This window comes from Taurulus bubalis (genome assembly GCF_910589615.1).
Source record: "Taurulus bubalis genome assembly, chromosome: 13".
Lineage (NCBI taxonomy): Eukaryota > Metazoa > Chordata > Actinopteri > Perciformes > Cottidae > Taurulus > Taurulus bubalis.
Window position 1 is genome coordinate 12,712,202 of NC_136601.1, and position 144,179 is coordinate 12,856,380.

The window sequence follows — 144,179 nt, forward strand, 5'->3', positions numbered from 1 at the left end:
GATTAAATGAATGAACACATCCAAATATGAGCTAGCAAACTACATGAAGTGAGTCCATAATAACTTACTAAATATGTCACTAACTATTGAAAAGTAGTCAATATTCCATGCTAGCATATACTGGCAGGAAGGCATTGCAGAGTATAACTCCTTCATCGTCTTCCAATGACCTACTTGAGTTTTGGCAAATGAGGTTCTTGCCCTTTGGCAAGCATTTGCACATATAAAACAGTTAAAGATTGTGTCGAACAACAGCATGAAATAAAGTGGCAACCAAAGACAAATAGATATGTTAGTACTGTTCAATGATGGTAAAACCCATCTGCACGGGATTTTCTGTTAAGGATATTATCTTAGCATGGATTGTCATTCATTCATTCAGCACAAACAATAAACTGAAAGCTGTTCACAGTTGATGTTGGGAAAACCCATTCGTCAAGATGTAATGAAGTTATGATTAAATTTCACTAATTTGACTGATGCCGGCACCCGCAGTAAATAACACATTGTTGTCTCCTTCCATGGCAGATACTCTAAACAGCGCTCTTATCGTTCTGTGTATGTTTACACACATGGGCGTTCATGAAATATTTGAGCGCTCAATTGTTTGCATTCAGAGCAAATGAGGCTTTCCATTAATGACTGCTGTCAAGCGGTACTATTGTGTGTGTGTGTGTGTGTGTGTGTGTGTGTGTGTGTGTGTGTGCGTGTGTGTGTGTGTGTGTGTGCATGTGTGTGTGTGTGTGTGTGCGCGCGCATGGAAGAACTGAAGCTCAAGGCTCAGTTTGGCTGCCTCCAAATAAGCTGAAGTCTGGATGTGGGGTGCAGTTTATGAAGACACCGCTGCACCATATTGACTGATATTGACTCAGATATATGAGTTAAGTTTTTCTCTTCATCACATTTTTTCCTGCCGGTAGTTCGTGAGCAAGCTTTCAAAGCAAACAATTGTATCACAACACTGGACTCCACTGCTTTCATACTTCTCAATACAAATATGAAACGGTTCATTGCAGCAATGAAATGGATTGATGGAATATGTGAACTACTAACCTTTACGTCCGCTTGCTCAATGGATGTCATCAAAGGTTAATTGTGTAAAACGGTCGTTAATTTGCTCTGAAAGACATGAGCGCACATCCTTTGTATAACTAGTTAGGATGAACAGGTCATGTTGAAATTTCTCCGTGAGGGGAAATAGTACTAATTACAGCAGAACTTGAATGCCATATCATTTTGTGCACTGACATTGCATGTTCTGTCTTTCTCCCTTCTTTTTTGTCTCTCTCCGTCTCACCTCTCTTTTTGCAGAATTGCTGCTGTAGAAGTGAAGCTCCCATCTCCGCTTGAGTATGGACTTAGCAAGTCAGGCCCATGCGCTGGTGGTCTTGCTCGCCTGTGTGGTCTTGCTATGTCAGGCCCAGGAGAGGGACTACACGGTGAAGGAGGAGCAGCCGGAGAACGTCCGCATCGGGAACCTGCGCAAGGACCTGGACCTCAACCTGGACCCCAACGTCAGGTTGTCCTCACCGCTGCAGTTCAAGCCTGTATACAAGACGGGTGACGTGCCTTTGGTGAGGGTGGAGGCCAACACAGGAGAGATCTTTACCACCAGTCACAGAATTGACCGGGAGAAGCTGTGCGCGGGGGTCTTCGCTGAGAAACGCTGCTATTATGAGATCGAGGTGGCCGTGCTGCCGGATGAGATCTTCCGACTGGTAAAGATCCGCTTCCTGATTGAGGATGTAAACGACAACGCGCCCCTTTTCCAGTCCACTGTAATAAACATCTCCATCCCGGAGAACACAGCCATCAATACTCGATACCCGGTGCCCTCAGCATTTGACCCCGATGTAGGAATCAATGGGATCCAACATTATGAACTGGTCAAGGTGAGGCTCACCCCTGTTTCATCTCTCATATAGCACGTGAAAATGAAGAGGTATTTTTTATTTTTCAGGCTGGCTTTAGCTATCTTAATTTTGAAAATAAGTATTAATCAGGGAGGGGTTTGGATAGTAAAACATGTAAAACATCCTAGTGCCAGAAGCTTAATTTCTAACTTAAGTTGATATTACTGTATCTCACAATCCCCATGTTAATTTAATTATATAGTGAATGAGTGAACAATATTGATAGTGAATGATACAGGCCGGATGCCTCTACTGGTACAGTACTGGTACAGTACAACATTACTGGTTTGCTTCATGGACCTAATAGAATAACATGTGTTTTTGTCTCATAAATAGGCATTTTACAAAAAAAAGTACAGAACAATTTAATTTAATAAACCAAGGACCATTGTAGCAATATGTCTTGGAGAAACAATTACAAAGAGATAAAATGGTTGAGAAAGTATGAAATGAATTGTCTTATTAAATAACTCGATGAAAGGCAAACAGAATAGCAGTCTGCACATATTTTGGATGATTCTGACACACTATGCCTGCAGCATGCCACGGGTCTGATTGGTTGACTATTTTTAATCATTAAGTCCTTAAGATATTTACTGTCTTCAGGTTTTTCTTATCATGTTTGGCATGTAATATGATTCAGATTTTGCAGTACAGCTTCTCCTGTAAACCTGCTGTATTGCCAGTGCAGTGCTGTCGTGTATTTCCAAAAAAGAAATTCATTTTGACTTGCTGAATATATGGCCTACTTTTTCATAAAGTAGAATATGTCATAATGCCTACAATGTTTTATACCAGCCATTAATATTTCCATATGCTTTATTTCATAATGAGAGAAGACTATAAAGAAGGGGAATATTTCACCATGTACAGTAATATCTTACTGCATATGCAATCGAAAGTGCATACAAAGCATATATTGCATGTCCAATTTCCAACAACAGGTTACATGTGCTGAACAAAGTAGATTCAAGCATGTGAGAAGGAGAATACTATTTATATTTTTTTAATAGATGTCTCATGCAGAACTAGGAAAAGCTTTTCTTCATCATCTAAATTATGCTTTATTAAACTGCAGTGCAATGTTCCTTTGTTGCCAAATAGAGTCAGCCTTAAATCCAGAAATATATGCACTTTTCATTTGTAGTCTAGACAACCCTCGATGCGTTGTGGATAGATGGATATCGGAGATGACATGAGCTCTTACAAATGAAGTGTAATTAAAGAGGCAGATGCAAGCACTCTGGAGGAAACCCTAAACATAATAAATAAAGAAAGGTTAGTGGATTTTGAGTGCACGGTGCAAAACAGAAATGACATGTCCATATTGGAGTCTCAGCTGAAGTTAACACTGGGTTGGAATGAACAGAACCGTTTCTCTCCGTGTCTGCCTCGAATACCAATTTACATTTTTAGTCCCAGTGCCAAGGCCTCTCCAGTGCAATGTCGTGAATTGTTCATGCCTGGAAAATCACCAACCAAACGTTCTGCTCATTATGATGATCATCTGCAATCATTTTCTTTGCCCTTTTCACAATATAAAGCTTTCTAAAACCCTCGCCTAGACTGTGGTTGTATTATCTTATGCAGAGAATTTATCTTAGAGCATCCTCGGCACTGTGTCCCTGATTCAGTTCTTCTCATTATATTCCCATTGTACTCCAGATTAATTTCCTTGTGTTCCAGGTTCCATAAAAGTAAAACACAAGGAGGAGCTTTAAAGGAACCAGAAACATGTTCAACCTTTGGTATCTTTTATTATTTCAGAAGTGCATTAGAAAGCCAAGGGTTTAGTGGGGAAGGAATGTGCAAGCATTTCCTAGAATAGCTCTTGGCCGCTAAGCCACCCTTGGACTATCTTTGTATGGTCCTGTGAGATTTGTCTCAGAACCTCCCTCAGAAGGATAGTTTGCCCAGTTTCAAGATGCTGAAATTGCTACCATTGTGTAGCACAGTCAGCCATTCTCAATGGTCCACCTCTCCACACGTAGCGTGCCTGCATTGTCAACATATAGAAAGAATGAAAGAAACATTGTAGCCTTTTCTTCTTTACAACATTGTCCTTTTCCAAAGTTAAGAGGGACAACGGGTAATTTCATCCAACACAGTGCTCAGGCATTACACATAATGGTGTAATCACACTTTAAGTGAAACTCTGCCATCAGTGGAATGTGTGTAGTGGTGTGCTACGTCACCAGAACTGCAGAGAAGGCGTCCCAAGAAATGGTCAAGGTCAGAGTTAACAATAACATGCATGGATGGAAGACGATCTCCCATGAAAGCAGATTAGATAATGGTATGTATTCACAGGATAACTCAGAGGCCAACACAGAAACATACTAAAGACTCAAGGAGGTTCTGCTCTTCACGTTGCATGGGACTTTGACTGTTCACAAACATTGGCCTCTTTCCTTATTCCAGTGGTGTATGAGTTACCAGAATCACACACTACATTAATCCAAGGTGCATCTATGTCAGCATCTTTAGACACATTTAAGGCGGGCGTCATTTTCAAGTAGGTTCATGTTGAGCCATGTTCTACTGATGAAGTGGGTGTCCACATTGTGGTTGGGCAATCTGGAGGGCTTTTAACTTTAACCCTTTGCCATCTTACCTAGCGCATCATTTCTTTCTGAAATATGCCTGAGATTTTTGAGTGAATGGAGTGGTCTTTTTGCTGGTACTCCAAGTCTGGGCTTGAATATTTTTATTCCTAAACTGATGCTAACTTTGCATTTGAAGATACTAAATTTATTCAAGCTCCCTTCCCAAGTAGCAAGGAAATTTAGATTAGTGCATTGCATGCTGCCTATAGGCAGTGAATAGGGTTTATGAGCAGAGAGCTCACTGTCAAGCTTTTCCAGTTTTCATTAGCATCCTATTTTGACACATTATCCTCTTCTAAGGGCTGACAAAAAAGACAAACAATTCCCAGCTTCTTTTGTCTTAATTATATGCATGAGATCATGGCCAGGGGCGAAAGTGGTTGAGGGATGGAGAGGAAGAATGAGGGAGGAATGAGAGCGAGAGACAGAGAGAGGGTGAGTCTCTATCAGCATTATAAAGAGGTGCTATAGTTTGTGATGAATAGCCCTCCCCAGTTAGCCCTATCCATGGGCATCAGCGTGACTAGAGTCCTCCTGATATATTCACAGCCCAATCTCAGTCCCCTCTTAGTTTTAATAAGGTCATCAACTTGACTGAAAGATGCATCCACTGATCAGGCGCTGTCTGCAAAACGGGGTTCAGTGTCATCCTTCCCTCATCATCAGCCACCACTGTTTCTGTCAGTATCCCTTTTCATTTAAATTAGCCATCTGTGAATCGATTGTGTACCACACACATGCCACATATACAGTGCCATGATCCCTCTATGATCGCTGCCAAAACCAGTTATGTGGAATGATTGCCAAGTCATCGAAGTTCAAAAAGACATGTACCTGTACAGTACATGTGTGGTGGAAGAGAAAACAAAATAATGGGCATGCTTAGCCGTTTAAAGAGCTTTGTCCTTCTCGCTCACCCTTAGGGTTTCCAGTGAGTGATTCATGCTAGTATTTGGCCTTTTCTTAGCCTGCCCTAGATCTTATCACAATTCACCAGGCTAATTCTGCATTCAGGAGGCACAGCCTGAAAGATAGCTCCCTTCAACGTATTGAAATGCGCTGAGTGCCGTCTTGTCAGTTGTAAAATTGTGTGAAACCAAGACAAAAGCATAGAGGAAATGCTGGCTCATAAATCATTGTGCAGCATTCCCTTTGACACATTCTAACTCAACATCCTACTATTAAATCAGGCTTTGCCAAATATCAGTGCAGCAGATACTCAGATACTGTGCAGAATCTGTGAACTATTCAAACAACTGGGGATTGAGGAGCTCTGTGTGGATGGAGTCGTGCTTAGCAATAGAGCCCCCAGAATGTTATCGTGGACCTTTCACTGATGCCAGAAATAGTTCTGAGAAGTGCATGAAGATTCAGCTTCATCCATAAAACAGTCCCTCTACATTTCCACACATATTGTATATACTGCTTATCCCTAAATGACTCCTTCTTGCCAGAAGGATCACAAAATAAGGTCTGAAAGATCATTGCTGCAGTGTTGGCTGATTTAAGTAGTTCTGTCAATCACTGACATGTTGACAACATTCCCTTGGCAAGCAGTTTTTCAAAGTACATAATAATGTACATGCTGCAGCTGCACGTTTCCTTGTGTCGGCTACAACACTATGCTGGCACAAGGACAGTTCTAGATTGTAAAACCTACTGAGGACTTACAATTTGGTTGAAATGTTACTTCCTTGAACGAGGAGAATGTATATATCTTAATCTCATTTGATAGCTGTGCCTAGACAGAGTAATCTCTTCCAACATTGTGTGCAGCATGAAGCTTATCTCTTTAAAGAGGATGCTTTTTCTTGTTTTACCATGAAACTACTTCTGACTGAAAGAGCTTCAAAGGGCTTCTTTGTTTCATAATGTGCATGCAGCTCATTCATGGGCTTGATCTTCTTCTTCTTTCCTCCCCCTGATCTCTCTTTTTCTCCTTTTCTTTCACTTGTCTCCCTCTCTCCCTTTCGTCCTTCCCTTCCTTCCTCTCTTGTCTAATTTGAAAACATTTATGGATCCATACCGTACCCCATCTGAAATTGTAAATATTAGTGTTAGTTTTTTGGGAGGAAGGCAATTACTCTTAACAGCCGGTGCCAGTTCCTCCGGTTTCTCATGGGGATTACTTATGCATTTGTTTTCAATTTCCTCCGGCTTTACTTTTGCCTAGATTTAGCCGTTCTTGAGCAAAAAGCCTTTCTAATATGCAGGGTTTTTCACTCCCTTCTTTTAATCTGTGGTGATCTGGTCTTGCAGTGTATTTAAATGGAAACTCTCGCTGTTGTGTCTCCATTTCCAGCGTTCTCTCTCCCATTATGAAGTAAAATGTTGCAGGGCTGCCTGCTCTATTCTAACTTGACACAAGATAGGAAGGTAGGGTGAAATCTCATTTTAGTGAAGGCAGAAAAAAGGAAAGGAGAGTAAAGAAATAAATGAATCCCTTCAAGCAGTAGTTGTAAAGAAGGGTGGAAGGACTTGATTTACTACAATGGTTGGTAACATTTGTATAATCATGAATAATTTGACAATTTCTAGGTTTCTAGGGCAACTATTGTATAGTGTAGGTGGGAAATTAGTAAAACAATCTGCTGATTAGCATGTTTGAAGAAGCTTTTGATTAACAGGTGCCATACTGAGATGTGCAGAGCCAATAACCAGCTGCCTTGTTTAAAAATGTCCTGGGTCATTTAGTTTGCTCTTTACATTCATCACTGCCTAGAAGCCGGATCTCAACAAGGGTTACAAACGAACCAGAGAAACCTAAGAAAATACCTCGACAAGCTGTTTGGTTTTCTAAGACAATTGACAAACAAAAAGCAGGGGGAAGAATGCCTGAGAGTATATCATACATCCATATACATCTATATTTTTTTTGACGTGAACAAAGTGAAAATGTGGGTAGAATTTTGTCAATGGTGTTACATTTGAATATTCAAAATGTTGTCTTGTCTTTGCAGAGCGTCAGCGAGTTTGGCTTAGACATCATAGAGACTCCTGAAGGGGACAAGTGGCCACAGCTTATCGTTCAGCAGAACCTGGATCGCGAGCAGAAGGACACCTTTGTGATGAAGATAAAGGTAGAGGATGGTGGCAACCCTCCCAAGTCCAGCACCGCCATCCTCCAAGTCACCATTTCCGATGTCAATGACAACCGTCCCGTCTTCAAGGACACTGAGCTGGAGGTCACGGTGCCAGAGAATGCCCCCATGGGGACATCGGTTGCTCAGCTTCATGCCTCGGACGCAGACCTGGGTTCCAACGCACTGATCCACTTTGCCTTCAGCAACCAGATCTCTGCCTCAACCAAACGTCACTTTGCCATTGACAGCTCTACAGGACTGATCACTGTGAAGCAGCCACTGGACAGGGAGGTGACTCCTGTTCACAAACTCATCGTCCTTGCCAGTGACGGCAGCTCCACCCCCTCTAGAGCCACAGTGATTGTTAATGTAACAGACGTTAATGACAATGTTCCCTCCATAGACACTCGCTACATTATCAACCTGGTTAATGGGACTGTTCTGCTGTCTGAGAATGCTCCCCTCAACACCAAAATAGCTCTCATCACTGTTACTGACAAGGATGCAGATCTTTATGGTAAAGTAGCTTGCTACACTGACCACGATGTTCCTTTTCGATTGAAGCCTGTCTTTAATGACCAATTTTTACTAGAGACAGCTGCCCCCCTAGATTATGAGACGACTCGAGAATATGCAATTAAGATAGTGGCCTCGGATAGGGGGACGCCTCCTTTGAACACTTCAGCTATGGTTTTAATTAAAATCAAGGATGAGAACGACAATGCACCCATCTTCCCCCAGCCGGAAATCCAACTTTCCATTCCGGAGAACAATGACCCCTCTACACAGTTAATAAAAATCAGTGCCACTGACGCAGACAGTGGACATAATGCTGAGATTATTTATACTCTTGGCCCTGATGCGCCTGACGGGTTTAACATAGACCGACGGTCAGGAATTCTCTCCGTTGGCAAACGACTGGACAGAGAGAAGCAGGAGAGGTACTCATTCACTGTCATAGCGAGGGACAATGGCTCCGCGTCCCAGCAGAGCAATGTCACTGTCAGGCTAATCGTCCAGGACCTTAATGACAACAGCCCAGCTTTCACACACCCTGAGTACAACTTTTATGTGCCTGAGAACCTGCCTCTCTATGGAACTGTGGGCTTAATCACAGTGACGGACGCAGATGCGGGAGATAATGCGATTATAACCCTGTCCGTTTTGAACGGGAAAGATAATTTCATCATCGACCCCCAAACCGGTGTGATCAAACCCAATATCACCTTTGATAGGGAGCAGCAAAGCTCCTACACGTTTATGGTTAAGGCAGTTGATGGAGGGCAACCTCCAAGCTCCTCCTACGCCAAGGTCACAATCAATGTGGTAGATGTGAACGACAATCGCCCTGTGTTCGTCATCCCATCCTCCAATTACTCATATGACCTAGTGCGAACCACCACCACCCCTGGCGCTGTGGTCACCAGAGTGTTTGCCATTGACAATGACACAGGTATGAATGCTGAGCTGCAGTACAGCATTATCAGCAGCCTCATCATCACATCGAGGGTCTCCCCTCGAGGTCTCTTTGCCATTGACAAGACAATGGGTAACATAACACTGCAGGAGAAAATAGTGGCAGCTGATCACGGGTTGCATAGGCTGGTAGTCAAAGTCAAAGATCTTGGTCAGCCTGAGTCATTACATGCTATCGCACTTATTCACTTGTTTGTCAATGACACTGTGTCAAACGCTACCTTTATCCAAGAGCAGCTGCGAAAAAGTATGGAGACACCCTTGGATCGTAACATAGGGGACAGTGAGGTAACACCTCAAGCCAATGGATATGTGATTGTTGTCATAGCAATCATAGCAGGGACCATGACTGTCATCTTGGTGATATTTGTGACTGCCTTGGTGCGCTGCCGACAGACACCCAGACACAAAGTGGTACAAAAGGGCAAGCAGAGTGGCGAGTGGGTGTCACCCAACCAAGACAACCGTCAGATCAAGAAGAAAAAGAAGAGAAAGAAGCGATCCCCCAAGAGCCTTCTCTTGAACTTTGTGACCATCGATGAATCCAAGCCTGATGACCCCACACATGAGCATGTTAATGGCACACTGGATCTCCCTGTGGAGTTAGAGGAGCAAACCATGGGGAAGTACAACTGGGCCACAACGCCAACCACCTTCAAACCTGACAGCCCAGATTTAGCCAAGCATTACAAGTCCGCGTCCCCTCAGCCTACATTTCAAATCAAACCGGAGACTCCAGTGGCCCCAAAGAAACACCATGTGATCCAGGAACTCCCCTTGGACAACACGTTCGTGGTGGGCTGTGACTCACTCTCCAAGTGCTCATCGACTAGCTCCGACCCATACAGTGTCTCAGAGTGCAGCTGTCAGGGGGGATTCAAGACTGCAGGGCAAATCACCACCCGACAGGTAATTCATGACTTCCTTTTTAAACCCACCCACACTAGTCCCCACTTACACTCCCCTTGCTGTCCCATGGTAGGTGATGTGAAAGAGGGAGGGTGGCAGCATGGAGCCAAGGGATTTTCCCATACAGACCATGACCATGTCTACATGAATGTCATTTGCACTTAGAAATGAAAAGAATAAAACACAATTTGTCCCAATTAATACAGCAAACCTGTCACTTTACCGTTATTAATTCATGTTTTCCCCCTCCTTCATAAGCACTCATGATTGCATAATCATTTATACAAATATGCAGGTTAATTTCATATTCAAAAGCTTGAGTAATTGCAGCAGTGCAATTATGATGGCTAGCTATTTTAACTCAGTCTGAGTGGTGTGTGGCAATGTAGTCTGATTTAGAAGAGCCTTGGGTAGGTGGCAGTGATTGAACTTTCTACTGATGTATTTGAGGTCAGGGGTGAATGATGCTGTGTGCTAATATATTGGATTGACATGTTTTAAACACGGCATAGTAAAACATTTAAATGGCAGTGGAAAAAGTGTGACGGTAAGAGCACAAAACTAAAAACGTGCTCTTGACGTCCTAAAACAACTTGATAAATAGTCCCACTTTTCGTGGATTAAAACAAAAATATTAGTTGCTGTCTTAGCCTTTGCCAGTGAGGTTTTGTAGGAGAGAATGCTCATTTGAATGCCACGGTACAGCAAAGGGCTTATGATTCCGTAAGAGATGTGCCAAATGCGAAGTGCCCCAATAAATAAAAGCTGGCGAGGGAAATAAATGTAAATCAGAGGTAAGGAGAGGTGGCCTTGCTCAGTGCTGACAGCCAGAGCAGAGCACTGTGGGGAAGACTGAGCACTTCTTGGGGCAGGGGGAGGGGGTCACAGAGATCAAGGTGACGCAGAGCCTTGAGACCAATATACTTAAACACCAAGGGAGCTGTAGTCCATAAAAAGCCTGCTACGCAGACGTTGAATTCAGCCTATAAATGCTCTACTTTAATGACCGCCCCAATTATAGTTATAAACGGCATATGTAGGCACACATTCTTTACATTTTTTAAATTACCTCACAGAGCCTGTAATGACATCACAATAAAGGTTTTCTGTAGTGATGTGTTGTAATTTATGTTAGAGAAGATACTGAAGATCATTCTATCCCGAATACATGGCAGCATGCACAAGTTGATATTTTACCTGCTATCAGCAGCACAATGGACCTAATCAAGGCTGCGCACAGGGTAGCAATTTACTTACATGGATATGTCTCTATCCATATTTCTCCTCGATGTCAAACTTCAAGTTCAATTTTTGTTGCCATTTTCACCCATTTTTATTTGTTGTTTTTCATTTTGTTTGTTTTTTGTGATTTTTATTTTTTTAGGGTTTTGGTGTTGCATTGGCTTTCGTTTGTGTTACTGTTTTGATCATAATTATACCAACTGCCATTCATCCAATTCTGGGTCAATTTCATGATATTGCATCAATAATTGATTTTGTTTGATGAGGTGCTTGCTTTTGTTTGTGTCTAGCCTCATATTGCACACAGTTTTCAGATCTTTGGTTCATGTCTGTCTTTTTGCTCCCAGTACACTTCTGTGTGACATCTATAAGCATTCAAATTCCTCATGGCATAGTTTTGATGAATGACTGTTGATCCTGTGAAGTATTGTGCTTAGGATAATTTATGAAGACACCCACACAGAGTTGATAGTCATTCCCTTCATCCACCTTTTATTTAAAATCCTGGTTAAAAGCTATCTGCCATGGTACATTATACATAAGCCAGCTACATGCCCTTGGTACCAAAGATTAAATTCATAATGTGTTTATACGACACACTGACGAGTTGTCAGGATGATTTCCCCCTCTTACTGGTAGTGACTGCCCTGAAATATGCAGAAATATTCAGAATGTGTTCTACAATTCTGAATTAGTTTCCGTCATGAATTTTATGCATCAAGGACTTAAATTGATTTTCACTTATGTTGCTGATCAGATTGGAGTATTTTTGTCAAAATAATTTCAAAATCAATGAATATATGATTAGTAAACATCCTACCAAATCTTCAAGCTCTATTTGAATCCATTTATTTCGAAGGTACTCTATACTTATTCATATCTCAAAGAGAGGTCACGTTTAGTCAGTTTAATATTCTCATATTTCGGTGCCACATGTTCCCAGAATTTGAATATTATCAAGAAAAATATGGCTCATTGGTTCTACTCACCAACCATATCATCAGTGATGTTAAGCTGATAATACATCATTTCTTTCTGTCCCCTTGAGCAATTGAAAAGTGAAGCCTCCCACTTTAGACATTAGATTTCCCACCAGTTTTAAGTGTGCTTATTTAAAGCCTGTGTCATGGAAAAAAAATAGCATAAAGTTTTGCTTGATGATAATCGTTGGCTGCAAAGGTTAATTAAATGCACTAAAGGGTTAATCACTCGTAGTACAGTATGATTAAAATCACCGTAATTAGGTTTTGAATGAGGCTGATAAGAAGAAAAAAGGCAGCCATCCTTTAAGATTATCAGTGATGCCACGCACTATCTTTGGGGGAGTCACGTTCTCAGGTTCCAAAGTCATGTCACAATAGATGACCAGCTGTCCTGTTTGTCAAAGCTATTATAATGTCATTGCTGCTCGATTTCATCTTTGTGTTCCTTTAAAGTAAATCTATTTTCAATGTCTAAAGAAGAACACTTAAAAAAACACTCCTTCAAAAAGTGTGGTTGGGGCTTTTATCTGAGTAGGTAAAAAGAAATTAGATTTTTAAGAGATTTTTCCAAATGTGGCTGTTAAAACAAAAGCTACATTTGGTTTGTCAATGTCAGCTATTCAGTCTCTCTGTAAGCCTAAACCTAATAACAGAAGTCCAAAACTAAAGATCACAGGCAGGTCTTTGTGTTTTTCTTTTTTGTTCATCAGAGTGACAGATGGTGCTTTAGGGCCTTTACAGTGATCTCTCTTTGCCCCACACCCTCCTACGCACCTAAAGCAGCTGGAAATAAAGCAAAGACTAAAAGCCTACCCATGGAATAACGATGCGGAGGGCACAAAGGAGGAGATGATTATGGTGAAGGTCACCAACATGTTTTCGCAGACTTTACAGATGTAGCTGATAAAGAGTAAAAGCTTGTTAAAATACTTCAGAGACCACCGATTTGTGTCACCATATGGCTTCATTATTCAGCGAGAGCTGTACTTGCAAATGCAAACCTCCTCCCTCCCCTCACCACTCTGCTCAGTTTTTACGCATCTCATCGTTTTCTTTTAACCCCTTCCCCTGTGATATTAGAGGTCAATCTGCCTCCAGTGAGGAGCTCTTTTGAGTGTATGTACTTTAGCGGAGGGAGATCAAATGAGCACCACCCTGCTTGAGTGATCTCAGACATCACCATGAATATGCAGGGCATAAAAAGGCTAATACATTCTTTTGTTTGGCACATAATTCTGGGCACACGGAGCACATAGGGTCACTGCTTAACAAAACTCCTCCTGTGGCTCAATGTAAGAAAAGCTGCTGTTGGTGTTTTTGTAGTATCACATACACACACATTGCAATTTCAACTTAGACCATTAGAGTTATGCCGTCTTAAAAATGTAGTTTATTATATTATCTTCATGAAAAAAGATGACATTATAAAACGATTGGCAGCATTGAACTCAACCTTTGCATGCAGTCATGTATTTGTGTGGGCGACGGTATGGGCCTTTCACACTAGCCACCCGTGGTCTGATGACAAAGCGCTTGTGCTGACTCATAATGGGTGCATAGCCAGGGGTTTGAAGCCACAATTTTAAAAGGCTAACTAGGCTTGTTAATCAAATATAATAGTGTTAAATCTTCGCAACTGGCTTTATTTAATTTTATTATCATTATTTTTTTTCTGTTGAGTCATTGCATCTGTGCATCACTGTGCCTTGCTAATGTAAGCACCATCAGGTCAGATTCTTCCTATTTCAGATATTGGCAGATGTGTTGCTAAACTTCTTAGGAACAGCAAAATGTCATATTCTGTACATATCAGAGGACCCACTGGCAAGGGTCCGAAAGAAAGAGTGGGCTTAATTTGATCCAAATGGCTTTTTGAGGGGGAATGAAGAGTGCTGCACTAGTGTGGTGGGAAACAAAAAGACAAATTGGGAGTGATAATTGGATTGCATGCTCTGATAAGTACAGGAAAATGCACAAGCATGTGACACTTGTAGCATTCTTCAAGGAAACCTGACAAGATAATGACTTAATTGCCAGCCGTGCCTTGAAGAATGCTTTTTTTTTTAATCTTCTACACTCTCTTCGGAGATTTTTTATTCAGTGTTCAGTGTAGCCTCACACTGATAAGGCTACAGCTTAGGCTGCTCAGAGCTCGATGATATTGTAACTACAATCTCCCTATATCTGTCTGTCTCTCTATATTTCAGGAGACGGCACTGAAACCACCACACTATGGCACACTCTGTGGCACAGGTACAGCTCGCTCCCACAGGATTAAAATCAATCTCTAGCTTCCACTACCTAAAGCCAGACAAAGAGAGAAAAGAGAGAGAGAGGGCAGAGGGAGGAAAGAAGGAAGGAGAGAACTGAAGAGCTGAAACAAGTACTTTACTGTCTCTACAGCCTCAAACCCCATCTCTTCATACAATCGAGAGAAAAGATGAACTTGGAGGGGAGGGGCGAACGGGGGGGGGAGCTCAGAAAAAAGAGAGACGCTTCATGTTGCCTGGCTGAAACTTGACAAAGCTCCTCCTGTGAATTTGAAATGCTTTATTGAGTCGTATGCTACTACTTACCTGTGTCAGTGAGGACAATACTGTATGCCCTGGACCCTCCTCACAAAACGTCCCTCTCCAGCACTCACTGTAAAATAGGTGTTAAATACAGTCAGTAGATCTGTAAATTATGTTTATATTTATGTATGTCACAGAGTTGATGGTGTTTATATTTATTGATTCCATTTCTTTGCTTTGTTTTCAAAACTGCCTGGTGGCCATTTTCTTTTCTTACTTTCTGATTCTTGTGTCTTTTGACGTTGCTCTCTCTGAGCTTGCTCATGGAAGTAATGACCTATAGTGTATTTATGCTGCGAGGTCTACAACCTGTAGGCTTCCATTAGTACTGAGCCCACATCACAGTGTACCTTTTCTGTCAACTTTGGCCTCTTTCTGTCCCAAGTTTGATGCCACCGGTAGCATTTGTAGTGAAGACGTGTGGCTAACGTTACGGAGCAAGGCATGGCCCCACAATACCACCACGTTTGTAGTGATTTACAACCATGCTACCGATCGCCATGCTGTTATTAGAGTGGGACGAATGGTTGGACAAGTTTAATACTTTGAGCTAAGCCACAATCACAAGGGACTAACTGCTGGGGTTATAATCAAAAGCGGTTTATGTAGGGCAGATTTGAAGACCACTAAGCCTGACCTTTTGTGTTTTGCTTTAAATTCGGATGTGATTTAACCTGTGAGAATAATAATAATCCTTGGGCAGTCTTTAAAATGAGTTGTTGGGCTTTAGCAAAAATTACTTGACTTTATGCACATATTTACATTGACAAAATATATTTTCTGACGAGAAGAACATTGAACACCAAACTGAAAAGGAAAGCGGTTTAAAAACAGCAATAAGTTAAGATTTGACAGAAAACCCACTATGGTGCACTTACTACTTCTGAGCCATTTTGTTCGAAGCATCAATTTGCTTCCACTGTTTCTTCACCTATAACATCATTATGGTACAGTTTGTCCTGCCTAAAATAATTTATAAAGTATACACCAATAAATGGCTTGATGGGTTAGCAGCATTGTTGTTCAATAGTCCTGTTAATTGGTAAGCTAAAGACTGCTTTGATAGGTAAGGCATAACAGACACCTACAGCACATACATGTAACCATAGAATTAGAGTCATTAAAATAGACATAGCCTGTGTATTCAATTGGAAATGTACAGATGGACTCCGCCAGAGGCCATTTCCCCTCTTGTGAGAGCCTATATATAGTTAAATGAAATCACTGCACGGACTGCCTTTTTGATTTTGTTCCGGACTTAATATGTCATGGTTCTACAGACTATGTCTATTTTAAAGCTTCTAATTTTATGAGTTGCCTCTTTTTGAGGCAAGTTGTTCTTGTTGAAGGAGGTATATTCATGTAATTATGGTATCAAATGTATTCACTACTGCGTAGGAGCCACAGTATGACATATACATAGCATCCTAGCACTGTGTAATGATTAGATTTGCCTGATCTTTGGGGAAAAGAAAAAAAAAACTCATACATGGGGGAGAGCTTTTGTCCTTGTAAGGGAGACAGACAACCTCACTTTTATTCAATGTGAAGTACAATATGCACCTTACATGATCTTTGTAATTGAATTTGATTTGCCAGTGTGGAGAAAACTGTAAATGTTTTGTTTATGTATGTGTGCGCTTCTGAAATTTATTAAAGTCTTTTGCATTGTATTGCATTTTTGACGACTCTTCTTATTCATTGCTTTGAGCATCCAATATTAGTCTGCATCACTCAGTCAGTTCAGTTTTCTGTACATGTGACTGTATCTGCTTTATGAGAACAGTAAGACTAAAATAAGGCACAACACCCGTAACAGAATAATCATTTATTGTTTTCATAAACAGTTAGCCAGGAGCATATAGTGTATGTCAAATAGGCTGTGGCCTGGAGATGTATATGTACGGCTGTGTTGGTTTCGACACTATTAATTGGTCCATTTCAGCACGAGAAAAGCTGCCCATTCCTCCTTTTCTTCTACATTTTGCAACGTACTTAACTCGGAGACTAAGATGGAGAAATGGTGTAGATATACATCGCTCATTAGGAACAGATTACAAATAAAAAAGTTATGGAAATTTGGTTAGAGCACATCCTTTGAAGTGCACAGACAGAAAACAGCAGAAGAAAAGCTTTTTTTGGAACCACACAATATTTTTTGGTTTCTCCTCCATGAGAGCTGATAATGATCATTTGATAATGATAACCCTGCTATTATGATGTACAGCAGTACACAAACACAGGGTGTTGCACATCTGAGAGGAAGATTGATGCTGGAGGATGCAATAACCGCTGCTCTAACATTGTGTTATGCAGTGTTTATGCGGATTTGATCCAAAAATACAGACTTGAAAGGCATAAAACAAAGCCAGAAAGGAGACAACAGAAAATGTTTAATTGCTTATCAAAGTTACCTCATATTTTAAAACTGAGAAAGAGATAATCAGTTCCCTCAGGGAAAGATTCCTTGGTGATTTGAGAAAATTATGCACAGCAGAGTCGAGCATTCTCTTATGGAGAGTGCATAAATGTCAGCCTTCTATTTATAGATAAATGTAAACCTGCTAAATGCCCCGTTCTTTCTTTGAAAAAAAAAAAACACAGAGCTTGAGTTGATCACAAGGTAGTTGTCTCTCTTTGAGCTAGATAAATTATGATTAGATTTTTTCTTGTTTTTCATAATTAAGTAATGAACTGTTTTCAAATGAGCCATAAATAAATAAATAACTCCAACAAAGCCACAGCGTTAATGAGTCTTAACATTTGTGTGTGAAGATAGAGTAGGCGATAAATGCATTCTTCTGCTTCAGTGTAGAGTCAAAGGTGAGAAAGAAGGGAAGGCAGGAAAGAAAAAGATTTAGTGGAAGCAGGAGTTGCCGGTCTAGTTTATAACAGAAAATGTCTTTGTCCTTGGACTATTTTGTTGTTGCTCATCTGTACACACAGAAATGTGCCGTTTTTACGGGTCTCAGCTTGCGCTTGTGATTTTGGTCAGCTCACGTTAAGTGCATTTCCAGTGTTTTTACCATCTATAAAATGATTTTTAAAGGTTGACCCATGGTTGTATTACAGTATGTGACTGAGGGAAGTAATTCCAGAGTTGCTTCATGACATATTGATTCATGATTTATGAAGTCACAGTATTCAATTACATTGAACAGGCCAGGATGCTAGTTATATATATATATTATGTTTGATTACATTTAATGCAATGATATGTCTGCAGATGGAGAAACATATACAGACCAGCACAGAAGAGCTTGCACAGACACACACAGCAATTCATTATGCTGCAGTGGAGAGGCTATCCATATGGTCTTCATTAATTGTACTTTTCATTGTTTTCGATTTTTTTCACAATTTTCAGTATGGCTACCAGGCTTTTTCAGTAAAGCTTGTGAGACAGTAGTTTTCTGTTATATAACATCTTCAAAGGCACTGCAATTATCAAGCATACATGTGTATGATCAGTTGTGAATAATGTATTTTAAGATGAACCACATATAAAGTTAGTCATGTGAAAAAAATAGAAGTGGTAAAAGCCCAGTAACCTTCCACAACCTTGATAATGCAATCAGTACAATCAGTACCTCACTCCTGTTACCAATTCTTCCCCTCTGATAAATGTAACATAAAACCAGAATCTATTTGTTATTCTGTGGATAACATTGCAAAGAAGCTATCAAGATGGCAAAACCTTTTTTTTTCCTTCACATTACATTGATTTTACAAGTCACTGACATTGTCCGCTGAGATCACAGTCATCTGCTGCAGATGGTATCGAATGACAATTCAAGATTACAGATTGCAGCAGTTGCTGTCTCAGCTAACTTTTTAAAAAGCAATGTGCATTGAGTAATCTGAGCACCACTACAAAAAACATTTCTCTAAACTTGTATGAAATCAGTGTTTGAAGGTCAGTTTGGATTTTTTTTCTCCCTCTCTACAAGTTATGAATTTTATCCTTTTGGCAGCCACTCACACATTCATAAAATCCTAACACCTTCCAATCCTTGTGTTTTCAGTGGTGACATCAGATGTATTCAATTTCAAAGGGGCTTTATTTATATGCATAAACTAAAATAAAAATTTCAATAACAATATTCCAAAAGAATCAAAATACAATTTGTCAAAATATTTGGACAATACACCATCACAAAATATGAACATTGATACAGCATTGATAGTATATCCTTATGCCTGTTTAGGATGTGTGCTGATGAATGATTTATGTTCAGGGAAGGATGAAGTCAAGTATAACAGCTTTATCATATCTCCAGTTAACAGTAATGTTATGGAGCGTACTTATGGAACAGAATAATTCATTCAGTAATCATCTCTCCAATTACATTTCAACAGATCCCATCACACTGTGTTTTGTGTGTCTCGGCCTTTCACTATCCCTCAGGTCGTGGTCTGTTGATTCATATTGGGCAGCAAGATGTAGCTTGTCTCCTTCACCTCTGAGTAATTCTTAATTTTAAGAGGGTCACGCTCTTTGAACTCTGAAATTACAGAAATGAACTTGTCAAAGTAAATGGTCCTCATGTCATCAAATGTTTTACATTTCCCTAAATGTGCTAAATACAAGATTGGGAGAATTTCTATTGCCCTCTCAACATGACTCATGGGCGTTACATTATTCCCAAGAGTGTTCTGCTAAGTCCCTCACTACTGTGCTGTGAGGGACGACTACTGTACTGTGCAAGGCTAGTACATGTTGCAAGAGTGCCGGGCTTGTTTTGCTCTCAAGACGTTCTGCTTTAATGGGTTTATTTCAACCTAGATCCTGATATTTTAGTAGTTTTTTTTATCTTTCACAAAGGAAATCTCTGACAGATGCAACTTGTGTGCGTTCAATTTCTGTAATCTGTTTTCGAATATAGGTGGAATGAGTAAATTAGCTCGCTAACTAGCCAGCAGCTTAATGAGTTAAATTGATCGACTTAATGATCCATTCACACACTTTTCACAGCAGAGGAAAATACATCGCTATCGCCTGATGAGTTACAACTTTGTTTCGGCTCATTTTATGTAGTGTACCATGAAAGCTGCACTTGTCGCTAACTGACCCGCTTCTAAATGAGTGATATTTCACAACTTTATCCCATGTTTCATCCACATCAAAATCTACTTTCTGTACTCTAGTCAAAGAGTAGGACAGCACATGGTTAAAGCGAGATAATGTGTCAATCACAACACAGCAACAACGCAAAGAACTGCAAAAAAATTGAAAGGGCTAACCCAAGGTGGAACCGAAAGATGGCCGCTTCCGCAACGCTTCCATAGCTGTCATGCGCTAGCTAATGGGGCACCCTCACGAGCACAAACATGCACTAAAAGCACGCGCAGCCAGCCGTGCTATTTAAAGAAAGCAAAGAGAAACTACCCCTACACAGAGAGAGAGAGAGCGACTTCATTACATTTGCCATTACTCCACTGTATCTTGACATAAAAAATAATACCATTATGCTGCTATCATAATGCTCTGAATATCGAGTTTCCTTTATTCAAGGAAGTGGTATTTTGGAGTTTTGTTCTTCGACTAAAAGCAATGCCTCTTGTTTAAGTGTTCAAGAAAGAATATGATACATGCTTTAAATTGATCATGCATGCTCTGTGTGTCCATGGAGAGGTGTAGGTCAATTAGCCCAGCAGCGAGCATACAGAGTATGTTGTGAAGTTGTCCTGAAGCAATACTGACTGTTTAAGCAGGGGCTATTTATGCATGTGCTGTGCAGTGGAGCAGGAAACAAGAAGATGCTGTCTTTCTGTTGCACTCCACTCAAGGCAACACTCGGCACAATTGCTGCCAAATCTCTGCCAAACTGAATAATTCAATCATCCCCCATAGCTGCGGTGGTCTAGCTACCTTTGTGTGTGCAACAATCAAATCAGTGTGGAAGCCCGCCGAGTGGTTCTTTCTGAGACACTGAGTAGCTCTACAGCCCGGAGATTGTTTTCATTGAAAACAATTCTGTTGATTAAACGAGGTGTGACTGTGGAGCGGGGATCAGAGGAACATCGATTGCTTGTACAATTGTTTGTTCCTTGTTAAAAGTGTGATCTAAAACAGTAGTTGCTGATAGTGTGCAAGGAGCATATGGTTTGCTTGTGTGCCTGCAAGACAGTAGTGTGTCTCTGTCTTCCCTAAAATATCCCAGGTAGAGGAATCCACCGTGATCGTTCGTGTAGGATTAGCAGTGCCCTCACAATTGACAGGCATTCTACATGTTTGGTGATGTACTTGCTTTGACATGGTTTTGTCAGTGCTTGATTGTTTTGTTGAGTAGATGTTACTCCAGTTTTACCAGTAGGGATAAGTGAGCTTTACAAGCACTCTTTAGGAGACACACGCTACCTCTCACCCCACCCCTCTTTGATCACAAGGTCACTAATCCCACCCAAGCACACAACCAAAAAACAGTAAAGAAAAGACAAAATGTATTCATATTGTTTGCTACAAGGTGTATCAGCATTCTGTGGACTTCTGCGACGGCCACATAGAGGTTATTTGCATTGAAATTTACCCTCATTTTATCCTCTTTGCTAGACAGGTTTTCCACTGTATGCTTCAATCAATCATGCTGCTTGGGCTAATAAATGCAGTTTCCAAATCTAGCCACGTCCCACTTAGGGTCATTGTTCAATACTCTGTGGTGCTGTCAATATTCTAAAGCAGAGGCTCTTTTCTGAAGTGTAACTGAGCTGTATGACTAAATGAGTTCCAACAGTTTTAAATTAATGCAATTGAACACTGTAGTGCTGCACTTATAGTGTGCGGCAGAATGCTAACATTATACCATTCATCACAAAAACAACCATTCCTGAAAGTGATGTTTTAGCTCGAAAGATTAAACTAGTGCTAAGGACAATGTCATGACAGGATGCAGTTGTTGCATGCTTGCATGCTGAAGGTAGCCAGACTGAGAGGCTGCAACTTAAGATATTGTTCAAGGAGAGCTGTGTCTGTTTCCTCCTTAATCCTGGTAATCCTTGTGCAGAATTCTTGATTTGCTTTTGTAAAAGAGATTGGGAGATGATTAAGATGCTCGTCCGCCTCCTTAGAATAGCTGATAATCTGGTTTGAACAGAGGACTCAGGGGGTATTTAGCCTGCCTTAACATTTGCCCAAGCAGATGGCGTTGAAGGGGGAAGGTGCAACCTTAGCCCCCAACACCCAACCGCCTCCCTTTTCTGCATGGTCCACTTTGAAAAAAAGAAGAAGAAAAAAAGAACAGTGGAATGATAATCAATGTTGTTTATTTTGCTGCTTGACTCTTTAAGTACTTTCAGCCAGATTATAGGCTTTTGCAAGGGATAATCGGGAGACCGCAGACAATTGCCTTTTTCTATCCTGACAGTATCCCCCCACGAATGCGTAAAGAAGGCGATTTAAACTTGATGCCGACTCTTAATTCCTGATTAGTCCCATTGCAAACCCTGTTAAAATTAACTGGACACTGCGCTAATTACTGCATTTTAAACACCCCCTGTTCTGGTGCAGTGGACCAGCCATATCCAAGCACGAGAAGACATGCCATGAGTCATATCCCCATAAGTACTCACGTTTGAAGCTGCTTGTTGCTCAATGTGATGACACTCGCACTACAGACCCAGAAATCTACTCCAGGGTAACTGTAACACTTCACGACTGAACAGTCAGTGTGCTGACTTCTTCTGACTACAGACGGAGGCAAGCCCTTTCTCTTCTATGTTGTGCAGTAAAATGAAAGACTAAAAGAAAGAATCACAATAGATGTCAGGACAACTCCTATTTGCTCGAGTTCACTGCATATCATTTCACTGTGGCAACTAAAAGATGCAGTATCATGTCGTTCTAATCACATGCAATATGTAAGCATATAAGCTATTATGTTGTTTATATCGGGTTTCTAAGCAAACATCTCAAACCTAGTGCCTCTGGCTATTTGCTCAGTTTGGACTGGACACTTGCAACAAAAGAATTTGTCTGATGAGATCAGCCCATTAATTAATTAGAGCTTCCCATGACATAAGCAGGATGACTGTGGAAAGGTTTCCACGTATGGAAGGACTGTTTAACCAAAGCATTTGATGCTTTTCCTTCGTCCTTTGTGCATTTGTGTTCTATAACAGGATATTGTACATGGCTGTCAGGCTCAATCTGGGGCAGAAACATAAAAGACAAGCAGAGGCCGCAAATGCATCCCGCTCAAACATTTACACAGTGCAAGTTAATCCAGACGTACACAAAAGCATGCTGATTTTCTTTCTGTGCTCTCACTTCATCCAGTGACAAGCAAAATGGTTCAAAGTGAATGCTTGAAAAGCACTCTAATGTGAATATCTGATTACATTCAAAGCAGTTTGTACAAGACCCACGAACAGTGCACGTTATAATTGCAACTACATCCACAGCTTGATATCTTTGTGTCATAGTTGCTATGATTAATGCCGTAATTAGATTTTTTCCCTTGTCATCAGTGCTGTGCTTTGTAAGTGCTTCCTCATAATAGAAACACACTGCATGTCATGTGCTTGAGATGTGTATGCAAACTGCACATCAGCTTAGAGGTATGCAAAGAGCCATTAGCAGAGAATGATAGATGGTGAACCACAAAAAAAGCTAATGCTAGTCAGTGGTTTCCACGCATTATACAGCTCCTTCTAATGGCTTGGATCTCTACCTGCATCAGTGATAGGACACTGTTGGTTCATTGAGTGGAAACCACAGCACAACAAAACAAACAACCTTTTAACAAGCGGTTTTAAAGTTTTGATCTAATCACGTTTCTCCATCAGAAGCAGCTACACTTTGTTTTACTGAATAGCATGTTGATTTTAATATACAATATCTAGTAATGTAAAATATAGTTTTAGTGCCTGGCATCATGTTCCACAATACCAGAGCAACATGAAAGCATCACAGAATCAGAGATAATTTGGAAGAGTGATATTTGGAAGTGTGTGATATTCACTGATGCTCATAAAGAATGTATGTGCACGAAGTCTTCAAAAAGAGCAGCAACTCGTTCCCAGGATCAATCAGACAGATTACATGTCATTTTGACAGTTTTTTTGTTGCAGAGGTCTTTGTTGCTTGGCCAGACAGTCATTATGAAGTGAAATGGCTTCACGTCATGCTGCGCAATGAATTTTGAAGGAAATTGCTGCTTCCCACACACCCCTCGAGATGCCTCTTTCGCAGTTATGTCTTGGTTATAACTGTAACCTTTTTTTTGAAAGAACTGACTTCATTTACAGTTTCTCCCGGGTAAGGATATTGCAGTTTCTGCACTATCTTTTACAAGTAAAACCAATGAAACAGGAATCTGACCACTTTCACAATCCTTATGGTGTATGGTCTTCCTCTGCAATAAATACATATGTAGCCAATCTAATGGGATTAGAATAGTTACATCGGAAACACTATTAACCCATTTCAACACTTTATTTTCAATTTCACTTCACCTCTTCCTATTTCGAAGATCCCATGTACAGACCACTAGGTTTTCTCCAAATCAGTTTTCCTCTGCTTGTGGTTCACTGTGATTGAGGTTACAGTCTTGGTTTTCAGCAAAAGAGAAAGACCCAGGCATCCAGGAGAATTGCACATGTATTACAGACAAATTCGCTACATATATTACCAATGCTCCACACATACAGACAGGCGCTCCTTGTGATGGAGCACACATGCTCAAGCCCAGAGGTAATGGACAACACTTCAGTGAATTGTGCCGACCTTATTGTATTGTGTGGATGATTGTGTTATGCTCCCTCAGATAATGACTGTGCCCTACTTTGACTTTGAGGCAGTGACCTGAAATAAGGCACACAAGTGAAATCCGAACCTGGATGAACCTGGAAGTGATTAAGGTCACCCAGGCACACCACATTTGTTTGACCCCCACCGCTCGTGACTCACATCGACCAATGTCTGCAAATCATTGGGAGTCTTTTGTGGGATTCCTCCTCAATGCAAACATTGGCCATTTGACAATATTTTTGGGAAGAGTTTCAGGATGATTAAAAACACCTGCGAGAACAGACCCAGATTTATTTTTAAGTTCCTTGTTGTCCTGGGAGGTGCAAGAAAGCATGTTGTTCACTCCTTACATGACATACGGTCTTTAGATTTCTGGTGACAAATGTAAAAATAGTTCAGCCAAGTCTTCCCACACATAATCTTCTGGATGCAGCCAGCTCTTGCCGATAGGAACCACAATACTCATATTTTCACGCTTCAGTTGGCCTCATTTGTTTTCGACTGGGCAACAATATGATATATGGTGTAATCGATAAAAGGTGCTCAGCATGCTGCTACTCATGTGTCCAATACTGCCATGTACTCACTATGGGTGCTGACTGCACAGAGGGAGAGTCACCGAGGTCACACATAGTTCAAAGGCAACTATCAGTGAAAGTGCACTGTAATGCAGATAAATGCTAGTGAGTCAATGCAATAAGATGAATAAAGATCTATTCATAGTTTATTAGGGAATATGGAAATACATTTAAGTACTTAAGTATGCATCACATACAGGCAAAATAAAACATCAAGTGAATGAAGTGCATCAGATGATGCAACACTGAATCCTGGATTTGTTTCAAATTAAACTCCATTCGGCTCCTTGATACATTATTTAACATGACTGGAAAGGCTGAGTTTCCTAGACCAGATCTCATTGACATGATGCATATATGCCGTCATGCTTTGGGGGAAACATGGATAACATGAGATCATGTCTGCCTATTGAGGATGGTATGCACTGAGAGGATCTCTGTCTTGTTTTTGTAACCTGCTATTCTGCTGGGGATCAGTACACAGCTCCTTGCCACAGCCATGACGCTCAGATAGAAATTGTGCATCCTCTGGTGTGCATGTAAATCAGAGTGGGGGGATATAATAAAATAATGAAGCGAACCTGCTTTTTTCAAGAGAGGCCGCTGGGACCCACTATTTTTAGACACAACAAAAAGATTGCCAGGGGTGTCCAGTCTCTCCCGTTAAGTTATGGAGTTTCATCCACTTGTCAATGTACAGCCGCTTGTCTCTGGGCTTAGACGCACGCTGGGAAGAAATGGAGGCCAGTGTCTCCCTCCAGATAATGTAAATTAAGCCTCTGTGGACTTCACTAGATGGATGTGTCCATGGATGGACATTCTGTCCACACTAATAGATGACGGACATTGTCAGTGAGTTGATTTTCACGCGTACAGAATGTATCCATTGGCCGCATGGTAACCCTGTATGATTACCCTCCTTGCCTACAGGAAATGCTTTGTCACTCAGACAAATGTGGCAGATGAATACTCAGCATGATCCTGAGGTATTTGTCATCTGGTGTTCTCTTTCTAATGGGTTTGCTGCTGATGATCCAGGTCAGAGAAGGACAAAGGGCTCCACACCAGAAGTTAAGAACGGATTATTAAGAAGGATCACAAGACAAGACCTTAACCTCTCAACCTTGTAGATTTCACAGTGTAAACACTAATCTTATTCTCACTGCATCCTTAGCCTTAACTCCCACCAAAGAATGTCCCTTTAGTGCATGATGCTCTTTCTAAATTTCAAGGTTGTTACTGTCCGCACCAAGACATGCTTGGTTGTCTCTCCTTATTTCACTGAGGACTGTTCAACTACTGATTTATTCGTCTGGAACTGTGTAAGAGATGCATTCCCATAATTTATTGTAACACTATTATCTCCCACATATTCTCGATACAACATTTAACCTTGAAAATATGAATTTGCAGATGCAGCTACACTGGATCTTTGCAAAGTCAGATATTTTCTGGCATCCTTGGCAAGGAGGAGAGGGCAGTAATGCTGCCATGTTTGCCTTTTGGAGATAACACCTTAGAGGTCATTTGGATGACTTGGTGTAATTTGGGTCATATGGCATATAGGCTTAAATGTACAGAGCAACCAACTGCCTGGCATGTGAGATATTTCCTCTCCGCCAGGTTTTTATTATATGACTGTGTCTGGTTGCTTATGTATGTATGATCACTCCGTAGAATATTTCCAGAGTGCAGAGTCCCACATATGGGACTGGGTGATGACACAAGGGCCGACATGTACACATCAACTTGGTTTAGTGTGAAAGTTATAGCAATGTCTGTTCTACTTCTATAGGACGTCTCGTAAAAACATACTTAATGTCACAGCAATGGAAACCCATAAATGCATCTTTAACATTCAGGATTAGAACGCCTCCAAAAGTAACTGCCCTTGACTACTTTAAAAGAAACACATAAAAGGCAGCACATGTCAAGACACACATTCCCCAGCAAAGTGAAAAATTCTGCCTCTTATCTGTTTGATTTTGCACTTAGGGATCTTTTTTTTCATCTTTTCTCTTCAAACATCAAGTACCAAAGTCATTTACATGCGCTAGGGGCAACCAGAGTTAAAACACAGACATACAACTTACTGCTGTCTCGAGGCCGTCTATGAGGAAAATGAGGCAGTTATAGGGATGGGTAAAATAAGGAAAACTAGGAAGGGTAAAATGAAAGGAAGAGAAAAAGAAGGAAGGCGGAGGAGGAGGAGTAGAATGATGAGGGAAATGAGGACGGTAAGGGGTGAGACCAGTGAATCACAGACAGGGTAATTCAATTTGACTAAAACTCTCTGTCGCTTCATACAACTGGGAGATTGGCCTAAACACTGGAATGAATTAAAATTCATGGACTACTGAAGAGTGAGCTACCAGTTGAAAGTGGATAACATGATACAGTTTTAAAGCAGGATATTATTTTTTTTGCAATTACAAATAAATTAAGCTATTAGTTTACCTTAAATTAAAAGCAGGAGGGTTCCCACAGAGATATCTGATCCCATGTGTAACTCATTTAAGACTGATTCGGGCCCCTATTGAGCTGGCAGGCAAACTGAAATTAGTGAAGCAGAGCATCTCAACTGCATAGCATTGTCTAACTCCTGCTGGCCGAGTGCCCTTTCTTTAGCTTGGAAACACAGCTGACGGTTCTGTACTTGAAAACCATACCTGCAAGGTACCCTTGGTATTAAAAAAGCAAAAACTTCTGGCATGCTAAAGTTCCCCCACTCCAATTTGTACGCTTACAAATTCATGAACGTCGTCTACTCGGTGGAATCTGGCACGGGAAGAACACACGCAGCTCGTAATGCTTCCAAAACCAACCAAATCAAAAGAAAATCCAGTGTTTGACTCCTTCCACAATATAAATAACTAATTTATCAATTGTGCTTAAAGAGGCATACAATGGGCAGAACAGAGAACATTGTGTAGCTGGGATAATCCCTTAGAAGATTTATCCTGACATTGCCTTGAGGGGAATAGTGGGAGCAAGAAGCAGATTCGATTCCCGCCTCCTCTGTCTCTCTATCTCTCTTTCTCTGGATTCACAGTCACTATCACAGCTCCTGATCAAGCCTGTTTAGTTATATTGCATTGTGTTCTTTGATATTCCAGTTAATCTGTGAAGTGAATAGATTTAGTCCAAGATTACAGTGATCCAATGAACTTCTAATGATACACTACTCATGTCTGTAGCCCTAAGGCATTTCCACGATGCACATTTTGTGCACTTGTATGTTTGTGTGTGTGTTTAGTGAGGTGGCTGTCTTCATCTCTCATGTGGGAGGCTTTAACTGCTACAGGATAGTCAGAGCATTGCCATTGATGGTCCGACAGCCCCACAGCTTCCCTTGAGCTACTTAGGAGCTACTGTAGGCTTCAATGTGTACAACAAAACACAGAAATAATCCAGGAAAGCTTGAGTTTTCTAATTTTGTTTTGAGTTTTAAAAAAACATCTACATGCTCGCAGTCGAAATAAAATGTGATCCCAGACACCTGATTTCATGTTCCAATGGAAGAGAGCACTAATTACAGGTTCAGGCCAGCGACCAAGTCCAGAGTGAATTTGTTTGTATGTGGTCTGGCTGGTGAACCGGGTGAATTGATAGGCAGAACTCCAACAAACTGACCACAGAATTGTAATTCCAATTTCAGACCGCCCAAGACCGTCTCGCAAATTTACCGTGCATATTCTAACGCAAGGTGAGACGCATCGGCTGGCAACACAGCAAACAAGCCAGCATAGATTTGGACAACATCTGGTTGCAGTTCATGAATTATATCAGTGGGAGCATTCTGTATGTGCAATTACTTGAACCAATCACATGCAAAAGCTTTTTCAATCTGGCTCCCTGAGTGCTGTCACTAGTGATTACAGTGCATGCTGTTTAGCAAAAGTGCATTTGCAGTTTGAAGAGCATCCCAAGATATTAGTGGCATCTAATTGCATTACCTGGAGGAGACTGATGGCGCCAGTTAAAATGGCTGGCCCCAGTTTAGGCTGTGTTGAAGGCAAGTGCTTCTTTACAGGTTATTTATACGTCATGTTTCTGACTGGAATCTTTTGTCGACTAAGTGATTTTCTGACAGCTTTAAGCTTCCACTCGGCTCACCAAATACCCCGACTCCCTCAGCAAGTGTACATCTTACCAATAATCCACTTTTATCCATGTGAAACTAAAACAGTGACAGAATGGTAATGGGAGGTAATGCAGCCAAATTATGATTGCACAAGTCAAGATTCATACTCACTAATTAACATTAACTTGTTTTGAATTGATTCATACATTCATATTTGTTTACCTTGCAATAGTGTAAAGTGTCCCAGCCCAGCAATCTATATTCAAGCGGCCCAGCTGTGAGGCTCACTGCAGTACTCTTTTTGTCATCTTTCCTTATTCGAGCCATTTTAAATTACCACTGATCAAATCTCTACATCTCTGTACCGGTTCATTATATTGCTAATATGTTCTGCTTAATAGACTGAAATCTCCATCTAGCTCTTCTTTGCCAAGGTGACAAAAAATTTACAGTTTCTTTAGGAAACAAAAAAGTCATCTCATGGGCAGCTCAACATCATTTTCCAAATGCCACAGGCAAATCTTGATGACTGAGAATACAATAAGATGAAAACTGCCAAGTGACCCTCACAGGATATGTCTCTAGCACCTTCTGTCTCCCACTTCTAGATTTAGTAGCGACTGGAGGGGTTTTTACCTCACAGTCCTCACGTAGTCCAGTGGGACTCTCATCTTGGGAATAGCATGCCAGTTTTATTGAGCAGGGAGTGGCAGTGGAGAGAGACGATGGCCCTCAGAGACGCCTGGATGTTTTCCATATTAAACTGCAGAGAGAGAGAGAGAGGGGCTTAAGATCTCACTGGTGAAATGACTTTCATATTTTATATCAAAATGCCAGATGAAATAGCATAATTATCAACACTGTGACATATCTAGCTATTGTTGGTGTGAGATTGTACCCCACTTTAGCTATCCCGCTCCCACCCCTCCTCTCATTTTTCTACTGCACATTCCTCTCTTCCTCTTCCACCCTCCCTATTGACCCCTGCTCCCTCCCATGCGCCAGTACCCCTTTTACTAATTCCCCAACCTCTAACTCCTCCTTTTTTCTGCCTCACTTCCTACACAGAGTAAAATGTCTATGGGCATTTATAGTCACATTAATATGAGCAAAGGGTGTGGGGTAATAAATCGCTTTATTTCTCCCAATGAGCCATAAGAAGTGGTGATAAAAACAACTTTTCTGTTGTTGTGCGCTTTTGCCTTGTGCAGTGAAAAAATAAAAGCTGTGTTTGAAGTTCAGATTAGTCTTCAGGGAGTCCCACCTATTGGGACTGTTAACCTTTAGCCATTCAGCTATAAAGCAAGTGAGTTCCATTAAAATACATAATGCATGAAGTACCGAGATTGCATGCCATTGATCAGCACTTGAATAAATTGAGTTGAAATCCTATTAACATAACCAGTTACACATAAAGTGAGATGAATAAAGTGCAGTATAACACCTGCAAAAATTAGCCACCATCAGCCACAGTTTTGTGACGGTTGAAGTAGTCAGACTAACTCAAGTCAATTTAGAAATTAACAGTAATGAACTATAATTTCAGTTATATGTGCAATGGGTTGCTCCCTTCTTACCATGTGTGTTTTTTCATTGCATTTTAGTAGAAGCTTCTTCTTTTTTTACCACAACACATAGTAGTGTGGGTTTGAAATGCTGTCATTTGGCCAGTTGTAGATCAAACACCCTAAATTGCTTTGTAATCCTCAGCCTCAGATAGATCTTTTAGATTTCTTTGATTCATAACAGGGCAGAAGGGGACAATGTCCCAATGTCAGTTCAAATATGTCACAAAAGCAAATGTTAATTTCTACCACGTGTATCATTTTTACCTCTTCCTCTTTGTTTCAATTGAAATTCGTAAAATGTTTCTAAATCATTGTTGTTTATTAGTTATTGCCTGTCCTTTTGGTCCAGTATGAAAAGTTGCCACGAGAGACACGTCAGAACTGTTTAGCAATTTGGCATTCAAGGCAGCATCTTAACCCGTGGCGCCTGTGTTCTTCAGCGTGTGCATGTGAGTGTTTGTGGGAAGACAGATGACCCCCCTCCCCCAACAACTGCACTCCACTCTTTAGCATAAAGCATGCACATCCTCTCCCTTTTGAAGCAATTAAGGGCTATGCTGTCATCTTGACAGGTAGCCTCCATCTCTCTCAATGCATGCGTGCCACACGTTTTTGTGCGACACACATGCCAAACCATTTTATAAAAATGTTTTTTTTATGTCTTGAACTCCCCCTCTGTCTTGTATCAGGAATAATTAGGTCAATTAATTCAGGTGGATACCCAGTACAACATATGCGTTTTCAGATTAGGTGCAAGGGAGGCTCTGTCACCCGACCTCGTGCAGACTGGGAGATGACCCAAATTAAAGCACGCTTCCTCCCCACCCACTGCTCCCCCTTCCTCCTCAGATCCCCCCCCGCCAGCGCCCCCAAACCCTCATTCCCCACCCCCCTTCCGGTGCCGTGCCAGCCTCCCCACAACAATGCCAGAGAATGCCTGCCAATGGTAGCAGCTCCTTAATGAAATAGTAATTGTGACTATGACTTGCATGCATCAGTTGCTTTCCTGTCCTGTTCGGTTTCGTTGCACAATACACAGAGAAGTCGACTGAGTTCCAGCTCTGTAATTTCATTAATGCTCAATGTTGCACCTCTGCGTAGTTTGTTTTCATTACAGCTTTACATTAGCTGCGATTGCTTTCCCAAGTCTGTTGCCTTATTGTTCAAGGTCTTAATATATATCTAAGAAATGTTGCACACAGTATGCCACATGTACCTGGAGAATCACATTTACTGGCGTTACACCCAATGAGTGAGATGCATGAAGTGCACTGAATATTCCCTTAAGGAGTTGCGTAATGAGATTTCTGTGTGGCGGCAGTAACAGCTGTTCAGAGAGACACAAGAGTGTGAAATATTTAAGATCAATATATCATTTATTTCAGCGCGAGTCTATAATGGGCCGACAATTGTACGCTCCATTACTGGACACAAGGGCCTAGACTGCTGACCAATCCCATCTAATGAAAACAAATGTACTGGCAGGCTGAGGAAAAGAAATACACTACACCACAGTTCACGTTCCAGTGTCATTTGGTATGAGGACTGTGGCCCTGGTCTATGCAGAACATCAGGCTTAACAACTCAAGTGTGTCATTATGTGTGGGCAGGGAGAGGGAAAGCCAAAAGTGTCCTAATAGCAAGCCGCTGCCGAAACTAAAAACCTTGTAACTGCAGTACAGAACACATTAATTACAATTAACAAGCAAATCTATCTATATATCTATCTATCTATACATTTATACATCTATACATCTATCTATCTATACATCTATATATTTATCTATCTGTCTGAATTGCAGAAATCTCATTATGTTACAGCATTACAAATTCTAGATATCATGTTGAGATGTTTCAACAATGGTTTCTTTTATAGCTCTTTAATCAAAAGCACAAATGAGATCAGGGCTATTATTTCCAAAGTGACCATGCTGATCCAACATCAGTTTTTAGCCTTGGATCACGCCGAAAATGGAAGAAAAACAAGGACATATTTAGTGATCCCAGATCAGCGCACCTCTACTGAGAGGACTTTGATGAGTGCAGCTCCTGATTAGATTAGAGGCCTCGACTGATGAATGTAATCCATCATCTTGTAAGTAATGGAAATTCATGACAATTTCAGTAACTCTGTCATAAACCCTTAGCTTTTACTTTTCAGACTTGCATAACTACAAACAGAATAAAGGAGTACAAGGGAAGGCTTGTGGGGCTGCATCTTTCAGAGAACTTGGGGGATTTTGATTTGTGACCATGACAGAGATTGAAAATACATCTTTCTATGTTGAAAGGGCTTCTTTTTTTTCTTCTATTCCTCGCGTTTTGTCTCTTTAGATCACCTTTTGCCTTCTCACTGCAGGCAAAACAAAATGTGTGGCAGTTCTATTTCATCAACTAAACTCTGAGATAAAACATGTATAAAACTGGCTGTTTTGTGAATGTTTCACCACTTTATTTCAGTTTGAGAGACGACAACTTCTTTGAACTTGATTTTCCCCCCATGGTGCAGCTACTGTAGCCCATGAAGAGCGTATTCTTACTGGGCACCGAGGGAATGAGCTGATCAGCCTCTCAACACAAATCTTTTGTTTTTGTTATTCATGTCATATTTCTGTCAGGTGTGGCAGCTCATCAAGCTGAAATAATGAGGCCATGTTCCATGATTTGTGACAACACTCTTTAGATATTTATGTGATTATAAACTGTTTCTTTAAACTGTTTCAAATAGTTGGTTCTTGTGACTATTTAACCAAAGATCCTTTTTATTTATTGGTATTGTTTACGCTTAGAATGCATGGTAGATTATATTTTAGTGAACCACAATACAGTACAAACAGAGGATCAAAATTGTGAAATAAAAATAAAAGGCAAAACTAAACATATGCATACCGTAAACATTGAAATGATCGATTCAGCAAACCAGTTTAAAAGTGGGCGTATGAATTTAATTGAGGCAGAATCTGTTGGGTGACATGATAGAGGGTTGTCAGTGGGGAGATTTAGCTGCTAAAGAGTTTAAATGTTTATGCTTTTTTGGTTTTATAATTCCTAATACCCATTAAGTGACATGAAATAATGTGATTTGCCAGAGGAAAACCAATTTAAGTATTCTAATACTGAGTCTTACTTTCCCCCGGTTGTGTGATTATGGCGTATATGTTGTATAAATAGCAGTAATAAGCATATAGCTAATCGCACTGAGCACCATGGTTCATATTAAGCTGCTAGTAATAAGACAACAGTGATAAACGTTAGTTAGTTTTGTCTCGAACGTATCACAAACTGTGATAAGAAAAACCAAAACACACATCCATTCAAGCGTTTCAAAAAAGTAAAGTGCAGGTTTTGGATGAACTCTTTGTATGCTGCTTGCACAGACAACAGCTTGACAGTTGGTTTCAAAGAACGTCTCAGGACCTAAAGGGAGGTGTGCAAGGAAGGAGAGAGAATAACAAAAGTGGTTCAGTCATGCACATCACATCGTTCTTGTTTTTATTAATCCCTACTGTACATCTCCTTAGCACTTAAAACAGACTTTAGCTAGCACCCTCTAACTCACATCAAAGTCAGCACTTGTTTGTTCTGTCATCCTTAGAAATAGACATTTGCCCAAACAACTGACAGTCACGCTTCTTATTATGCAAATAGGCCGGTTGGAGTTTGTGTTGCGCTCAGCGTCGTGAAGTTTCACATCAGATTACAGGTGGAGGAAAAGTGATGTACTGGGTGAATGAGATTATCATTTCTCAAATGTGATTTCCACAGTTCCTGCTGACCTAAAAACTGAAATGATGTAATTTGAAGTAGTTGGCCCTCTGTCAGTTTAAACCACGGAAATCTGACTACCTGGGCTCCGATACAACTCATGTATAACAGCTAAACTGTAATTGCATCTGAATGCTATTGAACCAGGCGTTTCTGATCCATTCACGTTTGCTCATAAACACTGTATGTATTGTTTTGGGCACTGTCTGAACCATTTACCTTTTCATTTGACTAGATACTGCAGAGGTGAAATGTTCTTGTAATTGAACTCTCTGTGTCGCCTCATATTTCAATAATAGCCGATTTGAATCATATCCTCTCAGTTTGGTGCGCATGCCGCATTAAAACATAATTAACTCACCATCCACCTCTATGTGGCGGATGGTGAGTGATGTGGGTCGAATGCCGATAACGCACAGTAGGGAGAACTTTGCCAAGCATGGCGTGCTAAAATCACACTAATTTAAATAATTGACATTATACATGCTGTGTTGAATAAATAATTAAATAAATAAATAACACCTACGGATCATAGCTGGGTTTCTCATTAGAAGGCAAGCTGTGCAACTTCGTGCTCAGGAATGACAGTCAAGTGAGGCAATTGCAATAATTACAGCAGCAAGAAAGAGTGTGCGTGAGCGTTGGGAGAGGTGGGGGCTTAACGGAAGGCAACGAGGAGGGAGGCGCTGACTACTGTCTACAGGTGCCTCTGATTAAAGCTAATCTGGGCAGCCCTCCCCTTTCTTGTCTCTGCAATGAGTCCTGTTGCCTCTGGTTGCCTCGAGCTCCGTGGCTGCCTGGTGTAATGAGCTCCAGAGCAACTCAGTGGCTGGCCCGCAGGACAGTCCCTACAGAGCCCTAATGAGCACTCCAGTGTACCGATTTGTGCTCCCCACCAAAGGCACCCCCAAGACCGGCTCCCCGCCGACATGGGTGGGTACGGCTTGTTCAGCAAACCTCCCACAGCCACGCTCCACTTCAGCTCCTTATCCGAGGTAACGGCATCCCCTCTGGGTTCAGTGTGATGTCCCTGCGTGTGTGGTAGGAGGGATGGCCCGCAGCCCAGGCTTGGCATCAATCACTTTACATCGAGAGTGAGGCGAGAGGCGGTGATAGGGATTGAGCTGCAGCAAAGATAGAGGGGAGGCACGGGACACTGGGATGAAGTGCTGGCTGAAAAGTGAGGACAGCTGAAGTAGCCGGGGTTGGAAAAAGGTAAATGATGGTCACGGAATGGAGAGGGTGAGGTAACTGACAGATGGAATGAATGTGAGTGAGAGTGAGAGTGAGTGAGAGGAGAGAGAGGAAAGAGAGAGAGAGAGAATGTGGGTATAATGAGGTCCATGGAGGAGGAAGGGTAGTGAGAAGGGGGAGAGTCAGAGTCCAAGGTGAGGAAAGATAACGGGAGAGAGATAAAGAGAGAGAGAGAGAGAGAGAGAGAGAGAGAGAGAGAGAGAGAGAGAGAGAGAGAGACTTTTGCCAAACAGCGGTCCCTCTGTTGGTGCTGGGTTGGATCTGCGTGTTTAAGAAACTGCACCGCTGTGCTTTTGCTCTCTTAAACAAGCAGGAGGTGGGTGAGAGGATCGACGGGCCTGACCACAGAGCAGCGCTTTGAAGCTGCCTCACACTGAGAGAAACTGTATTGGATTTAGAGAGGCTGCCTTTTAAAAAAGAAGAAGAAAAAAGAGGAGAATGAAAGACAAAAAGAATTGGAAAACAGAAATAAATACAGAAAATATAGGAGAAATTCATTTAAATAATTGATATGTAAAGAAAATATAATATATGCTATTTAATGATAATCTTGACATGCCTCATACGTGTGCTTTTGTTTGTGTATATTTATCTCTTTTCGTAAGATTTGCATAACAATTAACATTTTCCACGAGCCTGTATGCAGATCGCAATATGGCAATCACAAACATAGTGTAGCATTCATTAGGATTATTCACCATCATTAACTGTGGTCATGAACAATTTTCAGGGTTAGAAATGATTCCATCTGTTTCTATCTTTGGTTGTCTTTTGCATTAGAAAGGAAAAACATGAAGCGGTCGTCTTCAGTCGTATGTTTATCCGCGTTTTGCATTTGTGGATGTGTTTCTCTGTGTGAACGCCTGCGCATGTGTGTGTTCTCAGACTCTTGTGAAGTCCAGGAGTAAAAAGGCACTCATCATATTTCATCTGTGCTGCATTTATTCTACAGTAGCACTACGGCAGCTGTTGCAGCCATATTTTCTGTCTTTTTTTAACCCCCCAAAGTGTTGTACACTTGGTATTTTGAAACTAAAATCTTCTGCTTCTACAATGGCAACTAGTCAGACCACCGTCGCACAGTCTGGCATCCGAGAATATGTTTTCATTTTCGAAAGAAATACACTTGGGAATGGAGTGAGAGTGCAATATTATATACAACCTGATACACAATAGATACAGTAAAATGAGAAAGTTTGTGCACTACAATAGCTACATCTTTATCAGAGAGGATTAGCATGGTGGGTAGGATTGGAGCGTGTGTCTTATTTTAATTGCTGTGTATTTCAAATCACTTCCCTTCCCTATTTCAAATCACTTCTCTTCTTCTTGAATAGAACCTCTGCAGGCCCAACAACTTCTTTTCAGGAAATGGTTCCATCTGGGAATAAGGATTACACTACTACTATTATTATTGTTATTATTATTATTATTATTATTATTGTTGTCGTTTTTATTATCTTGAGAGGGATTAAGGATTTGTCTCAACCAGTGAGTGTTGCACTGCAAAATACAAGAACTAAATCACAACCCTGTGTCACGTCTTTTGTTCAGATCATGAATATATATATATAAAAAAACATTAAATCCTGAAAAGGAGATGTTTTTCATTCTCCGAGGAAGAACAATGTGCTCTTTCAATAACAGCATGTCACATAATTGAGTTTTAAAAAAGAATGATGCTTGCAGCAGAATTCAGCTACCGTTCCAGTGACAGTTTTCTAAAAATTATATTGAAATTACAAAACTGCGTTTGGGCTCAAATTTGCTCCTTCTGTCACATATGGGTTGAAAGATGAATACATTCAGGAAGTTGCAATCTGGTTATCAAAAAGCTTTCTGACATTTTGTTTCCACTATCATCCTTTTTTAAAATTACGACAGCACCTTTTATCCCATTGTTACTTGTGATAAAGGACACAGAATGCCGAACACTGGGCCTGTATCTCACAGAAAAGAGAAATATGTACAGTGACACTCAATATTAAGTGTGCAGTATTAAATTGAGGACTTAAAACTTCAAAAATGTCCACACAATTGGTATCATTTCTACTTTTCACATAAGTCCCTTGCCTTCAGGGCACTCTAAACAGAGAGGACACCATAACAAAGCACTGCCCACAGCCACAATTGACCTTTGGGGTTTTGATCCCTTAATGTGTTTCTCTGTATTGGTGCTGATAAAGCCTCCCTTTGCCTCTGTCCAAATCTATAAAGCTTTTTCCAAAGATGCTGGTAATGCGGAGTGAGAGACACAAATATCCGCTCATTCTATGGCCATAACCTCTGCCTCGGCCATCGATAGCTCTAATAGGTGTTTAGAAGGCCTTGTATTGCCCTCCTTTTGAGTGCCGGCAGACGGTTCGGCATGTCATTCACAGAAAACGGTTTGTGTTGAGGGGGCGGGGGGGAAGCCACACAATATTTTTTAGTGAGGTCTGCTGAGATCTGAACTGCAGAATGAGAACACCGATTCAAAACCAATCTCTTTTTAAATTTATAACACCGTAGATTTGCATAATTCATGTATGTCCAGCTGAAACAGAAAAAGAAATAGATTTGCAATTCCATTCGTAGTCCTAACGCTCCAGTTAATATGCTAGAAGCACATGTGGGACTTGACGAGGCAGTATGAAGGGCTACTGGTTATAGATTGATAACTGTGCAACACTAGTTAGTTATTGACCATGTCTTTACAGACGTTTTTCATTCTTAATAACTGTATTTTACTTCTCAAGAATTCAGACATATAAAACATGTTTTGCTGTATTCATAAAATAAAAAAGCCACAATTTAACTGGTTGGTAATTCCTCAGTTTAAATGGCTGTTATGAACTATTATTTGTGATGTCTGGCTGTGGAATGAATACAATGTTTTGTGGAACATGAAAGTAAAAGTGAGGGTCATATCATGTCAAAAGTAGACGAGTATTCACAAAAGTAGACATTCTCCCACTGTAGCGAGTACTCCTTCACCAAAAGGGAGGATCAAGTGGTGAATGCTTCTTTAATATGTTGATAATAAATGAAAGATACATAGGCTGATGTCATGTTTTTCTTATTGAATTACAAAATGTAGTGATTTATGAAGTTTATTTTTCTATTGATTTATTTATTATTTAAATATGATGTTTCGAAAGTTTATAATCATTGTTTTTCAAAGCAAAGGCTATCTAATTGAAATACTCTGAACAACATCTATACAACATATATACAAAGTACACATGGGGAATTTTGCAGATGGTATCTATCTTACTTTACTTACTTATTGTGACTATAAGGGCATACACGTCTATCAACATATAGGTCATTTAATTTCTCGATAACGCTATGCCTCACAATCTAGCATGTTTTCTGAAACTACATGAAATAACGACAGGGTTTTGATTACTCTTGTGTGAATTGAATACTTGACAAAGGAAAACTAGTGATTATTTTCTCATTTAATAAAGTGCTTTAGTGCAAAACAAAAATCTGATTTTGTGATTATCAATACATCACGATTTGATTTAATTGAATCACAATACATTATTATCGCCCAGCTAACTGCATTCTTTTACCCAGAAAGAGTGCTGTGAGTCATAATATTAGCTACCTACTGTCTCACCCCGTGTGCCTTTTGCACCGGTCTTCAGCAGCCGGCTGCTTGGACAGTAAAACCCTCCACTGAGGTTTCACACAACCAATGAGATTATTTCTGCTTGCATAGCTGCTCTGTCTCTGAAAAAATGTTTGTGTTGCTTAAACCTCAATCTGCCTACATGTCCTGGTTCATGTGTGGCCGTGACTCCCAAGACTTGGGGTTTGTCGAGGCAAACTGCCTGCTACTAGTGTGGAACACATGCCTGGCACAACCAGTGCCATGGGGGGAATGGCTCACAGCTGGTTTGATTGAGGCTCTGGCCTTAATCGCCCATGTCTCTGCCATCAGTGCTCAAGGAGCAGTCACACACATGTTAACTGTGCCCATACAAGGGAAACTGATTGGAGCCTTCCAGATTCATTTCCAATCAATCACTGGTGTTGCTTTGTGAGATGGGTATCAAAGTCTAACGAGCAAGCTTGGGCGAAGCATTCCACAAGCTACTTCAAGTCCCAATTGTCATGCAGACGAAGGAAGGGGTCTTTTTTTGGGGCTGCCGACTGTTGGGTTCGGAATGGGGGGTAGCAGACTATGCGCTCGAGATGAATATGTGTTCTTCTGTGAAAATGCATTCACCATGCATAATTTAACCCTAAACACTATTGCAAAAGGCTGCAAAAAAACACACAGGGGTTCGGAAAGGTCGACGTCCAGCACCTCTGCAGAGAGGAGAGTAGACTGCTCATCAAAACAGAGTGGCTTCTCCGGGATTTGACAAACAGAAAATGCTTGGCATACGTTTGCCAAATCTACTTGCAAATAGTGTTGCATACTTTTGTTCCTCGAATGCACTGTTTTTTAACACCTCAATCAAACGCTACTAAGGTATTTACCATTCCTTTCCCCAAAAAGGCATGCAGAGGAGAGTGGATTTGCGAATGCATAAAACACGCACTGGGTAATTTGACTTGAGATGGCATTTATTTTCATTTATCAAAATAAAGTTTTGCCTGACCGTGAGAAGCAGTCAATAACAATGCACAGCTAATGTAATGTTGAACACACTTAATGCACTGCTCACCCGACTAGAGAGAGAACTGCAGTTGTAAATTGGTTGACTGTTGCTGATAAGCTTAACCGCAAAGCGGCCTCCAAGCATTTGAATGAGGGCATTAACGGTTGTTTAAAACAGGAATAATGAAGTGATGAATGACAGTGTTGTGTTGCCTCTTGCTCTCAAGAGGAAGGTCTGCCAATATAGGAACATGGTGACAAGATTGACTTCTAAAGGACCTCTGTTGAAAAGTAGGAGGTCATCAGAACTTAGCGAATACTATAATTGTGAATCCGAAAAAGAAAAAAAAAGCTCAGCCTCATTTCAGGATAATTGTCTCTTTATATAAAAAAAGCGGCTTCACACACTCTCATGCATGCACACACATATATTCAGTCATGCACAAACACCCATGCGTACGTTCACGCAGACCCCTCTTAATCTTTCCGACACACACACGCGTGCATGTTCATGCACACTTGCGCACAAAATACACACAAGCACAAATGCAGTGCACAAACACAAAGCAAATGTCCCCACAAAGTAGATGAGCTCCACTCTGTGTCGAATTGAAAGCATCTGCAAAGCCAGTTTCTCTCGGCCGTGGAGGCGTGCATCAGCCGGCAGAAGCGCCTGCTTGGTGTCCCAGGGTGGCTCGCGTAACACTTGGCCTGCTCCCTAGCCACTGCCTGGATCAGAGAGGCCCACTGCTATCATCTAGGCGCTGGCAGCAGAGAGGCTAGGCTTAGAATGACAAATTGGTTAGAGGGAGTGAGTGACGAGAGCAGGCCAAGAAATATACTTTGAAGAGAGAAATGCATTCCGGGTTGTGACAAGCATGCCACATTATATGGTCAAGTACAAGTCTGACTCCCGCCATGTGGATTGATCCAGATCCCAAAGACACTTAAATGAGGCGAGGCTTTCTCATCAAGACAATGCCAGAGTATTTATCTTAGAAAGTCACCCACAATATTAGTGGATTAGAGAGCTTTTCAGTACGTAGTCTCTCTTCTCGTGGCCTCAATTTGTGTCCTCTCAACTCTCTGAGCGATGGCGACTTGGTAGTGTTTGTCTGTTAGGTCATTAACAGACAGTGGTGTAATATTCACAAATTTCTAAACACACGTGTTATTACGCCCAACTTAATCCAAGGAGACCAATCCCTTATAAACCAGGAAACTCACTCAAGATAATTACGGAAATAATCAGCAACAAGTATTTTTGTTTTATATTTTTATATCATGCAAATATGATTTGCATTGATTAATTATTGATTTAGAATGTGTTACTTGATAATTTCCAAATGTTTTCCTCATCATGATCTGTCTGCAAATACAGCCAGCAAATAATGCTATCTGTTTACAGTTTGGCAAAAACTAAATGAAATGAAACATTCTTGGAAAGCAATACTCTGTTTAATAAATGTTGTTTTTTCTTTAGTATTGAGGTAGAGCTTGATCTTCAGTACGAGCGCATACACAGCAAAGACGTGGCTTTTGTTGGAGGTCAAATATATATATTTAAAAAATAAAGTTGCCCTCTCTCTCACCTGAAGGCCATGCACTGTAGCTGACAGCATCGAGTTGAAATATGAAAGCTTGAAACTAAAAAAGAAAAGAAACTGTGTGACCTGATTTTGAAATGATATCATATGCTCAGCACTGGTACACAAACCTTTGTCGATGCACTTAAATATGCCCTGCATGTATTGTGGCGCACAACAATTCTTTTGCTTAATTTGAAACCTTATCAGCCTGTGCCTTTTCTGTAGGTATCAGGTTTCTGAAAACTCAATGTTCTAATGAAATGTCATAGCAGTTGTAAAGGCAGTAAAAACAATATTAAGCTTTCCCAACACATTTCAGATTATCATAAACCCACATGGTATGAAATCCTGTTCTAGTTAATCCACAGCAAAATTGCACTTGTCAAAACAATCCATGGTACCGAAGACTATTTAAAAAACACTAAATCTCCACTGGTGATCGAGTGGCTATGACCAACAGCTTAATGTTGGAGATGTATTGGATCCCAGTCGAATAACATGTACTGGACATTTTGCATACAATACATTCATGAATGAAAAAATTAATCCAAAGTGGCGTTGAAAGCGTAACTTTGTGTATATACTAATGAATGAGATTCCGCCAATATGCAACATATTGTATTTTACCACATTCTGTCTATTGGAATTACTGATTTACAAGAATGTGTTCGTGCTGTTTTAAGAGTGAGTTAGTTCTAAACACACCCGCTTTGTAGGTTGTAATTACATTGTTTTTCTGCAGGCTTGTTGGCACCTTGGTCAAAGGCAAGCTCCTGTGTGCTTCTAGGACTCTCTCATGTAAATTAGGGCCTCCTTCCTTGCCAAAGCAATCATGACATTGCACTGGTGCAATGCTCGGTCTGCAAATAAGCCATGTCAGAAGCACACACACAAGACACCGGATGTAACCCCCTTGAATTCTCTCTCCGAGCAAACTGCAGAGCACCAGTTGGCATCTCCAGAATTTGGTTTGAAGTTGTAGAGTATTTTACTTTTGTTGTCAAATTGCTTTGCAAATGAGGCTCACCCTGGCACAATTTCAAAGAGCGTGTATAGTGCAGCTTCCTTCAGGCACTAGTTTCTGAACCTTCATCATTCTGTATGCATATGCACAGTAGTGCACTAAACTCACACTGAAGACTAGATACACATGCCAAGCGGGGACGGAGATGGAAGGCAGCATGCTTATGTCTAGTTAGTCTGTCTGTATGTTGTTTCATGCCTCAGCTTGACTGACATGGTCTATCTAATAACATGGCAGGTAGACGGTATGAAAGCCTTGCAGGTTTTTACCCATTAAAATGATATTCAATAATTTTTTGATGGGCTTTTTTTTTTTGCCTGAAACCACGCCTTATATGATTCAAGGTTCGAGTGCCATTCACATTGAAATGTTGTGTTGCTTGAAGCCACATCAAAATAATTGTTTTGATATGTCCCGTTTTTGTCTTGGCAATGACATTAATAGGGGGTGATCGCACAATGAGGATAAAGAACATTTTTGAGGTATGTTGACTAAATTTGAGCCACGTAATCCCCTGGCTCGCAGATATAAGGTTTTATTCTGGGCATCATGGAAAAGGCATTGCTTTGCGATTCAAGTGTTGCACATATTGCGTGCCCCTTTGATTGCATGTCCAAGTCAGCCAGTAAATAATAATGCAGGGATTGAAACACTGCAAAATAGCCCAAGGCTCAGGAATTGCTAATGAACAGCAGCAGGGTGCAGTTGGGGGGTACGGTGGGGGGTTGAGGCATCTGAAACCCTACTTCCTGTTTCAAAGACAAATAATCTATTGTCGCTTTCTTTTATATTCAAAACATCTGTGTCATTGCATCAAATGCAGGAAAACAGCAAATTCAATGTGGACTCAGATGGCTATAAAAGGACTGTATAAAAACAATTCTTGGCTAAAATATATATGCATCTTATTCTCCTTGCACGTTATCAAAGTGCTAATCAAACTTCAACACAAGACAGCTTTATCTTGCATAGCACTTGTGTTTTACGCATGTTACACTCTCTTCTTTCACTGCCTGTCAAGAGGTTTTCTCGCACTGCAGAGAACCATCACGCAAAGGGAAATCCATGGAGAGGGACAGAAGGCAAGAAAAAGAGAATATATTTGGTGCTGTGTGCTGCAGATCAAAAACATGGCAGTCACATGATCAAAGGCATTTGATAATCCTTGAACTATATTGCTCCTTTAATCCTAGTGAGAGTACTATATTTTATTGGGGTGTGGGGCTGGGGGGACAATGTCAGGGTGGCACAGAGTAAGAAAAGCAGTAACTAGCTGCTGGAAACGCAGTTTACGAAATGTAGCTTGGCACTTTTGATGTAGGCGGGGAAGAGGACAGAATAAAGCCTCCTTGTGTGTGTGGAGAATGGAGGCTGAGCTGATGGAGCTAGAAACACAAATGTGCCACAAGTCCCTGTCCACTCAGTACTGAATAGTGCTCTTGTTTTTTTTTCAGCGGGACTTGTAAGGGAAGTTGGCTTGTGAATGTGACCAGACTACTATATACTACATAGGGCACATAGAAACAGAAAGGAAGTTATGCAAGGTTTGGTCTCTTATTCCGTTTGAAAAAGCTTGAGTTGGATAGTTCTGTTATACCGAAGGGTTCACCTACATATGATATGTTATACCTACATATATGTACATATGTTAAACAAGTACATAATTAGGACTTTACTAATTTGTAGTTTAGGGTAGTTGTAGGGTAAGAATGACACTAAAGGAAAAAAAAAATAATCCCCCAAAATTGGATCCTTGCTAAATCAGCATGTATCGAAGAAATAAGACAACGAAACATCATGTTTCAGTTATCTTTCCGTTTCCTCAGAAAATAAATGTTGTTGTGTATCATAGCCGTGTGCTCTCTGGGCCTCATCAAATTACAATAACCACCTCAAGTGCTCTGAAAAGACTAAAACATCAATATATGGTGTAATCCAAGGCCCTCAGTTGCAAGCCTTGTCAATAATGTTTGCCTATCAGATGCAAAATGTTCCAGACCAAAGGTGAGTTGAAAAATGTTTTTCCCTTCCATTCCTTTTCTATTCATGATTTATCACCTGCTAACATGAGCATCATTGCATTTGTGTTTCCTGTAAAAACAGGGACTGTGACTTATTGCTCACAAAGCGGCGTGCTTTCCGTATTGATTAAAAAATTAATGACTAATAATTACTTTTTACACTGGAGCAGTGTGACAAAGGAACATGGCCTAAATGAAAAGTGATGTTTTGCTCTGCTCAAAGAGTAAAATGAGATTGTAATGGGGGGGTGGTGGGGGAATCAGTAAAAAATAAAACACTGATTATAGCCTGGGGAGATCTTGCTATGTGATTGTGTTTGTGTCCAAGAAAGGGAATAGGATTTAAATTATCTATGGTTGGCATCTTGCTTGAATAGGCTCCTTTTGTTATATGAACTAAAGCACTGAATCCAAGTAGCACACATTATATTTATATTTGTAAATATTGCTTCTTCTACATCATTTGTGCATTCAAATCGAAGTGGTTGACAAAGATGAAATAGAAACTATTTTTTGCTTCAAATCTACACAGGCATAAAATATATTCCAACATTTGCTGCTTAGTGAATTAAGCAATGTTCTCTTCTGATTTCTGACACTGATTACATAAAAGACTTAGACCTTTTTCTTTTTTTAGAAGCACATGAGACCATTCCAGAATGAATGAGAGTTATATGGTTATATTGTTACCATTGATTGTTAATACTGGTACAGGCCAGAATAATCTGAATATTGTAAACGCTGGGGTTCAGGTCATTGAGATGTACTCAGCTTTTTTTTCATCTCCATTTAAATATGCGATATAAAAGATATAAAATAAGTCACAATGTTGGAGACTGCTTGGAATCAAGGTCATTCTGTTTCTCCCACTGTAAATCACACCATCCTCACACATGTAACGCACTCAAAAGCAAATACCATTTATTGCTCTCATCCCCAAAGAAAATAAGTCATGTTTATTTGTCACATCAATTAAGATAGCATGGTCATGTAGACTATTCAATCTGTAGGGAAAATTTTGTCGACTAATTCCATCATCCCAGCAAGGCCCATTTATTCATTTATATTTAATGATGCAGTGTTTATGCTGCAGTGAAAGCCTGGCTGTTTCTTTTTTTTTTTTTCTCTGAGATGCCTCGGCCAGAGAGGTGTTCTCCTTCTATGTTGCAATAAAATATAGATGTTAAGAGTCTGGAGAGTTGAGTGTGTCATCTGTCCTGGTGATACCATAAGGCAGCCATTAATAGTGTCAGGGAGCATCAGACATACCACAGGCACATAATTGGATATGAGGGCATAACTGAAAGCACCTGCTTGGAAATCAACAGGGCCTCCCCGGGAGGCAAGCCCTTGGTAGATTCCCAAAAAGGTTTGCAGAGCTCATCCACATCCCTGCTGGGTTTGCCTCGCTCATCTTTCTTTTCATTTCTCACCGAGGTCAACTCAAGATGGCTTCTTGTTTTCTCTTTTTTTATGATGGCATTGTGAGTATGCAAATACTTTGAATCTTTGCATAATCACAAGCAGCGGGGCCATCTGTTGTTGGCTTGTTGACTTACCTTGCGTCAGCTTTTTAATGGTGTTTTCTTGTATCTGAGTGATGTATTGGTGTATTAACAACATGATAATCATTTAACCTAAAAAAAAAAGAGCTCAGGCGTGTATGCAAAAGTCTGAACATATGTTCAGTGAAATCTTCTCACAAAGAAGGATTTAAAATTGTCGTGGAGGGACAGAAGGAAGGGGAAACTGGAAAACAAAACAAAATACATCACTATACCCACTCGCATAGTGGACGATAAGATGATATTGTCAAGATAAAGATTTAAAATACAACTGTCAACAAAAGCTGTGGTTTTGGATTACTGGGCTGCAAAGATTGCGAGTCGCTTAACCCCTCTAACATATATTGCAAAAATGCTAATGGTAGGACTGGGAAATAAGCTGCAACTTCTGTCACTGAAGATTTGCTGGGAGATGCCCTCCACAGAAAACATGTGCCTGATAATGTGTTTTTCTTGTAGAACCTGAGCCAGACACCGGAGAAGTCTTTCAACTCACCGCCCCCCATGTGTCCTCATAAGGTAAGCGCCGGTTTGCTTTCAGACAAGGCATCAACAACATTATGCAAAGCAACAATTATTTTAAGCATTTATTTATCTTATTAGCTTTAGTTTGTGTGCCTACTCGCATCTCACATTAGTAAACTAGCTTTATATCATTGCAAGACCATTCTCATGTTTTCACATATTTTATGTTCCATGCACCACACTTTCCCAAAACAATTTGCCAAAGGATGTGCACATTAATTGGCTTTAGAGTTATTCTAAAAAGACAATATGTTCACTTAAAAAGCAAGCATATTTTGTTCTGTCCCTGCTATTTTTGTCTCTGCATTTCATTATGATATAACATGTATTTGACAAGAGGCGAGAATGGCAGATTTATTCAATGATAATTAGTCCTGTACATGCACAGTCAAAGTCATCACTTCCCTCTGATGGTCTCAAGTCATCTCCACACATTGAAGTAACTTTCTCCTCCAGTTCCTGCTCCTGGTGCAAGGCTCTTGCAAATGTGATAATGTGCTATGTAGTGAAATTCACACAATTTCGGTTCACTTAGCACCAAATGTGTCAAAAATGCCTGTGTCCTTTTCTGGATGGATGGCTGGTACGGTGGAGAGTGGCTTGTTGCAAGAGTGGACCTTGGTAAAAGGAGCCCAATAGAGGGGAGCTGTCTGACAGCCTGTCATCAACTGTTCAAAGCCCAACACTCCTCTACATCGCTAATGCACAGCTAGCTGTCGAAAATGACTTCGCTGGCATTGAAAGCTTTAGAATGGTAGTCGGACAGTAAATAATAATAAAATATGATACGCCTCCCCATGTCTGTCATTGGTAAATCACAGAGAAGGCAATCAACTTATGTTTGGAAGTCTGTCAGCACTACATGTCCTTCACATATCACCTGTACTTTTCATATTTAGGTTGCTTCAGTCTGACATAGTGTGGTGTAGGACAGGCTGTTGCCGATGTTTAACACAGGAGCCGTGCTTTCTCTTTCGCTCGAGTATGTCTGTGTTTGTCCTGTTATTTCTGGCCGCCACATTTCCGTCTCACTCTCTCCCTCTCTTTCTCCCACTTACGCTCCTTCCATTTTCACACAGCTGATCAGGACTGATGTAATGGGGTACCACCGTGGGTTTGCGGATCGTGTTATTCACTTTTTAGCTGTTAGCAGCGGAACATAATCTCCCTCTAGTCAGCTCACATTAGTCTCCATGATCCGCACCAACCCAATATGTGCAGTGAATGCAATGGGCCAGCTGGGCTAATTTAGTATGTCAGTCAGCTCTGGAGGCTGCTAAAACGAGTAAATGGCTGGATATGATTTATATGAAAAGAATATTCTGATTATAATGGCTCTCAGAATAGAATATCCTCTGTCTTTTTACACTTCTCTTCATCTGCATTGTGTGCATCCCCCAGATAGATAGTGGAATGAACAGAGGGCTTTTAAACCGACTACTCTGTGATTATATTAAGAGTGTGAGAGCGAGGAAAGACAGTGGAGGGAGGAGATCGGGTGCCCGAGCACTAAGTATATATAATTGCTTCTTGACACATTGGCCAAATTCTGCAGTGCCAGGATCTGAACGAAGATGATTAATGGCTGTCCGAGTGGGTGGGCACTGCAGGTCTTTCAGGGCCTTTGGTTTCCATAGCGATCCAAGTCTAAAGGCCATATATTGCATACTGAAAATCCCAGAGGTCCACACGTTGTTAAACTACAATTATAACTCACATCAAGAGCATTGTCTGTCCACAGCAAGCTATCTTATTCATCCGCCAAGCGGCTTGCTGCTTTCTCTCTTGCTCTCTTTTTTCCTTTATTTCCTCCTCTATTTTTCTTAAATGGTCTCATAGCTGGGGAGAAGATAAAATGAAAAGTGAAAATCTTGCATTATGTGAATAATTGATGAGTGGGCTCACCTCAGAGCATCATTACAGTACAGCAGTCAGGGTAAGAGGTGAGGGTAAGATCATATTTCTGACACTAGGCTTCAGGCAGTAGAAAATTGTGTCCGTTTTTCACAAGGCTTTCTTCTGAATCTACAGCGTGAATAACCGTTTCTCATTACAGCACAACAGGATAGCAAAGCATCTTGAAGAGTGGTGTGCACATGCATACACATTCCTGTACACTCATATTTGTAGCAGAGATGGTAAACAGAAACTTCTGAAATAAGACAATTGTTTATTTCTGTCTTGTCAAAACGTAATATATGAAATATATATTTATGATATTGGAGGACAGCGTTCTGGTTGATATTGTAATATTGTTACGTATTTGCGTAAGAAAGTGTGTGCATGCATGCATGGGTAAATAGATGTTATGTGTCGACGTGAACCGTGCATTCTAGTGGGGTGACAGATGGAGAGCGCCAGAATGGGGGTGGGGATCAAGCACCTCTGACAGTGTGGGGCCTGCACTGCACCCTGTTCCTGCCAGCTCTGAAATTGCTAAGGAAAACTAAAGCCGTTCAGCTCCAAGCCATTTCACAGTTTTACTGAGCACACAAGATGAGAACCGCTCCTGTGAAATGTCACCTAACAATGTAGAAGTTGAGTGACAAACATGCGAGACAGACACGTAGGTTCTTGAAGCACACTTTATCCTTTGAGGTCTGATTAGGGTGCAAATGCAAACACTCTGATTGCCATAGATAAACTGCTGAAAAGATCCTGTGGGCAGCAGGATCTTTAAGCCAAGGAAAGGCCATTGAAGAAGCACATCTTAATGATGATTCATTCCGTATAATAAAATAAAATCCCTCTGGCATCCAAACAAGAGGCTAGTCATGCAGCAATTAAGCTTAGTTCAAGGCATCAAGCTGACTATGGGTGGCTGGTGAGGCATCTTCTTGAATACGTATGTCCACATGCATGTCCTGCAAGCACACAGACACACACATTCACTCACTCAACCTGTCTCTCACACACACACACACACGCACAATTCATACGAGGCGAATGTGATCTCAAAAGACAAGCAGCGGCAACCTACGGCTCCATCAGAGTGCCCGGGGTTGCATTGGTGGCCATCGTCAAACAAATAATTCTTTCTGACTGAAAAAAAAGACAATCCAAAGGTCATTTGTGACCTCTGGGACCAGTACTGTGCAGAATCTGTCACTAGCAAGCACCACATGTCTGTGTCAAATGGCAAAAGGTATGCGGCGCAGCCAGCCTGCTGTGTAATAAAGACGGTAGGCCCATATGTATGTAGCATCGCTGTCACAGTGGCATTAACAGGGCTCTGCAGTCTCCTGGCTTATCTACAACGCAACCAACATGCCATACTGTATACATGACTAACTTGAAGGACTGGTCACAGCTGGTGAATTGTACAAGCTTTCTATTTAAAACTGATTTTAAGGCCACAAGTGGAACACCATATAGATACATATTATTTGATTCACATTTATAGTGGTAATTTGACTGAACAATCTCTAAATTAGAATGTCATTACAGACCATGTTTAACTGCTTCAAAAGTACTTTTTAATGACATAATCAAACCTTAAAACAGATTACATTTGATATATACTGAGTATTCAGTATATCATTCATGTATGTGTGTGCTCTTCTCATTTATGCGGTAGAGGTAATCCTCACTAACAATGATCAAGCATGCTTGATATTATATCTCTCGTCACACGATTTCCCCAACAAGGGTTAACGGCGTAAAAAATTCAGGGGAAATTGATGAAGGAATATATAATCTGTGCCTCCCTCTCAGCCAGCATGTCGCACTCATATATCTGCATCAGACCACACCTTCATGTGGAACAAATCAATAATATTCCATTTCTAACCAGATTCCTCTTTTTGAATGGTGAAATCCCATCTTCATGGACACACTAACAAATTGGATATCCTGATATTAGGAAAAGAAACAGAAACCCAGATGTCATGGGTGGTTCTGTCAAAAAAAAAAATATGCCATGCATATCGGTGTAGAAATTACATATCGCACAACATTTTGTGAGTGCAAATGAGGCAAATCTCTTTATAATTCCCAGATCTCCAGCACAGTACTCTGTCTTTCTTACTCTCCTCTCTCCCCAACATCCAGCTAAACTAATCAGGGATTTGAGGGCCTCACTTCCAATCAATTACCACCCAAATCAGTGCAGAGGCCTTTGATATAGAATAATTTGTCAAATCAGTGCAGATGGCTGGGGGCAGGTACCCCTGTGCCATAGGTCACACCCACATGGAAATCTCTGCTCAGGGTGGGCTCTCCCAATGCTCCGCAACCCATTAATGGGAATTCATTGTGTGCTCCAGGACTGCTGTCCAGCTGCCTGCTCCCCTAGATTGCTAATGTATAAGCATCTTAGCCAGACCGGTGGATACTACTAAGTCCCAGGTCTATAATGATGATTTGGACTATTTTTAAGGCGGGCTAAATTTGACTTTCAGAGATCCTAATTGAGGTGTTCATACGGACTGAACAAAAGCTGCAGAACGTGTACCAAGGTGCAGCTTTATCACATTTGACCTACTGCGACAAAATATTCTATGGTAGTCGAAAAGTACAGACATTCATTAGAATGCATGCTGCAGTTCACATGTGCTCCATTGCCATATATATATATATATATATATATATATATATATATATATATATATATATATATATATATATATATATATATATATATATATATTATAGGATGCACACACACACACACACACACACACACACACACACACACACACACACACACACACACATTTAAGATCAAGAGCACCAAGTTCTGAAAATATAACCTGAGGAAGAGGTAAACCGTATAGGTGGGTGTCTGAATTGAATTATTTAAACTATAAATAATGAAATGCAACTGCAGTTATATGAATAAACACACATACATTTTAGTAAAATCACTATATCAAGCAAAGGAAGATAACAATAATACAACAAAACATAATTTAAATCATGATGGCAAATGTAACATTAATTCAATTATAATGGTAGCTTCCACTGTGTTCCATGAAACGAAAAAGTTGTAAAACATTCACCCAAAAAACTATTTCTGAGAAAAAGTCCGGCTCTCCACTTGTTTTATCGGTGTGAAATAATAATGCCCTGTGATACAAGTGAAGACTAGTTGAGGGGTGTACAGCTTTAACTTGAAGCTGCATATGTTACATGTGTTGGAATCCATGAACCAAATGTAATTCTATTTTCACAATGCCAACAGACATTCTGCACTCGCAAACTGCGTCTGGTACGGAGAAAGTCTCCAAACATGGAGCACTCTTCCGTAGATTGTGTCATTAATGCGTGATTGGTTCGTTCATTACACAGGCTTGGGAGAAAAACAATTTGCCACTGTTTGTGTAGTGTTGAGTAGTGGGAGGACTATTACACGTAAACTCGGTCATATAGCTTGAGTTATACCAGTAAAACTCCAAGTAACAAAATACAGTAATACATACATGGAACATACGTCTTGTACGTGTAATTCATTATGGGTTGTTGTTATTTTGATGCATGTAACATACAGATGGTCTTATTTCTCAAATGGGCTGATGCGGTGTCAGCTACCTTTCCGTACTATTCAGTTACTTTTTTAGGTCAGTGTAGCAGGGCCTGTTCTACATCATCTTTTGCTCGGCTAAACTATGCTAAGTTTGGGGTCACTTACAAATGTCCTTATTTTTCAAAGAAAAGCACTGTTTTTTTTCAATGAAGATAACTTTAAATTAATCAGAAAAACACTAAACATTGTTAATGTGGTAAATGACTATTCTAGGTGGAAACGTCTGTTTTTTAATGAAATATCTACATAGGTGTTTAGAGGCCCATTTCCAGCAACGATCACTCTAGTGTTCTAATAGTCTCATTGTGTCTCATTGTGTTTGCTAATCGCATAGAAGACAAATGGATGATTCGAAAACCCTTGTGCAATTATGTTAGCTGGTCAGAGAAGCTATACAACTGGCCTTCCTTTGAGCTATTGAGTATCTGGAGCATCACATGTGTGGGTTCGATTATACTCTCAAAATGGCCAGAAAAAGAGAACGTTCATGTGAAACTCGCCAGTCTATTATTGTTCTTAGAAATGAAGGCTATTTAATGCAAGAAATTACAAAGAAATTGAAAATGTGTCTTTTGAACGGTAGTGTACATATATAGGGTCAAATGTACCTGACGTTTGTGATGGTGTTACTAACCATGTTATGTTAGTGTTATAGGGTGATGTATCTTACTAAGCCTAATTTGTAATAATGTCCTAGATGGTTAGGAGATCACTTTGAATTGTGCTGTATTTGAGAAATTGTGCTTTTGTAGAATAAACATTTGTCCAACTGCATTGTCGATAAAAAAAGAGTTGCACATTGGAACATACTGGAAATAGTAAGTATTATGCATATTGTATATGTATTTGAATGTAATACAAGTGACTCTTACATTGGCATGGACATAATGGAGCATCAATATGTGATGTAAAGAATAGACAATTAAATTTGGAGATTGAGGATCTGTGCGCCAAGACTCAGGGAGGTTGAGAGGCTTGACTATTATATTCCACATGTTTTGTGATTTATAGCCTTTACACTTGCACATGTTAACCGACTAGGGAAATATATTTTTCTAAATTAATGAAGAAAGAAGAACTTTACCTACCAAATAAATATATATATATATATATATATATATATATATATATATATATATATATATATATATATATATATATTTACGGAGGTTATATGTATGAATATGTGAAATCCTCCTGGCTAAAACATTAACAATGCAACTACATTAGTTTTCACTGACATTGATTTTCTTGGCCAGGTTGTTATCATGCAATTGTTTGCCATTAGAAAAAAACTGTGTACTTAGATTTCCATGTTTAATGACTTAAGCAAAGCCTCTGAGGCTTCATTAGTTTGCACAGTGGTGCAACCCAAACTAGATTGTCTAAGGAAGAGATAAAGTTAAAGCAAACAAAACTTGTGTCCTCAGGTGATCTGCGGCCGTCAAAATGGGAATACAATAAAAAAAATTACCCAAAACATAAATAAATATTTAAATAAAAACCTTCAAAATCTAAAACCTTTAATTTATAGATGAAGCATTAATCATAAAATGCTCAAGATTCACGGTTATGGTCGAAGTCATAAAAGAGCTTATTTTAATGATTTTATTCATGAGCAAAGTATTATTCAATACCTTCATGTTTCAGTGATGTATCCTGGCCTCTTATTTTTCCCTCCCTACCATTATAAATCAGTGCAGTGCGGTGGGATGACATGGATGCCAGCCCTCAGTTCTTTGTGCACGAATCAGAGAAGTTTTCTGTAGTGTTTGAAACACATTCTTTTCGAATATGTCTTCAGATCAACACAGCACAACGGTGTCTCTGGCAGACAGGACAAAGATTGCCCAAATTAGAAATGAAAAATAAATCTTGAAAAAATCAGAAAGAGCCAATGACCGCAAGCATATCAACTGAAACTACCTCAATGGCCGGTTGATATCTGCAGACACATTATACCCAAAGCCATATTTTAGTAGCAATCAACACAACCATCAGCAAGCTGCATTTGCAGATTGCGCGGGTGTATCGTTGGTTCTTCAATTTCACAATTTTCCGCCGTCATACAAGCAACACTTTGTGTTAATCAAGTTGCATTTCTAATTCATGTTAATACGTGATGCTTCTCCTTGAATGTCATCACCTCTATGTTGTGTCAACTAAAAAGGTTGCTAATGTTTTTAAATAACTAATATGTTCCTATGTTCATCAGTTAAATTAACTGCAAACATTAGGTGTCACAAATATTCTGCCACATTACAAGAGGTGTCTGCATGTGCCTCATTATTTTTTATTTGCTTTATTCAGTAGTTTGTGCATCATTGCCAGGAGTGTGTTTAGATAATAGTGAGCGCCATCTCCCAATTTTGCACCAATTGTTAAGGATACAATTCTTATGCTTTTATTCCTCGACACAGATTTCATGATCTCTGAAAGGCCTTGTATTACTACAGACAGTAAAGAAAATACAAGAAAAACAAAACAAACATAATAATAAGAGGAAATTGACGTTTGGAAATGATTACAAGCGTGCAAGCTCTCTAGGCAAGAACATGCTGCATTGCTCAGGATATTTTTCTCACCCTCTGCCTTTGCATATTTCACACTGGCGTAGTCTTTGGAGATGTAAGTCATACTGAGAGAATGTGACTCTGCATGCTAAAAAGGCATAAATACGAGAGCAAAAAAGAAACATAACCAGCAGATGACCTTATTACGCTCAGTGTGTACCATGCAGTAGCTATATTGCCTTTATTTGTCATTATTACCACCCGCCATTTCTGTGAGTGGGAGGAATATCAATTTGACAAAGATGGCCTCTGACTAAATTTTAAGGAGACCCCCTGTCACGTGAGACACATCCCTACTGTTCTGAGTGGGCAGATATGGCTGTGTTTTACTACTTATGGATATTCAGTGGAAAAGCACAGAGCGGGTCTTGCTGTAATAAGGCATTTACCAATGCAGAGTAGCACTGTGCACTGTTAGAACATATGTTAATGCACTTGGCTGTGGTCAGAGAAACAGCAAGAGGTTCGGGACAAAAAGCACATGGGACTGGCCTCCTGGAGCATACATTTGCCTTCTCCAAAAAATATTAATATGACTCAGTAGTAAAAGAGGATCAAAAATTACCCTGGCAGTGAAGCAACGTTTGTTTTGGTGATGGTGATGGACCCCAATTGGGTGAAGCAGGCTGAGGAAGAGAGACAGCTCTGTACTCAGTGGCTTTTGAATTATATCAATGGCACACTTTTAACTGACTGCACTGCCAGAAAAACTGACATCAACATATTTGAGGAAGATATGCATGGAGCAAATGGGGATATGACTGTGAGCCTTGTCTCTGTGCTTTATCAATGTTTTACCAAGTCTGTGCCACTGGCTTTGCAAGACGGGTTGTCTGTGTTCCCACGCAAGAGTTGACAGTTACAGTACATATTGGAACGAAGTTGTCAGAAAAATATTCAATTAAATGTATGCTGTTCATATAAGTCACCATTAGCGAACGTAGAAGGGGAAATTATGCAGTTTAACTGCCTTTTTACTGTGTGCTTAGAAATGCGGAACTTCCAACAACTGCCAACAATATGTAGATTTGCAGAGCGTATGTAGACAAGGATTCACTGCAACCACGTACTCGTCTTGCTTTGCTTTCACATTCATATGAATTAGTGCAATGACTGTTCGGAGCCTGTGTCGATTGTTTAGCCACCAAAAGTTTTCAAGAACCTCTCATTACTTGACTCCAGGAAAGTGAAGAAAAGTTTAGTAGTAACGTTAATATATTCAGCATCCAGTTCACAACTGCAACATGAACTGCAGTCAATGAGCTGCGGCCTGTAGAGGCCCACTGTGGACACCCCACTTAGGATACAGTGTTGCCAACTCCTCAGCAAGAAAAATAGCTATTGGCTGTCTTAAAAGTAGCTAGAAGTCGCTAAATGACGTCATCGCCTAATTTGCATAATTGTAATGGAAGCTGTAGGAGACAGGAATATAGTGATATAGCAATTGTTTTACTCATTAATGACAGCTTGCTTTGGGTGGAACTGTTATAAGCAGAGGTGTCAAGTAACGAAGTACAAATACTTCGTTACCTTACTTAAGTAGAAATTTTGGGTATCTATACTTTACTGGAGTATTTATTTTTCAGACGACTTTTTACTTCTACTCCTTACATTTTCACGAAAATATCTGTACTTTCTACTCCCTATATTTTAAAAATAGCCTCGTTATTATTTCATTTTGGTTTGTTTTCACTCCGGCTTGTCATCGTTCAAAAACACACACACAAAAAACCTCTCCGCCTCGTTGCCCACAGATAAGTGCGCGCGCGCACACTGGTGAGCGCTGAGCACACACACCAGTGGACAGAGAGCGTTGAAAAATACGTCGCGTGAAAAGCAGACCGCTATATCTGCGTTTTAAACGCTCCCAGGGTGAAGATGCAACAGCAGCTCTCATGTGAGGAGCAACCGGAGTTCTCCTCGCACCAGAGCAGCTCTCTGAACCCGGAGCAGCTCTCTGAACCCGGAGCAGCTCTTCTGCTCCAGGTGAAACGAGCCAAAGTGCTCGTGTCTTCTACCAACAAAGAGCTGCTGGCTTCACATATTACAAAAGTACAAAGTACACGGATATAAAACTAAGTCATTAATAAATACATGGACAAATGCCTGTACTTTCGGGTAAATGGTTACGGTACGCCGTTAACAGGTTACGCTTGCGCATGCGCGATTTGACGCGACGCCGTGAGCTCGTTTTTTCCTGCTGTTGCGTTTCTCAAAATAAAAAAACAGATCTAAGCTCAATATTGAGCATGAATTGAGAGAGGCCGTATCAAATCTACAACCCCGTTTATAACATATGTGTCGAGGAAAGCAGGTCACCGCAGCCACTAATACTGATACAAAGTGATGGCTCACATATCTGCACTCATTCCGTTTTGTTTGGCAAAAAAAATGAAAAGCTTATTGTTTTCCACAATAAGCTATTCAGTAGTAACTAAATATGAGTAATTTTTTGCACAGATAGAACTTACACAAAACATTGTCTGATGGGGCAATCTGATTTACTTGAAAGTGATTGCAATTTTCTTTATTCTGTTATTTATAAAAGCACAGATGATTCACACAATTATGTTATTTACAGAAAAAGTTTGAGAACCACAGCTTTAAGTGTTTGTGTTGGAGTCGCTGCCGACACCTATTTTGCACTATAACGGGGCTCACGGCAGCACCCGCTGCTCGCTGAGGACAGTAACTGCAGAACGATACATGGGGCGCTTTCTTGTCAGTCTCCAAGACACCAGGAAGTCTCCAATAACACACAAAAAAGTCCCTAGATTTGTCGCTAGTCGCTTTTCACAAAAAAAGTCTCCAAGAGGGTTTGGAAAGTCGCCAGATAAAGCGAGAAAGTCTCCAAGTTGGCAACACTGTTAGGATAGCACAGAAGTGTGCCTTCAAGGGCTTTCTGCCAGTGGAACCTTTCTTCCAGAAATCTGCTTGAATTTAGACAACCAACCTATCTGGTTAGGTCTCGGAAAATATTGTGGTTTGGGTTAATCTAAATCTTCTTACATGTGCCTGCGTAGTACGATATGTTGGACTCTAGCAACGCCAGGTGTGAAGTAGATCGGGTGAGCGGTTCTTGAGATATGAGGACACAGGCACAGGCATACGGAGATTTCTTGCTTTGTAGTTAGATTACCTGAGAAACTATTCATGAACTTGACATTTGTCTCATCCGAGACTGTGGAAGATGAAGTCTCTTCCTAAATATTCAATATATTGACTGTAAATATTTTATCAGTAGCAGGAAAGTCAAACCAGTTCTTGTGTGCTGTGTGCATTCGATGTTGCTGTTATTAAGCAACAACTTACCTGTATAGATAGTTGCCGGCTTTTTTTTTACTAATCATGTCTATTTGTCAATTTTTCCATCCTACATTTCACTTTTATATATATATATATAAACATTTCCTTGGTGCCGTGCAACATCTTGTTTGTCCATAGTTAAGAACAAATGATTACTGCCCAACATTTTTTTTTTTACAAAACATTTGTTCCTAATGCTAAAATGATATGTAGCAAGACTGCAACTGGTTTCCTGGCGCACGTTGGCCAAACGCTTCCAAATTCACAGTTCAGCAAAACAATGTTTACAGTCCATGATACCCACCAGGGCAGCGCCTTACTGCACTTAATGGGAGAGTATGATTAGACAACGAGCAACAGCTGTGTCAATCAACTCATCTGGCACTGCTCTCACTAGCCTCACTCAAAGCTCTCTCTCTTTCTCTCACATGATGCCAACCATGACCACTTCCACAAGCAACAATGATAGTTAGTCTAACTGGGCTAGTAGTCTCTCAGGTAAGTTCAATTTAAGTAATCTGTGGCTACCCGATAGCCGAGTAGTTAGGGCTAAGCGATTAAACAAAGGAGTAATAAAGGCACCAAAGATAATCAAGTTCACACATACATATAACTTGTACAGTTTGGTTTAGTGGGCCCCTTCATTTAATCATGGTAAGAAAGACTATGGCCGCTATTTGAAAGGTGAACATGCAGAGTAAGGGCTAGTCATCTAATTGGAGATTTCAAAGATTATTTATACTGAGATACAGCACACATTTAACAGCAATGATGTTCTGATTTACCACCCATAGTAAATGGTTCATATGGTAGGTTCCAGATGCACATATAAAGCTATATTCTCAATGATAAATCTAATATCTTACAATAAAATTGATCTCAGTACAATGGTCAAGTTACATATTACTCAAAATAGCAACACACGCAGTCTTTTTGAAGTGAGACGCATGAACAATTCAGCAGAGAGAAGGCAATTATTCGTAGAAACTTTGATAAAGTACTATTACCGCTTGTTCACAGTCATTAGAATGTTTCATGTTTAACAAGCTTCTTTGTGAAATCCTTATGCTTGTGTGGATATGTGAAGAATGGCAGTGAATACATTTTGAAACCCAGATGAAATTAGCTAAAAGCCATTATAGCTAACCATTTGGCTATAAATTGTGTTTTTAAATTAAAGTCAGAAGCAACTCCCAGTTTTCAGGAGATCATTTCCACAAATGTTCTAAAAACATCATTAATCACTACCATCATTGTGCCTCATGTTTGTCAGTGAGTGACAATTATTCTGGCTTTGCTTCAAACATGAGCCTGTGATACAGTATGTCATTGCACATCACAATCTATGTACAATGCCTCTGCCAGTCTCAATGAAGAAAGCTGTCGGATGTTTCAATGGGAGAGATCAAACAGATGAAGAATTCACGTTACTAGCAGATCTTGATAAACTGAAGTTTTGACACATCAAGGGCCATTCTCTTTTCCACCACGTTTCGTCTTTGACAATACACTTAGTGGCCACTTTATTACACGTACCTCCCCATTAATGCGGCTCACTCCTCCAGACACTGCGTCAAGCCTTTTTTGACTCACTATGCAGCAGACAGCAATTGCAGACGAGATTGAGAGGTTTACTTACTGTCCAGCTAAACCTGTAGGCGCCACGCATTTGTTACCGACATCTACAGTATATCTATTTTAATTTAATAGAATGCACCAACTTTGAATTTCTGCGTGCGTGTGCTTGCATGCATTGTGAGTGGTCATCTCTGTTTGATCCCGTAATACATCTGCATGTATGGATATATAACTATCGCTGAGCAAATTGACAACTTAAGCCGAGCACTGACTACAATGGAGCTTCTTATGTTGTTAGGAAAATAACTAGTTAGCTGTTAGCAGCTGGTGGGAGTTCTACAGTGTGTTTTGGCTAACAGAGCTCACAGCACGACTGACGATTTCTGATCAGAGGAAGTGTAACAGTAAATATGAAGCGTTACACAGTGAGCTGCAGTTTATCTGAACAGAGCCGGTGCAGGCAGCTGCATAGCTGATATGAGAGCATATCTGTTATTTGAGACGAGCAAGTGAAAAACGCTACTAATACGCTTGCAGTCTAGACAGGGGGTTAGACAATTGTGGTTTGTATTCATTTAATCAAACATTACAGCAGCGGCCATTGCGGACACACCTGGCAGCGATCTGCATTTCGCTGAGTACACTTTTCTATTTTTTTACTGATTCTGATACAAAGTGCCCTATTTAGCAAAGGAAATGCTGCTGGGATGAGGTGGTGTGAAAATCTGCATACTATGACAGATGGAGGACCCTTGTACTGGATAAACGTGACATTTTGCAAAAGTTTCACTGTAGACACATGGTCATTAAAACTCAAATCTCTGAAGAGTGGAGAAACCTTAACTTGTCTTACAAAAGTTTCAACATGCAGATTCTAAAAATCTAATTTAAACTCTAAGGATCTCTCGTGTCTTGTATCAACATCGGAGGGCGTTGTTGGGTTTAATTGTAGTGGTAAATGTTTTCTTTGCACAATTGGGCCCATAAATATCAAGCATTCTGCAAGTCAATGCAGACTATTCTCTTAGCAAATGAATGCTGGAGTAATCTTCGTCCAGTGTATTCATTTGAAGTTTACGTAACACGCACAAGCAGTTCAGGCTGGTTTTGATTAGGTTGTGAAAAAAAAAAGACGCAAATTAAACAAAAACAAACTTCTTAATAGGGTACTTAAAAAGACTATTCCCCGGGACATGGCAGAACCTCCTGTTGAGGCAGTAAAAATATTTGGTTAGGTTTAGGAAAAAATCATGGTTTGGGTTGAAATGAGTACAAATTATGAAATAACTATGCTTGTTATGTAGATGGCATTAGTTAAGTACATAACAAAAATAAGGTTATATAATTCAACGTCGACTTGACAGCGGTCTCATGGATGGAAATTGAGCAGTTTGAACCTTCTGTCCACCACATTTTTGTCCCCATGTGGTTTTGGCGCTCTCCATTTTACGTCATCTGACTTCCTTAGCGGCAGCCATCCTGGCTCATGATTATATGGGTTGTATAAGAATTACAGTGCATTACTGGCAGTGTGGATGGGAAATGCAATATGGGGATGTTGCACAAAAGTACAGTAGCTTTTTAGTTGTTGATACAACATACGATAAACATACAGAAAGTAAAAACCGAGCATGCTTAGCTAAAGCATTAGCTAAGCTGACCATAACTAGGGTGTGATTGTATGTGTTGTTGGTGGTATTGAAGGGCAAGGTGTTCATCTCTTTAATGCAATTAATATATATTGTAGGAGAAATAGGAGCTTGTATGAAAGCAGAAAAAGGCCTCATGTCTAGCAGTACTTGGTGTGCTTATGATTGTTTTGCTTCTATAAACACAGCCAACATTGTCGCTGACCAAGTGCAAACCTTCATATTGACAGGGTACTGTTTTTTGTCGAGGGTATTTTCTAGAAAGATAATGTGTCGTTGTCTGAAGAAGGTTGCAGGAAATTACTTTACAACAATGGTCTGCACAGTCCCCAGATCACAGCTTAATAAAACACTTTTAGGATGAGGTGAAGTGCGATGTTCACAGAATTCAAGCCACTGAAAAACTGCAAAAACCGCGCTGTCAAGTCAATATACATCATACCTATTGAACATTTCTGGTACTTTGTTCAATCAATGCCTCAAAAAAAGGTTACTGTTCTGAGGGTCAAAAAGTGCCACACACCGTAATACCAAGGTGTACCTAGTAAAATTGTCAATGAGTGTATTTACAACACTGAAGGACTACACTTCAGTCAAAGACCTCCGGCTGAAATATTCCTTCCCTTCCATGGCTTCTTAGCATAGATACCATGACATCCTGAATTTGCATAGTAGTAAAGATCAATGTAGCTCTTGGAGGCTGGTGTGACACTTATTCAAAACAGCTCCCCTTTTCCCCCTAGTGTAGTCTGGAGCGAAAGGGGGTGAGCAGGCAGTGAGTGATGTGGGTAAAGAAAGCCAGAAACTTCCTCAATCGGAGTCAACCTCAAAGAGCATTTTGTCATGTATCTTCTTTTGGTAAAGTACCTGCAACCCTCTTCACATCACCATTGAATCAAGGTCTATTTCTAACTATTTGATGCTGTTTGATGTCGATGTTGAGATGTGAAACAAGTAAAACTGGCAGAGCATTATTTATTTAATTTGTATTTAAAAAAAAATCTATCTTCATCTTTTAGCCCATGAGTGATTTTTAGTAAGCAATACTTATTAAGTTAGATGTCACTGCATTATGAAGAATGTCCTTCAAGCCGCGCCTGATTCCAAGGGACAGCTTGACAAAACTCACTTTGAATTTGGTTGAAAGCATGTCTAATTGAATTTTGATACGTAATTAAATCAAGCAATAAATCAGCCCAGATCCCACTGCAACCGACAATTCAACACTCCCGAGCACCACAAGCTAATTATGATGAAGTTATTATCTCAGCCAAAGGGAGTACTCTGAATGGCTCCTTCTGCATCATGTAGAATATTTTCAACTAGACTGTATGCAACCTTGAGGAAAAGGCATATCTCATATTAAGGATCCAGAAGATCCTATAAATGTCACTCACTTAGTTGGAAATGTATCCATGTTGAAACATTGTCCCATTTTAAAGCAGGTGATTAAAGTGATCCTAGTGAAATGTTTTTGACTCACTTGTACGCATTAACACATTGATGCACCAAGCCAGAAATGATCTGATGTGTTATAAATCAGCAATTACAGCTGGTTGTAATTTCTCTCAATAATCCCTTGATGTGTAGGAAGTGACTATATTGATTTAACATGGAATTAAGAGCATCATCCTCATCATCTGATTCCCACTCTCAAATGGTTAATCAATTACATTCCCCTGCGATTTAAGTATGCTTTAGATGCCATGCACCACGCGTGTAATCTCATGACATATGGTATTAAATCAAGTCTAATTATAACTTTGCAGCTATGTATCACATCATACTCTTATAATACCTTCCTTAAGAAGACAAATTGGTTTGTTAGTAAAGAGGGCTGTAAAACAAAAAATCCTTGTCAGTTATGTCTGTCATATGAATAAAGTGTGTATTAATGATCAGCCTGCTTGAAGCTGAGACACCTTTTACAAAATATATGAAGTGAAAAAAGGCAAAATTCTCCAACTCCCCAGACAACCATACCAGATCGAGCTGGTATGGTTTTCGTAAATGAATCCTCTGTAACAATTACCGGAGTAGCCTCCTTCTGCATAATTTGATGAGCGAAGAGAAAATTGATGAACTTTTTTTAATTATTACGCCACTTGGGATTCTGACACAAGCGCCTCAGAGAGAGGAGGGGGTCCACCACTACAGCTGCCAGGGAGCTTCTTTTTTTTTTTTTTCTTTCTTTCTCTCTTTTCCTCTTCCTACCTCTCCTTTTTTAATTCACCCAATTTGTCGGTCCAAATGAAACAGCAAAAGGTTAGAGTGTGGAGTAATTAACAGCAGCTCGCCTAATGAAATCAGGAGGGGGCGGTGGACTGGAAGGATCAATACCTCGCTAAGAGTGAAGCAAGAGGGGGGATTGTCCAGGGGAAACACACATATACAGACCACTTACTAATAATAAGCTGATGAAAAGGCAACATGTTGTCCACTTGTAAATCAAAATTGGTTCAAACACACTGTGACATTATTGCTGTCGAGTAATTGTGTTAAAGGAAAGCTGCTCCTTGTGCACACTCAAGAAGTGTACAGGATTTACACAACTCTGTGTGGTTTGCTGAGAGGGTTTCCCTTTATTGAATGTCAATAAGTACATCAATACACTTTGGACAACTGAACACCAATGCAGAGGGAAATGGGGATTCTATTTATCTAAGGCTACACTTAAGTATATTGAAGACTTTATTAGCCCCTTTTGATGAGGAGGTGTTTTGTTTGCAACAGTTTTATCACGCTGTCTAAGACATGCTGCGTTTGCCAGAAATAGAAAGGGATGCAAACTTGAACTCTGCCCACTGTTACTTGGCTGAGACGTCCACGTTTCGTGTGCATGCACACACGAGCAGATGGCATACACGTCCAAGTTTTCCACTGTGGATATTTGTATTATGAGTGCATATGTTTGAATGTGTGTGACTGTGACACGACTACCTGACAAAGCTGTCATTTTTCATCTATTGATCAATTCAGCCACATCCATCTCACCCGTGGGGATAACCACTTGATAGCAGGCCACATGCTCTCTCCCACCTTCTCTGAACAGCTTAAGTCGCAGACTGTGGCACTGGCCAGACATTTCTGGTACACAGCCGACCTGACAAGTCCTGCTTGACCATTATTTTCACAGACTTCATGCAGGAAGACTAGCTGAATGGAACAGCAGCACACTGCAGTGAGCTTCACCAATGAACCCCTGAGTCAGAGTCAAAACAAATGTGAAATACGCAAGGGTGAGCTTTGGCAGCACGAGAGAGTACGGCTAGCTAGCATGCTTCCTGTCTCTTTGCCTCGCTCTGTGCTTCTCCCCACCTTCAAAGGTATTTACACTATGAAGTATACTGTAATGTGGGAGATGGGAGCAGCAGATCTTATTAGTGTTAAACTATTAGGAGCATGGGGACCTCTGGGACAAGGTTTTTTTTTTTTTTTAAAGCTTTCAGTCTAGCTTGAAGTTATCACATCATACATTATTTAAAATTATTTTTTTCACAAACTCTGTAGCAAAGCGTCTACAGGTAGCATTTTTGTTTAGACTTTGACCTTACTGCCAATGGGTATAACTCAACAAAACTGTGTACTGTGATGCCATCCTAATCCTGAAAGATTGATGAGGTCTGCAATTTAGTTGGGACATATGAAAATGTTCAAGCGCTGGGTTTCATTTCCTATATGATAATAATATAGTGGAATACATCCTTCCTGAAGCCAACTGATCACTTGGACACCTGTCATAGTAATTGCTGAAAATGAGCACAAATATGAAGTTGATTGTTATTCCATAGTTATCTCAAGTTGACAGGGCTCTGTGTCATGAAGCTCACAGAGGTCATGGGAAAAACCATATCAAAGATATAGAAATAACGAGACCTTTAGAAATGGACATGTAGTTATTTAATGTGTACGTTTGTTTGGAAGCAGCACCTCTGGCTATTTTTTTTCTTCTAATTGTTCTTGAATTCAAAGATTGATGAAATAAGAGCATCATGCTCATACACTCAACATTAACTAAGACAGCTCTCCAAGAATGGTCACGTATCTTTTAAAGTGAATAGGTTTGCTTTGTTTGCTGTTGCCTCCCCACCATTACTTGTAAAGAGCAAGTGTTCCTATTCACTCTATCTTTTATTGCTCCTATATCACAGTACGTGATTTTTTTTTAATGAAACACAACCCTACTAATGAAATTACTAACTACCAACTGTGCTTATGTGGCACTATTGGCAACCCAATAGTTGTGTAAACTATATTGCTTAGCTTTAATGCTTAGAGGCATGCAAAGTAATAAATACAGAACTCTTTGGCCTGTTGTTCTAAGTTAGAAATCTAGATTAATATAGATTCATTTTCATAGTCTAAATGTACTGAGGGAGATTTACTAGCGTATGTACAAAAGCTGATGGAAAATCCTCTTTTTAATATCCGTAGTATGCACACAGTGGGCTCATTGTCTTTCTTTTGCACACTGCAGGCTTCACCGTAGATATAATATTAGCTACCCTCCAGCAACCTATGCTCAGCTGGAATGCACTCTCACCTACCTTTTGACTATAAGCCTTTCCTTTTACCTCTGTGCCATAGTTCAGATCCTCACTGGAGAAGACAGGTTATTGCAGTCCTTCAACCTGTCTCCAGTTGATACTGTAACTCAGTGCTGGGAAACGGACAGTGTTTTACATGCTAGAACAATATTTTCTTATTATTTGAAAGTATGCAATACAGTATTCTATATGCTCCTAACTACCTACATTCATTCATTCATTGTGCAGCAACTGTGTCTCGAAATTGGGATTCATTTGGATTCAGAAACGTAGCACAATAAGGTCTGGTGTTTTTAATCAATTATTTATCCAATATTTTAATGATCAGAGTGCCTGGGGTGATCAAAGGCTTGGTTCGAGCTCCACTGCCTTTGCTCACTAAGTCATCCCTCTCTACTTTGATGTGGTTCACCAACAAATGCACTTATCTTAAGCATAACTCTCTCCCAGACATGCATGTGGGGGCTTTGAAACCGCTAGTTTGAGAGGCGTCCATAAAGAGAGAAGATCATTGACCAATCCGTTGCGGAGAAGGAAGAAAAGAGAAAACAAATGTATGCTCTCCAGCAATCAGATGTACAACTTCTATTTTCAATGTCATCTAACTATGAGACAAGCACAGGTCACCTTCTCAGATCCCTCATGTACATTATCATATATTTAATTGGTTCGCTAGGTCTCTGACTTGAAGTATGTGTCACGAGATGCTGAATAAAACATTACATGGAGAAGAAACAACTGCTTGATGGCAGCCTTAAGTAAAACCCTGCTTTAAATGACCAGTCACTGGATGCAAATGAGTCCTGACAAATGTTGGTGTGCTCATTTATTACATTTATTTAAGAAATAAAGCTGCAATATTTTTCATTCGTTATCCCTTTCAATTAATTTATAGTTGCTGTAACATGTGCCAGCCATAATGTCAGGTGTGTGTAGTATACAGTCGGTGCAGCACAAATATACTCACCAGCTTATGACAATGTTATACGATCTCTTATGACATAACCAATATATATATTTCCATATGCAGAATAGACCTGTGTTAGAGTGTTTGTATTGTATTCTAATTTTTGCATCGTCTACCTGCATGCTCATATTATACAAAAATTAATCCAGACAGCAGTAATTGTATATCAATCCCTTCTAATCTTAACGATTATGGTAATTGCACTTTTGAGATCATAATTCATCGTTTTAGTATTTATTTTACGAGTAGACCACCGCACGTATGCTGGGGCCTCATAGCAGGGCTGTTCAGCTCGCAACTAAATAAGTTAACTGAAACCTACATCACCCATTGTGCTAAATTATATAATGTTCAACATCACCTATTTTAGACAATAACCCTGCATTCGTGGATGCTTCTTCAACATGGGCACAGCACAGCAAGCTGTAAACTAATATTGATTCGTTATGAAGTTATTACAAATATGTGAGGAAGCAGTTGCCTATTTTCACATGCAGCATACAAAAAGCAATGCAACTTTGTTGTTCATTAGGAGTCACGTTTCTCTCCACCTGGCAAATGCAAGTCCAATGTTTACCCAAATGTTAGCTCGCTTTTGGTCTCCACTTCCTGAGGCAAATATCTTGGCTCTTTACCCGCTAAATGCTCCCCTATGTTCACCAGTTGGTTGATGGCTTTTTTTCCGAGGTACTCGTTTGGCGGTTAATCCGATTTTACAGCCCCTCTAATGTGACATGTTTGAGGTTGGTCATAACATTAAGTTATTGTTGTTAAGTAACAGCCACACTTGCCATGCCGTGTTCACACCAAAACAGTTGCGAATATTCGCAACGCCACTTCGCCTATATTGTGCCGCAGGTGAAAAATTCGCTCTATGTGGTTAATTCGTTTTTTCGCAACCATCGCTGGGGAAAGGGGGCGGGGCTTATCTCTGTGTCTTGAAAACATTTACTATTTCCTTCATCCACCAGGTAAATAACCACTAGTTCTGCTTTATACTTGTTGAGGAAGTCCCACACACGTCGGAAAATCAACCACCCCCGTGTCTGGGTTCATAACATTATCCGTAGTCGCACACAGCTCGACTCCTCCAGGACGAGTGTCTGAATGAAGCCGCTTCCAGCGCTCCTTCAGCGGACCAGCAGTTTCATTCAGTAACCGCAGGACGGCAGTGATGCCGGGCGGCGCTTCTATCTCCGTGTTTGTGAAAGCATTTACTATTTCCGCCATTCAGCATTGAAATAACCTCTAGTTCTGCTTTATACTTGTTGAGGAAGTCCCACACACGTCGGAACATCAACCGCCCCGTGTCTGGGTTCATAATATCCGTAGTCACACACAGCTCCGACTCCTCCAGGACGAGTGTCTGAATGAAGCCGCTTCCAGCGCTCCTTCAGCGGACCAGCAGTTTCATTCAGTAACGGCGGTGATGCCAGGTGGAGCTTCTCAACGCTGATTGGCTTTCGCAACTCCGCGTCATGCGAATTATTCGCTGGAGTTGAAATATTTGAACGCGGCGTTGCAACGCCGTTTCGCTTCTATCGCGACGCCCGGCGAAAAATTCGCTTTTTCGCAACCTAACGCGGCTGTGCATTGACTTAACATGTAATCTGGACGGCAAATATTTCGCAACTGTTTTGGTGTGAACACGGCATTACAACTCGGATTTTTCAGAACAGAACAAAACAATTAAGTTGTTTCTTGAAAGCAGAAAGTCCGGTCATGATTTAGTGATAAAAATGATAACTACCGAAATAATAAAAATGTCAAAAATGTCAAAATCTGAATCTTGAAACAGTTGGTGACTTATAGTTAATATGACTAATATTGATATTATTTACAGAAAACATTACTAGCCAAGTCAACAATATGCAGTATGCATGACTAGTTTGACTAGATACCTCATGGCAATGCAATTATTTAATGTTTACCTGTGTACATTTCTTAAATATGCTCACCGACACATGACTCATTATAAACAATCTACAATGGATTTACTGTGCCAGGCAGTTATTTGTCAGAGGTTTGGAGACCATTTAGTTTAGTTGTCCACCATGAAGATCCATTTTATTTTGATGAATAGCTTTGGGTCTGCTGCTCTATAGCTCAGTTAGTAGCAGCATCCCATGGTGAACAATTATAGTGGGATAATCTGTTGACATGAATGTGTTTCCTGTTCATTGTTTCACCATTCTACCCAGCAGTCCTCTCTGATTCTCCCTTTCTAAGTGGCTCCTCACTGCCAGATTTCTTTTATTTTCTTTGAAAATCAAGTCATGTACTTAGATTATCATACACAGTACAAAGAAAACAAAATTGGTGATTAAAAATGAAATACTCTTATCTCTCTGTGAGTTATCTCAGTCCCCAGAGAGCGGATGCTATTTTGCAGGCTTGCAGTTGTCTTTTGTTCCCAATTTAGAAGCTTGTCGCTGTTTATTGTAAATTTTTGATGCTTCATTTGATATTCTTTTCACTTTCCTGCCTGACATGCAGAGAAAACATCTTTATCAAAGTGTCAGTTGTATAGCTTGTTTCGTCAGGATGTCAGGTTTGCCCTACTCTTTACATTTCTGGGGAAAGGCTGTGTACGCTGCAGCCCGGTTTGTTGGCGTACCAACTGAGCACGGAAATGTGCTTCACAAACTCTGTTCTGCAGAAGAAATCAATATGTATCCTAAATCTCAATTCCAACTTAAAAAAAGACTTTAAACCACAAAATCTATGAAGTTGTCGATGGTAAACTCTGACTGACTTTAAGATGACTGGAAAGTTCCCAGTGCAGTTTCCTTTGTTGGCTTCACATATACACTTCCATTGTAAATGCTCTATAGAGTTCCAGTCAGACAGTGATGTGAAATGTTCTTCTGTCTTTGCAGGAGGCCTGTCAACTTGGCAAGATAATGTCTGTGAATGTAAGTATGATCTTGGCTCCTTCTTGCATGTATATTTCCATAAGCATATGGTCTATTACTATATTTTACACAAGTTATACCTACATCAACATTGATGTAAATCTGTTCTCTGCTTCTTCTTGCATGTATATTTCCGTAAGCATAAGGTATATTACTACATTTTACACAAGTTATACCTACGTTAATGTAAATATATTCTCTGCTCTTTCTTGCATGTATATTTCCATAAGCATAAGATCTATTATTTTTTACACAAGTGACACCTATGTTAACATTCGTTAAACATTAAGAAACCATAAAAACTATATTTTTATGTCTTTAAAAATAGAATATCTTATAGATACAAGGTTTTCATAGATCATGTTTTTTTTTTTATATCTTTCTGTAAAGTTGCTCTGTCATGACCATAGTTTTGCATGGCTTCTTCCATCTGTGTAGTACTTTATGGGAACTAGTGCAGTGCCTTTTTAAAATATGCCTATTCAGAACTGGCGGAATGCTTGGCCTGTGGTGTATCGTATAGCAGTTTTCTCAAAAACTGCTCATACAAACAATGCATCTGAGCAATACACCTGTCAATCATAGTTGTGCCAAGTCGCGGCCTCTCAGGGCGAGAAACAACAGAGAAATACACTCTCATTCATGGGAAACAACTCCAGAAGCAACCTTTACAGCCAAGGTAGGCAACTGCCTCGGGTCACAACTAAAATGACCCCAAACAGAAAAAAATGTATTATGATCTTTCAATATAAAAAATATTGATTTATGTTCCCATTTTGAAGTCTTCGTACCCCGAAATAAGAGGCCCAACAAACCCTGAGAAAATAGGTGACTCAACTTTATACTATTTACAGTTAGGGCTGTTGAAGACCAAATAAATTGTTAGTTGACTAATACTCATACGATTTTTTTGATTAATTGATTAGTTGATTTAATCAGAAAACCGATCTGTAAAATCACACAAACATCACTTTTTTAATATTGTGTTAAGCAGATATGTGCTAAGATGTGATAATAAGTCATTCTGGATGAAAAAGCATAACAACATGGCATATTGACTTAAGTAATCTTTGTTGGCTGAGACCAAAACAACCGAAAGTTGTCTAAACGACTTAGAGGGTGTAACCCTTCTTACTGTGTACTTTACTTGACAGAAAATTGTTACTGCACACAATATATCAATTACAATACAATGCATTATTAATAGTTATACTAATACACATCATATTAGAATTAAAAGCATCTTGAACAGATATAAATTTCAGATTCTGATTTTTTTTTTCTTCTACTCCTGCCAATACCAACATTCCCAGTTAGTGAAATGGAGAAAAGTATAGCCAGAAACATACATAGCTGAAATACACTTGGTGGATGTTCGCTTGCTTTGACATAATCACCGTGGTTATAAAGTAGAGCATGGATTTAATTAGCAGAGGTATTTTGGTGGTGTTAACGTTATTACTGTCTTACGCCAGGGAAATCTAGTCCTACCCACGAGGGAAACACACAACCAAGTTGCACCATACTGATGGTCAGAAACACCGGTCACACACACACACACTGGTTCAATTCTTCTTCCAGTTGGCTATCCGCTCGTATTGACTCCAGAGAAGTGAGGAAGCGTTTGGTTGGAGATTGAACTGCAGTCAGTGAGCTGCGGTCTAACATCCTCTACTCAGTCCACAGAGCTCTGAAGCCCCCCCACTGCTTCACAGAGCCCCGTTCACTTGTATATTCAGAGTGTATTAATATTGAACATGTCATGTGACCACATTGCACCAAATTCGACACATTACTCCCTTGGGTCCATACATACATAACTTTACTCGCTCGTTTCGCTGCGAGCGAAAATGTCTTACTTTCAATTGTCTGTATTGTTGCTTGCTTACGTAAAATATTCAACTGTGCTCAAGAGGGCACTTCACACTTCCTTGTAAGATTCCATTAACATTAAACTTGTTTGTGTTGTGGCATGTGACCGTCATGTCATCTCGTTTCTTTTCAGGGTCTCAGCTACTCTCTTTATCCTGCCACTCATGTCTGCACACAGGCATTCACTAGTTTTTGGTCAATGAGAGCAGGACTGCGAGAGTTCCTCCGGCTCTTTACACAATAACGTGTTCTTCAAACTTCCTCATTTTCAACAGAGACTGTTGTTGCGCACCACGGCATGTGTGTTTTGTCCTTGCTGTAATTTTTGGAGGGCAGTCCTACATTAGTTGTCCAATAGTGTTAAATATTTCTAATATTATTTGATGTGGATTCATAAAACAATTGGCATATATACATGTTGCTTTTGTATATTTTCTAGCCATTGAATTATCAAAGTGTTTTAGTACTCAGAGGAACATTACAGTGCAATGTCAGACCCTGCTTTGCTAGGACTGGAAATTGTTACTAATACTGAGAAGATCATCATAGCATATGACTCAATAATGGTTAAAATTTGATTTGTCAAAAATCACCCATTAATCTCTCAACCCACTTGCTAAAATCACCTCCTTCTTCCATGTTCCCGCTAACTCATCATTTCACACAGTGGCATATCACATCACACAAAATAGGCTGCGCTGGAACAGCATGTACAAAAACAAAGGACGCGCCCACAAAGTCAAATCACCAACAGTTGAGTAGATGTTGCACGATCTTGGCATTATGCAGAATAGGGACATTTTTGCATTTTTAGGATAAATACCTTGCCGTTGTTGTTTTTATTTTTGCATTTTTTCTGACACATAAAACATGTGCAGAAAAATCCCCATCTCCTCTAAACAGATTTATGCAGGTCTAGGTGTGCCCGCAAGCTGATCTTTATCTGAAATGGCAGCGCCAATCTCCCCTGATTCACTCCTAAGTGGTCTCTGTTTATCACTCAAAGTGAGGTGGTTGTCAGCCAAGTCTTCCTCTGTGCAGCACTGACTTCTTGCTATTTCTAGAGAGTTTTAGTTGGGGGGAAATGTATATAATACAACTGAAAGAGCTGTGGCCTATCAGAGGAAGAGGTTGCGGCCACCTAGCCTCTCCTCCCTCTATATCTAAACATACTGGATTTCTAATCCGGTAACCTGGGAATCCAGCCCTCTGCCTATTGTCTGGGTGGTTCCCAGAGGGAGGGTTTTGGATTGGCTTGCATGTTGAATAGTAGAACTTGGCATGCATCTCTCCTGTTCATTTTATCGCTGTGTACATACTTCTCAAGGCAGTGTTTTATCTGGCTGAACGGGCTTTGTTTGGTCTTGATATCTCTTACCGCAGCTTGTCTTTGCTTTATGGATTTCTGGCAGCTTCTTCAAATAAGTGATAATGCTTAGCAAAACACTCCCCTTGACTCCTCTGTGAATGTTTGTTTTTGTTTGTCATGTTTATCTTTCAACATAATGTTAAATTGACATTAGTCATTCAAAACCTTTATTTATTTAAGACCAATTAATGACATTTAATTGTAATTAATATTGTAGCTCTAGTATTGAGTGTGTCGTGAAATCAAATTAGACTTTTCTTAACATCTGGCAGCAACTTGAATGGGTTTGAATAAACAGCCATCTAAAAATGAAGACACTCCCTTATGCAAAATGATTATGTCCTAATTGTCACGGACAGCTGTTTGTTCTAATAGATTTTGGATGCCATTGTTGGAGCAAGTTTCCAATAATTAGAGTCATGTAGAGAGGAAGCAGGCTTTTTGTAGAGCTGCCAACCTCTCATAAGTGGGCTCTTTCTTTTGCTGGAACCTGGACATTGCTTTTTGCGTACATCCTCCAGTAATTTGAGAAACAGCTGCCGACGCTGTTTGAGAACAAGTAGATATTTAGACTACTTGAAAGCGTGGGCAAACGTGGCACACGTCATATGATTTTCCCAACAAGGTATTCATCTCTGTCTTAGAAAAGGAATAAAACCGCACGAGGAGTGGGGGAAAACGTTCCTCTCTATACAGAAGCATAGAAATATACCTCATCATTTGGCAGCAGAAGGTATCGCAACACATGCAGTAAAAACAAGATACATTTCAAGCAGTCCTGCATCATATATTTGTATGTTTTTCAGAAATATGTGTGGTGCATGTTTTCTTTCGTATTGTCCTAACGCAAACAACCGCAACAAAGATATTCTGTTTTATAGTTGCTATCTCACAAGTGTTGAAGGGTGTTCTGTTTGTCTTTGACTCTACGTCCATTTTACACTCCTATTTTTGTATCTGTCTTTCACACACACACACACACACACACACACACACACACACACACACACACACACACACACACACACACACACACACACACACACACACACACAGTGATGCGTGGCCTCCGGATGGATCTAGATGAATCAAGTAAATAGAATATTTAGCTAGCTGTTTCAACATCACAGCATTGAAAACCACTCAGTGTTACTTTCAGGATACTAATTGTGTGGATTTAGGTTAGTCAACCCTCTCTGATAGTTTTTAAATGAAGCATTTTGTGCACTTGGTTTTTGGCAGAGTGTCCTTCATTAGTGCCAGACTTTATTTCCTCCCTCGCTCCTATTTTCCAAGCCTGATTCAGTCTTATCTAAGAACAATAAGTGCTTATCTACGCACTATAGTGGCAGAGGAAAAATATGTTCGCACAGAGACATCACCTCCTCTTGAGCATATGTTTATGATGTTTTTAATTCAGGACTCACATATTGCTCTTGTTGCTACAGTGATGAAGAAAATCAAGATAGTAATTTGCGCTCCGGTTATATTTGCTCTTGAAAAAACTGAATCTCTTATCAGCTTGAATAATGGGATGAATAAAATTCCCAGCAATAACCGTAGCTGAGGGTGTAATTATATTTGATGTGTTTTATTGTCCTATACATTGTGTTGCAGTATGATGCTGCTCAGGGAGTCATGAGAAGACATGAAAGTATATTTCACTGTGACAATCGTACACATACTACCTCAAAGCCAAGTTAGATCGCCTCTTCATTTAATTCAAGTAAAAAATGAAATTGGTGGTTTCTGTAGTACAGATTACCCACTGTGCCGCACAATGTACATTATTGTATGTGTGTGGTGTGTTTTCTGAAGGAATTGCTAACTGCTTGTTAGCAGACATCACTACATGCACACAGAATGTGTTTTATTTGTTAGCTCCAAAGAAAGGTTGCAACATGAACTTCTGTAAACCACCAGAGAAATCAAAGAGGCCTGCACCTTTCAGAAGAAAATGCCCACACTCCTGTGATCTCCAAGACTTTACAAATCAAAGTCTCAGCCTCCACACACATTCACACTTCTTTTGTGTCTAAACTGGGTGAGATGGAAAACTAGGACATAGTTCAGCCTGTTCATACGCATACCATCTATTCACAGGACAAGACGTTTCAATTATAATTCTTTTAGGCAGTATATTATCTGAAAAAGTAATTCACTGAACTCAACAGACGAGAAATTATTTTTGGGTTACGAGGTCTTTGCTTCAATTAGTCCCCTTGGTGACAGGATGCAATGTTGGCATATTTTCCAACTAAAATCAGACAGAGTATGAATGCAGTGCTGGGCAAGTAACAACAACGCTTATGCAATCAGGCAAGGCGGAAATGTCGCACCGTCGCGTCTGGACATTGACTTTGCATGTAATCTGGTCGCGCAACCAAATTCTGTCGCGTCCGGTGTGAACATGGCATAACTGAGGTCAAGGGTCAAACATTTGAATTGATTATGACATTGAGTTTTTACAAGGAGTGTTAGTAGTAAGTAGGTTGACTTTTGGTTTCACACAGTATACGAACAAACGGCCTCCTGGGGAAAAAAGTCACGTTTTTCTTGGACCCATTCATCTACATTTTCCCTATGTAGACTTTGTGGCTCTTTATACTTTTTCACCTGACATCCAGTGCACTTAATCTGAGCCTCTAATGTTGCTGCAGCGCAAAATTACAAATAAAAAATGCATGATGATGGCACACAATAGTTATTCATACGCCAAATGGTTGTACCAAGATTTCGGTCCTCACTTCAACGAAATGGAAGGGAGAGGAATTCCGAGCATTAACAAATAGCATATGCTATTAGCACCTAGGTGTTAGTAGCTAACAGAACTATTTTTAATTGGGCCTATATAGCCAATGTGGCTATTTATTGCATGGCAGAGACAAGCGCCCAACAATGCTATTTGCTCTTGACCGACCCGAGCAACTTTGTGCTATTTCTGCTAAGAAACATTACTGTTGATTTTGTAAATGTAGTTTTTTTTAATGTTGTTAGCGTTTTCATTCATCTGTTCATCTCCATTGTACTTGGAGGCTAAAATCTCAGAATTGAATATTTCGAAACATGTCCATTTTCATTTATTTGTAACCCCGTATTTAACAGTAAACGTCTTAGAAAGTATCAGAGTAGCTACACATTTTAGGGCTTTTGAAGGATAGAAGCATGATGCATCTTACTGGTATTTGGTCCTTTTAGAGCTCTTGCTTCTTCACCCCCGTCTTTAGCTGTGACCTACAAGACAACTGGCGCTCACAATCTCCTCCACACGACATTTTATTTCCTATATTTATATATTTTTTTTCTCCCACTTTAGGGGCATTTTAAACAGGACATAATTTCTAACAGAACCTTCCTTGTTTGTTGGTGTGCTCCAGACCCAGCGCCGCGTGACGTTCCATCTTCCAGATGGTTCCCAAGAGAGTTGCAGTGACAGCGGGCTGGGAGACCCGGAGCCGAGCAGCACAGCCAGCACCACCCAACCTCTTCCCCTCAGCTTCCCCCAGGAGGAGTACTATGAGCAAACATCACCAAACAGCCGCACTGAGGGAGATGGAAACTCAGACCCTGAATCTAGTGAGTACTGCAGTTTGCAGACAGCAGGCAAATCTGTTATTTTTGTGTTTTTATATTTTTGCAGTGACCATCTGTGTTTTTAGACAGTAAAATCCTTTTACTGAGATTACAGCTGTGATTGTCCTAGAAACGAGACATCCTTGCAAACATGGCGTGTTCTGGTAAAAAAAAAAAAAAAAAGTAACAAACTAGTTATACAGAAAAGTTTTACAGTTTTGTTGCACAAGAAGTCAACTGAGACAGAGGGCTGTATTTCTGAGAGAAAAATAAATCCCTGTAAATTTTATGTGTTGAGATTTAAAACCAAAAAACATCTGTCATATTAGAAAAGCAAATGAATTGGATTTGATCAAAACAAGCAGTGAATCTGTTGTCATGGGAGTGCAAAACATTATATTATTGACAATTCATTTTGTAGGGCTGAATTTTGTAAATGTTGTCCAGCGCGAAGCTGTAGAAGGCTAGGGAATCATAGCCCTGATGTTGGAACTGAATTTATTCAAATGATTCACCAGACAGCTGTCACGGCCTGGCTTACTGCCCAATGATGTTCTCCATGAAATGCCCCATTGAATGCAGGAAAGCAACACTCCTTCCTCATACATATACAACAGATTTCTTTTAAACGCATTGCTCAAATAACTGGCTGAGGGAAAAGAAGTGTGCTTAAGACACATCACAGAGGATCCTGGCTTTTTCCACAGTGGTAGTGTAGATCCAAAGCCGGAGCACCAACAGCATGCCAATGATGCTGCTGAAATGATTTTGCTCCACCTTAACATGAACAAGGCTATTCTGAGTCCCATATCCCTGTCCTTGTCACATACCAACCCCCTCCACTTCAAGCTGGATATTCTAGTCCTGGTGGATTGGATTTTATTTTCTGGAGGTAACCCTGCATCATATATTGCCAGCTGGATCGAGGCTCGAATTGGAGCAGACCTTCACTCCTCCTGTGGCCCGTGTGTATCATTGCTAGAAATGCTTTAGCCATTGCACAGAGTTACTTGTCAAAAAAATGAGCCTTTTTTTTTATATCCAGCAGCGAAAATCTACAGGATAGGGAGAAATAGATTGGTTTGCATGCACCTACGTGCAGTATGGCCTTTGTGTCATTGTGTGTAAGTGAGACAACAGTCCTTGGTGTATCTGCCTCCCCAGCAGCTGCGCTGACAGGTCCGGGGCTTGGGTGTCAGTGTGAGTGTGATTCTGAATGCGTTTGTTAGGCATTAGACACGATGGGTGACATCCTGGTGATGGCTTCCGGTTCATTTACATGCACCGGTCCGTCCCATATGTGATTTTTCTATTTTTGATCGGGGGATATTGCAAGTAACAGTCGGACATCTTTTTTTACAAGATAGTCACACACAACCAGCTGACCTCCATAACACACACACATACACACACACACACACACACACACACACACACATATCTGTACACCAGGCACGTGTATAAACACACATCCAAACATAAGCATCTAATCATCAAACCTCTCCTTCCCAACTGTTCACTTTAATATATTCACCATGGTGACAGCAGTGATTCATATATGGGATTCATTCACATACTGAAGCAATTGCTCATCATCTCATTAATATTCAGTGACATAAACATCTCATACCTCATAAACGTACTGAAATACTGCACTTATTACCCACTTTCACTCTGGGGTAATATTTGTTGAAGTGGATTAGTTTTAGATATAAGGCCATGCTAATGTGGTAAATGCATGTGTACTTTTACAAATTGCTGCATTAAAAATCAGATTGAGAGAGTTAACAGACTAACCAAAAGTGTAATATTGGAGTCTAATATTAGTAGTTGGATATTAGAAAAGTAATTTAACGATTTGACGACAAAGCTCCGAGTAATATCTGTTGTAACCTTATCACGCCAAACAATAGTAAAGTCAATATAATTTTTACTGATGTTAAAAAGGGAGCAGATCATAGTTGAGGGTTGTATAAACGCAATATAAGAAGGGATTTGATTAATGTTGCATACATATAGTATATCATTCCTTATGAAATATATGTATTGTGTGCCTTTCCAGGCTGATAAGAAATACAGGAAGTTCATATTTTATATTACTATAATTTAAATGAATACACTTTACACACCAACTATTCTCACCTAAAGTCAAGAAAGTTCTTTCATTTGCTTTTAAATGCTGCTGATTTAACACACACTTGCACACACGTTCATACATCATTTGAAGACAGAGTGAGAGACGCCCGACTCCTCCGGCTCTATTTCCTCCTTCCAGAGGTTTAAAGATAAACTCTGACTCTGTACTGCTCCGTTCAAAAGGAGAGATGGATCCTGTGCATGTTGACCGTCTCAGAGAGGAGTGCGTTGGTGACAGAGGGGGGTCTGAGATGGATTTGATATAGCGTTATCAATGAGCACCAGGCTGGCAGGGCGGTGGCAATCTCTTATTATGTCGACTGAATTTGTAAAGCAGAAAGAACAAGGAAAAGGGGAAAGTGGGGAGAAGAGCTGGAATGACTCCAAGTGAAGAAGAGGAGATCGAGCTGAGAGATTGAATGACTCGAGCGTTGAGTCGCTAGAAAGAGAATTTCAGGAGTCAAATGCGGTATTGTTTCGTAAAGGTGCTTCAGCTTGGACCAGAATGTCAGCTTGCACTGAATAATTGTCCGTGCCAAAGGCAAGCCATGTGGCCTTCTTATGACAATGAATTTCTCAACTCCTCTTTAAACCTGCATCTTTATTAGGCCACCCACTCTTGAAATAAAGTTCATATGACATTTTATGTTTCTATTATTTATGAGTTAGGCGGCTGTTCATTTTATAGGCTCTTGCTTCCCCCTCCAGGCTTACTTCACCACCCGCCATCAGTCTCTGCGCTGTCGCCTCTTTTGTCACACATTGTTCCAAAGGTTTTGATATTTCCTCCTCTGCCTCGACAAAGATAAAAGCAGCAAATTAATATCATTAGCATGTGTGTTTTTAGGTCCAACCCCCATACGTCTGACAGCTGGCTTTTACAGAACTACACATCCAGAACAATTAGGCATGATGAATCGTACCTGTCCCTTTAGGCCACATTGCAACACTTCATCAAAACATCAGAAACAAGAAAGCATAATGATATGCGATATGCTCAAATAAGAAATATGCAGCGTTTCAGTGGATGTTCTCTCATATAGTGGCTCAGTGCTGTTGCATCCACAGAGGTTCCCCTTCCAGGCATTAAACATGACTGACTTTTCCTGGATTCACAAAGTGCAAAGTGTTGTTGTTTTTAACAGTGAGCATCGGTCTTGTTCTGAGTGACTTGAATGCACTTTTGATCAGTTAAGATGTGTTGACACTGAATTATTAAATCCTGTGTATTAATTTTGGACGGTCTGTTGTTGACTCGATAATGTCCTGAAAAGTTTTTCTTTCTCTGAATGATGGGAATCATCATGTCATGAACAGCACACAGCGCTAAGCCCTCAGACAAAGAGCAGCAAAGTGGGAGCAAATCCCTGAGTCTAAATCCTTCACATTTTTCAAACAATACACAATTTTATTCTCTGGACGATTTGTAATATACTTATTTCTTTCCCCTGTTGTCGGAGCTGAGGGATTTAAGAGCTTGTGCTTTTGCCCACTTACAAGCATCTCACTACAGGCAGTTTTTGAAGCAGTGCATTAGTCTCTGGAAGAAACATGAAAAAGCTGTACAATATAGTGCCGTATCTTAATCTGTGGCATATGGCTTTCAAATGACCAGCTTACACCTTGTCTGTCTAAGATCTAAATCTGCTATTAAAATAAGCCAATCCTTTTTAAACACTGCAAGTATAATACGATTATAGTTTTAAACGTGCTGCTAGTGTATTATAATAATACAGACTTTTTATGAAAGGGAATTGCTTCATCAAATAACAGATTTCTATCAATGATTGTGTTTGATATTTTTTTTTTTATTTGTGCCATTTTGTATCCAAGGCTTTTATATTTCATTATTAAAGTTCCTGCCAGTAGACAAATAATCAGATTAAAGGCTCACTGGGTTCATTCTTTGTGGGGGTTATGTTCCCAACTCTTTGATTTCTGTAGGTCCAATAATTTCCATAATAGCTCTCAGACAGAGTTTCCAGTTGACTGATTTACAACTGCCTTTTTGGGAAAAATCCCTGTGTGCAGGGACCACTTGAATTTAAATACTTTTCAAACCTCTAACTTAACCCAGTGTGTCTGGCTGCCAATGCCAAGCTTGTGCTAAAATTGGAATTCAACTGTCTAGACACAATCTGCCCATAAATAAAGGGATTTCAAGAGGACGCATGAAGAAAAAAAGTAAGTTGGTTGTGACTGGAACTGTACAACTAAAACTGTTGAACTGCATTTTGTCATACATGCCGATAGTTTAGCACATCATTATGTGATGGCAACAACGTCATAATGTTCAGTTGAGTAAGCTACATTAATTATTCATATGAGTCCAATCTCAGTTTCACTTTGAGGGTTCTCAAATGCAATTAGAAGTAATGAATGTGCTTCTTAATTACATTAATTTGTGCAAATTTCCATTCCCCATTGAATTTTTCTGTGGAAACATTGTGACACTGACCAATGGTATATCATTTGCAATGTGACTAAGTCCATTCAGCATAGAACAATTAGCCGTAATTAGTGTTTCAATGTCATCAGCGACCAGGGGGAAAGACTAAGCTGACATGCAAAAGAGAAGAGGACCCTTGTTCAGAGAGTTTAAAGTCCAACGTTGTTGCAAGATCCAGATAATTGGCTGACAGGTTAGAAAGATGAACTGTTGTAAAACTCTGAGGCTTGCCCCCGCCCCAACTTTTATTCATGCAGGCTGAGCAGGCACTTTCTTTGATAGTAATGCCCTTCCCCACATTAACACTTAGTGCAACCTTTTACTCCTGCCTGCCCATCTCGTCATCTGCTGCTAACAAATGAGCAGCTTCAATAGAGTAATTGAGAATGAAGTGCCTTGCTTAAGGGTACATTGCTGGTGGTTGTTAAAAGATGGGAGGACGCATTTCTAATTCATTTCACACCATGACCTTACAAATTGTCATGTTATCAGTGATATTCTGTCTGCGGTGTGTATATTTAATTCATGCCCCGCACATAAAATGGTAATGCAGCCTATTCCTTTTCTTGCAGTTATTCCACAACGTACAAGATAACTTCTTCTAACTCCTTTTTTTTCACATCATTTGCACCAGTTTGCTTCTTGCTATATATTCTCCCTCCATATAAATAAATAAAAGCTTTTGTGCCTTCTAGCTCCCAGAACTTTTTGCAGTCGCCCCAGTGGGCCTGCAACAGAGCTAAATGAAGCAACAGTGAGTATTAACCTACATAGATTGGACCTCTCCTTTTTAAGATGATTTGAGTTTTTTTTTCTTCTTTTTTTTCCTCCTCTTTTTTTGACCGCCGGGGGTCTAGAGCTGAGTCAGGAGGGGATTTAGATGGACTCATCTGTATCCTTCTCAACCGATTGGGATTTGGTGGAAGTGCTCAGTTCTCAGAGGTGAGGTGGAGGGGAACCCTTGTTTTATCTGGTTCAAATGCCACAACAGTCGTCTCGGAGAGAGAGAGAGAGAGACAAGCTATTGATCTGGAGGAGTCAACTCAGCTCACAGAAATCTCTCTCCACCCTATTTCAAACGACTGAGAAGTGTCATGTTAGAAACCTCCTTTTCCAGAGTATTAGGCCCCTTCTTTGTTGCCCTGCCATAGTCTTCTGTGAAGTTGAGACGGGGCTTTCTGGTACAAACATAAATCTATGCAGAACAAGCTGGGGAAATATAGGCTATTGACAGATGTTGGAACAATCAGAGCATGGTATTTCCAGTTTCCATACCATTAGCAGTGCTTTAATGTCACGACCAGAAGAAAAAACACATAACACAACACATTATCACAATGTCATGGGCTGACTAACAAACTAATTGAAACAGATGAGCAGTGTTAAGATTGAAAACAGACCTTTAAGTCAACAACACATTATGAGTGACACATCGTTTATTTTTAAACTTATTTTTGGTGTAAGAGAGGATTGTTGTAAGCTTTTTTTTTTTTTTTTTTAACAAGACATCTACACATTTACCATTTTAATTATACTATGTAATTATTGTATTCAACTATCTAAGGGGATTAAATCACTTTTTTAACAAGGAACATATTTTCTTTGTCGCTAATGCATCTCTTAATATTTGTTTATTTATTTTAACATGCTCTCGCAGGTCCTGAGAGATGTGATTTGAATACTCAAAAGAGTTCAGCTCAAAGAGAAAAACAAGAAAGTTGGCTGGATTCACCATGTTTGACTGTCCAAAAGTTGCTGCTTCAAATTCGCTCTGCAGCACTGTGACTTGAGTGGGCTTTTAAAGACCTGTACAATTAAAATACTCATTCCGAAGTTGTTAACATGTTCAGTAAGTCTTATGTCTGGTTTGGGAAGGGATCAATAGCTGCCAAGTTTGATCTTGTCTCTGGACAATGTATTCTGAACTCGGTAGGGAAAGAGAGAGACTTCAAACAAGAATGGAGGCTCAAAGGCCCCAGCCAGCAATTCACTTTCTTCCATTTCACTGACTCTGTGATGCCTAAACTGGAATATGGCTTGGACTGCATATTAAACCTGTGAAATGCTGGGAGCTAGAGAGGTGAACTACTTTAGTCCTTGATTCCATGTAGCTGATAGGATCTCAGTAACATCAAACACAAATCATTAAAAACAACAGCTACACACCTGAAATTAAAAAAAATGGAAAAGCCATTTATTGGATGCTACTAATGTTTTTGGCATATGATGTAAAAGGCAATGTATCACATATTTTCATCCTCGTTTTATTATGGTTGAAAATAAGCAGTCATAAAAAAACGATTAAGCCTGATCTCACGTTAACTTATTTGAACTTTTAAACTTTGATGAAATCTCATCGCGGATCTGGACACCACAAACCTCCCAACATTTTGCAAGAACCATGCTGTGCTTTCAGTGTGATGAGCTGAGGTCATATACCTGTCTGAAAGAGCAGAAACTTTCACTCCCTTCAGAAGCAAGGGGAAACATGGGAAGCTATAAAATATAGATGTGCTAATGTTTTATGCAAGGCCATTTGTTATAGATAGCTTTTTACAACAAAAAAGCCCACTGCTTTTCATTTTTAGTTTGAGAGCTTGTGTTTGCATTAATAGTTTCCCCTGCAAATTGAACTGGTGCTGTCCCTCCCATCTCACACAACATCTACACCAACAGACATACAAACACTGTCTACAGAAAGTGCCCATCTACCACTTCCCAGTTCAAACTTGAACTTTAAGCATTATATTACTGCATGTAATGGGGATTGGTCTTTCTTTGGCTTTCAAACAGAAAAAAAATGTCCATCTCCTAATTTGAGAATGTATGTTCTGTAAATGCTTTCATGAGGTCAGAGGTCAGCCTGCTTCGTGTTTCAATAAAGCCATTATGCTCCGGCTTAGAGGTCTTGTATTTTTGTACAACCAATGGTATGGTTTATTGTTAACAACTGCATTAGTGAGGCTGAGACGGGGTTAGAGGAAGTGCATCTCTACCCCTCCTTCTTTCTCTCCCCCACATGCTCCATCTCTCCCCATCCCTTCTTCCCCCCTTTAAGATATAGCGGCATAGACCGATTAAAATGCATGGTCTCATCCCTTTCTCATTTTTCACATGCAGTCGGTCTCAAGGATAAGGATGGCCTCTGCTCAGAAGGACTTATTGACCAAAATAACTGTGCATCAATATGTCTCCTGAAGGCTAAGCGGACCACAGCATCACAGGGGTTGTATTTTCACCAACTCTTTCAGCCTTTAATGTTATTGAGCCGGGTTTTCTTGATATGATGCAGAAAAGCATGGCAGGCTGGAAATATACTGTATGGCAAAGACATTTTAAAGCTTTATTGTCCTAAAAAGAGCACATTTGTAGATGTATCGGAGCAAAATGTATGTTACAAATATGCTGACGGATGAAAAAGAGGAACAAAAAGAAGAAAGATTTGCTTGGAGAACGGCATGATGTGACCAATGTAAATTTGTATTGTTGCTTTTCTCTGGTTTATTTTTCAATAAAAAATCACTGAGATAAATTGCAGATTTGATAAGATTAAATTTACAGTGATAGCTGCAGTATTGCTGCAATGACATCAATGATATGATGACAGACGGCTACAACTATGATGCCATCTGTCTATATTTCAGGTATTAGCATATTTCAAGTAAAATATGTCATTCACAAAGAATGCAATATTTTCCTGTGAAATCATTAATTTCACAGGCACAGGCATGGAATCGCAATACATCTCAGGCATAACAGTTCTCTCTCACACACATACACACACACATACATACATACATACGTACACTGGAATTCTGATGAAGTTAACAGACATTAATTCAGTTGGTTGGAATATAATAAAATATGTATGTTACAGTTAGCTTTTTAATCTGCATCCTGAGTTACCACTGTGATTTAATCCAGGTGTTGAATGCACACCCATCAACGGAATTACTCCCACGTGTGCTGTATCGTACATGTACTGTACCGATCAACGTATGCACTGACTGGTTGATAGATTGGTATTCACGGCGGATAAATGGAACATTTCAGAAACCACTCACAGGCTGGTAACTCTGACAAATGGAGTGAAGGTGTGGCAAGGATCGGAAGAAAGAGTTGTGCCGAATGAGCACAGGGAGGTAGAAAGAGTAGGATGTGTTTTTTCACATGGGATATGCTTAGGGAGTAGATTTCCAGGTAGGCCTCGCAGGACATGTTTAGCCTAACAGAAAATGACAGGGGGCTTTGAGGGTCTTGACACTGAACACATAAACCCAGTGGTTTTGTAGCCTCCTCAGCAGGCGAGCTGAGGTATTCATCACACTCAACGTGGTCAAGTTTGTGAGGCACTTCTGCCCGGGTTCTTTGTGAGGCATCTGTGGGGACCTCAAGGCAGTGTAGCACTCGTGAGGTCAGTCAGCTGTCTGCCATTCCATGCAGAAACAGAAGCAGACCTGGTGCTTAATCCTCGCCAGAAGCTCTTGCAAGCCGGCAGACCGACTGTGTCCCTTTGTCCCCATTTCCCCCAGACACCTGCATGATTGCATTGATTTGTCCTGATTCCATTTAGCCCGGGGTCCCTCTAGATTTCAAGTGTCAAACATCTGTCATACAGAGGCTCCCTCGTGCCGACTAATACATCACTCTCACAAGATCTTAACCCTCATAGAACTGATTAAGTATGCAACAATATTTGGATTAACAGAAAGAAAATTGTATATTTCCATATTTTGTCGGGAAATCATTTTTTTCTAAAGTTTCTATAGCCCACTTTTTCAATCTTCTTTTTGGTAAAAGTAGTGGCTGATGTCTTCACATACATAAATCTGTTTTTCTTGGATATATTCCTTGGTGTTCATTTTATATCGAATGGAAGGACAAGGAAAGAAATACAGAGTGAAAAAAGACGGAGTGAGTTCACAGTGTTGGCAGAAAATAGACTGTAACGTTTCCTGAAGCCAGTTGCAGGCAGCAGCGGTAGCAAAGTCTTTGTTATGATAAAATCAGGGACCTCTGCGAGCATGCCCTTGATTCTGCAGTTGGCTTAACTCGGCAGGTCACCAAGGGGAGGCAGATGTTGTCTCGAGGCATGTCCCGCTGCCTCGGCAAGGGCTCCGGCTGGTGTCGCTGAGCTTACAGGTGCACTAAGCCGTCGCTCAGCCGCCACAGGCCAGCTCTGGGGATGTTGAAATGAGCGGATATGCTCATTTTGATCCACTGAGGTATAATAATTGATGATCAGCCCTGCTGTCGCATCTGGGAGTCACTGGTCCGTGACATAATACACCCTTAATGCAGCACATGGTGACGTGGACAGAGGTGCCATAGGGTCTCATGCTGGCTTGTATTTCATGTGGTATAAAGGATGATTGAGGGAACACAGGCCCATATAACACACCATATAAAGCCATCTCTTGCAACTTAACTTCTTATACATGTTGAATTCATGCCTAAAATCACCCCTGAAGGAAGTCAATACATTTGATTATTAATGCTCTCATTGTTATTATGCTGCTAAAAACGACATAAAATGTCGAACTGGGACAATTTTAGTCTTAAAGTAAAATATATTCAGTTCAGTATAGTATAGAACTGAACGTACCACACATGTATGTGTGATCTGTAAAAAAACAAAACACTTATTGTGTTTTCATTTTGTATTTCAATGAATCTGTAGAGAATCATTTTAAAGGGTTTGAGGTATTGGGAGGGAATGTTTATCTTCATCTTTAAAGTCCAACTTCATCATATGTTAAGCTTAAAACCTGACTTACTTCCTTCCCCTCTTCTGTATAACTGCTCTTGTTCTATTAAAAAAAATGTGGTATTTGGTTACTTGATTAATTACCGTTACTTTCACAGATGCACAGCGCTTGCAAAGATTTCAAATACAAGGCACACAAAGAAAACATGCAGGCATACAGACATACACCTTGATCTGAATCTAGCAGAATAAACCTTTGTATAACTGAGAAGCACAAAACACTACCATTGACAACCTAAGGGTCTTTGAAAGCCTCCACTCGCTGATCCTTCTTCAGTGTGGTTCTCCTGCTGCAAGAGATCAAACACAAACACAGTAGCCCAACTACTCAGAACTCAAACAAAAAAGTCTCCCAGTGTGTCTCAATAACCAGGTCTCACAGAGCGCCACTGCCTCTATTCACAATTGACGTGAAGTGCTGAAAAAGTTGGGGTTTCAGAATAAATTCCAAGAGGATCAATAGGCTGCCATTATCCAGGCCACACTGAACAACATTTAAACCACTGAGCGGCTTTGTGTGTTCAAAAAATAAAGGAGCTCTGTTCCATGTTTGTTGTCATTGTTGGTCGTCAGTGATCCGATCAAATTTTAATCACACTATTCAGCCTCATTGATTTCAGTTTACCACAGATTGTGTTGAATGAAATATTGTTTTTCTCCATCAGTGGCAATTACCCAACAATGAGAGCTCGATATCACAGTGCAGGCATAGTGTTTGTGAAACACTGGGTTCGGACTTGTCAGCAACTGCTGGGATTTGAATAAGAGGCATACGTGGATACACATACACATGTGCAGCAGACACAGGCCTTTGTGCTCTCAACCAGGCGCTCATTTACTTTAAACGTTTTAATACACCCACTTGTCCGCTACTCCCACAGCAGATAAATGCAGACACCAGACTTATTTTTATTGCGTATCGTCTTCATGGTTCAGGACAAAATAAACCATACATCTATCTATACTGCAGTCTTCTGGACTGTCTTCAGTGTTGAAAAATATGTTTTGTCGTAAAAGGCAAGAATGCAAAGACATCTTAGCCTCTGGTTGATCTGAAGATAAAATGCATTGAACGCATGCTCTATATCCTGGAATATGACATTTCCCATCTTTTGTAAAGCTAAATCTTGTTTATTGTTGCCAAACATCTTACATGGAGGACCTTTAGTTTTAGTTTTCTTTATTTCAAGGTAGGCATTACAGTTTTTATTGTTGTGTTGTAAATGATTAAAATTAACTTTTCCATAGTGAAAAATGTGCATACTTTCACAAAACACTGGCAAAATCCATCTGTCTTACCTTCGGAGCATCTGCCATCGCTTACAGGGCCGTCCACCTCACGAGTCACAGAGACGTAGAGACATCTGTCCCAACAGATAGAAAATCAGGATAGGGCCATCCATTCTGTTAACGCTCTACTGAACTCTGTGTTATGTTCACCATAATTTGCTTTTGGTTGCTGCAGCATCCCGGAATATTGCTTTGCAGCAGCTCAGACAAAGAGCTGCTGTTTGTAATGTGTCCCTTTTCGGCCATTCTGCAAGCAGATAATTTGATAAACCCCCAGACGTAATGGCTAAGCTGCATCCTGATAAATGTGGATAATATGACAAGGGACAGAGGATTTCCCTAACAATTTCTGAAGAGAACTTTAGCTATTAGGATGATTTGATATTCTCCGGAGAGACTACATTTGATCTGAAGGTAATGTATTTTGTTGGCATTCAGTGTAACCCTGTATGACTTTTTTAGCTACGGGAATCAATGCATATATTGCCTGTGTTGTTTTAGGCTTGTTTGTGAATGTGGATGTTGTATTTGGATTTGTTCAGGCAATATTTCCTTTTCAAGTAGTTTTTGCAGTTTCAGATACAAAGCCCATATTCCACTGGGAAAACTATAGAGTAAGGTTACAAATACAAAGTGTTACACTATTCCCCATTGTGAGCCATAGTATCATATGCTCTTTCTCTTCTCCCAAGCAAGAACACCCTTCACTGCACACATATTATTCATAATACCCTCTTATATATTCTTGAAAACACAAATCAGAATAAAGTTAGTGAAACTGACCATACAGTGACCCAAAAGCTCATGTAGCCGTTCCTTCTCTCATCTTGCTTTCTCTCAATCTTCTGAGGGTAAACGCGTCAGCTATTCCTCATATGGTAAAATATGCAATCTGTGCCTGCCAGTCTATGAGCGAGTTTCGGGTTAATCCTCATGAATACGTGACTTTGTCTGCATGAATAAATAAAAACCTGCTCACTGGGTAATTGAGGTGCTGTGGCACTAACAAACGAGGACCCAATTTGTAAATGGGATTTGTTTCCCCCCCTGAACTGGACCCATGGTGTTTTATATCACATTAAAGCGCTGACCAAAATCAGACAAGATATAAAGTAGATGCGACATTGAATTGTTGGATTCTTCCCTGAGGACTCTGGAGAAGTTCTATTATGTTTCCCTGATAACCCATTTGCTTCAATTTTGTACAAGCTTAAGTGTAAAAGAAGTGTTGTTTGCTAAATAGGCTTGGTGGAAGAAAACACTAGATAAACCTTGATTTAAAATGATTTAAGCCTATATGAACGGTTGACACTAACTGAAAGTCCATTCAGAAGTCTGATTCAAACATATATTTGAATCCAAATAAATATTTAATACATGATGTATATAGTCATATATTATGGTGATGTTGATTGCCTTCTAAAACAATGTAAGTGTGGCCTCCAGAGTGCAATGTAGTACAGAAAGACAGAGAGATGCAAAGACGGAGTCGAGGTCACCCATGATTCCATCATGTCTGGTTGCTCTTCAGAAAGTGTTTCATTTTGTATTTAAAGTGGTCCCAATTATGGTCAATGTTGAGATGTGTGCGTAAGGGATTCCATATATTCATCCCCTTTATAGAAAGAAAAGCCTGTCTAAAGAAGATGTTGTGACAGAGCACTTTGCAATTTCCCACAGCTGCGCCCCTAGTAATTGAGCCAAAAGCCCAAAAAGGTTTCAGCATGTCAGTAAGAATTTCAGCAGCCAGGTTACGTAAACATTTATAGAGGACTGTAGTGTTGGCAAATTTAGAGCAATTATCAGACCTGCAGTTATTTGGTAAATACAGTGCATTAAGATACATGCAGCATATAATGTTTAACAGTTAACTAATGTATATTTATTTTTATTCAGTTTTGATCTACACACGAGTTAAGACTTTTAAATCTTAAACCTCTATAATTTGTTCATTCATTTAATTTGTTAAATGTTATCTCCTGAACCCCAGACAAATCCCATGGACATTTTTTTTATTAACTTGGATTATGAATGGAGTTCAGACAAGATGTGACATATTTGTATGTAATACGTTTCCTGTTTCAATAAGCAGCCCACTCTCTCTCCAGTGTGTCATACTGCAGCTTGGTGCGTGCCCCTCGGCGTCTGACCTCAATGCACGGAGGCACTGTTCAGTGTCAACACGACGCACACGGCTTTTAACCAGTTCCAATGTAAACACACCTGCTTCCTTATACACGCTCAGAGTAACTGACAGTGTAAAGATAGTCCACACTTGGTGGGTCAAACAAACGCAGAAACTGTTGTTCGTGTCCTGTGCGAAACTGAAAGTAAATGGTGATATTTTGTCATCTGAGACTTATGTGTTGTTAATCACGTCACTACTGTAAATCTATATTCACGTTAATGCCAACCACGCTCTTTTGCTAAACCTAACTAAGTGGTTTCATTTCCTAGACCTAACTTAATGTGAAGACGGAAGTTTATTTTTAGTTGTAGTTTGAAGCTTAGAAGCACAGAAGCATTTGACAGATTGAGGTGAGAAAATAAATTACATAATGACTGTTAAAATGTATTTTGGAAGTGTGAGGATGATAATAACATATTAAACCTGGTCAAATTTATTTTAAATGTGCTATGAGTAAAACAAATAGGGGGCACCATTTATTCTTTCACCATCCAACTGTGTTAACCAGTAACCAATCTTGACAGGTTTTTTTCTCAAGGGTCAAATCACAACAATGCTTCATCAGAATATGAAACTGGCAGTAAATCAAGGTTAGACAAAAAAGTTAAAATGATATTGTTTTTTGTGAGTGTTGTTTGTTTGCTATTGTAATTGTAATACCCTTGGTAATTGCCTTGGACTCCAGTTTGCACAGGGACTGACAAAGCAATTAGCGTCTTTTACACAAGAAGACCAAAGATGTATCATTTCTTCTATCTTGGGAGACAAGCGTTATAATGGTTGACAAATGGGGTTGCATTTACTGTAACAGCAAAAATACACGACTATTATGATACTTTACTCACAAGATCAGATGACGAAGAATGCCTTGGGAATGATATAATCAAACTCAGATAGGGCACCTCCAGCTTTTAGGCCGTCATTAACGACCACAGTACACTTTTCTGGTGTTCGATATCCCACCAAAGCAAGCCTTGAGAAGTGCATTGATTTCTGTGGGGTCCTCTTTGCCAGTCCTGCCCCTCACGCCTCGTGCTTGACCCACTTATTTTCTCATCTTTCCCTGTTTTCTCATGAGAGTTATGCCTGCACGCTGCTTTTCCTATTCCAGTGTGAGTGGAGGCAGGCCAAGTATGATTGCATTGCATAGTCTGTCTCTCTCTCTCTCTCTCTCTCTCTCTCTCTCTCTCTCTCTCTCTATGACTCTCTCACACACACACACACACACACACACACACACACACACACACACACACACACACACACAAAGAAGTACACACACTGTCTACCTGAATGAGTTAGGTGATACGAGCTCAGTTAGCCAACAAATAAATCACCGGACAAATTGACATATGTGCCACAGGAGAGACAGTCTTTAAAGGACTCGTTGAACACTGCATGGACTATAAGAATTTCAACCGTGATGGATATTGACGAAGCACTGAGTTTAAACCAAACCAAAGGCCCACACAAATCCAATAATTCCACAAAATATCATTGACCATATGGAGCTGGACGGCGCCTTAGCACCACTGACTGTTTGGAGGGCTCTTGCTGTCCATGCCAATTGAGTGCAACATAAAACAATTATATATATTCCAATCAATGTTGTTTTTTTACACAGCAATTCTTCAGTTAGCAGAGAAGCTTGTATACTCAAGGTTTGAACTCTGTCTGCCTTTACCCTGTCGGAGAGGTGTGTGCTATTTAAACTAGGTTTCCTGATGGGTACGGATGTTACATCGTAACATATTTTCACGTTTTCTACACGGTAAACCTAAAGGGTTGGCTCGCAGCAGTACAGACAGCCTTTACCTACAGTTCAGCGCTGACAAATCCGCTGTTGCACAGCGTTACAGAAGAAACTAATCAGCAGACTCATAACCCAAGGTATATGCAAACTGAGGAAAGTTAACTTAGCAAATGTACATTAATCACTCCTGTTTAAGAAGAAGGTTAAAATCGTAATCGAGCTTACTGACACAAGGAAAGAGCTGCATGCTTTTTAAACACAAAAAGGCTCATAAGTGAAACCCACAATGCATTCTGAGTCGATTTTCTTCTGCGACATGTAATGAAGAGTCCCACAATCTGCCTGAGGCAGCCTCACGTATATAGCTGGAAGCCAGGCAGAGCACTTCTATGCAGCACTTTTGGGATTTAGTTCGGGAGTGTAAGAAAGCTAAGATCTGTATTTTTCCCCTTGTTGGAGGCACATACAGGACCTGAACAACTTTTGGGCAATTTGTTGTACATTTTGCCTGGTTGAGCTAAGGGCTAAATCAAGTATGTGTCCCTACAGGGGCTAGGGGGGGGGGGGGGGGGCAGTGTGTGACTTTTTTATTTTATTATAGCCTTTTTTTGTTTAATGTACTTTCTGTATGGACACCTGTCAAAGATAATCATTCATTACTAAATAGTTATTTGACTAGTACTCTGAGATTTTCATCTCAGCCAGAAAGGATGAGGCCAGGGGAAGGCTTGCAGGCAGCAGAGTTTCAGGCTTGAGTTTAGGTTTTGTTGGAAGGCTGCATAATATTTCCTAATAGGGTTGAAAGCAAGCTTGAGGCAGGTCTATGGGGATTCACCCTTCCTCTACTGGATTATCATTTTTAAGCAGCTTCCATGGGACGGTCCAGAATGAGCATTATGAAAAAAGACTATACCAATTTAGTTACTTCACCAAGTTACTTTCTTTCATTATATTTGCAAAATATACTGTCCACCCTCTTCTATGCAAGTTCCAAGGGCATTGTGAGCTTTACGCTGTTGTGCCAGCTACTGAAGCTGACACATTCAGCCTCTGCACATTGCTGTCATATCCATCATTTTGACTGAGCAAGGACTGAGCCAAAGCTGTCATCAGAATAATGCATTTAGAAACTAATTTGTTATTATTGATAAAGGAATAACCATGTCATACCCACTGCTGATGCAAGGAAGTATGTTTTCATTTTCTTAAATAATTCATATACACTTCACTTGAAAAGACTGAGACCTCTTTTTTTGGAAACGTGTATCTGTGGTCTCTCCATGGACCTCGTAGCAAATATCAGAGAGGCATCCCACTTTATTGTTTTATGCAGTTGACATCCATTGAGAAATACATATGCAGCACGGCAAATTCTTGAGAGGAAGTTGCAATTTCATATTGAAACAGATGGTGAAATTACTATTCAGTATTACTATTGATCCTCGGTGGAAGCTGCACTACAAAGGATCCATCATGCGGAGCGGTTGCATTTCCAACCCTCTGTGTCCATGTCATAACCGTAAGACAAAGCCTGTTCTTATTAGCTGCGAAATCTGACCTTCTGCAGGTACCTCTCACAGATTTTCCTTTCACAGCAATGGCATTTCCATTTTTCAACAGAGGCAGGAATGTGATTGCTCTCTTTGCTAGTTAAATGTTTAAAGAAGACATGCAATTTGAATTGCTGCAGAGCTCATCAATATGAAATTGGACAAGTGGAGGGAAACAAAATGTAAGGACGCAGTCTAGCACTCGGGATGCCCAAATCCAACACTCAACCCTTCAACAAATCCAGCACTATTTTCCACCACAGCCACAAAGGGGTAGAATTTCTGGAGGAAAAGAAAGAAATCCTTAGGCTACTACCTTTTGACGATTTGTCTTGTTGTCAACAGCATAAGTAACTTGCAATACTTTATCAGGGCATCTGCAGGGTAAATCTTGGAAGAAAACGGAACAGCTTTTAAGAGACGGAATGAATGATTAATACATCATACATATTTAAAAACATATGCAAAGCCTAGTTATTGATCAACCGAATTGTATTGATAATGAAGTCCCTGTGTCAATCTTTCACGTTTACAGCCAGGACATAATGGGTTTTAATGATAAGAATAAACTGTTAACTATCGTTGAGCATATCCATCTGGGGAAAACTTCATTGGGCCTCTGAGTTATCTGTCAATCAAAAACCGATCCAATAGCATTCATAAAGCCGACCCGTGTTTTTTTGCCCCCAAATCCTGCTGTGCCTGAAGATGTGTCGGCAGAAGCAAATTATTGAATTGTATTTTTAATTCTCAAGGGCTGTCAGCAGCCTTGCAACAAAATAGAGTTTCCCAATATAATTATGATTACTCGAGGGAAGGTGAAAATGAAGAACTGATGTGAGGCAAATAAGGATGCTCCCAGCAAACTGGGGGGGCTGAGCACTTTTGACAAGTACCACCTCCTAAGTTCTTCCTCTTACTGTCGAGCCGAACCCACATTTGATTAATAATCAAGCTCTGTCCTAACACAAACGTTGCTCAACGGGAAGAAATAATTTGTATGGAGAAAGAGTCAGAGTTCAATAGACTTTCTGTCATCGACTCCTTCAGCTGATAAAATGCACAAGGCAGGAGGGCAAAAGGGAGCTATTTGCAGAGTTGACAGATTCCATCATGAGTGACTTTAGCATACCTTAGCGCTGCTCTTTCCCTGCCTTCTGCATGCCCTCTGAAAGCGAAAGAGTGCTGAAGCGGGCTTTAAGGGCCTTTAGCATGCTGGAGAGGTCAATCTGTGAGAATGGCTGGTAAAATCCGACATAACTTCACCAGGCCCTTTTAACAAGATCGAAGCCATTCTCCACCCACAGTCCAGGCTTCACATTTGTATCCATTTATTGTACTTTGCCCTGATAAGTTGCTCGCTTGGTTCCTAAATAACTTACTTGGTTGCTACAATAAGTTGTAATGGAAACAAATATATCTCCCAGCAGAGTTCCTGTTCTGCCCTAACTTGTTCCCTGAGTTTTCACTGCTGCTTGCAGTGATGGAGGAACAGTAGCCTCTGATCTCAGGCTCAATTATGGTTTCCTAAAACCAGTGTTTAGTTCATTGGCTGGTAGCCATTATACTGACCTTGCCCTAGAATCTTTCCTTCGAATAAAAGCCGGCAACAAAAATTACACAGCCTATTATTTCCTGATTTCTAATACAGTGGCTGCAACAGGAGGAGAAAATAATGCTTCATTACTATCTGCAGCTGTAGAGTTAATCTCTTTGAAATCGTTTCCCTTTCATAATGAAAACTCCAAAGCACGGCAGGCAGGCAAAAACATATACACTCACAAAACACAAAGTTGGGAAAATAAAAAAAATCATAATAATGGTAACTTAATAAAATAAATTAATCTGACTGAGAACAACTGAGCAATATGCATGTAGTCTGTTTATAAGATACTACACAAATACAAAATGGACTGTGTGAGTCAAATTGTAAATTATTGTTGTCATTTTAGCGCAGACATCTTTAGTATTAATGTAGCTATGTTCCACTCATATAAGCACAACACATCCCCATACACGGTAAATAACAATTCATGCTTATTATATAGTATAGGACTCCTTTAATCCTTTTTTTTCAGATATTTTGACCTTTTTTCCCCAAAAAATAAATAAATCAGATACAACTGAGACTGAACATGGTAAATCATATTCACAATGTGACATATTTTGCATCACAATTCTACCTATATATTTGAATTGTCAATAATGTGGACAGCTGCAGCCCATCTATCTTATTTTGAAACTGCACACTGAATCCTTTTTTTCTGTCCCCTTTCTTCAGTTGCTCTGTTTGCTTTTACGGTGTGACCCGTTTTGCTACAGCGTCATTTTGAGAAGTTGTTGTTACTGTAAAAGCATCTTAATTTATATTTCTATATGCTCATCATGTTGCCCTGACAACAGACATAGCTAAACCATAGTTCAAGGGGCACAACTGCTGGGCCTCAGAAAAGGGCAGCCCCGATGCACAGGAATGATAATATCACCTGGACTGGGGTGTCTGATGTCTCTTCACTCTGATCTTCCCTTTGAATATGTTGTTGGTGTTGTGAAGTCACATTTTCTGCTTCGCCACGTGTGTGTGTGTGTGTGTGTGTGTGTGTGTGTGTGTGTGTGTGTGTGTGTGTGTGTGCATTTTGCCAGTGGTCTGGCAATCATTGGGAATAACACAGCATGATTGCACACTGCCCTTGAAAAAAATATATATTCCCAGTTGAACTCAAAACAGCCCAAAGCCTTTTCTCACCAAACTCAATATTTTTCCTGTATACATTCTGCTATAGATGGACAAGGAACATAAACAAAAAGAAACAGCAGTATTTGTGGCACTGAATTACAGGAGGATATGTATCGCATGATTTTTCACTGAGTAAATGCAAGATACAGTACCACATCATAGATGTATATCTGATCACCACATATCAACATGTGTGTTAAAATAAGTTCTTTTATTATAACAAATGAGCGATAGTGCATCCCAGGTTAAGTGTTATTTTCATCCACATGTCGGTTGTTTTGGTCTTTTTTTTCTGGAAGCATTTTAGATCTGACATGCTTTCTCTTCTTGTTAAATGTCACTGACAGGTTTTGACATGAAAACTTAAGTTAGCAGTATCCAACCTGTCATACTGTATTTGTAAACAGCTTACGTTTCCTTCTCCAAGCTTAGGGGAAAGGAGGTGAAGCCTGACAGCAGACAAGGGTTTTTAACAAACATCCCCACATGCATACATAATGCCCCATTTCAAAAAAGAGAAAGTTTGCCGCTCCATTTAATGCGTATATTTCTCTGAGCGCCCAGAGGATACCTTCTGTCCACAGCTTCTATGGGCTGCATGCACTATACTTAGCAAACCTGAATCTCACTGTATGGCAACACAGTTTACCACTTCTCCGATCCATGCATCAAGGGAATGAGTGATTTAGTGTAATGAGATTATGCCTCCTGAGGAATCCATGTGCCCATGCAGAGTCAAAGTTTCTTGCAATAATCCATCTCATGATGAATTGCCTCGAGTTTTTGTGGGATGGACTTTGGTTTGCTGGGAAAACTTTGGACATCATGCATTGGCTACATCAGCTGCTAGATGCTGTGTCCATGTTGCGTGGATATTGATGGATGTAGCTAAGTAGTGTGATTGCTGTCCTACACAGAAGCAGACAAGGCCAATATAAATCCTGTGGATTTCTGTGGCTCAAGCAGGTTTAACTCATCAGCAGAATAGGGATCTCCTTGGTCCTCTGGGAGTTGGGCTTGGGATACATCAAGGGCAGGTGTGAGGGGACAGGTGACCCTTGAACTTTGCCTCCCACTACCTGACCTTGGAACAAGCTTTCTGTCTCTGAGCTCCAGCTTAAATCTTCCTCACAAGATCAATGTGATGATGTATTGAGGGTTAGCTAGAAGCTTGGGATAAGAGCTCAATATCTAAGTATAAAGACACACATGGGACACAGTGTATCTGTTAAATCATCTCTGTGTTTTCTACACATTCTACACATCCACTTAATTCAGCAAAATGACATATTGTGCAGCACTGGGAATTACCCAGACTTTGCAATAAATGTGCAATGTTGTGATCAGCACATCCTAATACATTATTTGCTTAATGAGCAGTATTTAGAATTGGCAGCTTGAATCAGCTGCTTAAATTCAAAAGATAACCCAAAAGATGTGAGAGGACCTGGGCTAAAAAGATGCTTATTGCTTAAATTCAGGGAAATTCTGAATTATTGAAATCTCCACTGAGATTGCTGACATATACTGGTAGTAATCGAGTAATGCTTGTTCTGTTCGTATGTGGTCATTTAGTCCACCAGCTGAATAAACAACTGTAACATGCACATATTTTAAAAGTGTTTTTAAATGTGTTTTTGCATTCTGTTTCCAACCAGTTGGTCTTAAACATCATCACTAAATTGACTGCACTATAAATTGTGAAACTTTTTTAACGAGGCGACATAATGTACCGGGTGTACAACATCCAGCATTTACCAGACACATCAGATTATGATATTGTGTGTAAACCCCATTGCCCACCCCAAAATGTGCTGACACAAACATGCACAGAGAGAACATTTGGTCACATTGACTTGGCAACTGGATGTGACCAAGGATTAAGGATGGCTTGCTTGACAAAACGCAATCTCTGAACACAGTGTTGATCCATAAGCAACAAGACATCCGTTCAGAGCCAGAAAATGACTTCCTCTTTGTGAGGAGGGCTGTGACCACAGAGGAAGAGCAACACATTAATGACTGGACACATCATGAATGAGCTGAGGATGAGTGAGGTGGTTTTGTATGGCCTCTTAGCTAATTTCTATTATGCTCATTTTGTTTCTAACCATCAATCATTGTATAAAGCAATGGTTCTCAACCTTTTTTCAGTGATGTACCCCCTGTGGAATTTTTTTCAAGTACCCCCCTAACCAGAGCAAAGCATTTTTGGTCGAAAATACAGTGTAATACACAGCACTGTGCCATCAGTGTGTGATTAAATATAGAATATATACAATTCAGTTTAATAACTTACACTTATATTATTGAATATTTATTAAATGACTATTTTTAAAAGATTTTTGAATTGATTAGATTTAAAAAATATATGTTTCAAATTAGCAAGTACCCCAAGGGGTACTTGTACCCGCATTTGAGAACTATTGGTATCAACTATTAGACTGGTATTACGATGTATGACTAAAAGTGTGACTACGTGTGACACTTTTTCAACTCAATAGTTTCTCTCACACTGTGCACTGTTTTTCCTTTCCTTTCACGTTGTACATTTTCATAAAAACTTGACGGTTATCTTTACGACCCTTTCACCATCAACAATACACATATTATGTAATTATGCTAATTACACAGCTAACTTTGGTTATTGACTTTTTTGTTGCATGTATACATTCTATTTTTTACACAATCTGTACAGTGGTACTAGTCACTTGGTGGCACGCGTGGCTAAAACATCAACCAGGTGGTGATTTGAAATGTCTCACCTTTTGGAAGGAGTGAAAGTAAACAGATGGCAGGCCTTTAGGGTCCATAGCACATTGTCGACAATGAATTACAGTCCAGAGGGGAATGGGATGGCTGAGAACCTCCATCCCATGTTCCATCTGCTGAATTCTAAGCAAGGACAGTGCATGCAGACATGCAAACCCAGACACTGAAATATTGCAAGCCTGATGAAGAATTGTACAAAAGGTGAATCCGGAAGAATTATTTATTGTTTTGAGTTATGTAGCTCTCCTGGAAAAAAATATGTATTTTGGTAGTGCAGTACGTCATAATGTAAAAAAATAACATTAAGAATTGTGCAGAAATTGTCCGTTAATTGTCGGTGCGAAATCCAATATTTGTTAAATTATAATTCTAAATAGTGGTAATTGTTCTGATCACAACAACTGAATAAAAGCTGAAAATAAAGGAGTGATGATGATGTAACAAACAACGGGGTACGGCCATTCAAAAGGAATCAACTTGGCATTTGTACCTTCAATACAAAGCAATCTCTTGACTGTTTCCAGGACGTCTATTCAAAGCCCCTCTGTATGGCTCTTTGGGGTGATCTCGAAAGAAAAGAAGCAAAGGCAATTGTCAGAAAACACATGCAAAGCCTGTCTTTTGTCCAGTTTAAACAAAGTGGTTCGTCATGTTCTGTACATTCACCAGGTTTTCAAAATAGGCTTTTAAATCCTATTGTGGCAGAACAAGGCAATGTTCTCGAATCAAATAGAAAAGGAATAATGTTGTATCTAATTGCAGTCCCTTCACTATATTCTCCAACTGGGTTTAATCTAGCTCCATTCATGCCCGTTGTAATCACAATTTAGTCTGTGCTGCAGAATTACCGCCAAACATAATTCAGGCTGTTATAATTACACAACAGGCTTTGGCAGCGACCTCTGAAGCCACCAATGTAAACTTCATATATACAGTTAGTTGTTTTCATTGATATCTCAATATTTGGGGGCTACAAGGAAAACATTAGAGAGTCATTTTATCCAGCTCCATTGAAATCGCAACCAGTGCTGCAGCCACTCACTCGCTCAGCATGAAACCTGCTGCACCACTAAATTGTTTAGCCTATTTGTATGTGACGGGAGGTCCCTTCTCCCGCCACCCTCCTATGAGGAACTGTTACAGTAAGAAATCAAAGCCTACGCTGAAACAACAGCTGTTTCTACTTATGTAATGGCTGCAGGATGACTGTTCATATCCTGGCTCGTTGAAGCTGTCACACATCATTAATCTCGGGTCCGTCTGTGAGGCCACACTGTCAAGTTGTTTCTGGACATCTGTGGCTAGACAGAAGCAGGGCACATCATTTAAGTGGTTGCCTCACACCTTTAAAATCTGATTTTAAAATAATCTAACTCCACCTACAGCTCTTGACACACACAGTGATGTATGTTAAATAAATGTGTATATACTGTATATAAATACTTACAATATAATACGCAATATATGACCTTTTGTGGGCATTAGACTGTTCAAGGGCGACCACGAGAAGAAGAAAAAATTGAGCACATAGAAAGCCATTGCATGGTAGGGTTCATGTCTGTTGCTCTTCCATGCAATGCCACATATGTTGTAGGATGGATGTGTTGCTGGTGACACTGCAACAGAGAGCCCTGCAGAGCTACCTCAGACCAAGTGGCACATCATGGGTTTAGCTGCAGCATTAGCGAGGTCTTAAGTAACTTTTCAAGCGAGACATTGAAGAGAGACACTGAGGGAGACGATGTGCCCTCTACTGGCGGATAAAAGCAAATCATTTAGCAGCTTTGTTCCTTCCTCATGTGTTCACTTGACATATTGTGCCTAATACTAATGTTCTATTTATGAAAAAAGGTACACAATACACAAGTAATGCATCTTGTTTAGGCTTGACCTTCAGAGCCAGTAACTGAATTTGCAGAGATGATTACAGGTTACAGGAACGTGTTGTGGGTTAAGCAGATTTAATTATGTCCAAGTTGAATAATAATATATATTTGATTCTGACTTGAAAATGGAGATTGAGACACATTGTTCAATAAATAAGAAAAGTCTAATGTTTTTTCTTTTTTTTTCATTTACCTATTGCTGATATTTGCAAATTGGAACAAATTAATAATAAAATAATTGAAGCGTTAAAGTGAGATGTACAGTTTTGCCCAGCCCATAATTGCTTTTTCAAAGCCTTGGAAGTAATTAAAGGTCGCACTACAAAACACTAACTATTCAGATAATCAGCCTGCCATTAACACGTTAGGGGCTGTATTCTGTTATCAGCTTGACCCTACTTGAAAATAGACTTTCCCTGCCTGATTTTGCTTCATTCTTTAGACACAACATTTTGGATTGATTAGTGCAAAGGTCACCATGTAATATTCCCAGCATATCGGTGATCCAGGAAGCTATTGACTACACAAAATGGTTGCTCTCATACTTTTCAGTAAGACTATTGTTTAGCAGCCGCATGCTGAGCAGAGTCAACTAATTAGGAAACAAAATCTCCTTTTATTGCCTGACCTTTTTAATGGCAGCCATTGACAGACTTGTGATTGAATGTGAATTCCATTATGGAGAGAAACTCTTCTTTATTGATCAAATTAAAAGGCCGGTTGCAGCAGGGGAAAAGGGATGACGGGTGTATTTTTTCATACTTCTTCCCGAATTAGCTTTACCGGATAGGTCCAACTTTCCATGGATGTTAATGTCTGGGAACACTGAAAACTGAAAACTGAAACCATACCAAGTCTGTCAAACACTTTACATTCTTTGATTTTTGATAATAAGGTGACAAGGAGAGGTACAAATTAATTTGTATCAGACACACCCTTTGGCTGCTTCCTGACCATATGGTCAATGTTCAATTGGCAACAGGTATTAGGTGCAAATAACTGTGAATAATGTATGCCTGCTTTCACCTGCCAGCTTTCAAGACAAACAATGCTTTGCTTTCAGTAAGAAGTCATGCAGTTTTATTTATGGTTAATTTAATGTATTTACATAATTTCAGCTGCAATCATTGATGCACCATCCATGGATCATTCTTTTCACAAGGAAGGAAGTGCAGCATCCTATTTATTACTGTTATTTTCCCATTAAAACCTGAGAAAACATCAAAGGCAGGATGATTTAATTAACAATGTGGAGAGTCTGTGTACAGCCGTCTGCATTTTGCAAATTACTCTTTGCTAAGAATAAGAGACTTATCAGCTCCATACAGACATCGCTGCACACCTCAAAAGAAGTTGTGTTGACACAAGGAAAGGAAAAATGCATGTCTCTCCCTGACAGAATTATCCACTTCATAGGTATTTTCAGTTTACAGTTTACAGGTTGGAAAATGAATACCCTTTCTTCTTCTGCCAGTAGAGTTTACAATTCTTTGTTGTGTGCTCTGTGAAGTGTGGACGGAACGAGAAATAGACGGGGAGTTAAGTGTCGTATATATGGAATATCATTGTGATTTATTCCTTGTGGCGTTTCAATTCTTGATAATTGTTTTTGACGGGAAAGCGTCTCCAGGAAGCTGTTTCTTAATGATTATTCTCCTCTTGCAACTTGGTTTCGGGAGCTTTCAGTCTGTTTACTCATGGTTAAGATGTAGTCTAGTCTGGCAAATGCACGGAAGTGCCCTTAACATGTTTAATATTGAACATTTGTAATATTTTAAATAGAAATGGAAGAACATAACAGCTGGGGCATGTTAACCACTTAAAATGGTAATTGTCCCACCTTGCTCTTTGAAGACCTGTGTGAATCAAAGAGCAATTGAAAGAAAGGGGATGGGAGCCATATGCATTCCTCACAGTCTAAGTCTCTAAATACTGAGCACTTTGTTGAGATTTTTTCGGCACTTCAGCTACTGTGTTTAACGTTCCCTCCCACAGTGCTTTTCAACATCTCAATGTTGTTTTATGGTGAGGTATGATGTCTGATTGTATTTCCCTGATGAATTATGAATAGAAATGACTCGGGTCACATGCTTGCAAATTAGAAAATGAGTTTATTCTGCTTGTCAAAGAGATGGATGGTTAACATCCAGCCTTCCTTCAGTCTGACTTCAATGTGTTGACTCCCTAAGAGCCACTGTAAATAAAGAGTGGGTGTGCAGGTGTGGAGTGGAAGAGGGATAATGAAGGAAAAGCTACGATCCCTGCTGAATACAGGAAACCATCGCCGGATGATGTCCAACATAAAGTCTGCCTTTTGTTTCTTGTTGTATTGACAATCTGCAGAGGAAGTTGCCTGATCCAGTGTGTGCTTTAATAACAAAGCAGAATACCTGAAGTCGTATCCTCAAGAAGAGAATGAAATCTGGAGAAATAAACAGCAAGAAGTGAGTGTGTGCGAGAGAGGATAACAGGAGATGGAGACAGACAGAGAGAGAGGAGACAGAGACGGAAGGAGGGGGATAAAATAATTTTATTTTCTTGGTTGACACTCCAATATCATACCTATGTTTTGTTGCACTGTTCCACCTCCTGCTTGACATTTCTGGGTTAGAAAGTGCCTATTACAGCTCACCATTGCCGTGTTTCACATAAATTCATATAAAGATATTTCCACAGAAAGGATATTTTTCGCTGTTGAGGAGCGATCTTGCTCTATTATTCAGGTCATGAGCAAGTCGCCACAGGTGAGGGGAAGGAAGAGCAAGGCAGACTAGTGTGTTGATAGAAATGTCACATTTGATAGAATCACACTAATTACACGTGTGCACTAAATTGTTCTTCGATGCCTGCCCATTGTGTTGGCTAATGCCATGCTTTGAATGACAGTCTAATTCTCACATTATTTCAGCGAAGAGTGAAGAGAAAGTATCTGGTGCTTCATCATTTATTTTAATAATCATTTTAATTATAACTTGAATCAATCATGGACGACCTTTAGTAACATTCGATGAGAAGCCGGTTTCTTGCAAAGAGAAACAATAAAGCCATCAAAACATGGTGACAGAGGCTTTTAAGCTAGTTTGGAACAATACTAATCAAAACAATACTTTGACTACTACAACTACCACAACTACTATCACTACAACAACTGCTAGTACAACTACAGCAACCACTCATAATGACAATGATAATAATTTGAAACATAGATCTTGCTTGCTGGTTCCCTCTTGATTTCCCCACCCTGACTTTTCTCTATGTGTGTGTGTGTGTGTGTGTGTGTGTGTGTGTGTGTGTGTGTGTGTGCGAGCGAGTGTGAATGTCATCAATCAGCATTAACCATCAGCTCTGAGGTATTGACTGATGATTCACCACGGCAGAATCTCCTCTGACTCTAAAATGAAAGACAGCAGCCGCAATGTGAAGCAGAGACACTCACTTGATTGGCACCTCATTGAGTCTGGCAGGGGAGCCTTTGATTGCACTAGCTGTCAATATCACATAATTGTTTTTCTTACATACATGGTGCCCTCTATTTTTGGAGCAGGCTATGCTATTCCATTTGCCATTATGTTATTGTGCACAGCTTCATTTTGATCCATTATTATGAAGTGCACACATTTGGGGCCCATACAGTGATTTTATGGCTACCTTTTCCCGCTTGTTGATACTGTGAGCAAAAGATAGTGTTTGTACACTACCGCCATCCAATATGTCATTGTACCATCAATGTATTAAGATTCATAACCCATTCTAGACAGCTAGATTAGCTGCATATGGTTGTAAATCTGTCCTTCACAGCTACCCGAGGATGTTTCAGAGTAGCCAGTTATGCCTTGAAGCTTTAATTGGGCCCCCTTTTAATTATCACATTAAGTGTGTTACTGGATTACATATACTGAGCACCCTTCTGTCTTGACAAGGGTGAACTCAGCTTGTATTCACTGAAGTCAGGCTAAAATTGAGTTAAAATTTCGTTTTAAATGGCACCCATAACTGCCAATGAAACTGTTCAGGGCTGAGAGAGCAACCCTGTTCCCCACCCCAAGGTCAGCGGAGAAGACAAGATTTAATTGAAATTGAAACTGTCTCCCTGATAGTTTGAAATAATTAGCATTATCAGAGTGGCGAAAGGAAGAGTCTGGGATGACGAAAAATAAAGAGGACACCGGCCCTAGATAAAAGTGGCAGACTGGTGGCAAGTCATCACTTCTAGTGAATTGAATGTCACTGTGATTGACTGGACTTGACTCTGCATGTCACACATGAATCTCAAACAGGTAATGCCAACAAGATATATGGGACATATGACGACTGAAACTTTGCCAGAAGTTCAGAGAGGTGACGTGTCATTTCTATTTTCTTACTCAAGGCAAGCGTATCATTGGAACTGCTTCAACTCGTGGGGTCATGCAATGGTCACTAAACGTGCAGCCTCTTGTCTCTGAAAATGCATTGTTATGGATGCATGGCTCCAAGAATCATCTGCCCTGTACTAGTAGCTTTCTCCTCCCACCCGTAAAACAAACTCTGCCACCCCGATGGACTTTAGGAGTCACTTCTGCCGGGCCCAACATTTCCGCACCAGTTAATAAAGGGGAAATGAATTGTATCAGTGTTGCTGTCTTTGCTCATAGTGAATAGAAAATTATCATAGAGATGGGTATTGGTGCCTTCACACACTGAATTACATAGAGGGCGGGCTAGTTTCTACTTGCACACACTCACATGCACACACACGAACCCAGCAGCTTGAAATAAACTGCAGGATGAAATTGGCTGTCGTGATGTCATTGTAAGAGTGGTGGTAGTGGTGGTAATAAGCCAGGAAGCTCAGGCAAATTTCTCCCACAATTTGAACAAACACCTGGGCATGTTAGTGACATTCAAGGCTTCATTTTGGTTTGTTTTGAAGCCAACTTCCTGTTTCTCCACACCTTCCCCAGGCTCTGCTAAGACCTGTCAACATGAGAGTTGATTCCAGGCAGGAGACATGTGACAAACCCCTGCCTCTTTGTGGGAGTTTGTCGTGTTAGAGGTGGATGAAACAACTGACACAAAGAGGATGGCATCCTGGGACAAACAATATATACAAGGGACCTCAGGGCCTGACAGGCACGCACAATCAAAGATGCAGGGAGTTAATATCTGATAGTTAGTGCTCTGGGCTAAACAGCATGAAATGCATCAAGTTCAATGGGTTGCTGGCAGTCTCCAGAGCAAACTTAGTGAGGTGGCTATTTTCCCGGTGTCCTCCTCTGTGGACTGTTGTAACCATTGGAGCATCATCTTTATCATCACAGACAACACAATCAGCTAACTTTTTTCTGATTTCGCCATTGATTTTTAACATACATATTTTTGGACTTCCCGCAATAAATGAAAGCAGTGCTGAAGACACTAAAGGAGGTTTTGGAGGCCAAATGATTTGATTTCCCTGTGATTAAAACAGCTAACAATATATTGAGATAAAACAATGACAGCAAACGATAATTAATTGGAATGCAACTAATTCTTTTTAGGACTTGGTATGGACAATTCTTTATTATAATCAGTAATCCAATATCCATGTTTGCAATTTCTCAGTATATAAGTAGATATTCAAACTGAATGCTAATTATATTCACTTAGAATTGCATTTGTACTTGCATGACAATAGAACTATGTAATATCACTGGCTGTAATGCCAATTCATTGTGTTTATGCAAGGTGTATGATGAGCCAGCCTTATGGTTATTTGGTCTGAGTGTAACTGTAATGAATGTGTTCAAACCGCAGAAAAATTCAGCTTTTTCATACTAGAGTAAATTGATATTGATATAATTAATATTGTTTCACAGTTTTGTAACATGTTCCTGTTTTATTGTGTTATATATTAGTTCAAATTAAAAACTTTGTTTTGCTTATGTTTCAGCAACCCAGCATTTCACATCTGTATCTGTCATAACATATTACACTGTTGGAAACGTCAGTTGACAATGCCTGCACTCAACACACCCCACATGAAGTGCATAGTGACAGAAACATTAACACAAGCCACTGAGTACCAGTGTGATTTTAGTGAGAGCATATCCGTCAGCAGGGCCTGGAGGAGTGAAAGGCATGTATCTGAACTTCCAACAGCTGGTGTTTGGGTGGAGGATTGTGACAGTCAACATCAAAACACTAAAAGTAAAGCTTTGATTTATTGAATGTGCCGCTTGGGTCTGCTTTCATGTTTGCCAGCGATACATTATATGACTTTTCTCCTCCTTTCAAGAACATGGCGATGCGGATGAATTAAACATGTTAAGCAGGAAGAGGTCTCTCTCTGAAAGCCTTACCCTTTTCATGATAACCCCTTTTTAGACATTCAGTGGACTTATCACAGCGTATAAATAGGACAGAATTCATTATTCAGGGGAGGTTTCAGTGAAAAATTAATAGTTGTCCCCGGAGGAGGGTCTGTGGCGCTCCGGAAAAGGAAAACCTTTAAAGTGTACATGCACAGGGGGGATCTGTAAAGAGTCTGCCCCTCATGTTAAAACCTTTACCATGCAACACTACCCACTGATATTGCTAATATAAGTTTGCTCAGCATTAATGACTGTGACTAATACCGTATACAGACTGCATTCATGCCTAAGCTGTCCTCATAATATTTTGAAGAAAGAGGAAGAAAAGTAAGCACAAAAAGGGACCACATGAGTGTCTGCTTCTGACACCGTCCCCTCATATAGATTACACGTTTTGGGGATTGCCTGGTAGGACGAGACACTGGAACATGAGCTGCTGACATCTGAAGAGCAAGTCCTTTTTTGTGACAACATTGAAAGATTTCACTTGACTGTACAATAAACAAACACCCTAGAAAAACACAACACAAACTGTACTGCAGGTCCTCTTCTGAGCTCTATCATGGAAGAGATTACAATTTCCACCATGCCCAGATCACTCATGCACTGAAATCTTGCCGCCGCTGGTGCTGAGTGGTTTTCAGCCTGCCAGTTACCCGTTGAAAGATGGGCTTCACGATGCCTTTGTATCCACTTCCTATCTGCCTGGCCATGGAGGCAATAACAGTAATGTATGGCTAAGGGAAAACAGAGCTAATCATCAATGACTGCAAGATATATAGCATATGCGGTGGCACCTTGTTTATTACCCTCTCTTCTCCTCCTGCTGAATACATCGGCTATACAGACAGGCTGCCAGATCCGGGAGCTTCTTCAATGATAATTTGATTCATTCTTGTTTTCCATAATAATTGGGGGCAATGGGTCAGTGTAATGAATTTGCTTGTTACATGACACAGGATGTTGCACAGTGGTTGCTGTACAGTGTGTCTGTCTAGTCTCTCCCCATCACGTGAAGCAAAGGCCTAATTCGTATTAGCTTTTAGCTGAAAAATATCCATTTGTTTTAGTGGCTCCGACGCAACAGGTTTTTCCTCTTCTCTGACGACCTGCTTATGCTTCAAAACGGCTTTTAATTTGATGTTAAAAGGAAAGCGAAGAGTGTAAAGTGACATTTTCATTTTGAGAACAAAGTCATCAAAAAAAAAATCATGATTGATTCAATGATATTTTTGCTGGAACAATCCAATCTTCTTGCAAATATCAAACCGCTTTGTCAGGTCCCACTTAATCAGCCAATTTCATTTTTTTCATCCCCCTACAAAAATGTAACTTCCTTTTCATTCCACGGTCTTTATTTTCATTTCCCAGACCTCACATTATCTACACAATATGGAAATGTTCAGACATTCATCCTTGTGCAATGAATGTTAAGGTGGCTTCACATTTTTAATCTTATAAATATGCATTTATGTATTGCTTCCTTGTCAGGGACAGCACACCTACAGCATATCTACAGCATCGCTGTGCAGACTTACAAAGCAGAGAATGAATGGCTGCTCTTGTGTGATATTTTTTTTAAAGAGAGCACTGGTGTGTGTGTGTGTTTGTCCACATGAGCATGTCTTGTGTTTCTACCCCCCATAGAAACTCTGTGCCTCCCCCTCTCTGTGTTATTGTGGTGATGAGTGCTGATTGCAGATTGTTATAGTGTTTGCAGTCCTCATCTCTCTGGCCCACGCTGGGTATTTGGCCAGGCCTGATTGTGTTGATGTTGACACCGGCATCTTGTCCTCGGGTGGGGAGGCCCAATAGTAGTCCACACATAATGAAGGAGATGTAATCAACCAATGTCACACACAGAAAGTCAAGTGTCAAGAAGAAAGCTGTTGCTGTGTTCCACCTCACCACCTGTGCTCTCTGTTGATGGAAATCACAAACATTACTGCTTTGAGTTCAAACGGTGTGAAGTCACAGAGCCACAGACTTGCCGGACTTGCTTTTTTTGTAAACCTATTATGCTGAGGCAATATGAAAATTTGAGGTGTTTTTTTCTCTCTCTGACAACAGATGTGACTTTGTGACAAAGGAATTAACATTGAATTAAGTCTGTATATTGTGTTGCTGTTGTATATTCTCAGTGGTGAAATGGGTGCTTCAACCTACAACATACTTTTAATCAATGGTAACAAAAAGAAAGAAGCAAGTGTTTGGAACAGGGTTGTTCGAGGGATCCTTTCTCTCTTTGTGCACTTTGTCCTGTCTCCTTGCTTTGTTATTTGTTTTGGTGTTCTAATCTCAGCCAAGTCAATAATATTCTTTGTTGTCTGAAATTGTGTGTCGGGAACAAAAAGGCCTCCTCCTTTTGTTGAAAGTACCTGTCTGTGACTTTTCACTCTCTCTCAGACTCCCAGATAAAGTAATCATTAGATGTTGTTTTCTGCCTGCAATTACTTTCAGTTACAATGGGTCAAACACTAGGAAAGCAAAAGAGGTCGAGAGTAGACAAGGCTAGATGGATTACAGGCGAGGAACTGTATAGGTCCCACAAGTGGTGATAAATACGTATGTGGCTCAGAGACTCTCCATGTTCAGCGGCGTCTCAGTAAATGCATCAGAACTAATTAGTCTAGAGTATATATGGACAACCTTGCGCCCCTCTTATCTGCGTCACATTGTCTCCTTTAAAAAAGGCCATTTATTGCATCTGGCACTATTTGTCTTAAAATGTAAAAAAAAAAGAAAGAAAAGAAACGGAGCAATGGCTTTGCCATTTCTTGTATCTCACTTTGTATCGCTGCTGCACAGAATTGATCTGAAATGTATTTTTCAGTGGAAGAATCTCCTGAACTACTATCATTGGTCACTCATTACCATTCTCAGAGCATGTGATAGCTGAGGAGAATGGCAATGAGATGCAGACCGTCCGTGTGGTGATATTTATACTGTTTCATTCACATTCTATAATAAAATCTCGTTAATAGAATTCAACAGTAGCTGTCTACCCCAGCACATCTCCTTATAGATCTTAATACATGTCAGCCTCCGACATGGCACCACTGACCTCTGCAGCTCAGGTTGATATTTGCCTTCCAAAGATCATGCCAAGTTTTTTGCTACGATGGAATATTTACTTCCTCTTCCATGCCCTTGTCAGCAGTGACAATGACAACTCTTATTGCCTTCGCGAGGATTATACTGTACCTTCTCCTGATAAAAATAAAGAAAACCAAATAGCATTTGAGTCTGACGTACAGAGGAAAGCTAATTTTCACTCTCATTGCCATAGAGACAGGCTTTTTCCAGAGAAGACACGTCGTGCCTTGTCCACAAGTATGCATTTTCTCATCTCATACTTTAATGTATAAGCAAGACTTATTTCATCCAGTTTTCATTCCTTCAGAAAGCAGACTCCATCTTGAATATAATCTTAAATTTAAGTTGGCTGTCTTTTATTTGTAATTCTGTGAGACAATAGTCTCTCCTTCAAATGATGATTGCCAGAACTGTGATGAAAGTAATCTCTCCTTTCCATGCAACACCAAAAGGTTTTAATAGTGCTATTATTATTAATGACCATCCATTTGCTTATCCAGATTGTACGTTTGGAGTGGGTATAAGGCCGACTGAAGTGATGAAGCCTTTGTAATTACAAACCCAAGTATTTCTACTATGATTCTATTTGTTTGAAGGAATCTTCCACATTCTTGTCTTTTTGTCTTTTGGTCTCCCTCGAGACACGAGACACATGCGCATGCCACCTCTCTGTCTCTTTTCCTCTCTCTCTCTCTTGGTTTCATCTCATCCTATCATACAAGAACACATAATATGATAATGATGATATTTTTGCAGTCATGATAGCTACAGTACTTGTAGTATTCTAGGATGGTGCTTTTACGCTTGATGAAAGACATATTGGTCCTATACAATATATATTACAGCTAAACATATAAGAACATATCTAAATAAGCTTCTTTGCTTTTTAATTTTTTTCTGGCTCCATTGAACCTGTTTGAATTGACACAGAGGGGCAGATGATAATGCTTTGAGTGGTGAAAGGTTTATTTTCTTGGCATGGTAGCATTCTGGAATATGTAGCAAACACGTGACACATAAAACAAGCACATCCTATTTAAATATGACACTATACATGCTTAAATGGAGGAAGTCTGCAGCACGTGATAAAGCTTTTATTTGACAATACGACTGAGTTTGATGGATATAAGTTTCAGGCTAAAAGAATGAAAAGACTGCACCAATTAACACCATGGAATGAGTCTGAGGCGTAGTCCACCTTCCTGATGGCTGTTTGAGGAATTTAATGTCCTAGATGCATGCAATTATCCTTTTAATTAGCAATAATGAGTTTGTGCATGCTGAAATAATAAGTAGAAACGTGATATGTGTGCAGACCTTAATGTGAAGTTCATCAAGATGTAACTAGCTCTGTCAGTAAATATCATCAACTGTCATGTTAAATATCTCATGCTATCATACTGGAAAGCCGGCTACTATGTGTGCGTCTGCCCATCAGAGCGTGTGTATGCATGAGTGGATTGAATGGTCATCAGAGAAAGAAATGTGTGACATTTAAAGCATACCATTCAAATATAAAATATAATGCATACCAAAATCTCAATATTTTAGAAATGTGGTTGGTAGCGTATCACTTGAACAACCTCATGGGTTTGAGCCTTAGACTGTTTATCATGGCTAAACAAATAATTGCATTACCTTGATGCCAATGTGCAACCGCTTATCTTTATATTGCCAACTGTGTACAGTAACCTTATTAACATGCAGCAGCATTGACCCAAACATTTGAATTACTGCTTATTATTTCAGCATTACGACCCGTATTAATATCCAAAACAGGAACGGCCATACACAAAGCAAATATCCCCAGAATAATCCTATATTAACCACTGTTATAAAAAATTGTAGTTGAGACGCTGGTGTGCCATGCAAAGCAGTTAATTGTTTTAAATTAGAACATTAATTTGTTTTCTGGGACATTTCACTATCAGAGCTGCACTTAAAGGGACATTATTATTGATGAATCACCTGCATGTCAGCTGGTTGGATTATTACAAAATATGTTTATACAGGGGCTGGATACAAACATATGAACATACGTACACTATATTACAAGCTAATACAATATATGTACCATTTTTGGAGTAGGTTTTCTTCCGGCTGGTTCAGAAGGGCTTTTCTTCAGCTTTGAGTAGGCTCATGGCTGCGGTGGTGTACTGGACTGCATTGGATTGAAAGAGCGTCATGTCACACTTGTGCTCATGTTCTTTTTTCCCCTGCTTACAAGAACACAAACTAAACTAGATAATAAAGTAATATAAGCCTCAAAAACTTTTGGCGGGCCAATAAATTGGATTGGAATGCAAAATAATGCAGTATCTAAAAAATTGTGTCCAACCCTCTAGTATTTTTCACACTAAACAATTGTAAGTGCTCACATTATAAATTGGGTCCAGTTGAATTTTAAGGTGCATTTCCATTTAGTGCAGAAAAACATTTTCCGGTAATCTTGTGCATGCTATGCAGCATGCTCTTGCCTCTCTCTCTTACACATGTCCAATGTTTATACAAGCTGTAATGTTTGACCGCACAGATGGAAGGTCAGCTAAAGGTGGATGCAGCAGTGTTCAATCTGTGGCTGGCCAAAGGATGTGTTGATGTTGCAGAACAAGACTGCTGTACACTACTGCTGGTGTTGACCTTGCATATGACCACAAGATCAACTAGAAAACCGAGGACGGTGGCACTGTGGGGCATCTAGAAATCAACAACAAGATCATCTATAATAGTTTACCTTATGAAGGAGCAGTGTAATTCGCCTGCAGGCTTTTTTTGAATAGGAACATGAATTGAATACCACTTCATTTCTGGAGTCAACAGCAGTCTGTTAATCGGGTTGATTGCAGGTGAACTTGTATTAGAAGTTCAGTCAAGTCTAGTGTAGAGTAACTAAACAGGTTTCACAGTTTTGTTTCAACCACATCACCAGTGCCTCTCAGTGAAGATGACTCTTCTCAAATGAAAACAGTAGGTTTGATCCAAGCCATGCCGTCTATCAGAACCAATTGTTTGCCATTATCCCCACTTGTCTGCCATTCAAATTTCCTTGAAGGGAATGTAGAAAAGAATGTTCTCAGCATCAGGGGATTCATGGCGTCAGTGATGTGTGATTCCTCCCGAAAGCTCCGCGGGGTACAGTTGTTTCCCCTGAATACAAAAGACGGCGGCATCACAAGCAGGCTGCGGCATACCTCTAGCTGACGAAAGCAGCCAGAGCTGTCAGCAACATCACTCACGCCGCGCTCCCACCCTCCCAACCCAGCCACCGCCTATCCAAACTATCCCGCTTGGAAAGTCTGGATGTGAAATTTTGTATGCAGGATTCGTTGGCTCTGAAGGCTGTTGAAACATTACTGCTTTGAGTTCAAACGGTGTGAAGTCACAGAGCCACAGACTTCCCTTTCATTTGTAAAGTATGCAACGTTAAAGACAGCTTCACCTCTGGCTGCACTGATCATTTAAAGTTTAGTGTGTTTCTACGAGAAACATTTATTTGTGTGTCGGGGTGCATGCTTGTGGAATAAGAAATTCATGCTAATAGCATTACCTCATCAAAAATGACAGTACCCTGAAAAGGTATTACCAATGGCAGAAAACCCTCAAGGAGAGATTGAGTCAGGGCACGGCCGAGACTTGGCTCGGCCCTATTGTGCTAGCTCAGAGAATAAGAAGGCAGCATCCATTTTTTCCTTAATGAAGTTAGTGACCCTTTGAAAGGTGACACATTTACCGCCCAAGGGATTTATACACTCCTGCTCCAAGGCTCCAGTTCAATATGGAGAGGACAGATTTGACTCCATGTCAGCACTCCAAATATATCCTCACAATTTATACCAGGTGATTCATTTTCAGACACTGCTCTTATAATTAAAGTTGACGCTGTGCTATTCAATCTGCGGCCAGAGTGCTTTGGGCTGTTATACAACATTCTAGGTAGTTTTGGGAGGCCGAACTGGTATCACTAACGGAATCAGAATATCCATTTATATTGTAGTAGAATGCCATAAAACAATAAACAAGGTGGCGAGAAGGTTTGCAGATGTTTGTGAAATCGAATTACACGAAGCATGCAGAACTTGAGCGCGTAAAGGGATAGCCGTCCCTGTGTACTGAGGTCTAAGAACACTTTATTATTTATAGCACCCTTACTTATGCAAATATACTAAATAATTTCTATATGACAGCTTGAAGCGGAGGCCTAGAGGAGCGATGTGATGTTTGAATGAAGGCCTCTCTCTCTTTTGCATGGCCTAGGAAACACAACACTGCAGGCCCCTCGTTGCCTTGGTGCCTGCTGTTTTACATTCTAATTATCTAGCTTGACAGGCTTTATTGCTGAAGCTCAATGCTGAGGCCTCATTCCAGACTCATTCCACGTGTGATGTCAGTGTCGGGATAATGAGATAAGATAGTTTGAGTGCTTAGCCTTGCTCGGTCACCTCCTCCTTCACTTTTTATTTTTGTCTTCCCTTCCATGCATGCAACCTAAATGCTGCCACCATTAAGCATGTATATTAATTGTACCTGAATATGCTCAAGTTGCTCACGGGATCCTGGGGTGATGGGATTCTCTCCTTGTATGAGTTTTGCTATTTGACCAGATTTATTTGGGATTCTAGAAGATCACAGGGGTTTAAGGTGTGCCACATTGACAGTGATTAAAATAAACAAGGCTTTGTTAAGGTGTTCATTAAATATTTAACACGGCAAAGCCAACACGACACACAGACAGCAAGACATTTTTTTTTGTAACTCTAATTAAGCTACTGGGAATTCCTTGCATATTGTAGGTAAACAGACAGAGTCATGGGAATACCAATGGAAATTAAATGCTCTGTTGGTGTTTTTCTTATTACAAGATGAAATGAAACATTTATCAGTGACTTTCATTTCTTTTAAAGGCTGACATTTTGTGGTTCAACTGCTGATAAGATGACAACTTTCTTCTACTTACATTATGATTCATGAGATCATGCAGTGCTTCTCAGCACCCTTGTAAAATTGTTGCATTCCAACTGCACTCTCTGTAGGTTCTGACTTGTTGGATTAACTGTGTTTAATTCTTTTTCTTTTCTTTTCCTCTCCTCCTTTCTTTTTTTTTTTTTTTACAGCTATCGAGGTGAACCTTCAGAAAGCCTTGGCTGAGGCCTCTGAGACCTGTACCCAGGAGTGTTTGATACTGGGCCACTCCGACAGCTGCTGGATGCCCCCAGCCCTGGCCCAGTTCCAGGGTCCTGGCAGTAACAGCCCCACCTCCACCCCTATCACCACCGCCATCACCGGTACAATGTCCTCTTTTGGCTTCCAGCAGAGCTGCGCCCGGGGAGCCAAAGCTAACATGGTCAGCATGGGGGTCATGGATGGCCGCCATACCCTCGGCAGGTCTGTGCCCAAAAAAGATGAACTGGACAAAGGGATCAACCGGCCGCAGTTCTACAACACCCTGGATAGACACTGCAGTAAGAAAGAGGACCCCTTCAAGGTCATCCCCCTGGCGAGCTTCTCCTCTCCTGGGCAGCAGACGCCTACTGGCGGGGGCAGTGGCTCTTTCTTACATGAGCACCAGTTGTAAGAGTAAAAGACAGATCTTCATCACCCTGACATACATTTGACTCAATCCATAGACGGCTTGTTGTCAGTGACTTTATGATCAGTATGTATGCGTACGTGTGGAGGTATGCATCATTTGAATTGACCAGCTCCGGCTCAGTTTTACTAATGAAATCATCTGAGAATGGATTCGATCATGATGATGATGTTGTTCAGACAAAATCGTATGGGGCCAGTCTTACTAAGGTATTTGAAAGGTAATGTAAGTCTTAACATAGCAGGCCCATGTATAATAAATGAAGGTAGTTATATGCCAAAGTAGTTCCATCACAAAATAAATTGCTTTCAGTTTGGTGATGTTTGCTTTGTGACAAGAAAGATCAATGTACGCTTCAAGCCCCTTGGTCCCAGCTTAGTGGGCTCAGGATAGTGACCGTTTCTTTGCGCAGAAACATTTGCAAATACAGTATTTTGTCTTAAGTGAGCTAAATTGCGCTTACTGTTAATTATGAGCTCTGAGTGGATGATGTTTCTGTTCAAGTTCTAGTGAAGTATTGCTCTGTATAACACGCAGCAGAAACTCTTTTGGTGGTGGAGGATTTTTCTTTTGTCTCGCCTGAACGTGTTTCAGAAGTCTATTTTGGTCAGGGGACTGCAGAAGGATTTTAAAAAAAGTCTACAAAGCATAACTAGGCCAATGGTAGACAACACCGGCAAACTTTTGGAGTCTACATTTTCATCATGGACCAGCACACATATTATAACAGAGAAAAAGTCCTGCACATGCACACACTTACCCAATATGTTTTCCATATGGTGGTTGCTCCATCTCTGCCAACCCCATGAAGAACATATTCACTTATTGTGTTATCTCAGCAGCTTAGCCTTGAAAGATTAGCACTTTGGAAACATACCCTTTATTTCTTTGTTTCTTTTTCTCACATTTGGCTGCTCAGAAACACTTACATACAGTAATAACAGCTATGGAGCCAACTATGAAATTCTCAGTCTAATTACTTTGATGTGTGATCTCAGCAGCGACCCTCATTGTGGTTAGGAATTGTTGGCTCGCAAGAAACATCCGCCGCATATGCGGAGGCGATGAAAAGGTGACAAACGCTTACAAAATAGCAGCTTTAAAACACTCCCTCTCTTCCATCCTTATCATTGATAACACCTTTTGTTCATGCTATTAATTACTCTATGTGTTTTTATGCAGCTCATTTCGCCAGAAGATTTTCTTTTATCAATGTTTTGTCTGTGTTGGCACTGGAATAATAGGAAATGGAAAAATGTCCTCTCGACCACCAGTCTAACTAAATTATTAAGGTTAATGCTATTTTTGTAGTTATCATAAGGATCGGCGTTGGCACCATTTGAAAGGCTTACCCTCACCATAGTTTCTTCATCCATGTGTAAATTGTACTGATAATGATAACTACTTCCGACTAACAAGTTGCTGTAAAACACTGGGTGCAGTATAATCTGTTGCTACAGTAATAAGTGACTTTGTTGAAAACCATTTTTCTTTTCAGTAACATCCAAGCTAGGTGTCTACATCATCAGGTGTATGATTCATGCGATTCATTTTCTCGTACCATCTTGCAAATTGGGAAAAGGCCTAAATCTATAATGTCTCGAGGGAAGTTGTGTTATTGTGTTTGCATGCTCTTGGCTACCACGCCTTTTCTCTCTGATACTTGGGGTCAGGATTCGTATCATTATAAAGAGGATTTATCTGAGAGTCCGTAAAATTATCCCTTAAAGGAACAGTGTGTCAAGGACACAGAAAAGGGGCAATTCAATTTCACCTCAGTCAATTACGAAAATGAATTTAATTCAAAACAAGCACCTTAAATAAATCCTCATATAAACAATGATTTATGAAAATATCCCAGTTTCAGGATCCAATTTCAGCTTATTTGCTCTTTTCATCTCATTTCATTGTTATGGTACAGACATATATCACCAAATGGGATAAATAATACATACTTAATCAAAAGGATTACATATCATAGGGAACATACATCATGATGTCACTAAAAATTGAATGTTATCACTCTGACAAATGTAAATCCAACATTTTTTCTTTCATCCAAATGTTGTCCCAAAAAGTATTTTCAGTATCTGTTTACAATTTTTAAAAAGTAGTGCAAATCTGAAAAATAAGAATTAGATTTTTAAGAAACTTTCCCATTCACTAACAATAAGAACAGACATTCTGCTGTTGGAGTGTTTATATTTATGACACAGGAAATCGTGTCCTTCCGCATACCATTGTAAGGAGAGAATATCCATGAAATATGTACGGGATAATACACTGTCACACTGTAATAAAACTGTGATTGTTTGAAATAATTTATCAAAATCATATGTGTACAGTATGCACAATATTACCTATCTATAACCCTCACTTGTTTTAACTTATTCTACAAACATAACTCATGTGTATTGTAATGTTGCAGCAGCTACATTCATTGAAAGACAACTTCAAGAGGGAATATAGTCTAATAACTGCATGAATGTACATCTGTAGGATGTTGGTTTTGATACCAACGTGACTTTCTTTGTCTGCTGCTCGTCCCACTTTGCTCTACCGTTTGCCCTTCTAGAGGTAAAAGTAGTGGTTTTGTACTTTTATTTCTCAAACAAAGAGCATACAATATGAATTTATTTGAGTTTTTTTGTCATCTTTCATAATACAAACAGTGAAATAAACAATGTGTAGGGTGATGACAGGTTCTCAATTTGCATGATTCTGCTCTTCCTGCTACATTCCTATTTTTCCTAATTATCTCTGCCCTAAAAGTAAAAATAGTATGCATCAATCTTTTTTTTCTGAACTGTTCTTTTCAAAATGTGTGTCATGATTACCATGTCAATTTGTGTCATAATTTGCATGAACTGTTTGGACCTCCACAAGGCAACACTTGACTATGTAGTTCATGCATCCATCATTAGATTCAGTGTCATTATTGGTGTTTACTGCTCTAACTGTTTGTGAGTCTTTGGAACAAAACAAATGTTACAGTGTACACATTCAAACGTTGTAAAGAGTGCGTACCACTTTTGCCTCTACGTACACACAAATATCTATTCTGTCAGGTAAACTTGATTTTAAACTGTACATAGCAGTACCCCTAAGAACCAGTACAACAATGACAAACTGAAAAGACACTTACAGTAAAGACTAAAGGCTACAGGCTAAATACTGGAAAACGCTACGTTGATTCAAAGGAAAAATGGAAAACATAAGTGATGAGATGACAATCTCTCTTGTAATGTAAATGGCTACATATGCATAATATTGGTGAGAGTGTGTTTGAATGTGTTTATAGGTGATCTTGTACGTGTGTGAGGGAGAAAGTGTGTGTCTCCTTGCATGTATGAGTGGGTGTATGTGCACATATGTGTGTACTGGCATGCACCTTGCCAGAATATTTTATGTATACAAATGTATCTTGTACAAAAACTATATCAACATATGATATAAGACTTAAGTATATGCTTGTAAATTAGTCATCTGTGAGTCAGGTCAAGTTTTGCTTTGAGAAAAGGCTTCAATCCTTGCCAGCAAATCTGTATTGGTCAGTTAAAGCTATACAGTCTGTGTTGTCATGCCTTTGTAAGATATCCCATTTAAATATATGAAAAAATGACCTTCCGTATGGTGAAATGATTTTTCTTGTCATTGAATTTTACTTAAGCCATTAAATATCGAGTCCTCAAAGTATGCACGTATCACACTTGTCCTTCACTTTACGTTGTTGTTTGATTAGGTTTTTCTGAGAGCATTGTCATATCAGTGATAGATGTGACGTGAGAGCATACTGCCACAGTATTCCAATTATGGCAATTACAAGCTCATGATATAAGACCCATCAAATTGGACTTGGCATTTCACCTTCATTTCTGGAAATGAATACCGCGGGGGAAACAACTCAACCTATGACATATATGTATATTTATGGGAAAAGAACAAAATGCGTAACCCTTATTAAACACGGTAAGGAGCACAGCCATCATGGAGAGTGGGATCTGAAAGGGGTTTTACTTTCACAATTCCAACAAAGGAAAAAGCAGCTTTTTGAACAGCCTTTGAGGTCGCTAAGGGTTAAAGATGCTCTGTATTGTTTTCTAAATATGAAAATATTAATTGACAAATACTAAATATCATAATTACAGTTAACACAACTGAGTGATTCTGTTAGCCTCTGTGATAAACATATGGGGGAAATACCACAACACAAAGACAATGTGTCAGTGTGATGTCATACTGCACATACACAAACATCCATATCTACAGCTGTTCTTCCTCTGCCTCTAGGGGCATCATCGTAACCTGGAGTAGATGGTTGTGGAGATTCCCACATTCATAAAAAAAAGGAAATGTGAAGAATAACGGATACCGCAAGTTCATCATTCGGGTTAGAACATTTAAATTAAAACTGCAATATCTGATTCTTTTTTTCATTTGGAGTCCTGTCTCTGGCCTTCTGGTGGACTTAGGTCCAATATTTACTCTCTTTTTAACTCTGTTTTTGGTCTACTGAGGGAAATATCTGGCTTTTTGACTGCTACATGCTTTACTATATCGAGTTAGTCACTTGATGCTTTGATGTTGAGCTGGTAGCATACAGTGGATTATTCATTCGGCTACAAACGACGAAATCAGAACAAAAATACTTCATTAATATTTTAAATTTCCTGATCAAAATTGTATATTTCCTGATCAGGAAAAGCAAAACAATGAATTGAAAGACACTCTGAAAGGCTCTGCAAAGCTAACAGGAACTGCAAGTTTGGTCAGATAATGATTTCCTGTGGGTTGATCGACTTCGACCCATATCACATGCAATTAGTCATGTGATCCATTGCGAATATAGTTCCCATCACTACTTACCATCACAGTGCATGTTTCACTGACTAAGACAACTCAGTTATATTTTAAACATGGAAGCAGCTATAATGAGAAAGAAAAACAAACTACTGAAGTCAAACACTTATCTCAACATACCTCAAATGTATGTGATCAAAATAATGAATGATTAGGCCTAATGTAGCTTGTGGCACTTTTAGAATCTAAAGGGCACTTTGAGGGTTTCTGCTTAGGAAAGGCAGAACACTCATCGATCTATTTCTACATTTTTGATTTGGTCCAACGATACAAATCAGTGAGCTTCCCATTACAAGGTTGCACCTCTACTCATTAGGCTGTCCAGCCATTTTCATTCATGCTTTGTGACTGCTCAGAATGTCAACTTTGATTTACCTCGGACTCACTGTGCATCATCATCTCTCAGCATCGTCAGTAATACCTGGAGGCTATCCACTCTACATGTGGTCATTCGGCCTCAGATACAGAATGCTGTCTATGTGGCATTTTATTTTTATTCTGTACCTTTTTGGCCATAGCTTGTTGTGTATCTATTCATTCATCCATCCATCTATATAACCCACCTATCCATCTATCCATCCATCTTTCCATGCATGAGCTTTGATGCCTCAAAGGCTCTGCAACAGTTTCGACAATCCCCTTGGGCTACGTGTCCTACCTGAGGCCCTTCTGCCTTAATGCTTTATCCACAGTTCTCTGATGAAGAGCCCTCAGAGAGAAAACCTCAAGCTTACAGTATGTGTAGAGGTTGATGTTCACGACAACAGAACATGACAGCATCTCTTGGCACTGACTCCTAACTCGCACAGCACAAAGAGCCATGTCATGTACCTCGTAACGCGCCAAAGGCTTGCTGGACTGTGTCATCTTGCCACTTCTTCAGCATATGTTCAGTCCCCAATCTCCTTATGAGACCCGGCTGTGACCTGCCCCATTACATTTCCATGGTAATTGGCTAATAATGAGACAGTGAGAGTGCAGAAGATGTCCACGCTGTCAAAACACATGCTTACCCAATTGCATTTCCAGTAATTACTGCATATTTGAACAGAATGCACTTTGTGATCTTAACAGCGCACTCAATGCTTGTCTCTTTTCTCACCTCACACACCCTCCATCTCCATGTGCTAACAAGCCAACTTATTGTAAACCTACTTAGTTTTCAAGGTGTCATCTGTTGAAGTGTCATGAGAACATATAGAGATTGTCAAACAGTACACTCATTTCAAATTGTAATTAAACTGGCCATCAGGTACCTTGCGGCTGTTTAGTCAACAGCAGGGTACTAATTACTATAAGATGACCTTTGGAATAATATCTTGTGAATTATTCATAGTTGAGAAAATTGCTTCGGAGACATGCCAGCGACATCCAAGGGACGGCCGAGTGTACACACACAGAAAATTCCACTTAAAGAGTTCCGCCTTGCCACGAAAATGAGGTCAGCAGATGGATGAAAATGTAACTTATTTTATGCGAGAATATGAGATGGTTGTGATAAGCCCTGAAAGACAAAACAGACATTTTCTCGACACAAAGAGGAATGTTACCAACCAGAGAATAGACTGACTCATGTAAAGCTAATGTAAAATCTTTTGGAGAGAGAAGATAGCCTTGTCACAGGGAGGCTAAAGAAGCAATATTATCCTGCTGTGCAAGTTGACACGTCTTTATAGTGGACTCAACTCTGCTGACTGACGAATAAATCCTTGTACTCGTGGTTCTAACATAATTTAACAAGAAATAAACCATATTTAGATTCAAGTTAGATCTCGTAGCATGCATGAGGATGTTAAAAACAACTACATAAAGAAACCAAATACATATTATTTTCTATTTATCCTTTGCTTATCTGTATTTGACACCCTGTTGAGATAGACAACAACGATTTTTAGGAGAACATAAGGAGAACTGTTTCAGAAGAAATGCATGAGAGGCGATAAAGACAAAAAGAAAACCAAAAAGAGAAAGTGAGAAGAAGCAGTGGCAACATATTTCAACACATTCATCCTCCTGTGGTGACTTTCAAAAACCACTAACAGCATCTACTCCATCCTGCGTTAAATGTTTCTGTGGGGTATTCTGCACAGAGAGGGCAGAGGTCTAGAAGAGTTTCTTTCCCATCTCTGCTTAACCTTTAGGGACGCTTTGCAGAAATTACTCCCGGGACCTTGAAGAAAAATGTTCTCCACATCTCAGACATGAATACATAAACAGTGGGGAAACTACTCCTCAAAGCTACACCAACATGTGGAACTCAAGTGACAACAGATGAACCTGATGAGACATCTAGGGGATATGTGGCTAAATCAGTGCTGCATATTTTAATGCACAACATATTTTTTTTTTCTTCCCAATACTTGTTTCTTTCAAGTTGACAACGTCTCTGTTATGGAGGCACAAGCAGTCACCCAGTGGACTGGGCACCATTACAATGATGTTAACCATATGGCATGGCCCTCTGAATAGCCTCATTCAGTATGATCTCAGTTAAGTATTTATAGAAGGTTTTGAAAGAGGGTCAGAGAAAGTGCTCTTCACTGCCATCACAGTAGTCCCAAATGATTAGCTAAAATGTTGGGTAATTGGTAGCAATTAACATTGACCTTGTCCTTTTGGACATTAGCGAGGCGAAGTCGTGCCAGAAAATGTCGCGCTGCTATTAGAGAGCAAGCAGGAGACAGTAGACCATACAGCAAAATAAAATCTGTGTGGCTGCATGTGACTTTATTTCAAGAAGAAGACAAGTATGAAAGGCTATGTCCATGTGTTTATTATGTACTTTAAAGATAATGTAACATTTCCTTTTTTCATTCTATTAATATTGTTGATGCTAAGGAGGCACTTATGTAATGCTTCTCGACTGCCGTTCCCAGTGTTCCCAGTATCTGCAGTACAGTGATGTCTTGTTCTTGGCTTGTTTCACTTTCTTTACATTTTTGTATTTGTTAGTTTGGTAGCCATAATGGTAACGTAGTCCTCTGTTTACTTCATACAAACATTTGTCATACAGAAACTAAAAATACTTCTTGTTTGCCAAGATTATGATACCAGACCCAGAGCAAATAACTTCCGTTATCTGAATCTACATACTCGCAGCTCTATACAGCTCTACTGGTACAGCGGTGCTTCGAACTAAATGTCAACATCGGCATGCTTACAGTGACACTGTTAACATGCAAAAGATTAGCACACAATTGACTATGTTCACCATTCAGGTTTTGTTTTTTTCAAAAGCCTACTACTGGTACAAGGGAACTTTTGACCCACTGGGAGAGTTCTGAGGATCCTTAAAGTAGTTGATATTTAGTAGGTATAAAAAGGTTGGTGACTTTAAATCCATTATTAACAATAACACTCTCTTTAATTCTCTCAGGGTTTCCCTGCTTGAGGACAAAATAAAAAGATAATATATGTATATTGTTGGCTTGCCTGATAGGTATTAAAAATAAATGAAGTTCATCTCATGCCCCTTTCGCAGTGAGGAAGTACATCAGAGAAACTGCTTTTACTGCGAGTTCTTTGTGCGAATCTAAAGACAGTATCACAGGGCAGCCACTGTGCCTGACAAGTCTGTTCACGTTCAGCACACACGCAGCTTTCCTGCAGTTAAGGCATCGAGTCCCTGAAGCTCTTCCTCCATGGAGTGTATTGTCAGAGTCTCGATGGTAGGACTCCTCTCCCTCCTCTTTGAAATCCGGAAGATCAAACAAAACAACAGTGTTGACGCAGGGTGTGTTGTGTTTGTGGTTTGAATATATAATCAATTTCCATGGTTAGGGGTTTAAAATTTGTTGTTCTATTGTTGCTAGATTACTAAATGGATAATGAATGTGATAATATACCCTACTATGCTGTATCTATCTATCTATCTATCTATCTATCTATCTATCTATCTATCTATCTATCTATCTATCTATCTATCTATCTTTGTTGTTTTGTTACATCTTTGTATATATCTATCTACATTTTTGCCCTACCTTTTCATTCCTCTCTATTCCTTTTCCATAAACATGTGAAATTTAATTTGTGGGAAAGTTTAAGTCTCAGAAAACAGATTTCCATGCAGTATTAAAATGTGCAGTAACCTGAAATGGTTACCTAAACAGAATAAAAAGGTATTCGCCTTTCCAAAAGCATTATTATTATACCCAATCAACCTTTACTTTCAAGAACATCTATTGAACAATAACAAGTGAAGGCATGGTGGGATGAAAAGAGAAAAGCAACAGGGAAAATCAATATAGCAATTATGTGTGCAGATAATGGACATCAAGGTGTTATTTGGAGTGACCGAAAAGAAGAGGTGACATAAAGCCAATTCAAATAGTGCAAACATTTCATTGTCTCACATGTGGACCTATTGGCATGGATTTAGTGTCATCAGGCTCTAAAAAAACAACAATGTTTTTTGTTGTTTTCCTGCATCGCCACAGCTGAATTAGCATTGTTTAGCACGATGTAATCATTGGCTTCTTCTTTATGTTCCCACACAATCACCAGCGCTCTGTTAGAGCACTGTTAGCTATTATGTTTTTATCGGCCGCACAAACCCTGAAAACACAAGCAACAAACACAGCGATTAGCTAATTGAGATCTCAGACAACAAAAGACACACGCACACACACACACACACACACACACACAAACACACACACACAAACAAACACAACGAGAAAGTGACATAGAGCAAGTGCGGGAGAAAGAAGGACAGGGAGACAGATGATTGTGCGCACACACACACATACACGTATCCCCGTCCTACATGTTTTTACCTGCTCAAAGAGGTCACCTCTGGTTCTGTCAAGCTGTACAGGTGGGTCAGAGATCTGGATATTTGATAACTGGAGTGAGTTTAGAGAGCAGACATTTGACAAGCATGACAATGCTCTGACAGCCCTCATTGGTCCATGATTAATGACTGGCATCCCTGTCGCTTGTCTCGTATAGAATGCAAATGCAGCACTGGGAGAAAATTACCTTAATGTGGCCCATAATTGGATGCAGGAAGTATCATGTAAAGAAAGAATGCGATGGGGCTTTTTTTGCTCCTGAAACAAGGCTTTATTATAGAGAACACTGCAGCGATGATGAGAGAGATGCTGCAGCATGATTGAAAATGACTGCCAGCAAATCCTTCTCATTTGTACTAACACATTGACATTTAGCATCGAGTCAAGGGATGAGCAGAGTTGATGTTTGGTGTCTTGAGTTGAAAAGTCACTCCTAAGCTGCCTCCCACGCCTCATGAAATAATCATTTTCCTTTCGCTGTTTGGTCAGATGTCACTAAGTTGGGACAGCAGGTTTAAACCAAAAATTATATTCTTCTAACTCTGTTTGTACCACATAAAGACACAAGTTCCAACGTTATTAGCATGTTTACAAAGGTTTGGTATTGAGTCGGTGCTCCTTTCAAACAGCTGGCATCAGATTTGAATGTTTAAGCATAATGGACATGATGCACTTTTGTCATTGAGTGTTTTGACTGGAACTGTGAGTTAATTGTATCTTCTCAAGAGCACAGAGTTGCAATGGCTTTGCTTGAAAAACAAAAGTTTGGAGTAAATAAATTCTTACTCTTCACAAACAAAAACACAACATTTTGTTTCTATGAAGGCTCTAAATATATTGCGTACATCATTCATGCCCATGCCACAGTGCTAAAACAGTTTCTGTAGATGCTCCTTTAAGTTGTCGAGCTGTGTTGCTTATCTCAGGTTTGGCTCCATTCAGCTATTCAGCAACGCCTCGTCTAACACTATATCAATTAAAAAAGTGCTGAGATTAAAGGCACAACTACACTAATGCTGCGTTCACACCAAAAGTGTTGCAATTTTTTATTATTACATACAAACATACAAAGTCAATGCACAGACAAGGAAGGATGTTAACAACGCAAATTTCCACCGGGTGCCGTGAATGGTGCGAATGGCGCATGACGCGAAAAATTCGCCTCATTCGGTTGGGCCAAACATTTTGCGCGACACTGTGTTGCGAAAGCCAATCAGCGTTGAGATGCTCCGCCCGTTATCAGTGGCATCCTACCGTTGTTAAATCAAACTGGCTACTGGTTGTTCTCAAGTAGCCGAGCTTATGAACCCAGACACGAAGGCGTCTGATGGTCCGACGTTTGTGGGACTTCCACAACACGTACAAAGCATAGTGGTTATTTCTTCCATGGAGATAAGCCACTCCTACTCTCCATCGCGTCTAGCGCGAATGAAGCTAATGCCATGAAAAACCACAAATAGTCTGGCGAGTAAACTCACGCGAGAAACGCAACGCAAAAATCTGCTTTGCTTTTGGCGTGAAAGCAGCATTATACTTGCTGAGTGCTTCCACTGAAAGATAGCATTTTGATACACAGCGTGAAAATCAATATTGTTTCATTCTCCAAATAACATTTACACTGAGGAAAATGGAAGCTAACACTGATGTTTAAAAAAATGTAAAGGGGAATCAACGTGTCTGACTTTAGATGTATTTGCTTATCCATTGTACATGCTGTGGCTTTACTGAAATGAGGCCAACAATGACACCAATCAAAAAATATAGAGGCAAAAAAACAGAACAATATCAGTACAATCTGTCATGATTTGTCTTTGATCGTCTCATTTGCAATTAAAGAGCAAACTCTAAACTATAAAAGCCGCTGGGATGAGAAGTGGGAATAATTGTCACAAAGCGACCTGGTGATGCTGTCGCGGGGAGGAGGGGAGGGACACACTTCCATGACACCCTCACTCTGGTGGGAATAAGTGTCAAAACGTAACACTGCTTTTGAATAATGCAGCATTTACTAATTCAAACAATTATGAAGAAAGTAAAGATGTGTAGAGTAATGAGTAAACTTGATATTATGTGTGTGTTATTGCTAAAAGTAGACTTGTACAGTTCCTCATTATCCTGATTGTATAATAGATATAATCAAGCAACAATGTCCAACTAGGAGTGCAGACATGCCTCTTTCTAAAAAATGAAAGGGATGAACCCACTATTGACACTGTAAAGTTGTTTGTATGAAACACCGGGGTTGCTTCCTCATCAGAGCAATATCGATGAATCCCAGGGCTTAAAGAAAAAAATAATAAACTTTGACGTATATCTGTGATATGATGGAGGCTGTGGGATGTGAACAAACAGTCCTTTCCAGGTGGTTTGAGTGATTGCCTAATCCCCTGTAGCTAGATGATTGCTGAGCAAGGTCAGTTTGAAGGCTCAGACTGATTGAGTGCTGTCTGTGGTCGGGGGCTCGCTCCAGCCTCTGATGCCATTAGATGGACAGCGGCTGAAGATTCACTCTGGAGTTTTTCAACACTTGAACCAAACCTGTCCAAACTGAATGACACGGGTGTGCCAGTAATCATTGGGGCATACCGACGGGAAAAACATAAAAAAAAACAATCATCCAGGCTGTGTTATCATTAGTAATCAGGAGGAAAGAAGGCAAATATTTCAATTGAGAGCAGAAAAAGAGCAACAACAACATCATGCTCTGTGTTTTTCAAATCCTGTCTTACTGTGTTGTTGTCTTCTTGCTTTTTATATACTTTCTAGCACCCTTTCTAGCGCAGCGGGTAGAAAAATACATGATAACCATGTTATCTTCCCCCACTGCCTTTTCTAGTTCTGCCTGATTTTCATTTGCATGGCATCAGACATCAACCGTTTTCTGCTAAATAAATCCTGTTGTCAGTGTTGTCAAGCTCCATCTTGTACCTCATCAACACCCATTTATTTCTCAAGCTGTCATTTTGTTACTAAACTGGGTTTGAGGCATAATGTTTCCTGGGGCTGCAATTGGATCACCCCCCCACCGCTATGTACATTGAAATGCCGAGGGAAAGTTCTGTTCTGTATATCAAACTCCACTAGTCTGCAGCAGAAATCCTTTGTGCGGACATCTCTGTGACAGCTCCTTGGCAACTTGTACGCCTGTGTGCCACAAGCTCCCTAAGCTGACTGTTTGGATCAAGTGGGAAGAGGCAGCAATCCCAAAGAGAACAAAATAGCAGATCCCAGCAGCTTCACAGCCAATGCTAAGAGATTTACTAGACTAGAGAGGAGGTTGTGGTGTGTGTGTGTGTGTGTGTGTGTGTGTGTGTGTGTGTGTGTGTGTGTGTGTGTTTGTGTGTGTGATGGGCGTACTTTGAAATCTTTTCAAATGTCAGACATATGAGAGTCACAAGAGGCATTATGTTTCCATAATGATGATGCAGTGAAGCTTAAGTGTAGCGTCAACATGCAAATGGTTAAGGTAATAAACCGATGACATTTCTTTTTTTTGTTGTGGAAAGGCTTAGAAAATGGATGAAAGCCTTTTTTCCCCTTTACCATGTGCACTTTGAAGTGTCAAGTTTATGAATTGTTGCAAATTACCAACACATTTGTACTCAAAGCAAATAACTAATGTTCTAAAATTTAGTTCAAAAGGTAAATAACCATGTACATATTGTGTAAATAGTGCATATTTCATTTGATTTGAATTAATTGATTTCCATTATCTTTTGTCAATGACATTTATTATGTATTATTTGGGGGTAAGGACTTGTTTTGGACAAGTCAGAGAACCAGATGTCTCTAAAGCCCATCTCCTATTAGAGCACTGCTCCTCAGACAGGGATCAACAGACCTCTCATTGAGGGGTGGAGAAATAAGAAATAATGTGCCGGATGTAGTAGGATTTATTGGCAGGAATAGAATATCCGCAGTGTTTCTACAGGAGCCCAACGGACAAGCCAAACACTGGCTCTAACAGCCTTTCACATTTTTACCTGAAGGCCAACATACATCTCTGACTCGACTGGACAGGGAGGGTTGTTCAGTTGGAAGTAATTGCAATCTCACCACAAGATGCCACTAAATCCTACACACAGCTCCTTTAACTTAAACCTAACCTTACCCTCACCTTACACCAAGTCTTCACCCTTAAATGTTATAATTTACGTGATGGGGACTTTATGGGGGAATTTTGTCCCTAAAAAGAAAGGTGAGTCCCCACATAAGTTATAAACAAGAACACACACACACACACACACACACACACACACACACACACACACACACACACACACACACACACACACACACACACACACACAATGTGTACTACATTAAGCCCAAACATTACGCTTTCTATTCTCTTGTTGTTGGTATTGTTGCTGCTGCTGATGTTACTTGCTGTTTTGTTTCGGTTAATTTGAGTATAGTTCTCCTGCTTGACTAATGCTGTGTCAAATGTTTTATTGGATTGTTTTAGCACTGGTCACTTGTATTGCACTTCTTGTTGGTCACTTGTTTTGCACTATAAACAAATACAATTAAAAAAAGACAATTTAAATTCCTGAAATAACTATCTTTGACTAAATAAACAAAAACGAAAAACTTTTCCCCATTCGACATCTAAATACAGAGAAATTCAAGGATGGTTTTGAGCATACACAGCTTTGTTTACATTCCATTTTTCCTCTCTATTTCCCAACCCTCACATAATCCCCTAAACCACACAGAGGTCCACTCTTCACTGCTGAATCTCATGCAACTGAGCTTTAAAGAAACGAGAAGAATTGGTTCCAGTCCAATGGACACTCCACATCATTTAATGTATTCCAGTCTATTACCACTTTTGTTCTGACACCTCAATCTTTTACACCAATATATGTGGGGGTCATTCAATAACTGACACCTCTCTTCCATACCGTAGTCACACTTTGTTGCTATTTGAGCATGTGTCACAGCTGAGAGGCCTGAATTTCAAGAGATAGATTTGCTGACAGAGATATCCCATCACTCGTCCGGCTGAGGCTTGTGCAGGAAATGCTGCACTGTAAAGGTGCAGTAGCCTTGTCACTTTCATCTGAGGTAATTGATCACAGCAGACAACAGCTGATGTGTGCAAGTCAATTGTAGGGGGCAAAAGGATGCTGCTTATTCAGACAAAAGATCTGTAACATTGCCATGAGTCACTCTAACTGATAGGGAGGCATCATTATAGACAGGAAATCCAATATGACCATACATACATTACTTGTCTTTAGCGTAAACTTATTTCTAACCAGTTAACATCTTCCCATTAGGACGATCGCTCATCACACACTTGACAAGCTGTCCATGTGATGTACAGGAAGAGAGGCATCTCGCTGCCATAGTGCAGGTGCACTGGGAAAACCATTCTGACTTAAAAAAAAAAAAAAAAACATACCCTGGGACTTCTCAAATGCCACTTAGCATTCAAGGGCTTTGTGATTCATTAGTAGCCCAGCAGACTGGTTAGATGAAAGCAGCTGTTATCTGGTTCCATTCCTTATGCCATCAATGTCACAAATAATCACATACAACAGGTGGTTTAACAGCTACAGGTACTTTAGCAACCAACCTGCTGTATTACCTTCCATTATCCGTTATTAATTATGTATACACAAAGTGGGCATCATCAGATTATTGAGAATAAAGTGCATTTTTTATTTGTATTAATTGTGTGTTTATTTGTAATAGATTCCTAAGCACACTGCCCATGGTTTGCAACCATAACTGTTCTTTACAGACAAAGTTATGATCATTGGATCTTCATCAGGTCAACAAAAACAGGTGACTTATGCATCATTATAGGAGAACATGCCAGTTCATCATACACTTGTCACTTAAGGCCTACAAAATAGAAAACATAGGATTAAAAATTAGATAAGAGAATATATTATGGACTCTTGTAACTATTATAATAGTATCACTTATTGTACGTCGCTTTAGATAAAAGCGTCAGCTAAATGTAATGTAAATAGTCTATAACTAACTATTACGGAAGTATCAGGCTGGATGTATTGTATATTTTTCTTGCCATTATAACCCATGAAATGACCAAACTAACAATGAATTGATGCTATATCTAAGTAGACTATGGTATGTCAATCTAAAGCCTGATATATGTAAATTCTATGTGCTGTAGAGCTCAATTGTTGTTCACAAACTATTGCACTGTTGCACTGGCTGATGTTCATTCTTCATTTCAATGAACATGGGCAGTGTAGTTTATTTTAAGTCAGTCCAATGTACACCATCCTGCTGCCATCCATACAGTCCTTAAAGAAGCAACAAATGTGTATTATTCCGCAGCTATAAATAGGTTCCAACGAATAGACTATTTACTATTATTACGAGTAATATTTGCTAAAAACTGCAGTGCTAAACTGAGCCTTTCTTTAAAAAGAATGTAGCTATATATTTGTGATCCGTTTTTAAGATTTACATCTTCAGTAGGAATTAGTTGGTTTGCAGCTGAGTGCCATAGTGAGACTCTCAGCTACTGTTTTGGTCTTTTTATGTGACCAGAACAAAATATAGAATAGTGCCTGCCTTATTTTCTTCATGTTTATCTAAGTCAATGAGAATGTATTTAAGCACACCTGTTATTATAGGTTGTACACTTTCATTAAAAAAACTTTGTTATCCAGATGGCCTAAGAAATGGATCAACACCTCGTTAACGCAGTCTAAAAAAAAACGTAATATAAAATTCAGTACTCTACTACTTATTCTCCATCACAAACACTCAAGTTTATGATTCAGTAGGATCACGGCTGTGGAGAGTGGACAGCCTTGCTTCAGACAGTTATCAATGACGATTTCACAATTATGTTTTTTTTTCCCCAACTGTCTGTTGAATGTTTATTGGCTCTTGTGTCATTCTGTGAAAGATACTGTCCATTTATTTAGCCTTGACACAGGTTGAAGTGATGGTTTCTGACCCATCTCAGCACATTCCGCCTGTTGAGAAAATACATCATAATTACCAGAGGCCGTGAACTTGAGAATCGTCCCCTTTTAAATGGGGAAAATGATGAAAGTGAGGATGGATGTGGGAGTCTTCTTTGAACATAATCACACCATCTTCAGAACCTACAATTTATTGTGAGAATGCACAACGGGGAGCCTCTGATAAGCGACAGACGAGATGAGAAGCAGGAATCCATTTTGACATCCATATTACTTGGGATTTTTAGCCATTTCCTCTGATGATTAAGATAAAGGAGGATATTTCTTGGTAACTTGTGCAATTGGTAAAAACATTAAAAGAATATGTCATTTTTATTTTCAGTTATTTCTTATTTCCTTGGTTTTCATTCTTTGTAAAGCTAAGTTTTTTTTAATAATAGTGAATGAATCAACTTTATTGTCACACATCTACACAGCACCGTGAAATGTAACCTCTGCTTTTAACCAATTGTATTAGGAGCAATGGGCGGCTACTACAACGTTTTGAGAAGTCCTGTGCCGCCACCATATGTGTCATGATCTTGGTTTTGGTTTAGTTTTTTTTCTGTTTTATTGTTAAGTTCCCTGCCTCTCGTGTACGGTTTGTTTTACTTCCTGTCTCTGTGGTCTTCCCTCCTCTTTCTGTGGATCACCTGTGTTGAATTTGTCTCCTCAGCATTGTTCCCGTTTTTCTTGTGTTTCTTCCACCAATCATCTTTCGGCCTGTTCTTGTGTCTGTCCACCTGTGTTGTGTAGGCGGATTAGTTTCTTTTGTATTTATAGTCCTGTCTTTTGTCTTTTGTCTGTTGGTTCATCTGCTATGTTTCTTGTATCCATCCCTTGAACAGTTGTCCTTTTTTACCAAATCCTATTTTGTCAGTGACTCACTTTTGGACTCATCTGCATGTAAGTTTTGTTTTGGACATTTATTTATTAAAAACACTGATAATCATCCTCTTCCTCTCCGTGTTTGTTTCCATTTGTGTCCATCCCCAGTTGTCTGTTATTCAGACCGTGACAATATGCAATTACCAATTTCTATGGTTTTGTCAAGTGTAGAGAATCTTCGGCTAGATTTGTGTTTGTTTATAATCGCTTGCTGACATTTCAGTCAAGAAGCAAATTACTCTAATCTATAGCTTTACTTCAAAGACATACCCTTATCTACTGTAATTCATAGTATCAGAATTAAACATCCCAACATGTGACGTCCAAGACGTCTTCTGTGTTTTTTTAATGTGTAATATACAACTATACATAAACACATTTGTTTTGATATATCATAATCAGCATACACTGCTGATCTTAGTTTTTGACAGACCTCTGGATTAATGGTCAGTTTTCTTAGGTATGAATTAACATACATTTGAGGAGTGATAAGATATTTTTTTCTGGGGAATTTAGACGATGCAGGAAAAAAGGCACACATGTTAGCCTTATTTCTACAGACCTTCTATAGGCAAAATCTGATTCCTCAGTTTTAAATTGCCGTGGACACAATAGCAATTTCAGGGTTGTTCAAGTTGAGACGGTGCAAGAGATCTCTCAGGCTTGTCGACCTTTATCTCAGCAAACATCAGAATCCCTATACAAAAAAGCAGAAAATGAGCTATTGATTTTCCGTTTTTCTTTTCCCCCCTCACTTTCTTATTCCCCTCCGGTATTGTCATTCTATAGTCTAAATGAAGGTCAGCATTGGTTTCCTTGTCACTGCCACAGAGAGACACAATAGAAATATAGCAATCTGTGTTTTTGAAAGAAAAAGGTCTTGCAAGATGGGAAGTGGTTGCTTTTGTCTTTAGGGATTAATTGGGTCAATACAACTTCTCTCTTTAGAGCAACACAGCTTTCAGTGTCCTAGATGTGCGCACACAGTGTGCAACAGCACATGTACACATGTGCACTGAAAGAAAGAATTTGCTGTATACAAAGGAACGTAACTCACCAGTCAATAACAGAATTGGTGACATTTAAAGCAGTATTTTTTTACAATCGGCAGTGTTTCATAAACTTTCTTAGCTAATGTGTGAAATCAAATATATAACAACTTTACTGCAATGAATGGGAGATTGATTTGTCAACTGCCGTTTTTGTACCAAGTTTTTATCTCAGTAAACTCAAAGCCATCAGTGTCAAACCTTCAAATTACGATCTGCAATATCACAGATTCTGAGGAGCGGATAAACACTTCTGTCCTCTCTCTTGCTGTGTGAGGGATATAAATGCTTCTCTAACGTAGACTGAACTGTCCCAGCAAATAAGGATAACAGCAGGAAGTGTCTTTCCCCTGAGGCTGAGCCTAAATACTATTTCATCAGCTATGATATCTACCTGGAGTTACTCCTCAGACGCACTGTAAGATCAAGTTGTTTGTTACCTGTCGTAGTCTTTTGTCCTGATGTGTCTGTAATCTTTCTAAGCTTTCTTGGTATCTAAATCAAGCTGAGAGAAAAGAACAAAATGTGATGTTTTCTTTTAGGCATTCACACCCACAGTGCAACCCAATCAACAGCATTGTGTTTTATTTGACCCGGGAATTTATTTCTTGTCATCTCAAAGGTGATGGCAAAGATTCCTGTCAAGATGTTGGGTACATCCGCGGGATCAAACATTTTCTTAAATCTGCGGTGACATCAGTGTGTTTGACTTGTCGTGCCTCTCTCATCTCAATTCCTCACCTCCCCAAGGTGAGCATGCTATCTTGCCAAATCCAACTCAGTGTGCGGCGCAGAAGCCTCTTTTGCATATTCTTCACACTTGTTTATGGTTTACTGAGCAGGTCACTTCCCCTGCTTGCTTGAACAGCTGCTTCAGCGATGACCCCCCCCCCCCTCCTAACAGGGGTTGGAAGATGACTCGTGTGCTGCTCCCTGTCAAGTTCTCCTTTGCTTGTGAGGCCTGCTGGTGACCTCATGCACAGCCTTTACTGGGACCATATGAATAATTTATCCTTTGAATTTGGCCCAACCCTGACATTTCGATGTTTGATGCCCACAGGCTTTGGCTTTAACAATATAGATAGTGCTCCTTTCCTCTGTGCATCATCAGATAGTGTGAAAGCACAGCAAGTGCACTCGATATCAGAACCATGGATATTAGGAATGCTGTATGCTCCACACACAGATTTCCTCTTTTCACTCTTACTGCAATTTATACCCATACAATTATTCTTGATATAGATTGCAGATATTTTGAGTTGAAAAAAATCATGTTTTGTCAATAGTAAGTGAAGATGGAAATTGAATCATCGCCATGGGACATACTTACAGAAACAAATCAACGGGATGCGTTCAGGAAAGAATATCAATTGATATAGAGCAAAATAAAGGTATGTACACAAAAGAGAAAAAATAGACATGTACAGCTCAAGGACTAGAAGCATGAATATGTGTGCCACAAAATACAAGCAATACAGCAATAAAAGCAAAACAGTACAGCCTGTATTTAAACCTTTGACACTAACTCCTAAATCCATAGACACAAACGGCAATGCCCTGAGCGCTGATGTAGAAACATGAAGAGCAGACTGTTGCATATACCGAAGTCTCCTTCAGAGGAGCAGACTGTGCTGCCCTCTCTTGCACATTGTCTATTTTTGGTCAAGTCTGTCCAGATTTGCTGTTGATGTACATGCCCAGGTGCAGTACTTGAAGGCCTGCACCATCTCCACCTCTTCACCCCGCATGATGACAGGTGTCAGTAGCTTCTCGCTCTGTAGGAAATTCCCCACTAGCCCCCTTGATCTTACTGACATTTAACTGCAGATGGTTCTCTTTACTCGAGCAGACACCCATTATAACGAAATCATGGAAGAAGTGGAGTGCGTGATCCAGAACTGTACCTGACGTGTGAATCACAATGGAAAGGAGCCCTTGTGTAGTTTAGTAAGTAATGTGTGTTTTATTACCGATGCAAATGGCGAGATACATTTAAAAACAGACAATTACAGAGTAAAGGATATTTTGAGCATCATTATATTGTGTGTACATGTGAACAGTGATTACGGCTCTGAACTTATTGCATCGGCTTATGTATGTTGTAGTTTTCTTAAATCTTTTGAAATATCCGTATTGATATAATGGAAACAACTTCATAACTGTTTACTTCCAAGCTTTTTCTCGCGTTTACTTTTACAGTTTATAAAACACCTTGACTTCTTTTTCACAAAATCTGTACATTGTCTTCGGCATTTCATTTTTAATTTGATTGGAAAACTTAGATGCTACTGAAAAGTGCACTTTCAACAAAAAAAACTGATTAAAAGAAAAAATACCCTTAACCTTCATCACAGGAAATTCTTTTAGATACTCAGTACAGTTTGATACAACCTTGGATACGTTTTATCAATGGACAATTGACATTACCGGTACATACCCACCTATTCAGCCTCTCATAAAAAGACACAATTTGATTGAGTGAATGCCAGTTCCTAAACTAGCAGCCACTCTGCCGATACAATGAGGAAGTTCAGTTTGCTCTCAAGGCATCTCACATCAACATCAGGTAGCTCATGACAGCTCACATGGATTATTTTCTTCATTGTTCTTTCTTTCTAATAAAACTCCCCCTCAGTTTACTTTCTGAAAAGACTTTGAGGGACGTTTTCTAAAATGTTGTACTCTGGTATTTTCTCAGATCTGACTTTTTTTTCTCCCCAAGGACATCTCCTCCCGCTGCCAAGACCTGTCAGGCAGGAGCTTCTCAGAGCAAAGGGGTGAGAGGACACCAATTAGAAAGCCATCCTCGGCCAAGAGAGCCAGCAGCACAGCTTGCCACAGGAAGTAGGATGTCGGACTTCCTGCATGGGGTCACAGCTGTTTGCGGGGAGGTTACCGCTACCAGCCAATACGCGGTACCGTTTAGCGTCTGACGAGGCAGGCCTCATTTGAATAGCAAAGAACCATCTCAATGTCACCAATAAATTTACATGATTTCTTCCCTGCTACAGCTGGGATCAGAGCGGGGACTTTGCTGGAATTAGGGGAGCATGACAATGTCAAAAGAGCAGGAACAGCTCGTTTCAAGTTGGCTAGTTTTGAAGTAAAGATTATTACTTCGTTTAGATACAGTTAGGTAAAATGTGTACACATTACAAATCAATCTAATCATTAATATGTCGACATGAGCATACCATACACATTGATGCACTGTACTTCTCAACTGAAAAATTAGGAGAACCAGAAGCATTGCAGTTACATGCTCTGCATCCTAAACCCCCAGGACACCCAGCTTTTAGATACATTTAAACAAATAAAAACTGCTCCACTTATTTCTCCCATACAGTATGAGTAATACATATCAGGGGGCCATGAGACTGTAAAATATATGGCTATTTTAAATTAAGTTTTATACATTTTCCCAAGAAATTTAGTTAATGTTACAAACACTGTTGAAAATAATAATATGGCTATTCAATAAAATCGTATTATTTTGCAAGTAGTTCTTCAGAGGGATAATAATAACATGTCATTTTTCATCTGTTAAGTCTCTGAAATAATTTGTGTTTAATATTGGGAAGAATCTCTTCAAACATCAGACAAGTAATCAAAATCTAAAAGCAGTTTCTCCCGAGCAAAAGAGATTTAAGCATCTTGACCTGAGGTGGCGAACAACTGGAAGCGTGGCAGGGATGGGAGCGTGTGATTGGCTCCTGCTATGAGCAGCTGTCTAGAATGCCCATATTTGGGCTCAACCCAATTACATCCTCTGATCCCGTTCACTGGGTTGATGCAGTCAGAACCATTAATCTCCCTGGCTGAGAGTACCCTGCCATGTGCTAACAGCCAAGACCCCCCTCCCACTGCCAAGCCCCAACACCAAGGTTGAAAGTCATGCCAATCATATTGACTTCTTTGACTCTGACGTCCCCTTGGGCTCTTCGTGATTATGGACAAACCTCTGATAACATTGGAGAACACATAATGTTCAGTAAACAGGAAGCACTCCAGTCAATGCCGTTAGCCTGGTATTTCTGGACCGAGGTTCAAACAGCAGTTACAGTGTGTGTTTCGGATCTGTGGTGCAGGTGTGCTGTGCTGGAGAGCCAATGGGAGAAGGAGGAGGTCAAAAACATTGTTTTCCCAATCTGGGATGTTAACTCCAAAATATCCTGGAGCTGTCAGGGACCAATTCCAACAAATCAATTTCAAAAGGGACAGTAGAATACATTTTTTGCTACTGCCTATTTTAGAAAAATAAAAGGCACCTTTAGATCACAGTCTACAAACGGCTCCCCCGACAAAGAGGAAAAAGAAAGAAAAGAAAAAAAGTTCTCTTTACTTCGGCTTTTCCGAATTGTTTTAACTAATTTAATCACAAAAAACTTTAATTTAGACCAATGGTTGTGTGCATGAACAATAACCAAGAGAAAAGCAACCCATCAGATTGTTTTGACCTCTGATTGGCTTCTGTAACCATGATTAATGCTCATAACTAGGGGAATAGAAAGCCTGGCTAATGTAAAATTAGGGAGAAGTGGCTTAATCAGGGTCTGAATTACATGGACCCTCAGTTCCAGTTTGGTGAGCCCTTTTTTGTTCACAAAGATTAAGGGAGGAGTCAGGCAGCCCTCCATTGTTCCACTGAGAAAAGAAACTCATTTGCTTTGAACGATAAATGTCTTTCAAGCATAAATCATGTCCCCTAATCCCTTAACCAATGCCACTTAATGCAAATTGTCTCTCATTTACAGATCACACAAAAGAGACAATGGGGAAGTTTGCACACAGAGCTCGTAGCATTGTCCTTCCTGCTGAGGACAGATGGACTTTCACCTAAGATTGCAAGATAAAAGTTGTCTGTTGGATTCCAGCCAGTGTGCTCGTTTGCATCTGTCTCTGTCTAAACACTTCTCACCTAATTTCAATTAATTTGCTGCTGAGACACCAAGGTTAAGATGAATAATTTTCTTTTGTACGAAATATGAAAAGAACGCCGAGACAAAACGGTGTGACTCTTTTTATTTTTATAGGCCAGCCTTTAACAACTTTTAACTTGGGTCTATTACACACCTTTCTTCAGTCTCCAAGCGCCATATGATTCATTTACCCAGGGGAGGGTGGTTGACATTTATTTCTCTGTGTGCATGTACTCCATTTTTATTCCCATGACAATGGTGACTTTACAAAATATGCAAGCATCTGAATTTCTAAAACGGAAAAGGGATATCAAAAAGGAATAAAAGTAGTCCCATACAAGCTGCTTCCTCATTAAGAAGAAGCAACACGATTTACAACGTTTTTAGAGCATGCATGCATGATTTTGAATTCCTGCTTTTCCTCATTTTAAAACAAACAAAAGACCACATAAAAGTGAAGTGCAACACATCCATAAAAACTTTGGAATATGAATTTGGAATATGAATGTGGGTTACATCTTACAAGATTACATGATATCAGTGTTAAGGACGTTATTTTTTTCTATAGGAACTTGCTGTCTGAAGAATGGTGTGACCTTAGCTTTCATACTAAAATAAACACCACAGCGCACGCTGAGCAGGTTTTATCGACAGCTCTTCGCTGTGTGATGTCCGCTCTGCTATAGCGCCTCTGAGGATAAAACGCAAACAAATAAAGCTTGGGTGTTGTGCTTTTTTGTGTGCCATCAAAAAAATACCATTGTGTATCTGTGGCTGTATTTGTGTGCCTGCGTGCTATGAAAGTATATAAAAGGAGTACATTCATGTGTGTGTGTGTATGTGTGTGTGTGTGTGTGTGTGTGTGTGTGTGTGTGTGTGTGTGTGTGTGTGTGTGCGGCGGCGGCGTGGCTTACAAGCAGGGGGCATGACCATGCAATATATTAAGATCAGCGTGTGTTAGTCTGTGTTTTGTTTGAGTCTGCCTCCGTGTGTGCTTTAGTTGGTCCTCAAGGATCACATTGTTTTCAGAGGGCCTTGTGTGTGGCTGCAACATCTGCTTTGAGCGGGTGATCCATCTCCTCTTAGCTGCCATATAACAAGTCATGAGGGATTTCATTCAATGAATGCCCAACACAGAGGGCATCATAAAATTCACTCTCACAAGGGCATTGTCGAGGTTGCTTTTTACGTCCTACAACAAAGTGTTAATTCAAACTGGTGGCTTTCCAGTAATTCTGTAAATGAAGTAAATGTTCTGTCTTGTTCAGAAACAATGCTCTACTTGTGGTAAAATCATTTTGACTGTAAATACCATTTTCAGTTTCTAATAAGAGAGTCTCGGCACTGTTAGGTAATATCAAACTATTCCCTGCTGCTTATTATCATTAGTGTCATTTACAGATGGTGTACATTTCAGTATGTTTGCACAGAACACAGCAAAAGTGCACTTTCAACACTGGCAACATAGCATGAGTTAAAAGTAAGCTTTCATCCCTTTGGATGGAAGACTGTTTTTAAATGCCCCTGGCTTTCTTCCAAGCTCCTAGCCTCAAGCCTACGGGTCTAACAAGCATGATGCTTTGAGGATTGACTTGTGATTCAACCCAAATTTACAAGCTGATTACTAAGCAGACACTGAGTCAAGCCGAGTACAAAAATGTGCTCCTTATTTTTACCAACAATCTTTTGGATGTCCAGAGAATTAAATGGTGTGCATGTGTATTTGTCTGTTTGTGTGTCTGTGTGAGCATGTATTTAATGGGCACCAGCAAAAACTTTGATGTAATTGATAAAAGAAGCTGTTCCCCTAATCCTAATGGCACAATTCCTTATGATCCTTTATGCACAGACTTGCAGAGGATCAAAGAAACAGAGTTTTGCCCAAGGCGATAAAAGATGTATTAAAAATGAGTTTGAAGGATATATTAACAGGATAAAAATCCTGCAATTTATTCAATTGATAAGTTCAGCATCGCCTCTAGTTCACAGACTATTTTCATCATTCACAAATAAAACTGCTTTAGTAACTACTAAACCAACTGTTCTTTGTTAGGACTAGAAACACGTACTTTTCTTTGTCTCTAATGAGCTGTTTTTCAAAGTAAAAGTCACAATGTGCACGGGCTCCTCATTTGTCCTATGTTCTCAACTGGATGATACATGTGGGACTCATACTGTATAGGCCTACTGTATATACACATGATTTGGCTACAATCTCTGCGTTTGGTGATATTTCTTAATGTGGTGGCTTCCATCACCCACAGGGACAAAGAGTGATGTCAGACATAAACCAAATGAGATTAGTGGTGAATTTCTCTCAAATAAGGAGAGGCCGTCGTGGGACCCCTCTCTCTGTCTCTCTCTGCTGGTGCCTCATTCCACATGTTGGATCTGGATCTTCGTCCTCCAGATGGTTCAGCCTCGCCTCTTGTTTCTATCTTCCTCTGTGTGCTTGTTTCATTCTCCGACCTGTGTGAATGACGTGCTTCAGTTTTGCCTGTCCTCTTTCCAGGTTACATGATGGAGAGGAGGTTGCGAGGCTCTGTCTGTTTGGCGATGCCTGAAAGCTCCTTGACATCCTTCTGAAATATTTCCTTCATATATATAAAAAAATATATATATTTTTTCATTTGGATTGTTTGTACTGTAATTTAATTATGTTGGATATTCTATACACACGACATCTGCCCATCCAGGGTAAGGGATCGTTTTTCCTTATAGGGCAGAGGATGTCTGTACATTTGTAATTCTGGCTCTATAAATGAAATTGAATTGACTTGAAATTGCACACGCTCATATCAACACACAAGCAGTAAAAGCAAAAAGTCTTCAAGGAAATGGATAACTGCATGTCTAGAAATTAACTAGAAGGGGAGAGATTTTCCAACTCATGATCACAATGCCTGTGCTGTATTTAAAAAAAGAAGCTAGCTCCATAGAACTAAACTGACTGTGTGGGTGAAAAGAAATCACACAATGGTCCTGGGTAGTGTTTTGTCTTAAATAGAGTGATTCCAGTGGCTGAGGAATAGAGTGAGACAAGTCCTTGTGAAATAGGGTGCTGCTCCCTCACAGGTGATCTATAGTTTGTCAGCACCAATCAGCCTGGAATGGGAGAGCAGTCCATTCATCTCTCATGGCTTATTGAAGAGGGTGGGCTGCTTCTGAATGCATCAAACCCACAGCTCCTTCCAGAGGCAGTATTGGATTGAGCCTATTTATCTTCCTCTTTATCAGTTGAGAATGCACTTTTTGATTTATACTTCCATATGAGTCTTCTCACTGTGAAGAATCCCCCTACATGCAGCATCAGGGCTAGAGCTCCTGAGCATGAGCAATAGTTGCAATGAATATGTCTTACTGACATCGAGTAAATAGCAACAGGAGGTCTCTGCAAAACATCTGTAAAAGTCATTACCTCAATATTTCATTCAGACTAAAGTAAAAATGATTAAGATATGGATGATTTTATACAGAGAAAAAATATGGTGTTTTAGAGGCTCAGAAATGGAGAAATATGCATACTACTTAGATTTGCATTTAGAGAAGGCAGCGCAAGGTTGACAGAGGATTCCAGCATAATATCGTAGCACTTCCAGTCAAATTATTTCAGAACCACATGGTTGCAGGTGTTATGTCGATGAACTCTGAATGTTTTAGAATGCATTGAGCCCAGCTTTACATCTCCTTTGCCTGAATGCACCAAAGCATCCTTATTAATCTCATTGCACGGTAAGTTAAATAAAGCCACCAGACAAGCACGGGCAAATACATATGCTCCATACAGTAACCTGTACAAGTAATAGACATCATCCCAATCTTGATTGTGATCCCGACAATTACCATCCTGTTTTCTTTGGAAAAGCCATAATTTATATTTAAGATTTGATTCATGACTTGTTTTCTATTAAAACAAAATATTTAAATGAATGTATGTTTGTACTTGTGGGCAGTTGTTGCCAGTGTGGGAATAGCAACTGTTCCTCCAGAATGTTTCTACCATTGAATTAGGCTTTCACCAAAGGGACGTGATCGTAGAAGGCAAGGCAAGGCAAGTTTATTTGTATAGCACATTTCAACAACAAGGCGATTCAAAGTGCTTCACATAAAACCAGTAAAAGCATCAAAACATAATGCAGAGAAAACAGGATTTAAAACAGTTAAGAAAACATTAAAACAGTCAAAAAGCCGTTAA

General features: G+C 39.9%; 1 protein-coding gene across 1 annotated transcript; it reads left to right on the top strand.

Annotated features, from left to right (window-relative positions):
* Positions 1-1,352: 1,352 nt before the first annotated feature.
* Positions 1,353-116,504, top strand: pcdh11 (protocadherin 11; the record flags this gene model as incomplete). Its single annotated transcript, XM_079229039.1, has 6 exons — positions 1,353-1,892; positions 7,480-9,987; positions 47,038-47,097; positions 70,127-70,162; positions 76,781-76,979; positions 116,044-116,504. 6 exons carry the CDS (start codon positions 1,353-1,355, stop codon positions 116,502-116,504), a joined length of 3,804 nt encoding a protein of 1,267 aa, XP_079085165.1.
* Positions 116,505-144,179: the final 27,675 nt, after the last annotated feature.